Source organism: Poromitra crassiceps, assembly GCF_964638095.1.
Source record: "Poromitra crassiceps genome assembly, chromosome: 1".
Lineage (NCBI taxonomy): Eukaryota > Metazoa > Chordata > Actinopteri > Beryciformes > Melamphaidae > Poromitra > Poromitra crassiceps.
In genome coordinates this window covers 84,806,237-84,933,071 of record NC_139623.1, presented here as the reverse complement: position 1 = coordinate 84,933,071, position 126,835 = coordinate 84,806,237, and the positions used below count along the sequence as shown (strand labels likewise).

General features: G+C 43.9%; 1 protein-coding gene across 1 annotated transcript; it reads right to left on the bottom strand.

Moving 5' to 3' along the window:
* Positions 1-7,566: 7,566 nt before the first annotated feature.
* Positions 7,567-112,170, bottom strand: pknox2 (pbx/knotted 1 homeobox 2; the record flags this gene model as incomplete). Its single annotated transcript, XM_083640428.1, has 10 exons — positions 7,567-7,811; positions 9,171-9,346; positions 35,355-35,431; positions 35,970-36,089; positions 54,299-54,396; positions 56,553-56,688; positions 61,251-61,436; positions 66,624-66,795; positions 107,087-107,223; positions 112,084-112,170. The coding sequence occupies 10 exons, from the start codon at positions 112,168-112,170 to the stop codon at positions 7,567-7,569; spliced, it is 1,434 nt and encodes a 477-aa protein (XP_083496554.1).
* Between the last annotated feature and the right edge of the window lie 14,665 nt (positions 112,171-126,835).

The window sequence follows — 126,835 nt, the reverse complement described above, 5'->3', positions numbered from 1 at the left end:
TCTTCAGCTCATTCAGAACGCTGCAGCCCGTCTGGTGTTCAACCAACCTAAATTCTCTCATGTCACTCCCCTGTTCCACGACCTTCATTGGCTTCCCATCCCAGCTCGCATCAAATTCAAGACACTGGTACTGGCCTACAGGGCAGTACACCGGTCAGCCCCTCTGTATCTGCAATCTATGGTCAGGTTCCAGGTTCCACCATAACTTTTATATTGTTTTAAATATATTGTCTTGATTGTTTGTTTTTCTTTCATTACTAGTCTTTAATTTGTTTAGATTTTCTTTTAAATAAGGTGAGACTCTATAAGCCCTTCCGGGTTTCTTTCCCTCACCTGTACAATTTTCTTTGTATATAAAGGGGCCATATTATGCATTTCTTAATTTTGTATCATATATATGTTGTTACAATCTTGGATGGTCATATTAAACATGGGCTAAGCTTCAAATAAATATGTGAAAGTGTTTTAATGTTACCCCCATGAACCACCCCTCGCGCCTATGAACTCTCGTAGACGAGATGACATGGATTTATGGTGATTTTGTGCGAGAACCATAATTTTTGTGACGTCAGTAAGGACTTGTTACCCTGGCAACAAAGCGTTGCCGCCGGCCGGCGCGCAGCGCACGCACGCTAGCTCCCACCCTTCCCCTCTCTTCCCTGTTCTGTGTTTCAGTAACCCGCGTCACCACTCACCAGGCTCTCTCTAGCCTGGCTGTCTGGGACTAACACAACAGTAGTCTCATGGAATAACGGATTCCAGACCGCAAAAACAAGGAGACGACATGGAAGTGAGCCAGGATGTAGGACTGAAGTGGTAAGTTCTGAAAATATGTGTCTCATTCCAGCATCGGTCCAATGTGCTGCTAGGAAGCGCTAACGTTACTTACCGGCTGGGTAACGTTAGCACTTGCTATTATGTTAGCCTAGCAGCACAGCTGCCTTATAGACATATGAACAACCGATGAATGACGAAAGGCACATATTTTCAGAACTTGCAACGTTAGTCCAACTTGCTGACTTCTCCAAGTCCTCATTTTGGTTTGGTCCGTGTAGCCTTTGCTAGGAGAGGCACACTATAGTCACAAGCATTTGGGAAGTTAGCTAACTAGCTACATTAGCTAGTGTGAAGCTCCCCAGGCAGGGTGTAACGTTATGGCAGGCCGTGGTAATAGAATCCCTGCTTGGCCAGCCACCGAAGGAAATGTCCGGGTGCAGCCCGGCCTAGCGGAGCTGTAGATAGCTAGGGGGATGTTGATAAATCAATTGATAGCTTGCTTTATGTCCAAGTCACGTTTTTCATCGATGGTCAAATTCGTTTTGACAATCCGTTGCTCGTTGATATAATTGTTTTACAACTACCAAATTTAGTAGCCATAGCAGAGATCGCCTGTCTGTTTCTGTTATGCATGACTATCTATCTATCTATCTATCTATCTATCTATCTATCTATCTATCTATCTATCTATCTATCTATCTATCTATCTTATCTAGATAGATAGATAGATAGATAGATAGATAGATAGATAGATAGATAGATAGTCAGACAGACAGACAGTCTCGCTTCTACAGCGATAGCTCTCTGGGCAGAAGTTTGCAAACGCAAAAACTCCTCGCGCTGCCCACCTGGAGTATTTTCCGGTGGGTGGGGGTTCAGGGACAGGACCTAAAAACAGAGCGTTTCAGACAGAGGGTGAACTGAAGGGGGCAGTGAGAGCCAGTACAAGATAAACTGAGTTTTTTAAACTATGACTGATGCAATAAGTTACTCTAGTGGAGGCCAACAATAAAATAATAATACATTATATTAGCAAAATATGGGCCCTTTAAAGGATGGGTTTACCGATGGGGAATATGAATATATATTAATTCTTAAAGAATCTTAAATTTCGAATCCGTTGAAATTTTTGAAATTGCTTGTTCACAGCCAGAGAAAAAAAAAAATGAAAAAAAAAAAAAAAAAAAAAAAAAAATGGGCCAGGTGACGCGTTTCGACGCGAAACGCGTCACCTGGCCCATTTTTTTTTTTTTTTTTTTTTTTTTTTCATTTTTTTTTTTCTCTGGCTGTGAACAAGCAATTTCAAAAATTTCAACGGATTCGAAATTTAAGATTTTTTAAGAATTAATATATATTCATATTCCCCATCGGTAAACCCATCCTTTAAGATACTTGTACTATCTGTTGTTATTCATTTTTCTTTGTGCAAATAAATAAACAATAAAACATCGCTCCCTCCGCTCCTCCACCCATCCAGATCGCCTCGCCCCTCCACTCAAAGGTCGCTCATCCCGATCGCGACTCTTTGCCTCCCTGGCGCCACAATGGTGGAATGAACACCCCCTCTCCGTCAGATCGGCCGAATCGCTACCTATTCTTCGTCGTAGACTAAAAACTCACCTGTTTGGGCTACACCTGGACCCTTCTGGAACTATCACCGTTCCTTAAAAAACAAAAACAAAAACCCTACTAATGTACTTGTTACTTCTCAGCCTGCTTACTAATGTTACATGTTGTTTGTTTCGCCCCTGATTACTTTTTACAAGTGCTATTCTATTCTAGATGTCTGACTGTCATTAATTGTGTTTCGTATTTGTTCTCTGTGCTCTTGATGAGATGTGATATTGATGTGATATATATTGATGTGATATTGTAAGTCGCTTTGGAGAAAAGCGTCTCTGCTAAATTACATAATGTAATGTAATGTAATGATTCTGCTTGAACTGAAACATAGTGCAGTGTGCACTAACAGTCAGATGTTGCATGCACAGCTGGCCCTCCTGGCTTGAAGCAAACCACAGCTTTAAGTAAACTTCACTGTATAGAAATTACAGCAGTCTGTGATTTATGACTTTCCAATTCTGCTGCTGTAGTTAATGCCTTCCCACCATAAATTAGGCACCTACCTTCGCTATGAGATAGATTTTCATACTTACCGTTTTTGTCCCGCACTCTACTTTCATAGTGGGCCCCAACTTGAGAGAGTTGGCAGAATAAGAATTATTCTGCCTGCTCTGCTCAGCTGACCTGGCCAAAGTGCTGCATTGAATAACTATAGGATTTGGGGCACTTGAAATATGGTGGTGCCTGTTTTCATCTCGAGCAAATCTTTTTTCAAGTGAGGGAGCATTTTGGATTCTGTCTCTTTTTTTGAGAACATTTGAACATTGCTGCCTCATAGTAGATATTGCAGGGAAGGAATTCTGCTGCTTCTAGGACTAGAAAATGTAAAGTTTGACCTGTTTGAGAGTGCAAGGATGCCATTATATACAAGGAAATTGAAATGGAGGTAATGAGATGGCATACAGTATGGCACAAAATCAATACGCGTGGATTGTGGCACAAACCGGCCAACCCGTTCTCACTCCGAGCGCGTAGCATATTGACGCTTTGTCCCGTCCCTTGTGCGTCGCTTGTTACTAACATGGTACCCTTGAGCGACACATGAAACGACTTGGGCTTTCCGACTAAACTCAATGCAAACCCATGGAAGTCATCTTTGACGCTTATGGCAACTGCTCCCCCATTAGCCTAACTGCTCCCCCATTAGTCAACTGCTCCCCCATTAGGGTCTGGAGGAGCTAACCTCTCCCAGACCCTAACCCTAAACCTAACCTGTCCCACCCCCCATGACTAAACCTAACCTCCCCCAGACCCTAACCCTAACCCTAACCTCTCCCACCCCCCATGCCTAAACCTAACCTCCCCCAGACCCTAACCCTAAACCTAACTTCTCCCACCCCCCACGCCTAAACCTAACCTCCCTCCAGACCTTAATGGGGGAGCAGTTGACTAATGGGGGAGCAGTTAGGCTAATGGGGGAGCAGTTGCCATAAGCATCAAAGATGACTTCCATGGGTTTGCATTTAGTTTAGTCGGAAAGCCCAAGTCGTTTCATGTGTCGCTCAAGGGTACCATGTTAGTAACAAGCGACGCACAAGGGACGGGACAAAGCGTCAATATGCTACGTGCTCGGAGTGAGAACGTGTTGAACCGGCACCCACAGCATTGTATTACCAGGGGAAGAAGCAGGATCTACAGTCCAAGGTGCTGTGTTGAAGCGCTTTGGTTGAGTTTGTTCGGGTGGGTGTCCTCCAGCCAGCTGAAATCATAGGCCTGAGCAATAAGCAGTGGGTGGGAATGTAGACATGAGAGGAAAATGAGGAAAGTTCAACCAATATTTAGACGGCTGACTCTGTAATCTGGATCTATGTTACAGTGAGGCAGGACCTGGACCGCTGACTCTGTAATCTGGATCTACAGTATGTTACAGTGAGGCAGGACCTGGACTGCTGACTCTGTAATCTGGATCTATGTTACAGTGAGGCAGGACCTGGACCGCTGACTCTGTAATCTGGATCTACAGTATGTTACAGTGAGGCAGGACCTGGACTGCTGACTCTGTAATCTGGATCTATGTTACAGTGAGGCAGGACCTGGACTGCTGACTCTGTAATCTGGATCTACAGTATACAGTGAGGCAGGACCTGGACTGCTGACTCTGTAATCTGGATCTATGTTACAGTGAGGCAGGACCTGGACCGCTGACTCTGTAATCTGGATGTATGTTACAGTGAGGCAGGACCTGGACTGCTGACTCTGTAATCTGGATCTATGTTACAGTGAGGCAGGACCTGGACTGCTGACTCTGTAATCTGGATCTATGTTACAGTGAGGCAGGACCTGGACCGCTGACTCTGTAATCTGGATGTATGTTACAGTGAGGCAGGACCTGGACCGCTGACTCTGTAATCTGGATCTATGTTACAGTGAGGCAGGACCTGGACCGCTGACTCTGTAATCTGGATCTATGTTACAGTGAGGCAGGACCTGGGAGGGTTTGGATGTATCACACATTCAGGTCTTTCTCTGTACAGGCTTAGGTATTTGCAGCATGTTATTTCTCAAACGCGTCCTCACAGCCAAATGACAGAACAAGTTGATTTACAATGACTAAACAAATAAACTCCCAAAACGATATACAGTATATGAGCGAACGCTGTGGGCAGGTGATATGCGCGGAGGACAGCCCGGTGGTGACCGCTTGGGAGTCTTGGTGGCGCGGGTGGAGGCTTATAAAATGGGCTCCGTGGGATTGGCGGCGCCATGTTTCTTGGTTTAAAATGGTTATGTTTAGGCAACTAAAACAACTTCGGCTCAGTTTAGGCAATTAAAACAACTTGGTTAAGATTACGGTCTCTTGTTTGCTCTCTCTCGCGAGGACGTTACCGGTCCACCAATCTCACTACTACGTGTCAGCGAGCTATTTCATTAAAGACCATCAGAGGTCACCGCTACTTACTTACAGCTTCCGACTCGGGCATATGCACTGCATGCATGCACTTTACTCACACGACCGCCAGAGGTCGCATTCGTAAACATCAGTCCTTGAAAATCAACATGCTGTCGTTTTCCTTGTGAGGACGGCCTGTATTGCTCTATTCATTTTGTATTTTGCCTCTCAGCACTTTCATACCATGACATCCAAATGAGTACCTTTACCTGTTTTAATTATTAAAATTGGTCTATTGAAACACAATAGATTATGACAACAAAGTGTACAAATGAAATAAAAATATTCCCTATTGTCTGTCACTTGCTCTGGAAGATCCATTAAAAAAAGCAATGGAGAAAAGAATATGAATGAGGAACATACTTCACAATGAACAATCTGAACATTCAATATGCTTTTCTTTTCTAGACATCTTCACATTAGAAACGAGTGACTCCAGCTTGCGCTGCTGTGGTTTTAGTACAAAACAGAGAGCTGAAATTGTTTCACAGTTTCTTCAAAATCCTTAACATAAAATGGAGACGCAACTCAAGGAATTAAGTTTGATTCTCCTTCCTTGTGTCCCCTCGAAATTGTAGTGTTCTTTGAAAAAGTTTGTCAGTAAATTACATTGCTTCTGTTGGTCAGGGATCCCAAAGTTGCTGCGTGTGATTTTCTGTCTTTGTGGAGATGCTGATGAGAGAGTTTGTAGTGTCGTTTGCCAAGCTCTTTTTGTGACAGAATTCTCCCATGTCACAAAAACACATAAGCAATTTTGTAGCCGTTGATGGTTGAAGTCAAGTATGTGCATGGCACCAGCAAGTTCATGAACTAGCCTTATTCAGAAACTCTTTTGCAAATCCTATAGGCAGAAGCAACTGTCATTGTCTTTGTCACTGACGTCCTTCCTGGAGCCTCCCTTCAAAAAAACTGAATAAATATGCAAACTTCAACACCAGAACGCAAACATATGGAGAGAAAAAAAATCCAATATACATACTTTGTGCAGTCAGTATACACTGGTTTACTACTTTTTTGTTTTCTTTTTCTCATGGGAGACGAAAAAATAATATCATTTCAAAAGTCATGCTTTAAAAGATCTGTTGCAGCAATGAGTCAGTGTTTCTCATTTGTGACGAAGAAACACGCTGAACGAAAGTGTTGTTCAACCTGAGAACCTATGAGTCATTTAAAAGGTGTGACTGATGTACAAACGGTGGAAGCCGACAGTGAGATATGCAAACATTTGGACAGCAACAACATCCCTTCTGGCTCCATGCCCTTAATATTTTGGGATGCAAAATGCCACATTAACTGTAAAGTTAGAGCATGGACTGTCAGCTTTAATTTGAGAGTACTTCCAGTCATAACACAATAACTACAGCAGTGTGTCCTGGAAGGTTTCAGTGTCCCAGACAAATGGGAGAAATTCCGGTCAAATGGCGGTTATTATTTTCACTGGACGTTATGACTGGAGAGATTTAAATATGTCTGACTTCAACAGATTTTCCTTGTAAAAAAAAGCGGATAATGGAAAGCCTGAACTACAGCCCTTTTTGTACATGGTTTCCTCATCCAAGGTGCCAGAATTTGGACAGATTACATTCAACAACGTCCCACCCCCACCATCTTCCAAGATTTCTTGAATCACCAGACTTCTCATATCTTGTCATCACATTCTCCTGTCCAGCGGTTTTTCATTTCACTGTATCTCTGCAGGAATTCAACTGTGTCTGATTCAACAAAACATCACGAATTTTACAGTACAGAGCTTAAAAGGTGGCATGAATAACTTTAATGTGGGGAGAAATAATCATCAAACTCATTCATCTCGCTCTTTAACTGTTCATCCCACATGGTTAAAGAAATATCCTCCATTTACTGTAAAACTGACAGTCCGCATTTTAACCAGTTAGTTATTCTGTCGTTTGCTTTGCTACTATCCAAATATGTATGGAACTCGCTGTATGGGCAGGTACTATTGTATAATGATTCAACACATATTCCTCATCAAACTAATATTGTCCTGTTATAATCATGGTCATGATGGTCATTGTGTCTTGCTAGACTCCATGATGGCTCTCCAGCAGAGTCTCCAAGAGTCTTTTGACGAGCCTGTAGAAAGCCTAATATGCTCATAAATGCTCTCAAGTGTCACTTGACATTAGAGCTAGCCTGGCTGAGTATCACAGAGATGCCGGGGGTCAAAGTTCACATGTCAGTTTTCCAGTTCCAGTATCTGTGCTCCAGACTCAGGTCTCTACTCCAGTTCCTCTCTGTGCTCCAGACTCAGGTCTCTACTCCAGTTCCTCTCTGTGCTCCAGACTCAGATCTCTCCTTCCTCCTCTCGCTCGCTCGCTCTCCTCCTCTCCGTCCTCCTCCTCGTCCTCCTCCATGCCCTCCTCTTCCTCCTCCTCTTCCTCCTCGTCCTCCTCTTCCTCAGTGCCATCCATGGAGTCGTCCGCTCCCAGCATGGCCTGCTGCATGGCCAGGGTGGCCGAGTCAGAGGAGAGAGGCTGGAGGCTGTCCATACTCAGTGGGTCTGAGGGGGGTTAAGGCAAATAGTGATAGGGTCAGCATACATACCATAGAAACCTAGCCTGGTTAAAAAGCATCCTGATCACGCCACCTCACCTTCTGCTTTGCTCCAAGGATCATTCTGGCCTTCTAGCCACCCACATCCATTTCCACAAATGACAATGTAACCGGGCCAATCAGGCACTGCATTGTAGTTGTGCATCGTAGTTGATGACATGACGCAACAGTAACGTTAACGTTATTAGTAGAGTCAACACAGCCATAAGTGCAGTTATTGCAGCAACAGACTAAAAAAAAAGTTTGTTTTTGTTTTTGATCATTTCAGATTTTTCTCACAAATTGTAATTGGCCGTTGGCCACTTGCTATCCCGGTCATTGCCGATCTGGGAAGAGTTGTAGACTAGCACATGCTCCCTCTGATCAAATGTGCAGTTGCCAGCCACTTCTTTTCACCTTACAGCGAGGAGTTTCACTGGCAGGACGTAGCGTGTGGGATCACACTATTCCCCCCAGTTCCCGTCCCCCAGAACAGGCGCCCCGACCGACCAGAGGCGGCACTAGTGCACTAGTGCAGTGAAGAGGACACATAACCTTAATCGGCTTCGCACCCCGCAGACACGGTCAATTGTGCCTGTATGGGTACCCCGACCAAGCCAGAGCTAACATGGGGGCTCGAACCTGTGACCCTCATGTTGGTAGGCAGGGAGTCTAATGCTGCACTACACGGATGCCCTCTCAATAACAACAATTAAACAAGAACAAGAGTATGCAGTTGGGGAGTTTCTCAGCGGAAAAGATGTTTTCACTACTCTTCTGACTGGATTTGGATTGGATTTTTGGCGACACTGATTGGCTGAAGGAGTTTGTCTGCCAAGGCCAGAACCCGCCCACTGAAATCGATGTGGGCGGCTGGAAGTCCAGACTGATCCGTGGAGCCATAATAGAAAGGCTAATAGAAAACCAATGACCAACCAGATCCATTCCAACAAGAGGTGAGTGAAAATAATCTATTACTACTGGACTACTACTACAGTATCTCAAAAGGAAAAAAATAAAAGCTTGTACCAGCTCTCCCATTAACCTGTATTGTTCCATCATCATCAAGTGGGATCCACAGACCCACTTTTTGACAGTCTTTAAACATTTTCAGACAGAGTTAATAGTGACATCTAGTGGTTACATTGTTAACACTTTAAAATAATTACTTTTTCTAATGAATGTTACTTTTTAGCCTTTCGAGTGTTGCACACTCGCAGCAGCTTGCAGCTCGCCCACACTTTTCCTCTAGCGTTAGCTCTAAAGGTTTCACGAGCTTTATTTATAGAAAAGCAGTGGGTGAATGTGTGTTCTCTGAGCAGCGTACTGTCTGAGCCACCTGTTTGAGACCGGTGCGTCTGCAGAACTCCGGCCACGATGGAGTCGGGCCAGAAGCGCTGTGTGGGACGGTGCTGGGACTTCATCTTCTTGGCTTTAGGAGCTGGGTCTGGGTTACTGGCGTCCAGCATTGGTTGGAGGATACGCCTACGAGCGTTTATGAACCTGAGAGAGAGAGACAAAGAGAAGAGGTGGGGATTGATTAGGGTGTTGTAATATGGACACAATCTGGACTGCACAGAAGTATGAACAGTAATGAGCATATCACATGACTTAACAAACGTTACTCCCCAGCCTGTAACTCTTACGTGCCTGGAGTGGGACAAATGGTTATTTTATGGCTGCCCCGATCAGAAGCATCATGCCCATTGTAACTGAGGGGGCAATTGCCCCCTCAGATTTTTGAGAGGTAATTTTTTTTTTTTTAATAAACATAGGCTATAATATTATATAATATTAGGCTGTGTATGGTAGTTGAAACATAGTTTCAAGTTGACGTTTATTTATGTTTGTAGTTAAAACAAAAACATAAATACTGTATAGGCTACATACTATGGAAGCCCATAGCTGACTATATTCAAATGATAATGTAAACTTGAAAATGGTAATGTAATTCCTCTATAACATTATCATTTTCAACACATGTGTGTGTTATTTCAGTCAAAATTAAAATGAAAATGGAATAATCCAATTTTCATTTTCATTTTCATATACTTGTAAGGGCTTTCTATGACTATATAAGAATTAAAATGACAAGCTGTTTGACATTTAATTTTCAAAGTCCATAGCCCGCTCTACAATGGACTATATTCAAATGGTAATTTAAATTTGGTAATGAAAATGCAATCCGAAAAATGCAGCCTAATGCTCCATCTCTGCAAGCATTATTTAAGTCACAATTCAAATTAAAATGCATTTTTGTAGAAAATGTCAAATGATAATTTAAATGGTATTTGACATTTCATTTTAATTTAGTCATACTGCTTTTCAATGGACTATATCAAACTTGTAATTTAAATGTGGAAATGTAAATGCAATCCAAAAAATCCAGCCTAATTTTCCATCCCTGCAAGCATTATTTAAGTCACAATTTAAATGAAAATGCATTTGTATTTGACATTACATGTTTGACATTCGACATTACATTATCAAAGACTGCCCATAGCTGACTCAATTCAAATGATAATTTAAACTTGAAAATGGTAATGTAATTCCTCAATAACATTATCATTTTCAACACATGTGTGTGTTATTTCAGTAAAAATTAAAATGAAAATGGAATAATCCAATTTTCATTTTCATTTTCATATACTTGTAAGGGCTTTCTATGACTATATAAGAATTAAAATGACAAGCTGTTTGACATTTAATTTTCAAAGTCCATAGCCCGCTCTACAATGGACTATATTCAAATGGTAATTTAAATGTGGAAATGTAAATGCAATCCACAAAATCCAGCCTAATTTTCCATCCCTGCAAGCATTATTTCAGTCACAATTTAAATGAAAATGCATTTGTATTTGACATTACATGTTTGACATTCGACATTACATTATCAAAGACTGAACATGCTTTGCAATGTACTCTATTCAAATGAAAGACAGCAAAACAGCGCCTCCCGTGTATTGCAGGTTCACTTCGTGCGTTATCTGTGACAAAAGTCAATTTGAAAATGCAATGTCAGGCCCGCTCGTCAAGGCGGGTCTGAAAATTGGGAGGATGTCACCCATTGGCTACTTTCAGGCTGCCCCAGTTGACCGCGGAAGTAAACAGACCCACTTCTGGTCTGTCGCCTTCAACCACCGCAGTCAGGCATGTAGGAAGGAAGACGCGAGGCGGATTGTTTGCTATGGTTACCATGGTAACGTTACCCTCTGTATGGCTAATGCTAACGTTACGTTAGTGAGTGAGTAATATAGGACGTAAATATCTACAACCACAGGCTGTCAACGGAATAACTGGAGAAATTAAACCATGCCAGACATAAACGGCAAGAAGTGGCTGTGATGTGGATTAACGCTAATGACGAAATGGACGAGATGACGAAATGGTGAGTGTACGTTAGCATGTTGCTTGCTGCTACTTGCAAACGAATTTGATCATCTAGAGCAACCTAACGGTAATGTTTGCAATATAAAGCAGCGTCAAGCATAGTGCTATAAATTATACTACTTATGCTAGTTGAGTGTCAATTCATAGTAAGGTGAATGTGCCAACATTACTTCTCTACTAATGTTATTTAATAATTCACATGGGGGAGTCATTAGATTAGATGTAGCTACGCTACTAGTCTGTATGTAGGCTACCTCTAAAACTGAAGATGAGCTTCAGTTACATGAAGTGAGTTTATAACCAACCAAGCAGCTTCCCATGGTAGCTAATCACTTTCCTCCAGTCTGCATGTGGCGTGACTGGTGGTTGGTCATCCTATGGCTGTACTATGAGTATAATAACTGCTGGGCTCGCATGTAAATAAATATGAATAAATAAATACATACATATATACACACACACACTGTGAATAATTACATATCTAAACTAAACATTTCATTTTGCTGCTATAGGCTATGCCAAGTGCAACATTTTTCTGACCATTAAAATGATCTCATATCTCTTCCTGTCCTTTGTGTGTGTTCCAACATCTACAGGTGGCCATTAAGTTTGATGGGAACATGAACGTCACCTGGGTTTATCGGACGCTACATTTTCATGTTGATGCCACAAGAGCCACACACTGAACAAGCAGCTCTTCGACATGCTGACTGGTGGTTCTCGTCAGGAGGATATGAAGCAAACACATGTGCATTTTGTGAAAGTTCACATGCAAAACAAAACCCTGCCATTACAGCGATATGAAGCAAACACATGTGCATTTTGTGCAAGTTCACATACAAAACGAAACCCTGCCATTACAGCGAACCACGTGAGACCTGCCAACAGCAAATCCTGTACCATCTGTATAGTCCTGATTTACTGTACGTCTCATTGTTTGTGATGTATCTATGTTATGAATTACTAATTTTGACAAGGTAAAATAAATTTTTTTTAACGTAACTGCACTGGCTGCATGAAAACTTTTGTCTTGATCAGAGTTTGTCTGTTACAAATATCAACATTGCTGTATTAATCTTATCTATAATAAATCCGTAAAATCAGTGACACCAGGCATACTTCAACATTCATTGTTTATTTACATGAAGTGAAATATATCCCTGTAATGAGTATGACCCAGCACCTGCCAGTAGTATGTATGCATGCTGTTCTTGCTCTAGTACTTAACAGGGTAAGGGAAAGCAGTGAGAGGTAAAACGTGTGTATATATAAATATATATATATAAAAACAGCAACTGTGCAAATAGTGCTGAACATCGTAAAACTAAACGGGTAGAGGTATTTTAAAAATAACATGACAAAACCTCAAAATAACTTACTTGATAACCAACTAATCTAACTATCTAACCTCAAAATAACCAACTCAAACTGACATGATAATTAATGGATGAAGTTGATTGAAGCAGCTGCACATGGTAAGGCTATATTGCGTTGGAATATGCGGGCAATGGGCCAATGGCTTCAAGTGATGTGATGTGATAGCCAGTAAATTATGAGGCGGTGTTACGGCCTGGGCCAAAGCCTGGGTTTGGTGTGACTTTCAGTTTCTTTCCTCACTCCATCCTTGTCCCAGACACGCCCCTCTCCTGCCGATTCCCTCTGCTGCAATGGTTAAGCCCTCACCTGGAGCTGGTTCAACAATCAACTCCAATTGGCTGTCGTCACTGCTGATTGGCTGCTTCAGATGTACCAGGCCTACATAAGCACCAGTGTTTCAAGATGGCACTGGGGATCAGTGTTGGCGGAGTGCTCTGCGTGCTAGCACTGGTCCTCCATGTCCACCCTCCTTTTGGCATTTTGCCCTTGTGTAGGCTTCACAGAAAAACAATGCTGACTAATAATTCTGCACATGATCTTGCACATATCTGAAAACTATGTTTTTGCAGACATTCATCTAGTTTGACAGTAAATGAGTTGATTTAGTTGTTGAGTAGACATCACTGGTCCACAACTTAACTCTAATCAACTCAATAGATGTCAAACTACATGACTGCAAAACGGTATACAGTTTTCAGATTTCTGTGAGAGATCATGTGAAAAATAAAAATCAGTATAAGCCCTTTTCACAGCTGCCATTTTGTGTCTAAAAGGCAGGGGATACACAGGTGCAACCAACTCACTAATTAGGGCCCCAGCACTGGAACACCTAAATGGATTGGAAGTTGGAAACCCTAACGTTTGGTGCACCTGTGTTACTTCATAGCTTTTAGACACAAAATGGTGGCTGTGAAAAGGGTCTATTTTAAGTAATGTAATGTCAGTCCACTCCAGTCCAGGCGGGCGGTTCCAAAAACTCGAAGAAGGCAAGGTGGGCGTTCACTTAGGACGATGTCACTCATTGACGACTGTCTCATCCAGCTCAGCATTGCTCATGTTGGCATACAAGTCAGATATTCTGTATGTAAGGAAGGAAAACATGATATAATCACATAACTAAGCCCTGTAACAAAACATAACACAAAAAATCACTACTAGTGGATATAAAAACACTTTTAAAACGATATAGGCCCTATTTAGGCTATTGTTATCATTGCAGTCATATGTCGGACGCCCAAAGACGGTGACAGCTCACTAAAGCCGTTTTCCCACATGCGCTTTGTACCGCTAAATGACCGGAACGTGGTCTAATGCCTGCATGTGAGAAAGTCGTCGTGCCGGTATAAGCGCGACCCCGTCATCGCCGACATTTCACCAGTTTCGAGCCAGTCAGAAGAGCGGTATGCTCTTAAAGGCCTAAACATGGTCGTCCGTCAGAGCCTCGCCCCGCCCTCCCCGTAGGACGGCGGGTGGAGCGCCGTCCTACGGGGAGGGGGCCCCGTCGGCTGACGGGGGCTGCTCGAAAATGTGACTTCACGGCGACGATACGTGCGTGACGTCAGCTGCAGGAGAGTTGTGATTGGCCGTTGCCCTGGCTCATCGTCGTAAAGTCGCATTTCAAAGCATGATGTTAGATTATAACGAACTAGTTGTGTGGCTTAGCCTTCCCAAATGTTGAGGGTCGTTTTTTAGAATTTAATACATAGAATTGGGAACGTTACATTCAATTTCATTCAGACTGCCTGGCACACAATCTCCGCCATTTTCACACGGAGCTTCCACAGGAGGGAGGGCGTAGTGGCGTCCGAGCATGTAGGGCTAGCTGGCGCCGGCAGACGGCGAGACGGCTCCAATTCGAGGCGGACGGACGACCATGTTTAGGCCTTAAGGGGACGCAAGTGGAAACGGGTCCAGTCATTTTCCGCGACAGCAATCATGGGCGAGGTGTAGCCTACACACGTTGCTTAATGTTCCAGCGGGCATAATCTAATCATTCTTCGCGCACATTAAAGCAAACTGGCGAAATGATCTTGTGATAGCCTAATAAGAGCAGTATGTCAGCTTGCTGATTTCCGAAGGCAACCCCGGACACATCAAACGAAGCCAGTCTGTAAAAAGTGCTTCAACGCGACGCAGGTGAACGGATAAACATCGAACCAGCAACTATTTCTCTCAGACACGGATCCCAACTTCTTCAAAGTGCATCATCTAATCATTCGCGCACATCAAAGCAAACTACTTCCACATTTCGCTTCGTGCATTTGCTTTCTCTACATACATACAAGCGTTGGGCAGCTTGCCTTGCAAGCCTCTGCCATTCTCGCTGTGTCTGTCCTGTGTCAGGCTGCTGCGAAGTAAGGAGGACTGAGTGAAGGACTGGCCTCTCTCAGAGGGGAGGGGGGAAATCGGCTGTGTTTATTACGCTGGCTTGACGCTGCTCTTGTCAAACGAGTGTGATTTATTGTGTGGCAAGTTTTGCCGACCCCCCAAATAAGCTCCCCCCTCCCCCCGCCCCCCAACATACCGGCTATTTGACGACTAGATTCCCACATGCGCGCGCTAAGGTGTTAAGGGAAATTCAGGGAAATGTCCGATATTAGGCTCTTTCATACACAGATCGCGCAAAAATTGCCGTTTAGGAGTCCCGTAAAGCGAGCCGCCTCGCCACAGAAATTGCTTTCACACGAGCCAAGCAGCACGGCCACATTACCGTGCTGCTCTGTACTTTCAGGTGAAATCCCCTGCTCCCGCATTGAAAGGCGAGCGGAGGGAATTAATTCGACAAGACTTCCCTCCTAGTCCGCTGAGTGCACTCGCATGGTGGGCGGGCAGATCGATATGGTGTCCTACTAAAATTGGAACGATACACGACCGCTCGCATATCAAACAGCTGCAGTCTGCATAACGTTCGTCGGGGGAATAGTATAGGCTATAAATGCACATGACTACTTAACGTTAACTAATGTCAACATCGTTTGAGCATAAAGCCTAACCGCACGGAGCATTCCTCCTGGCGTCCCTGCAGTCATGATTGTATAGGCTACTTTTTTTACTTTCACTCGTGCACTTTCTTGATCACATGAGGTGATTTCCCCTGTCATTTTTTTTATGAATGAGCTGACCATTCGCACCTTTTCCGGCTCGCTGCGACGACCTTTCAAGTGGAGGCGGGTTGCCCGCCAATACGGCGATGTTACAACCTTTGGTGCCGGGACAAAAGGCGTACAAGAATTACCCACCAACGCGCATTCATGCCTTTCACATCGGAGCCGTGATTCCTATTTTACGTGCATTTTTCGGCTTTCAAGGCCGGTGTGAAAGACCCTATTGACTTACAGGTAATTTTCCGGTACGCATGTGGGAAAACGGCTTAACAGAAATGTTGTTTAACAGATGAAGATCAACATGCTTACCTCAGTCCTTCTTCCTGCATCCTTCGATAGATGGTCCTCTGACACACGCCAAAAAGATTTGCTATGTCTTTGACTTTTATACCTGATGGGGAAAATTTAATCACAAGCATATATTTAGACAATCAATAGTTAATCAATATACTAATATAACTGCATTTCAGATAATACACAATTTTCATTTGATGCTCATAGTTCATTTCAACTTTCTCCTACTGCTCCCCGTACAGGCAACAGAGTAGATAGAGCTGCAGAAGATCAGAATGTACGACATAACAAGTGTAATCTGATCCGTGCCCCCTGTATAGGTACGTTGGAGATGTGTTGTTGACTCTATTCAGTATTAAAGCCTAGTGACATGCACACCTTTGGCTAAATATTTCTACAACAATACCTGTGGTGAGGTATGCTTCGATGACGTCCATCGGGATGTAAATAGATGGCCTTCCGCGGACACGGGGTTCGTCGGAAAGTTCGTCCAGCACCTGTCGTAGGTTGGCGAAGACCCCCTCCTCGACCTCATGAATAGCCGAGTATTCAGCCAAACGATCATTTAAGAGCTCTGCTCTGTCATTTGCCTCTGAAAATGTGATGATGTTGCTCTGTAGCCTGTCGGCTAAAGAGTTCAGCTCCCCTATCAGCCAAGCCACTGTGCGCACACACACGCGCGCACACACACACACACACACACACACACACACACACACACACACACACACACAGTTAGTGACGTCAGCTTACTATCGATACATACCATGTTTGTCCTCTTGTCCTATACGAGGTTTAATGAGTCAGTGATCACCCATGACTAGATTTTATGGCACAAATATTCATCGCTTCTACGTTAGTCGGCAGACCACACAGCTGCATGCTATATAAATTTGATTGATTGATTTATTGGCTGGCTACAATGGTTATTATTGTATCATTATTACAAACATGCCCGGGGTAACGTGAGAACAACTAGCTAGCGTGGTTCGGCCTGGCTAGCCGTGGTTAGCAGTATTAGTTAGCAGTGACTTCGGGTGATTATGCTACGCACTTCACCCGGTCGGATCGGCCGACCGTCTATCTGAAAGGAGCCAGTTCGATGCGCACCACCCGCCAAGCGGCCCCGGAGGGCAACACGACGGGCGGACGCGCTACCGACCCATCACTGGGCAGGGGCAGCCAACACAGAGCCGAGCGAGCCCTCGTCTGAGGGATTTCCATTAGCAGTGACGTTAGCTTAGCTATCGATAGTAGCATTAGCATGGGCCGAACGACTGTGCGGCCAATGGACATAAGGTGTTGCTTATTTAAGAAAGTAATAAAATAGTGTGAGAGGTGTTGGTGAGATGATCCCGGCGTATATTTACCAGCCATTTTCTTCTTCTTTCTCAGCCGTTGACTCGCTAGCTCCGTGATCTGTCCATGGATGTAAACAGGGACACGCCAGGGGTTGAAGGCGACAGACCAGAAGTGGGTCTGTTTACTTCCGCGGTCAACTGGGGCAGCCTGAAAGTAGCCAATGGGTGACATCCTCCCAATTTTCAGACCCGCCTTGACGAGCGGGCCTGACATTGCATTTTTAAATTGACTTTTGTCACAGATAACGCACGAAGTGAACCTGCAATACACGGGAGGCGCTGTTTTGCTGTCTTTCATTTGAATAGAGTACATTGCAAAGCATGTTCAGTCTTTGATAATGTAATGTCGAATGTCAAACATGTAATGTCAAATACAAATGCATTTTCATTTAAATTGTGACTGAAATAATGCTTGCAGGGATGGAAAATTAGGCTGGATTTTGTGGATTGCATTTACATTTCCACATTTAAATTACCATTTGAATATAGTCCATTGTAGAGCGGGCTATGGACTTTGAAAATTAAATGTCAAACAGCTTGTCATTTTAATTCTTATATAGTCATAGAAAGCCCTTACAAGTATATGAAAATGAAAATGAAAATTGGATTATTCCATTTTCATTTTAATTTTTACTGAAATAACACACACATGTGTTGAAAATGATAATGTTATTGAGGAATTACATTACCATTTTCAAGTTTAAATTATCATTTGAATTGAGTCAGCTATGGGCAGTCTTTGATAATGTAATGTCGAATGTCAAACATGTAATGTCAAATACAAATGCATTTTCATTTAAATTGTGACTTAAATAATGCTTGCAGGGATGGAAAATTAGGCTGGATTTTTTGGATTGCATTTACATTTCCACATTTAAATTACAAGTTTGATATAGTCCATTGAAAAGCAGTATGACTAAATTAAAATGAAATGTCAAATACTATTTAAATTATCATTTGACATTTTCTACAAAAATGCATTTTAATTTGAATTGTGACTTAAATAATGCTTGCAGAGATGGAAAATTAGGCTGCATTTTTCGGATTGCATTTTCATTACCAAATTTAAATTACCATTTGAATATAGTCCATTGTAGAGCGGGCTATGGACTTTGAAAATTAAATGTCAAACAGCTTGTCATTTTAATTCTTATATAGTCATAGAAAGCCCTTACAAGTATATGAAAATGAAAATGAAAATTGGATTATTCCATTTTCATTTTAATTTTGACTGAAATAACACACACATGTGTTGAAAATGATAATGTTATAGAGAAATTACATTACCATTTTCAAGTTTACATTATCATTTGAATATAGTCAGCTATGGGCTTCCATAACATACAGTACAACACAAAAGGCTGTTATTTACCCTTTGTCGCCACCTGGTGAGTAAATATATATGTAAATAAAACCATTAAAATTGACAACCGGTCAGCAAGTTTTTTTTCCATGTATCTACCGGTCCTTTGCACAAAAAAGGTTGGGAACCCCTGCTCTAGAGGACACTAGATGAGACTAATGGAAGAGAAAAGATTTCTACCTTCTGAAAAGGCAATACCAGCCAAAATAAACATCGTGTTACATTGCTTTGAAACGTGTGGTCTCCCTTTTTTGTCAAGTCCATTGAGCCTGGGCAGTGGCAATGTACTTAGTCTGGTGATTATGGATCTTTCCAGGAGGCTGAGCAGTTTGGAAAATAGCCTTATGGTTACACCTGCTCAGTCTGTTAATTTAAAATGAGATATTCCTCTAAATCTGGCTTCCAACCCCCCACATTTTTTTTGGCCCATAGGGCGGCGCCAGAGTTCGCCCCCTCAGATTGTTGGCTTGCATGATGCCCCTGCCCGATGACAGTCAGCCCCTGAACGCACAGCAGGGGGTGACACCTCGACGAGCTTCAAAGAACAAACTGCCTCTATTGTAAGCTGTTATCTAGCTCTGTCCCTACAGCCTTCTGGTAATGCAAGCCATAAACCCCCTTCGCCCCCTGTCTCACCTTAAAGGGGTACGCAGTGCTCAGTTTCAACTCCAAAACACTCATTGGCCAGAACCTCGCATAAAGACACATGATGGGCCAATGAGAACCCTGTGTTAAAACCCTTCACAGTTCAACAAAACTGGTTGGAAACGTCTTTTTGCAGTCTTGCAGAATGTCTTGAAGGGGGAGGATGTGCCAGGAAGCCAGCACATCCCCCCCCCCATCTCTGCCCCCTCTGCCAGCACCTAGGCCTGAAACAGACCGGGCCTCAGGAGGGACTCAGTCCCACAGCAGCACCAGGGCAGAAATCGGCTACAGGGAAAGGCCCTGAGTCTAACAGGAAATAGCATGCGTAACTGAGATAGCTCTATTACAGGTTAATTTAAGTCAGTTTAGTTGTTATAAATCACAAGGGAAAGCCCTCCTTGTGCTTTTAAACTTGTGCGTAGAGCAGCAGCTCTTCCAGCCCAGAGTCTGGACCACAAACCGACATCCAACAAGAACGTACCGCGAGCAGAACCGCTCAGCTGACTAGGAGGAGCCAGCAACACAGCCTTTCCTCAACAACACTGCGTTTCCCCTCCAAGCGCACCATACATATGGGGGGGAAACAGGACGCAAAAGACACACCGTGTAGGGCTGCTCGATAAATCAATTTTGAATCGTAATCGAATAAATTAGTTAGGACGATGTTAAAAAAAAAAATCGTCAAATCGATTTACACTTTAACTAGGGTAATTACGTTACGGCGGGGCGGCTCTCATGTATGCGTGCTGCTTACTCGTCCCTTCTCCCCGCTGTAAAGTCTCTCTGGAGGCTGTGACTACTGGCTGCTAAAGACAGCAGCAATTAACTTATTTCAACACCTCAAAAAAGCACAGAGTGTGAGCATTGAGCAGCGTGTTGCACTGCGGGCTGTGCAAGATAACGATTACCACAACACACACACGTGCACACACGAACAAAGATGTTATCACCGGACGCTGAAATGTTGCCTTTATAGTTTACATAACAACAAAACAACACGTGAGGCCACCAAGTAACGTTACCAGGACTCACCTCCAAAAGAGCACAGAGTGCTCGATGAAATCCACCAGTGACTGCAGGTTAGCAAGCGAAGTTAGGCATAGCAAGTTAGGCTAAAACAGGAAGTTGGGTCGTTCTGCCTTCCGAGTAAAAGCGTAATTTGTCACTTATGAAAAAAAGAGAGAAAAAAAGAGCTCTGCAGGGCAACAAATGTTTAGAGAAGTATAATAGTATAAAAAAATCGAAATTGAAAATCGAGTTTTGAGAGAAAAAATCGTCAATTTAATTTTTAGGCAAAATCGAACAGCCCTAACACCGTGGCTTGCAACCAGCCACAGAAAAGGACCCAAAGCAGCACGACCACTGACACAACCGACAGAAATAACAGCCAACGTCAGCCAACCCCATCAGACACTCCTGCCGCATCGCTCCCAACACCATCCTCTCTACTGTGCCCCAGAGGCGCAGCGCAGAGCAAAAGCAGAGCGAGAGCAAACGCAGCAGCCCAGAGACACTCCCAAGGAGGAGGAGGAGGGGGGTGGGGCACGCAGGGCAGCAGAAAGCCCAGAAAGCCCAGAATCGGACGCAGCTTCACAGCTCACAACTGAAACCCCAGAAACGAGCGAGCCCGATCCACACTGCCCCGACGAGCGGCCGCCATCCAGGCAGCAGACTCGCCTGACACAAGCAGCACTCAGAGCGAGCAGCAACATCATGACACACCCACGGAGGAGGAGTTTGCAGTAGAGGGGGGGTGGGGGTGCTGTTATATTGAAGGAAATTACTGTTCAGATGTTTCAGGTCAGAAAATATTAGTTTCAGAGTCAGTGATTTGCTTGAAATGCTATATTTCACAAAAGGCTCAATATCTCAGCTTCTAGATGGAAACGCCAATTTTTTCTGTTTTTGACCTATCTTCTCCGGCTGATAAGTAAAGAACGGAAAATGATATCAATAAACTTTTTTTTGCTGCTGATACAATAGAGTCTCATTGTTCTTTGTGCGTGTTCGGTGTTTACATAGTAATATCACACAATATTCTGTGGGCCTCGAGAAATCACTGAAAACGCTCTGAAACTCTGGCACTGGGAGCATCCGTTCTCCAAAAGTGGCTGGCACTCAATGAGTTAACTGACCGACTTCCGGTGAGAGCGGCGCCATGTGAAGACGGTGTTTTGCCGAGCTCCTCACGGGAACTACTAATTTCATGATATAGCTCTCCTCAAGTCGCGTAGATTGACATTGCACGTCACAAAAAGCAAGCTAAGACGATAACTTGTCCACTACGACGAAAAAGAAAATGGCAGAAACTCGCGCAGGCAAAGATTCAGCGTCGAAGCCCTCTGAAGCTAATGCTAAAGATGCTAGTGGTAACCAAACAGGCAGCGCCCAGGCCGGTGACGACCACGGAGTGCTGAGGGCCATAGCGGGCTTAAAACAAGACTTGATGGCCAAAATGGAAGAAAATGCGACGGCACAGTCTGCTGAGCTCCGGAGCCAGGTTGCCCAGATTCGCACTGAATTACGAGCTGCGGTGGATCAAGTCAACAATAGGATCGGGGCAGCCGAGCACCGTGTATCAGAGCTGGAGGCTACGGCTAGCAGCCACTCTGATTCAATCACCGCTGTGGAGTCAGACGTTAGCAGCATGAAAAAAGAGCTGGCTGCATTACGAGACAAATGCGAGGATTTGGAGGCCAGGTCAAGGCGCTGTAATCTCCGCATCATGGGAGTGAAGGAGGGACGTGAACATGGACAGCAGCCATCACAGTTTGTGGCTAACATGCTAAAAGACGCTCTGAGCCTGGATAGGCCTCCCAAACTGGACCGCGCGCACCGTTCCCTGCGCAGCAAACCGGTACAAGATAACCTTCCACCACGGGCGTTCATAGTACGATGCCACCACTTCCCAGAGAAAGAGGCGCTGTTAAAGAAAGCCATAGAGATGAAAACAGTGACGACAGCTGACGGTGACCAGATCAGAATCCTGCCAGACTTCACTCAGGCCGTGAGTCAACAACGGGCGGCCTTCACCGAGGTTAGAGGCCTACTTCGGGGATGCGAGGGAGTTCGCTACGGCCTGAAGTACCCAGCGATATTAAGGATAACAACATCGGATGGACGAGAGGCAAGTTTCAAGGACCCAAAACTAGCGAAGGCGTTCGTTTTGGAGAAGGTGGTGCGCAAGGCCTAAACGGACATGCTTCATAACTGAAGAGAGAGTGAACAACGGAGGCTAAAAATAACATGGTCGGTAACGTTAGGGGAATGTGAATGACATTATGGGGCGTTTATTTCATTGTATGACTATGACATGGACAGTAACGTTATGGGTAGGTGAATAACATTAGGGGGCATTTATTTCATCGTATTGTTACCACAGGATGGTTTAATTTCCAATTTATAATATTTTTCATAATGTTTGCTATACATGCACAGAGGAGTGGTACACCATTGAGACAAGCTACACACGCACACAATAGTGTGCTTGTGCGAATCTATGGGGCATTTATTTTATTTTATTTTAGTACATGTGCAGGACTATGCAACTCCCCATTGGAAACATTTTCGCTACTCTTGCTGGTTGCGTGAAGAGTGGAAGAGGACTTGCAGCAAGCTACACCATGGACAATAATGGATGTGCGAATGGTTTTCTTTCCCTCTCTGCCCCCTTAACAACGCCCAGTTACCTGATTGACATAGGGGCTCTGTGCTGAGTTGTGACACAGAACATGGTGTGGGTGCGTGTGTGTGTGTGTGTGAGTATGAGTATGAGAGAGAGAGAGAGATTGCATGTTGTGTCTAGATTTTTGATTCCCCCCCCCCCCCCCCCCCCCCCAGAGAAAAAAAAAAAAAAACCTAGAATACGGAAAGAATATCTGGAAAGACGAAAGGAGGAGGGGGGTTTGTCCTCCCCAAATTATTTATATTACTATTGGGCCAACATCCATAAGATGTTGTTTTGGGTCTCAGACTTGTCAGAGGATGAATCTCCAGTGTGGTCTCTTATGGAACAGCGTTCAAGCAATCCAGTGTCACTTCGCTCCTTGATCTGTGCCCCTCTACCATTAAGTAAACGCCATTGGACAAACAACCCCATTATTCACGGCTCTTTAAAGATATGGTCCCAGTTTAGAATACATTTCAAACATAAACAAGCTTTTACTTTTTCCCCTATTCTGGCAAATGTTAACTTTACCCCATCTCTTACAGACCCGTCTTTTCAATTATGGCATAGGAGAGGGATCAAGTGTGTGAAAGACCTCTTTAAGGAAGGGCATTTTATTTTGTTTGATCAGTTAAGGAAGGATTTTGACATTCCCCATTCACATTTTTTTAGGTATTTACAGATACGTAGCTATGTACAAAAACACTTTTCTCTAACAACTCCACAGAGCACGTGGGTAGATGACTGTCTGAGTGGGGATCCAGCTAGCAAGGGCGTGGTGTCTAGACTGTATGATATTATCCAGAGCGTCGCCTCTCCATCACTCACACACCTGGCAGAGAAATGGAAAGAGGAGTTGGGAATTGAGTTGTCGGAAACAGATTGGCAAGAGGCGGTCTCACTGGTGCACTCATCATCAATATGTATTAGGCACGGGTTGGTACAGTTTAAAGTTCTACATAGGCTTCACTTATCGGCGAGCAAGCTGGCCAAGTTATATCCTGGTTTAGACCCAAACTGTATTAGGTGCAGTCGAGACCCAGCTACCCTCAGTCACATGTTCTGGCTGTGCCCCAAACTGACCCCACTCTGGACAGGTGCATGTATTTAACACATTTTCCTTTATGTGCGACAGAGTCATTGATCCCAATCCATTGACCGCTCTGTTTGGTGTAGTCCCACAGGAGACATCAATTCCAACTCACCAAGCTGAAGCTATAGCATTCTCTACATTACTGGCTAGACGTCTAATACTCTTCAGCTGGAAGAAGGTTAGGGCACCATCCCACAAGCGCTGGGTAGAAGAGGTAATGTCCCATCTCAAACTAGAACAGCTTAAACACACTGCCCGAGGCTCCACCCAGAAATACCTTAAGATCTGGCAACCGTTTCTGTCCTACTTCGAGACGGAGTTCCCACAGGTTATAGAAGAGTAGCTGCTCCCCCCCCCCATCCTATCCTACATTTAGTTTTGTTTTGTTTTGTTTATTCGTCAACTGTACCTTGTGTATGTATTTGTGTTCTTGTCCTGATTGGTTTAATTTAATTTAATTGTAATGATTTTGATTTATTGAGTAGTGTTGGTATTGTTGTGGGTTTGTTTTTGTTTTTGTTTTGTCTTGTTCTGTCTGTGTTAATTTGGAGAACGGAGTGCTTTGAAAAACCAATAAAAACATTTGAATAATAATAATGAGTTAACTGACCAAGCTGACCAAACCGCTGGTCTCTCCCATCCAAACTTTGGCAAAACCGCCATTTTGAAAAGGAGGCAGTCTTCACACGATCAGACCGCCCCTCAGCCAGTCCTGTGATGACATCATCGCTCTCGCTCTCTCTCTCCTCCTTGCCTCACACACAGAGGTGTAGTGCTATCTAGAGAAGTGGGGGAACGCACCTATCCCCCCCCCCCCCCACCCCCGCACGCACACACGCTAACGTTCACGCAGCCTATTCATTAATTAATCGTTCGGGGCGGGCAATCGCTTATATCAACGAATTAAACGAGCAAACTCACGGATTCCTCAAGTGCTGCAAACCACTGTCACTGACACACGACTAACTTGTGTCCTCTATAAACACTGCAGAAGCCCGTGACATTTGCAGCTCTGAAACTAAAATACGTATATGGGCACAGCAGAGCAGACTCAGTTATCAACACAAACAGCTAAACAATCTCTCAACCAGCGATCAAACAAGTTGCACAACTGGCATCTGGCGATGCAAATTGCAATGGGGTGATTAACGCTAACTTTTGATTCAACCGCGTTGAAAAGAAACACGCTTTTAACATTGTTTCTTCATGCTTGTAAACGTACCTTTTTAGCAGCTGGTCCGAAAAATGAAAGGATGTTTGGCTGCCTTTTTCATCTTTACTTGTTATAGTGAGGTACTGGTGGAAAAAAATATATTTTGATGCTGAAAAAGCCAGTATGTTTCAGTATAGCTTATTAAACTGAGGTTTCCCCCGCGCTGTAGCTAGTTAAGGTGGAATGTTTCCTTTTCCTTCAAGCCACGAGTTGATGCTGTGTGAATCATTCAGCCCACCTTAAATATAGTTAAGGTGGAATGTTTCCTTCTTTCTTCAAGCCGCGAGTTGATGCTGTGTGAATAATTCAGTCCATCTTACATATAGTTAAGGTGGAATGTTTCCTTCTTTCTTCAAGCCGCGAGTTGATGCTGTGTGAATAATTCAGCCCACGTTAAATATAGGACGAATGACAACGTTGTCAAGTTTCACTCGTTTTATTGGCTCGACATGCACACACACACTGACACACACAAAACACCCCTTGGAGAAGTATGGGAACGCCGTTCCCACGCGTTCTGCCGGGACTACACCTATGCTCACACACACACCCACACAAATGCTAATTACCACACACGCACGCCGCGCAGACTTGAACACACACACACACACACACACACACACACACACACACACACACACAAGTGATGATGTAATGTTTATTCATATATTAGCTATAGATTATTAGTTGTAGAATTAGGTGATGATCTGACGTTTTAATCATTGTGTTAATCCCCATTGATATTGTGATTCATTAAATATTTGTATTACATAATTCTATGAATCTTGGTGATTATTCATGAGGTATTTTATCTGTGGAAATCTATGACAGAAGCTTACAGACTTTAACCCTTCAAATAACTGTACAATGTACATTCATATCATTATGAGACTGATATGATCATTTGGTTTGGTGTCTAAAATAAGCCATAACTGGACTTTTAGACAGGTGTGTGGTAGGCATGGGTCGATTTCCGGTTTTACCGGTTCGGTTCGGTATACGAGCCCAAACCGGTTTGATCACGTGCGAACCGAAAAAACCTAAAAAAAAAAAAAAAAAAAAAAAAAATCTTTTTTAGGTTTTTTTTTTTTTTTTTTTGCCAGTCCATTCTGATTGCACTATTGTTCGTATTAGCCTCTTCTCAAGTTGCACTAGTAGGCAAAAGTCTTATTTTGTTTATTATGTTGATGTTTGAAGAAAAGTTAAGCTGAATAGTTATGAGAAATAAAAACAGTGTGTTGTTACAGTTAAAAGGTTCTGCTTATTTGTATTCAGTGTTCGTGCTGGTTGGCAGCATACCAGCTTAGAGGTGCATTATCGCCACCAACTGCAGCCGCTTTTATACGTTTTTTTGGGGAATATCGAACCGGTTTCAAAATGTTCAAACCGACCCATGCCTAGGCCCTATATTGTGTGAATTTGTGAGTTTTGAAGTTTATAAGGCAGCTCAGCTGTAAGCCAATCCATTCTGATTGCACTGCTTGTGTTTTTATTAGCCTTTTCTCAAGTTGCACTATAGGCAGAAGTCTTATTTCATTTATTATTTTGATGTTTAGAAGAAAAGTTGAGCTGAATAGTTATGATAAATAAATACAGGGTGTGTTTGTTACACAGGTGTCCTGCTTCTTTTTATTCAGTATCATTGCTGGTTGACAATACCAGCTTAGAGGTGTATTATCGCTATCAGGTGGACTGAAGTTGCACTACAGACAGTTATGGGCCACACTCGGGAGCCCTGCTTAAAAAAAAAAAAAACGTTTTTTTTTTTTTTTTTTTTTTTTTTATTACAAAAAAAAATCGGTATACCGGTTCGATCCGGTTTAGACGGCAATATCGAACCGGTTTTAAAATTTTCAAACCGACCCAGCCCTAGTGTGTGGACTTATCCACATTGGTGGCCCTAATCTTACAGAGAATACAACATTTTCTGTCAAATCTCATACATTTATGAATATTAATCATTCACAATTATTAATACTCATATTTCACAACCAAACCAGCTCCTACGAGCACAACAAGGGGTTGGTTCCAAAATTAGATATCAATATTTTTTGAAGAAAGTAACACCGATGGTTATGAATGACCCAAGACATATGAGGTGTTATATCTAGGAAACCTATCTTATTCCCTGTAGGCCTAAGTGGAACATAGGGCCACAACCATACTACGCCAACGGGCTCCCAGCAGATTGCGATTTCTGCAGTTTCTGTAGCAAGTGGGTTTTTACGGGGTGGGGTTGCTAGCCGGACGCCCCCATTCACCCTAACATACATGTCTTTGCTGGTGGGAGGAAACCATTAACCCTAACATACATGTCTTTGCTGGTGGGAGGAAACCATTAACCCTAACATACATGTATTTGATGGTGGGAGGAAACCATTAACCCTAACATACATGTCTTTGCTGGTGGGAGGAAACCATTAACCCTAACATACATGTATTTGATGGTGGGAGGAAACCATTAACCCTAACATACATGTCTTTGCTGGTGGGAGGAAACCATTAACCCTAACATACATGTCTTTGCTGGTGGGAGGAAACCATTAACCCTAACATACATGTCTTTGATGGTGGGAGGAAACCATTAACCCTAACATACATGTCTTTGATGGTGGGAGGAAACCATTAACCCTAACATACATGTCTTTGCTGGTGGGAGGAAACCATTAACCCTAACATACATGTATTTGCTGGTGGGAGGAAACCATTAACCCTAACATACATGTCTTTGATGGTGGGAGGAAACCATTAACCCTAACATACATGTCTTTGCTGGTGGGAGGAAACCATTAACCCTAACATACATGTATTTGCTGGTGGGAGGAAACCATTAACCCTAACATACATGTCTTTGATGGTGGGAGGAAACCATTAACCCTAACATACATGTCTTTGATGGTGGGAGGAAACCATTAACCCTAACCTACATGTCTTTGCTGGTGGGAGGAAACCATTAACCCTAACATACATGTATTTGATGGTGGGAGGAAACCATTAACCCTAACATACATGTCTTTGCTGGTGGGAGGAAACCATTAACCCTAACCTACATGTCTTTGCTGGTGGGAGGAAACCATTAACCCCAACATGTTTTTGCTGGTGGGAGGAAACCATTAACCCTAACATACATGTCTTTGCTGGTGGGAGGAAACCATTAACCCTAACATACATGTCTTTGATGGTGGGAGGAAACCATTAACCCTAACATACATGTCTTTGATGGTGGGAGGAAACCATTAACCCTAACATACATGTCTTTGCTGGTGGGAGGAAACCATTAACCCTAACATACATGTATTTGCTGGTGGGAGGAAACCATTAACCCTAACATACATGTCTTTGATGGTGGGAGGAAACCATTAACCCTAACATACATGTCTTTGATGGTGGGAGGAAACCATTAACCCTAACATACATGTCTTTGATGGTGGGAGGAAACCATTAACCCTAACATACATGTCTTTGCTGGTGGGAGGAAACCATTAACCCTAACATACATGTATTTGATGGTGGGAGGAAACCATTAACCCTAACATACATGTCTTTGATGGTGGGAGGAAACCATTAACCCTAACCTACATGTCTTTGCTGGTGGGAGGAAACCATTAACCCTAACATGTCTTTGCTGGTGGGAGGAAACCATTAACCCTAACATACATGTCTTTGATGGTGGGAGGAAACCATTAACCCTAACATACATGTCTTTGATGGTGGGAGGAAACCATTAACCCTAACATACATGTCTTTGCTGGTGGGAGGAAACCATTAACCCTAACATACATGTCTTTGCTGGTGGGAGGAAACCGGAATACACAGGGAGAACATGCAAACTCCACACTCCTGGGATGGACTGGGGTTCGAGCCCACAACCTTCTTGCTGTGAGGCGGGAACGGAAAACCGATATCTGGTCAAAGTCTTGTTAGCGGCAACTAAGATGATAAATACCAGGAAATGGTGCAAAGAAGACCCTCCTACTCTGAGTCACTGAAGAGACACTTTTGAGGAGATATTTCACATGGAGAGACTCAACAATCACTCAACAATTTACTGAGAACTGGGACAAATGGACTGCTTATACGGCCCTTCACAGAGACACCACTTGAACCTCTGAATGAAGACTATTAAAGGCACTATGTGTAAGATTCTGCACTATTAAATATCACCAAACCATTAACTTGTATATGATGATGACTTACAGTGGTTCATTTCTGTGTTTACAACTAAGCCACGCCCCCTCCCTGTGTTGTGATGGCCCTCTTGGAGAGTAGAGCTACATCCCGAACCTGTTTACATAGAAACACCTCCCCCGAGAGGCCGACCTAGTGAGCCCCTCCCAGCCCACAGCCCAAAACAGAATTTTGTAGACAAAGATGGCGGATCCCTTATGCGGGCATTCCTGACATTCCATTCCCTGATCCAGCGTATGTCTGCGGTTTCATGCTTTAGCCAAATCGCCGCCGAAAAGAAATATCTCAGACCAGAGTCAACCTTGCCGGTCTGGCTTTCACTAGATGGAGAGCCCTACGAGCAGCTATATCTGGCCTGCAAAGTGACTCGGAGCTGGCGTGTTCTCCTGTACACACACGGTAAGTAACGTTATATATAGGTCAATGGTTATAGCGTTTGCATGTCCCATTTCAGTAACGTTACGCATGATAGCGAAATGTACAAGTTGTTATCGATATTGTGAATTTGTTCTGGGAATGTTGTAATCACTTGGCTAACTGTTGCTTTTCACGGCTATTCAAATGACTTTACACTGCTAGTGTAGCCAGCTGCAGGATTTGATTAGCTTGTCGTTCGTGTATAACTTATACACAGACATTCTGTTGACATGCCTGACATAACGTTACTTCCCATTACAAATTTCGCATGCATTTTCTGTTATAATTACGTCCAGTTGCTGTCACTATGACGCAGAACGATATAGTAATGTGTAAACACTTAGAAAGGCCATGGAGAAAAGCTAGCTTCGCTAATGTTAGCAGTTTGTTTTTCTATTCTGTCTAAGCAACGTTACATTAGAAAATAGCTGTAACACCATCCAAACAAATCAAGGTTTGGTAAAAGTATCTAATTCATGACAATGTGGAGGAACCCTGCCTTGATATCTACCAGCTACAAAATAGATGATTCAAATTAATACTAAACACGTTTCCATTTGTCTGATTTTCAAGGTGCCAGTCATCCAGTCATCCAGAAGATGACAAGATAGAAAACAAGTGGACCCACCATTATGATATTTGAGATGGAGAAATTGTGCTTTTATAGCAAACCTGTATAATACATGTTCTATCATCTTTGATGTTTAGATGTTTGCTGTCTGCAATCTTCTGTACACCAATAAAGTTGATATGACTTCATCCATGTCTCTTGGCCACTATTCTCCATTGTAACATTAGATTTCCCTAAAGCTGAGTGTGTGTAGCTACAGTAGCCTACCAGTATTTGTGTTTCTGTGTATATATAGCCTACTTTATATAATAGACAGTGTATGTGATGTTTCTCAGTACATTGATTTCACAACTTCGTTTATCAGAAAAAATACTTTATTTGCAAAACTAAAATATGGGCTACACCAGAATGACGTGACCAGTTCCATCAGCTATGCGGTTCTTCAGGATGTCGACAAGATCTGCTATCGTCCTACAGCCGACCTTCCTCTCTGCGACCCTGCCTCCTCTTTGTCCCACTGGTGCTAGCCTGGGCTTCAGGCATACAGCTTGGTTTGCCTGCCTATAAAAAACAGCAGTGATTCAAGCGTTTGAAATTAGTTTGAACAACTCTAACAATGAGAAAATACTAGCGTTGCACTATGAATACATTTTGGCCATGTCTTGGTATTAGCAGACAAACAAAAACACAGGCTAAGCTACTCACTGTTGACAGACAGCTGTGGTTAGCTAGCGATGTCCCCAACATTGAATTGAAATCATCCTAATTTAGCTATGTCAACCTGGTTTTAGACAACGTTTTGCCTAACCGTACTTAGCAATAGGGCAGGCTATGCAAAAGGTTAGGTTACAATGTAACCTTTTCAAAATCCATGTAACCGTTACATGGATTTTGATCGGTTAGCAGATTATACAAATAAGTCTTACCAAGCGGACTATTGTCAATATCCTAAAGGTTTATGACTATCATGTGAAATTTGTCATTACTCAAGCCAAATACATAGCCGAGATGCATTCGTGCTTGTTTTATGTACTTACGTCTGCAGTAGGTAGGCTATGCACAAAATAGTTGTTTATATCTCCGTTGTTTGGGAGGGAGGGAGGGAGGCGGGGGAACCAGGAAGTGCTCTGCGCTGGTGGGTGGGATCGAGATTGTTTGGGTAAACAAGTTTTGTTATGGTTTGAAATGGCGACATCTAGTGGACAAAAAAATCACACATAGTGCCTTTAACAATAAAACAAGGTAAAAAAGGAGAAAGTGACACCTCTTCAAATATTAAATCAATGTAAAGAAGGTGAAAGGAAGGAAGACGGCATTTGGTCTCTGGTGTACTTGATGCATGCAGCCAGAAGATGGCGCCACAATGCCTGCAATGCGCACGGGGCGACACTGTACATTCCAGCTCAAATTCAGCAAAGCCTCCACTCACTTCTGCTCTCACATGGAGCGGTGTCATTCTCTGTACAGGCACACACACTTTAACTTACCAGGTCTCTCTACAGGCACACACACTTTAACTTACCAGTTCTCTCTACAGGCACACACACTTTAACTAACCAGTTCTCTCTACAGGCACACACACACTTTAACTAACCAGTTCTCTCTACAGGTACACACACTTTAACTTACCAGTTCTCTCTACAGGCACACACACACTTTAACTAACCAGTTCTCTCTACCGGCACACACACACTTTAACTTACCAGTTCTCTCTACAGGCACACACACTTTAACTTACCAGTTCTCTCTACAGGCGCACACACACACTTTAACTAACCAGTTCTCTCTACAGGCACACACACTTTAACTTACCAGTTCTCTCTACAGGCACACACACTTTAACTTACCAGTTCTCTCTACAGGCACACACACTTTAACTAACCAGTTCTCTCTACAGGCACACACACACTTTAACTTCTCTCTACAGGCACACACACACTTTAACTTACCAGGTCTCTCTACAGGGACACACACTTTAACTTCTCTCTACAGGCACACACACTTTAACTTACGAGGTCTCTCTACAGGGACACACACTTTAACTTACCAGTTCTCTCTACAGGCACACACACTTTAACTAACCAGTTCTCTCTACAGGCACACACACTTTAACTCATTGAGTGCCATGGACGTCTTTCGACGTCCAATTAAATAGTGACGTAGAGTGCCAAGGACGTCGATCGACGTCCAATGCGTTTTTTGACGGTGGGACGTCGATCAAAGCCTTCTGCATCTCCTGTACAAATATTGTAGCTATTGGAGGTCTATAACCTATTTTACAGAACCCTTAGGTGGCGACAGTGCTCTCCAGATTAGAGAAATGTCCGAAATATAGCCTGAAAAAGCCCCCTGATCAAAGAGAAAGCGCTCATGCTGCAGCCCAGAGCCATGTAGATTGCTCTGGCTGCAACTGACGGTGCCTGGCAACAGCAGTCAATCCGCGCACACAACTGAGCTCCTCTGCCTCTGTCTGTCTGTCTGTCTGCATAGTTTCTTCACACGATTAGCCGCCAGAAAGGTAGCACCCGACGCCGAAGTGCCAACCCTTTCCCTGCAGTCCGGCAGCGCGACAAGGAAATGCTCCTTGTCGCGCTGCCTGGGAGGCGGCGCACAAAAAGCACTCCGAAAATAGACGCTGGGTGCGTGAGGCTGTGTGTTACTAGTGTGGGGAGGAGTTTGTAGCTGAGGGGGGGAGAGGGGGGTGGGGCACCCAGGGCAGCACACAACTACACCACGTCACTACATCAGAAAATATTAGCTAGAGTCAGTGAATGTGCTTGAAATGCTGCATTTCACAAAAGGCTGAATATCTCAGCTTCTAGATAGAAATGCCTGTATTTGCTGTTTTTGACCTATCTTCTCCGGCTGATAACTAAAGAACGGAAAATGGTATCAATAAACTTTTTTTTGCTGATGATACAATAGAGTCTCCTTGTTCTTTTTGCGTGTTCGGTGTTTACATAGTAATATCACACAATATTCTGTGGGCCTCGAGAAATCACTGAAAACGCTCTGAAACTCTGGCACTGGGAGCGTACGTTCTCCAAAAGTGGCTGGCACTCAATGAGTTAACTTACCAGTTCTCTCTACAGGCACACACACACACACTTTAACTTCTCTCTACAGGCACACACACACTTTAACTTACCAGTTCTCTCTACAGGCACACACACTTTTAACTTACCAGTTCTCTCTACAGGCACACACACTTTAACTTACCAGTTCTCTCTACAGGTACACACACACACACACTTTTAACTTACCAAGTCTCTCTACAGGCACACACACACTTTAACTTACCAGTTCTCTCTATAGGCACACACACACTTTAACTTACCAGGTCTCTCTACAGGTACACACACACACACACACACACACACACACACACACACACACGCACACACACTTTAACTTAGCAGTTCTCTCTACAGGCACACACACACTTTAACTTACCAGTTCTCTCTACAGGCACACATACTTTAACTTACCAGTTCTCTCTACAGGCACACGCACACTTTTTAACTTACCAGTTCTCTCTACACGCACACGCACACACACACACACACACACACACACACACACACACACACACACACACACACACACACACACACACACACACACACACACACACACACACACACTTTAACTTACCAGTTTTCTCTACAGGCACACACACTTTAACTTACCAGTTCTCTCTACAGGCACACACACTTTAACTTACCAGTTCTTTCTACAGGCACACACACACTTTAACTTGCCAGGTCTCTCTACAGACACACATGGCCCTATCTTCCGAGAGGCGATATCCCCTAATAGCGCTTGCGCACCTGTTTGCGCGTGCCTTAAGGCAGGGAAGATAGCAGTCCGCCTTGCGCCGTCCGTCAGGTGTTATGCCGAGTTTTGCACCCTAGCGCCGGCAGCATCCCCACCTCACGGGAGCATATTGTAATGATTTATACAGAAATGTAACTGTTTAAAAGTGATATAATTGTCTGGTAGATGTGACCTCCCTGATTTCTAACTTAAAAAAGCCCCGAAATATGTTGGGGATGCAATTCTTGGCGGGCATGCGGAAACGTTCACGGCACCTGTCGCAGACGCAAATTAGCCGTGCCAAAATCATCTGCGCTCCCAAATGCCTGCGCAAACGGGATTTGGGCGGTCTTAACTACCAGAATTATTCACAGGCGTGGCCAGGCAATCCTGGGCATTACGTCAATCAAAACCAATCAGATTCCCGTCTCGCAATGGCTGTTTGCGTGAGACATGCAATATGCTGTAATTCTCTCCATGCGTAATAGAGTGTACTCGAGGACAGAGAGAGCTTATTGACAGATCGTCTGTGGTGCCAATGACCCTCCGGGCTATGAAGGTAAATAGCCTATGTCCATTGTCCAACACGTTTTCTCAATTCATTTCCCTCTTTGCGATGTGATAAAAGTTTCTCAGTGAGTTATAGTTGATTGCCTCACTGAATTATCTGCTAATACCCAATTTTAGCAGCATAATTTGATGTCTAGGCTGTGCGTAATGACATCTCCAAAAGGAATTCTACTTTGCACTGCGCTGCGCTGCACAGAGATTACGGGTGTGCCCCCACCGCAGGGAGTAAGTAATTGCGCGCTGCTGACGATAGCATAATGCCATCTATCACCACATTTTAGTACTGAAACGCCTGTTTTGGCATGTGGCAGCTAATGCCCAGTACAATTATCACAGGCATGCGCTTGTGTCCGCCCCCAAGTTGCATTGCGCACGGCGTTAAACGAGCGCAAACGCTAAATTAGTGCTTTTGGGAAGATAGGGCCCACACACTTTAACATACCAGTTGTTCACTTGCAACAGGGTCAGACTTGTTTGTGCCGCGATCTGCCTTTTCTCATCTTCTGTTGGGTAGGGATGCTGCAGGAAGGAAGAAAAGCTGTGATAGTTTTCTCACATGTTGCTGTCATTCATATGCCACTCCCCGCTCCCCTCTGTTTTCACATACACTGTAAAAACCAACAGACAAAACCTTTCCTATCTACTTTGCCTTCTATCGCCTAACCTCCTTTAACCAGTCTAACCTCCATCTTTTGTTCCCTTTGTGCCCATCCATAGCTGCCACTTCACTACACTTTCCCCGACCTAGAACCACTTCACTACACTTTCCCCGATCTAGAACCACTTCACTATACTTTCCCCGACCTAGAACCACTTCACTACACTTTCCCCGACCTAGAACCACTTCACTACACTTTCCCCGATCTAGAACCACTTCACTACACTTTCCCCGACCTAGAACCACTTCACTACACTTTCCCCGACCTAGAACCACTTCACTACACTTTCCCCGATCTATAACCCGGCAGACCTAGAAATAACCTAGAAAAACATTCAAACACACACACACACACACACACACACACACACACACAAGAAACCACCTTCTCCCTCTCACCATGAGATGCTGGAAGAGCCAGGACCGCATGATGTTGGTGGCCTGTTTGGGCAGGACACCCCTCTTATTCTTGGACTTCTTGTCTTCGCTGTCCAAGAGGGATGACAGGTCCAGGTTTATCTTTTCAATGGATACCAAGAGAACAGAAAAAAGGGAAAAGGGAGAGGATGGAGGGGATTGGTTATTGTTGCCACGGAAACAAAGGAGAGTACCAATTACCTATCTTTCTTTCTTTTGCAAGGGCAGAAACGCCCTTGCAAAAGAAATAAAGGGGATTGGTTATTGTTGCCACGGAAACAAAGGAGAGTACCAATTACCTATCTTTCTTTTGCAAGGGCAGAAACGCCTCCTCAAGAGTCACCATGGTAACTGAATTTGAGTAATGATACTTAAAATATAAAAAAGCAGCACCCTTGACTCATGAGGAGGTCAGTGGTCTGAGTGATAATACACTTAGGTTCATTTATTTTTTGGGCTAAATCAGAATCAGCTTTATTGGCCAAGTATGTAAGGGATTTGACTCTGGTTTGCTTTGCTCTCAATTAGTGGGTCATGATTAAAACTATTAATGTGTCTGGTTTTATTTTTCATTATTTTGTCATTTGTGTTGACCTGACTGTCTGGGTGGGGAATCATTACTCAGATGTTCTGTTTGGTGTTGAAGGACTGGGTTCTCTGAGTTGGAGTGTTGACAGTCTTTGAGGTGTGCATAGGTTAGGTGTGTTGAGTCAAGTACAGTATACCCTTGGCATTTCTAGTCTTATAAGACAGTAATTCTAAACTGGAAATTCTCATTTTAAACTCTACTACCCCCACTATCTACTGTCACATACAGTAAGACATTTAAAAGAAAACAATTTCAGACATTCCATTGTCCCCCATTGCATATCTGATTAGTTTGTTTGCTTAAGTTCAAGTTGTGTTGCCCTCTTGAAAAGCATTCTAAAACCTAATGTGCATTTGAAACAACCTCCTAAAACTTGAGGGATAGTGTGTATAAAATGATCTTTGCTGAAAGGGTTAACGTTGCAGACGCTACTGTACCACCATGACAGAAAGAAGTCAAGTCGCCCACAGCTCGGCTGCTGCATGGCCTCGCCTGCTCTATTGGCATGCACAGCGCACAATTCCTCAACTTCGCATCAGTGATGACATCACTGATGACATCACAATTCTGCTGCGTGGTGCATAATTGCCCAACTTTACATCGCTGATGACAGCACTTTCACTGATGATGTCACAATGCCTATGACATCATCAGTGCCTATGACATCATCAGTGATGTCATAAGATGATTTTGGTCAATAATGATGTCACTGATGAAGATACAGGGGTGTTTAGTAGGGTGTGAGGTAGTTTTGGTGTGTGTGTGTGTGTGTGTGTGTGTGTGTGTGTGTGTGTGTGTGTGTGTGTGTGTGTGTGTGTGTGTGTGTGTGTGTGTGTGTGTGTGTGTGTGTGTGTGTGTGAGATTATCAAGCCTTTTATGACTCTGTGAAGAACCAGACTTCACATTTACCATAATTTAGTTGCTGTCTCCAGGATAACACAGCTACCAAAATTGTAATTTCAAGATCATATAAGAAATTTAATGAAAATTATTTTCTTAATGATTTTAAGGTTCAAAAAAACGTTAATGTCCCAGAGGGGCAATTAGCTTTGCAGACAGTAGACACGAGACATAGGCAACAAATTAATACATCATACATACGTCATACATATAGTAACACAGCACAGGATAGATCTGAATCACCTGCACTGTCACCATAAATGATGGAAAGAAAGTCTCTCTTCCTGCAAGAGACACGATGACATCTATGACTTTTGGTTGTTTAAAAACCTAATGGCAGAGGGAACGAAGGACAGCCTGAATCTGTTGGTCTTAGTCTTTGGGTGACTAAACCTCCGACCAATATTTAAGAATATTAAATGGGTGCACCATTGACGATGCTGAGATCTCTTTGAATTTATTTATGGAGCATTTTATGGGGCGGCTGTGGCTCAGGAGGTAGAGCGTGTCATCCACCAATCAGAAGGTTGGTGGTTCGATCCCCGGCTGCTCCAGTCCGCATGTCGAAGCGTCCTTGGGCAAGACACACTTTGGTGTGTGAATGGGTGAATGTAGGCACATTGTAAAGCGCTATACAAATGCAGTCCATTTACCATTTCATGAAGATTGTGAACATTCATGCTCCATTAAGGAAATTCACGGCTAGAGCCAAATGCGCCATGGATTGATATCGCTTTGAAGAACTTGATGTCTCAAAGGGACGCGGCCAAAAAGGTTGCTGCTCTTTCTGGCTCTCCTCTTGACAGAAAACTTTATTGTACTTTAAGAAATCAGGTCACCAAAATGAATAAAATAAATAAAAGAACTTACTATCAAAAGAGAATTTCTGAAAGCGGTAACGACAGTAAAAAATTATGGAATGTAATGAAGGAAATCATGGGTAAAAAGGCACCGTCCACTTCTTTTGTTGAATCAGATGGTGTCTACTTGACTACGCCACTTCAGATCGCAAATTATTTTAATGATTATTTTGTCAACAAGGTCTCTAAACTTAGAGAGAACATGGATAGTACTGTCAATTCTAACTCTGATGTGCTTATAAAAAAGCACATCATGAATGATGAGATGTGCACTTTTGAATTCCACCAGGTGGATTCTGGAATGGTTGAAATGTTGTTGAGATCTCTGCCTGTTGGTGTGCCTGCTGGTACTGACTCCTTGACAGCAAGTTGTTGAGAATATCTGCTGCATATGTCTCTATACCAATCTGTCATATTTTTAATAGATTTTTGGTGTGTGTCCAACATTGTGGAAGGAGGGAAAGATCATCCCGCTACCTAAAGATACAAAATCAACTTTCTGTGGTCCCAACAGCAGGCCTATCAGCATACTGCCAGTACTTAGCAAACTGAAAGAATTGTGTATGAGCAAATACAAGTCTATTTCTCTGCTAATGGTTTAACTACTTTGTTCCAACATGCGTATAGGCCTGGTCATTCCACCTGTACCGCCATGACTCAAATATCTGATAATTGGCTCACCTCTATGGACAAGGCCGGATTAGCAACTATATGGGCAGGGTGAGTGCCCTGGGGCATCAGCTGCCTTGGGGCATCAGCCAAAATAATTCTGCGGCTAATTTGACTGTGTTTCAGAGGCTGTAGCGGGCTCATTTTTAAAGCTAGAGCGAAGCTACTGATATCATATGAAACTAGACGATCTAAGGCATCCATTGCGACCAACCATGACAGCTTCTCAGGAAGGGGGGGGGGTTTGGCAAGGGAAAAACGGACATGGCCATATTCAAAGGGGTCCCTTGACCTGTCACCTCAAGATATCTGAATAATAATGGGTTATATTGGTACCCCAGTCTCCCTTTACAGACATGCCCACTTTATGCTAATCCATTTTATTCTTTAAAAAATGCAGGTTTTTTGCATGCATTATAAACGTCTTATTTTTGCCTATTCTGAATTTTTCTGCATATAGGACCCCTAAACAATATTGGAATTGCAGAAATTGAGTTTGACTGGAAAGCTGAGAGTCTTGTAAATTCAATTAGTCCAACTGTATTCATGTGTGATGATGTTAGTCCCCATCATCTACATTGTGTCTTGTGTCTGGTATGTGTGTGTTGAGGCTCTACTTTAGCGATACTAGGGATGGGCATCGAATTTCGAATTTTCGAATAATCGTTGTTATTATCAAGGTCGACTTTTATTATTGAAAGTCGAAATTCGAATTTTTTTTTTTGTGAGTGAAATGTTGCATTGTCTCCCCTGATTCTAAGTATAGTCGAATCGCTTGGTATGAGCAAGTAAAACAATTTTTATAAGCATTTTAAGCAAGGTTTATGGAAAAATGAATGGCGGATGAAATCCCATGAAGAGGGAGAGGGGGTGACTTTGGCACCCCTTTGGCACTCAGACCTGAGCCTACTAAATATTTAATGAACCACTCATGATTGTCAAAACTGTTTTTTATTTTCGAAAATGTCAATGTCATGTAACATGTTCTTTACTTCAGTGGTGCAATGCTTGTTTGAGCTAAAAATCCACAGCAGAAGCTTTTTCTATTAATTAATAAAGCCTTAGACTTAGAATCAGGGGAGACAATGCAACATTTCACTCACACAAAAAAAAAAAAAAAAAATACATTTTTAATTTTTTTAACATTTTTATTTTTATTTTCGAATTTCGATTAAAAGTCGACTTGGGCCAGCGAATTTCGAATAGTGTTTTTGCTAGAAATGCCCATCCCTAAGCGATACGGTCATGTAAATCTGTGGTATTTATTGCCATAGTAAATTTCACTTTTTACGTGTGGGGGAGGGGGAGACTTCAAGTCTGGGTCACCCTGGGGCATCACACTGTGTTAATCTGGCCCTGTCTATGGACAGCACAAAGCTTGTTGGTACTGTATTACTTGATTTTAGCGCCACCTTCGATGTGATCGACCATGACATTTTAATGTCTAAACTTGTGTGTTATGGTTTTAAATCCTCTGCGATCCAATGGGTCACAAGTTATCTGACGGCCAGGTCGCAGAGAGTATATTTTAATGGGGCTCTATCGAGCAGTAGGGCACTGGACTGCGGGGTCCCGCAAGAAGTTGCCTGGGACCCCTCTTATGCCTCATTTCCACCACATATAACAGCACAGTACAGCTCTACTCTACCTGGCCTTAAGCTTAATTTATACTAACTGTGGAGTGTCCGGTTTTCGCGGAGCGGAGGCTCTGTGCGGCGAGCACGGCGCTCCGCACAAGCTCTGCGGAGGGACTGCACGGAGCTCCGCGCTCCTCTCAAAAAATGTAACTCCGCAGAGCACGCCGCGAGCTCGTGCAGTCAATTCCGAGGCTATGATTGGCTAATGTTTGCTATGGTTTGTATAGGGAAGAAGCCTCCACAAACTGACCAAGTGACCGGCGAAATCAGTGCAAAATGAACGGGTTTGAGCATCGCCACATGAGTGAGGGAGCAACATGATCCTTTTCTCACAGTCATGAGGGAGCCCATTTTAGAGTGAATAGCCTACAATTTACTACGTCAATAAAAACGATTTGAGATCGAAAAAATTAAATGCAAAGCACAAAAACAAGAAGACAACAAACTTACTTGCTAAAAACAAACTGAAAATAGCCTACAATTGCACTAGGATTGATTATTCGCCGATATAAATCAGGATCACACACGGAAGAACTGATGTGACATTTGCATTCTCGCTAAAAACACAACGGGAGCCTGGAGGGGGATTCTCCGCTCTCCGCAGACACTGCACTCCTACCGTATTTACCATAAAAAGATGTGCCTCTGCGGAGAGAACGGTCTTGCCGTGAACACCGTGGACACCGGACACTCCGCAGTCAGTATAAATTTGCTTTTACTCGGCTCTACTTGATATAGACTTTGCTTCCATAGCAAGTTTACTCGCCTCCGCCCACACGTGGTCGTCATAGCGACAGCCTATCTGCCCTCCGCCCATAGCCCAAGTACTGTAGGCTATAACATAACGTTAAAATTAAATCCATACACGGAACTTTTAAACTGGTTATGAAATACTGGTGCCTAAATTTTACCAGCTCAGTGGCCTTGTGGTTTGAGTGTCCGCCCTGAGACTGGGAGGTTGTGAGTTCGATCCCCGGCCGAGTCATACCAAAGACTATTAAAATGGGACCCATTGCCTCCCTGCTTGGCACTCAGCATCAAAGGGTTGGAATTGGGGGGTTAGATCACCAAATGATTCCCGAGCGCGGCGCTGCTGCTGCTCACCGCTCCCCCAGGGGATGGGTCAAATGCGGAGAACAAATTTCGCACACTCAGGTGTGTGACAATCGTTGTGACTTTACCTTTACCTTTAAATGACCGACATGGGCAAATGTGACCATCGGCCAGGAGAATGGATATCAATTTGTTGTTATTTACACTACATGCATGCGCTGCTCGGGGGCGGGGGTTACGCTACGGGGAGAAGGGAAGCCACTACCCCGGTGGCCACTCACCAGGCAAGACTGTGGCTTCGCTAAACCCCCACCTCCGGCCTAGCGGAGCCAACGTAACACACAACTACAAGGGGTTCCCGAGCAGCAGACTTTTTCTCTCTCAAAACAATTGAAAACCACCGTCATGTTAAAGCTGAGCAAGGAGATCGATTTTATTTCACCAGAGCGGAAGGCAGCAACACAAAAGACTGATGGAAATAACAGAAGAGAAGGTAAAGTCCCACTGTTATCCAGCATTGACAGAAAGTATCCAGACACAGTATACACGATTCTGCCTGACCATCCAATCAGTCGTCTGCAGTGTTTTCACGTCACCGTATGGTACCGGCTGGAACCTCAACAAAGCAGGGACCAAAACTAGCACAACTCAACACCCCGACTCAACCTGGCTGTCCAGGTTTTTGATCGGTGGAATGAGACAAAAAAGCGAGATGAGCTGGGCAGGGCCGCGCTAATACCAGCGGTGGAAATGGGCCATTATTCTCAATTTTTACAAATGATATGGCGTTTCCTACTAGTAGAGCTAATTTGACAATGTATGCCGACGATTCCACTATTTATTATGCGGCCGCCACATGTACAGAGCTTGGTCAGGGTCTGTCTAGTGAGCTTACCATTATATGTAACTGGATGAAATCAAATAAACTTATACTTAATATATCTCAACAATGTGCATAATCTTCGGTTCTAATTATAGATGATCACAGCTTGAGGTCAAATCATACAACAAGTAAAAACTGTGAAGCTTTTAGGACTCTGGCTTGACTGTACATTGTCTTGGGGCCCTATCTTCGCAAAAGCGGTAATTTAGCATTTGCGCTCGTTTAACACCGTGCGCAATGCAAATTGGGGGCGTTCACAAGCGCATGCCTGTTATAATTGTACTGGACATAGGCGTGCCACATGCCAAACTAGGCGTTTCAGCGCAAAAATGTGGGGATAGATGGCACTATCCTATCGTCAGCAGCGCGCAATTACTTTGCGCTAAGAGCTTTGAAAAGCACCTCTTAGGCGCTAAAATACAGCGAGTATTTTAACGCCTAAGAGGTGCTTTTCCGGTTGTGTGTAGTCTTTCTGCTTTAAAATGTATAGTGCAACAATTTTACGACAAACTGCAACTTTCTTCACTTGCAAAGTTATGTTTTAAATTGACAAGCATATGTGTACCTCATGGCACAAACGAGATAAAACCAAATTATTGTCTCTCGCCATTCACCACCATTCATATTTTTTCAGACGCTGGTTTGCATACGGCCTGACCAGAAGGGGAGGGACTTTGGATCTCTACTGTATATGAAGCAAATCTGTTGCGTGTCATTGCACCAGTGGGGATCCGTCAATGTTTTTAACTATCTATTTGTGATGGCTAAAAGCCTTCGGAGGGAAAGATCTGAACATTTCCTACAGTAGCTATGCATAAGCAGGCAGGACAAAATGCATGAATTAATAAAAATTATGCATAGTGTAGTAGTGGAAAGTCATGAGGAGATCTCATGGTGATAAACACACACACGCATGCATGCACACACACACACACACACACACACACACACACACACACCTCCCCTTTACATGCACTCTCCACACAAAGCGAGGCTCATTACATTTGCAGCTGGTTGTCACATGGCTAACCTTGCTCCTATCTTCCTCAGCTTGGGGAGCGCGTGTTCCAGGGGAAAGGCAGGTTGAATTAATTGGCGGCACGGGCTCACATGTGATTACTGGAGGCTTGTCGGCAAAGTAGCTACGGGGCAGCCATGTTCAAGTCCCAGCCCGCGTGTAGCTCTCCGCCTCGGCCCGGGCCCCGGCGCCTCCTCTGTGTGTCAGAATGACCTGCCCACACCGTGTGAGGTCCTCCTGATGCCACTGCTGCCACAGATCCAGCACTGCTCACCTGCCCACACCTTTTTTTTGCCTCAGCATGTCGAAATGAACCCAACGGAGCCCAAGTGGCGGGTGGGTCGGAGTCCGTTTCAGACTGAAAACATAACTTGTCTGAGATGACAGGTTGAGAGGCGGGTCATAGTAGCATGTCGATGATTTTATTTGACAATTCTGGGGACTGGATTGGGCTTTGGCCAATCCTGGCGTGTTGCGCCCCCAAATCGAGTGGGATTCAGCGTGTTGTGGCTAACCTCACGTCACCAGGCTCTTCTCGGCGAGAAAGAGCCTGCCCTCCGTTTACAAGGGATTTTGTCACTCGGCCTGTTTCCGGCCTAGAGCCCGCCTTAGACAGGAAACAAGCAGCGGAAACAATAAGAAAATAAAACGGCAAACAACAAAACAAAAGATGGACGTACTGAACGACATTTTTGAAGAAGTTCTTGTAGAAACATCGCGGATTCACAATATCACATAGCCTATTTTAAGCCAATACAGAAGCTTGCCTATTTTAAGCCAATACAGAAGCTTTGCATCAGACAATTAATCGAGGAAAGAGACGTTCTCGCGTGTCTACCAACTGGCTTTGGGAAAAGCTTACTATTCCAAACCTGGCCGACGGTGTGCCAACTGCTTGGGAAGAACTTTTCAAACTAATAGCCAGTTGATGGAATAGTTATAGTTGTCTGTCCGCTGTTATCGATAATGGAGGATCAAAGGCATCTCTGCTGCCTGTGCTGGGAAAGACATGGACATTGATCATAAGATTTCACATGGCAAGTACTCCATTGTCTTTGGCTCTCCGGAAACCTTCCTCGGCAGTGACTACTGGAGAAATGTGCTAACGCTACTATACAGCTTGTGTTGTTTTTATCAGGCTCTAGCTAATGCATGAGCTAACGTAACCTCGCCACGTCGAGCTAACGGCAACAAAGGCGTTTTTTGGCGCACTTGTTTCAGGTATTGTTTCCTGTTTCCTTGGTTTACGCCCCCATGGCCAAAAGCGGAGTAAAGCGTGCCCAGACTATGTTGTGGTGCTCTCCTCGGGAAGAGCCTGGTGACGCGAGGTTAGTGGCTGAGTGCAGCCCGTCGGCCTGGAATCTCCGAGGGGCGACCTCTGACAACCAGGCTCTCGCACGCGGCAGTTACGCTATTCTAAATTCTGCCAGATTACAGGCACTAGGCACAATTTTCTTCTTCATTTGGAAGAGAAAATTATCCTGAAATGAAGATTTGATTGACAGCTGCCATGTTGTGATATGATTGGTTGAAATGGGGTAGACATTTGATAGTACTATGTGACGTCAGCAAACTGTAGATTACTGTTATGAATGAAATCTTGAAAAATGAACTTTTGATGTGAAAAAGTGTGAAAAACTAAAGAAATTTGAGTTTATGATTTCTTTTAGCATACATTATTAAATAGGTGCACTGAATACCCAGGTATTTGAACTAAAAGAACAGAAAAGTAATTTTTGGGCTCAGCTCGACTTTAAAGCTACCTCCACTTTAGTGGTTTGCAGAGTCAAGTACAGTATACGCTTGGCATTTCTAGTCTTATAAGACAGTAATTCTAAACTGGAAATTGTCATTTTAAACTCTACTACCCCCACTCTCTACTGTCACATACAGTAAGACATTTAAAAGAAAACAATTTCAGACATTCCATTGTCTCCCGTTGCATATCTGATTAGTTTGTTTGCTTAAGTTCAAGTTGTGTTGCCCTCTTGAACAGCATTCTAAAACCTAATGTGCATTTGAAACAACCTCCTAAAACCTGAGGGTGTGTATAAAATTATCTTTGCTGAAAGGGTTAACGATGCAGATGCTGCATCAGGTCTTAGGTTAAGAAAAATACTAACCCTAACCCACATACTGTACCACCATGACAGAAAGAAGTCAAGTCGCCCACAGTATGACATCAGTGATGTCATAAGATGATTTTGGTCAATAATGATGTCACTGATGGGGATACAGGGGTGTTTAGTAGGGTGTGAGGTAGTTTTTGTGTGTGTGTGTGTGTGTGTGTGTGTGCGTGTGCGTGTGCGTGTGTGTGCGGTTGTGCGAGTGTGTGTTAGGGGTTTAGATTGTAAGTTGATTGTCAATCCATACTGCGAATGTGGTGGTAATGCTCCGATAAGCTGGCCCTTAAAGAAAAAATACATGAGGTTCACATGTGTCCACATGTTTCACCACGTGAAACATGTGTTTTCACATGTACAATTTCACATGTGAAAACATGTGGAACACATGTGAAAGCCATGGGAAGCATGTGGTTTTGGAACATTTTCACCTGTGGAAAACAGGTGAAAATGTTATCACATGTTATAACATGTGATAACACGTGTTGCCACATGTTGCATAGCAACATGCTTTCCACATGTGGAAAAACAACATGTACATGGGTTTCACATGTAATCACATGGGAATTTACATCGGTTTCACACATTTCACATGTGAAAACGTTCCAAAACCACATGCTGTTCCACATGTGTTCCTCCACATGTGAAATTTAACATGTTTTCACATGCGATCACATGTGATTTTGCACATGTGATCACATGTGATTTTTCACATGTGAAGTTCATGTGGTTTTTCTGTAAGGGGGATGCTATCGCCGTAAGACAATGCAAAGAAGAGGAAGAGGAAGGAGAAGAGACCTAGGAGGACCAGAAGGGCAGAATGAAGGGAAACAGTGAGTGGATAAATCCAGAAGGAGGTGATATAGGGGATGCCAGCTGCCATAAAACACCAAAGACGAAGAAGAAGAGAGCAGGCTCTCGGCAGGGAAACAGTGGATGGATGGATGGATCCAGAAGAGGGCGGTAATGCAACATTGAGGATGCCAACTTGCCATAAAACATCAAAAAGAAGAAGATGTCACTGATGACATCACTGATGTCATAGTAGGAAAAAAGGGAAGGTCCACACACTGGAGCATTTGGAGCTACTGCTCTTCCTCAGACATTCCTCATGTCTGAGGAAGAGCTACTGCTCTTCCTCAGACATTCCTCCTGTCTGAGGAAGAGCTACTGCTCTGCAAACGGCATGATGGCTTCATAAAAAGGTCATTGGAGCTCCAGTGTGCGGACCTTCCCTTTTTTCCTACTGTACTGTTTTTTGGTTCTTGCACTTGCTTTAAAAAAAATTATGTGTGCGACTGCCTCAATCACTGATGTCATAGACATTGTGACATCATCAGTGGGACAAAAATGTAAACAGACATTGCCCACTTGCTCCCTTTTATATAAAGGATAATAACCTAGTTGTAAACATCTATACTGTAACTATGTCAGTGTTGCTACCATACCAAATACACTAAAGCTATTAGCAACTATACCAAAACTACTAAGTATGCTAAGTATGTCCTACCAACTACACCAATGCTGCTACCAACTCCACCAATACTGCCTACTACAGTACCAACTTTACAAATGCAGCTAACCAGGGCCGGCGCCAGGATGAAATGACTGAGGGGGCTGTTATAACTGGTGAGGGGGCTGATTTTTTTTTTTTTTTTGATTTTTTTTATATGTTATTTTTATATCGTAAAACATAGGTTATATACCCGCTATGCCTATTTCTGGACTTTTTAACCATAATAACCTCTGAAAAGCGCAATAACAACACAAGAAAGACTACTATTCAAAATCATATAAAACATTTATTTCACAGCAGCAGCAGCAGAGGTTCAAATTTAATAAATAGCTACATCTCTGACACCTTGTGACAACCAAAGCACAGCAAATAGCGCTTCCCTGCCAATTCTGAAACAACAGAGCTATGTTTACAGGGGGTAGCCTACATCAACTTAAACTGATCAAATTTGATGAAGACTGCAGAAACAGCAGCCTAAACATGTCAGGTACAAACATTGCCTAACTGGCCTTTATAGATTAACTATTCTTTAAAAAAAAAAAAAAAAATCAAGTGAGGGGGCCGAAAATTGAACTGCCCGCTTAGGCCCCCTCGTGGCGCCGGGCCTGCAGCTAACATCTGTAGACTAATGTTGCTACTAACTATAGCAATGCTGGAGCAGTTCTTTAGCTTTCAATCTACAGATGCAGTTTGTGGTGACTTTCTTAACTTTCCATCCTGGTTGTTCAAGAGGCAACAAAGAATAATTTAATAAATGATTTTAGATGCTGCCAATCTAAGAATTCTCCCGTAATTCTCCCGTAGGTGGATACTCCCGTATCCACCTCTACGCCGATGATACCATCCTGTATTCAGTTGGCCCCTCCCTCCAATCTGCAGCAACCACTCTCCAACAGAGCCTCACGGACGTAGAGAAATCTTTTCTCAATCTCCATCTCCGCCTTAACACAAAAAAGACAAAGTGTATGCTCTTCTCCCGAATTAAGGATGCCCCCAGACCCCCCAAGATCATCTGTGCCGATGGCACACCTGAGGGCGTGGCCCTGGAATTTGTGGATTCTTACAAATACCTGGGTATCTGGCTGGACTCATCCCTTTCCTTCAATACACACATCAATAACCTTCAGACTAAAATTAAAGCAAGATTAGCTTTCCTCTTCCGCAATAAATCTTCCTTCACTCATCCGGCCAAACACACCCTCGTCAAGTTGACAATTCTTCCGATTTTAGATTACGGCGATATCATTTATAGAACAGCCTCAGCATCAGCCCTCAAAAAATTAGACACGCTTCACCATTCAGCTATCCGTTTCGCCACCAATGCACCCTTCCAGACTCACCACTGTGACCTCTACAATCTGGTAGACTGGCCCTCCCTTAAAACCCGACGATCCCTCCATTGGCACCACTTTATTTTTAAGTCCATACTAGGCAAGACACCACATTACCTCTCATCTCTCCTCCACATAGCAACAAACACCTATAGTACAAGATCAAGCGGGTACATCAAACTTTCTATCCCCAGCTCAACCGCTTATAGAACTGTCTTCGGCCGCACCTCCTTCCGTTTTGCAGCAGCATACGACTGGAATATTCTTCAGAGCACCCTCAAACTTGCAACCCTGACATCACTTTCCATTTTCAAACAGCAACTCCAACAGCTCTTTGTTGACCGCTGTGTCTGCTTCCCCCCCTCATAGTACCCCCCCTCCCCCTTCTCCCTTTACTACCCCCCCCTTTCCCTCTCTACCCCCTCCCCCTTCTCCTTTTCCTACCCCCCCTTCTTCCCATCTCCCCCTCCCTCTTTACCCCTTCCCTCCCTCTACCCCCTTTCCCTTCTCCTTTCCTCCCTCCCCCCTCCCTTCTTCCCATCCCCCCTCCCTCTACCCCCTTCCCCTTTTCCTCCCCTCCCCCTCCCTTCTTCCCTCCCCCCTCCCTTTACCCCCTTTCCCCTTCTCCTTTCCTCCCTCCCTCCTCCCTTCTTCCCATCCCCCCTCCCTCCCTCTCTACCCCTCCCTCCATCTACCCCCTTCCCCCATCATGCTGTGTTTTGTTTGGTTTATCCTGTATTGTTTTGTCTTGTTGTGTTGTGCTACGTTGTACTGTGTTGTGTTGGTTCTACGTTGTGCTGTGTTGTGTTATGTTGAGTTTTGGCTCTATCCTATGTGATTGCTGTTATGTTTTATACCCTGTTTTATAATGCACTGTTTTTATCCTTTTTATCCTTAACATGACTTTTTTTGCAGCCCCTCTCCCTTACCCCACAGGCCGTCAGTGTAAATAAGAATTTGTTCTTAATGACTCGCCTGTCTAAATAAAGGTTAAATAAATAAAAAAATAAATTAAATAAATTCCTCGCCTACACAAATGGCAAATACAAAACAATAGGTCTATCCCTGCAAAAGGCATCTGAAACAGTATCCACAAGGCTGGAAAACATTGATTCACCAAACCGTTCACTTCCCATGTTAATTTGATTCAACATGTTTTATATTTATTTTTAGCTTTTCTTTTATTCTTCTTGTTGTTTATCAATTCTGAATCACATATCTTACAAGATACAGTATCTGTTGCATTTCTCAAAACATCATTATGGTGTAACATCTATGTAAAGTTAATCATGTTTCACTGTCTATCCGTCTTTGCCGTGGACTCTAGGGTAAGCTAGCAGTCCATAAGGTGTCAGCTGGAGCTTAATAAAGAATAAAGCTTGAGAGTGAAACTGTTGCCTAAAAAAAACATGGAAAGCTCAAGTGTTATTTACTAGATGCCAGTGCTGGGTTAAAGACTTGAGTGATCATAACAGCCAAAGCTGAGGCTGTTTGTCAATACTATGAAAAGTTATTTAGGCTATAAAGCCATAATGTCCTGTATGTATCCTAAACTCACTATAAATGTGTTTCTTTATTAGACTGTGGTTGCTGTTTAGGAACTAAAGCATCCCTCCTTTTCATCCAGCATGTTATTACAGTATTTTTATGCTTGCTAAGCAATAAAGACAGCAATATAGTCGGACGGTCAGTGAGCTCCATAAGTAGGTGACAGTGACATACTGTTTGGACCCATTATTCTAGAAGTGAAATGACACAATGACTCTAAGGATAAAGTACATACTGAAGGATAGAAGATACTGTACACATAGGGCTTGATTCATTTGTCAATTATTTTCTTGACTTGGCTGTTTACCTAAGTGAACATCACCAAGCATCTTGTTCAATGCAGCCTAGCCTACTGATTTTGTCTAAAATATGGCATTGCTCATAATTATATTTCTGAATTTGCATGAACATTGTATACAGAAATTGCAATATAATGGAAAGCAACACAAATGGTCTCATCTTAGCTTAGCCTATTGATTTCCACTCAAGTTCAAGCAATAATCTTGATGGAGGGATCTGTGACATATTGCATCATTCATCCATGAAATCCAAATGCCATGAGAATGAGTTTGAGTTTTGGTGAGAATATTCTGCTCAGCTACACTAAAGTTATCTGTGAAACAGCTTCAAGCTCTAATACTCTAGGGGCCCTATCGTCGTACGGCGCTATCGTTTGCGCTGCCGTTTGCTCGCCTCTTATGCTATCTTCCCCAGGCTATCGTCTGCCTCTACCATCCAGTTAAGCGCAGACACAGGTGTAGGTGTGGCCCAGGCGTGTCCGTGCGCCTCTTAGCCTATCATCTGCCTCCCGCAAGTGACATTTTGCGCTCTGGCCAAGATACCATCGCCATGTTCCGAGCGTAATCACAGGTTTGGGCGTTGCCCGTGCTATCAGATCCAAGAACACAGACTACCCTATGGCTAGGCACTTCAGTGAATCACATGACAGCAATGACACTTTACTCAGAGCAGAGGGAATTGAACACATACAGCAGACCACAAGAGGGCAGGATCGCCTCAAGAAACTTCTTCAGAGAGAAACTTTCTGGATCTTCAAATTTGATGCTATGGCTCTCCCTGGCTTAAATGAAGAGATCGATTATAGACCTTTTTTATAAATATTGTCCCATTACCATAAATATTTTTAATTTTAATTTATTTCACGCAATTTTTTTCCATACTTTTATTTTGGAATTGGATACCATTTTTTTCACGTATTCCGGAAACACTTATTTTCCTAACCGGAAGCATAAACCACTATAAGTTCCGTGCACACCTGAGCACACAACTTTTGCCCTGACGAAGGCCACAGCGGCCGAAACGCGTAGGCAACTACACCTTTTTCCTACTTTTCCCACTTTCCTTCCTCTTACCTCCCACGAGTGTCGCCTTGGTTGCGCCTGAGACCACCAAACTGTCCAAGTAAGTGGCCTCTGGCACTTTATTTTATAAGTGTTCCCTTTACCAAGAGCACCTCAAACAAACAAACAAACAAACAAACAGACACACATACGACAGAGCACGCCAGCTCCCCCATTTTTCCCGCCATGAGAATGAGTTTGAGTTTTGGTGAGAATATTCTGCTCAGCTACACTAAAGTTATCTGTGAAACAGCTTCAAGCTCTAATACTCTAGGGGCCCTATCGTCGTACGGCGCTATCGTTTGCGCTGCCGTTTGCTCGCCTCTTATGCTATCTTCCCCAGGCTATCGTCTGCCTCTACCATCCAGTTAAGCGCAGACACAGGTGTAGGTGTGGCCCAGGCGTGTCCGTGCGCCTCTTAGCCTATCATCTGCCTCCCGCAAGTGACATTTTGCGCTCTGGCCAAGATACCATCGCCATGTTCCGAGCGTAATCACAGGTTTGGGCGTTGCCCGTGCCAAAATAGGCGTTCCAGCGCAATAAAAAAGGGCCTTTGGTGCTCTCAATTTTAACGGCACCAAATAACAGGTCTTAGCGCAAAAAAAAACACTACGCCAGGCATACGACTGAGCGCACACACTATCCGCGCAGTGCAGGAAATGCTCGATTGGATACATTACACACAGCATGGATGTCTCTCTCTCTCCAACACCTCGCGCATGCAGACCCTCTTCCCTCCTCAGAATGCCACGTTGATTTTCAACTATAGCCTACATTGCAGAAAAAACATACCTTGATTTCAATCATGAGAGACTCTTAATATAATTTTAACAAACTTTATTGAATCAGAATAGACGGTTTGAGTATGGCGTATGACTCCATGATGTGACGCTCCTCTTGCTTATGAGAGAGGGCGTCGGTGCTGTATGAGATAGGACATCCCCCCTAAGGGGATTTGTTTCCAACAGGAGTCATGACATTGGTGGTGATCTGGGGAGGTGGTGGGATGAAGCTTTTTGCTCTGGAGATGCTGGATGAATGCGTGATGCTGACACAAGGTGAGTGATGACTGCACAAGTGTGATTTAAGCTGTGGTGATGGGGGCTTTATATAGTACCAGGAGAAGGGCATTTATGATGTCATAACTGATGTCATTTATGATGTCATTTGGGAGAAGGGCATTTATGATGTCATAACTGATGTCATTTGGGCAACTGACGTCACACTGCAAAGGTGACGTCATGGAGAAGGTGACGTCGGAGATGGTGACGTCATTTAGTGACGTCATTTGGGCTGAGGGGTATGACAGCATGGGGTGCTCTATTAATGCCTTATTTGGTCTTCCATGATTGAAATTCAGTCTACGACTACACTTAAAAATGAGAATTAGTTTGTCTGGTTTTATTAGGCTACATAATTCCCGACCATACAGGTCTGTGGTGTAACAGTAGATTACTTTAGGTAGGAGAAAGGGTAGGAGAAAATAAAAAGCAAATATTGATCTTTTCCAACCATTAGGCTATGTTTAATAGCACCCTAATAGCCCTCTCCACTTCTCTCCGGGAGTGAGAGAGAGATAGAGAGAGAGAGACACGGGGCATACTGTCGGCCTATAATGTTACTACCCAGCTCAACTTAACTGCCTCATCTCCTAGTAATAGCCAGTAACCTAGGCCTAGCTGCCTACTGCAAAAGTTAACTGTTGAAAATTCGATGTCTGGTTTTGTCACGAGTAGCCTACAGCTGTAGTCCCTCTCGCCATCAAGCAGACAGTGATGGAAGCATGTGTCTTTATGTGCGCCAAGTGGAAAATGACAGACTAAATTGGTTGGATTCAATGTATATATATATATTAATAGAAACGAATAAAAAATAGCTGATTAATAAAATGTGGGCTGATGGAACGAAATTCAGCGACATCACTCAGTGCGGCTCTCAGTACGCTGCGTAATTACGCACGCAGTAGCCCCGCAGCAGAGATGCAGGAGAGACAGCCCGAAAAGGGATAAGCATACGTCCATAACAGCATGAAAGCTGAAAAACATTTATGGCAGTAACACACATATACCGTTCCCATTATTTGAGCCACGGCAGCGTTAATTGCACACTTTTCATAATGTCCTAGGTCTAATAACTGTTTGTTTTGGTCGGGTTGAGCTCGGTCCGCGTCTCAAACGGGTTGGGTTGGGTTGGGTCAGATTAGAATTTTTAGGACCGTTGAGAACTCTACATGACAGCCATCAAGACAGGTGGCCATATAGGCATAAATACGCCTATATGGAGCTTTGCGCTGAGATGATGCCAAGCGCAGCGGCCCAACACGCCCACAATTAGGGTTTTGCGCAGCGCTATTCAGGCGCAAAACGGGCGCTAACGATAAATTAGCGCCGTTGCGACAATAGAGCCCCAGATGTTGGTTTGCGGCTAATCGCCCGTTCACAAACAAACTGGGATGTGGCGGTTGAATGATGTCACACCCGTTTTGTTAGCGTTCCATTTGCAGAAAACTAACTTGCTCAAAAAGTATCTGCCTAATGTAACAAAATATAGGCAACATCTACCTCCGGTTAGTGCTTTGTGCCTTTGTGGTTTGCTCCGCGCTCCCATTAGCAGTCAAACCTGACAGGATCATCTTCAGTAAGCGCTCCAAGGATCATGGGAATAAACCAATTCAATTTGGTCTGTCAGCAGGGGCCTTTTGTTTCAGATGGAGACAAAGACAAGCTGCCCAGGGGGGTTTCTGTGATGATGTAAAGACACCCTTTTAAAAATAACAAATTGTGTTGGTGGGCGGACAAAGCGGTGTCGTTCGGGGCGGCTTACCTGCGAGTTCTGGATCTGGATAGTTCCTGGGGGCAATGCCTGTGTTAACACTTGCCCTTGCGATGTCACCATGGCAACCGGCTGGTACAGGGTACCACCTGAGGGGATAATTTGTCGTCATGAGAATCAAGCGGCTTCACCATAATGGCAGCCGCATCCCACTGACACTTCACTGTCAGTCCCCAAAACAAAAACATGGTCAACAAGATAGGAACGGAGTTTCCTTTAACCCTGAAACAAGCAGAAGAAGGCCATATTGGCTTTGCTGCTGGCTTAATTAGTCTTAATGGAGACCTTCTTATCACAGTCTGTTTGAGCTTTTCAATGTGTCGTGATCAAAGGCAGACACATTGATTTGTTTTAGGTTAAAATGGATTTCCAGAGAGCAGGATTAACATTTCACTGTATAGGCTCAGCCCAGTGCTCTGCATAGGGATGCTTATGGCTCTGCAATATGCTCGTAAACAAAACTCAATGACTACAGTAGCGTATGGAATAAGAACATTTAATCAGATCTGTACATTAGATTCTATTTCAGCATATGTGCATGCATGTTTCATATTTAGCATTTTGTTTATTGTATTCCTGATTTCTAATAATAACAGCAACAACAATAATATCACTATTACTAATAATAATGATTAAAGCAAAACAACAAAATGTGCTCAATATCTTTGCAAAGGGCCTCTTTTGCTAAAAGCTGCTGGACAGAGAAAAACAAATGCATTGAGTTGTTTTTCTATTGTCTGGCCACTCAGTGTGGCTTGTAGGCTACTGAGGAAATAGATGTTTCAGTTTACATGAGATATGACTACCTTGACGGTATACTGTATGCAAAGCAGGTTTGACTCGCATTAATCAGGCGGACAGCAACAATGTCAATGTTGTTTCCTATAGTTACCGTAATTTCTTGAGGGGTGTTTAAGTCTAAGTCAAAGCAGTGGCCATGCTACTCAGGTAAGGTTTGGTTAGTATTCCAAAGTTGTTGTAAGGATGTAAAGTTTTAGGTTAAAATACTAAATAGCTGAATCAGAAAATATGAAAATAAATGAATTATGTGCCAAAATTGAATAGAATAGCCTAAACCTATCAAATATAAATGAGTATTAAGCAGAATGTGCAAAGGACATATGCAATACAAAGTGTAAAAATAAGAAAATACTAATGATGATTCAAATAAATAAAATAATAAATGGATTAAGGCTGTGATTTCTGAGGAAAATAATTAATACAACAGAGATATTTGGTTTAAGTAAGAAAATATATATTGTTTACTTGCATCAATTCCATTCGTTTTTCACATTTATTTATTTTAATATCAGTAAATGAGGTGCTGGCGCACAATGAATGAATGAATGAATAAGGGGCAGCTGTAGCTCAGGAGGTATAGAGCGGGTTGTCCACTAATCGCTTTGGATAAAAGAGGTTGGTGGTTCGATTCCCAGCTCCTCCAGTCTGCAAGATACTGAACCCCAAATTTCTCCCGTGCATTGTAGCCTGCCGCCATCGGTGTATGAATGGGTGAATGTACCTACTGATTGTAAAGCGCTTTGGATAAAGGCGCTATATAAATGCAGGCCATTTACCATTCATTTACCATTTACAATGAACATCATATTGACATTCTAACTTTGCTGTAAGGACTTAGGAGTCAACTCTTGCCACTGGATTTTCTGTACTATTATTATTACTAGTGTACTATATTAGCTCAATGACTCATGAGATGCCAAACACTGGAGACTAGTAACTTTATATCGCATCTCATCAACTATAGCAAATATTACCCATAGTGCGTTTGTGTGTGTGTGTGTGTGTGTGTGTGTGTGTGTGCGTGCGTGTGTCAAAAGGTCAAAGTTGAAAGTTTGACAAAGCTCTATGGATCTTGAAATTAAAACTCTAACTACTACAATATGTAATTTAATGTGGCAATTGTTTTACTCCATTCCACAGTCCTGCAGTATGTGTGGAATGTAAATTGAAATTGCTTGGCTACCAATAGGCTGACTACCCCAGTTGAAACCCCAGGTGTCACAGATGGCAATGTTCTCTGCTGCTTTCACCATGAATGATAATTGATAGAAATGTCATATACTGCAGGTCTAATAATAATCCCAAACTCTCCTTTTGAGTGCTTGACCCGTGAAATTGTACTAGCAAGTGAGAGAAATATCACAAGCCAAGCTAAAATGTGTATGTTACAGTATCCCTGTGTGCGCGTGCGCGTCGTGTGTTAGTGTTTTCATGCTTTTCTTACCTGTCACCACCTGGGAGTTGATGGTAGTCATGGCGACATTGCCCTGTTGCAGACCCCCGGCGGGCACCACAATCCCTGAAGGGTTAACAGAGCTGGAGACAGAGGTCATGGATGGAGAGGAGGTCTGAATTAGTTCCTGGGGGAATCATAGAGAGACACTAGTGAGCAAATGTGAAGAGGCAAATGACGTCATCCTCATTTGAGTGGAAAACGCCCCACAGCGCACACCTTTGATCGGGGGGGTGACAGAATACCAAGGGAAGCTTTTTGGATCCATCGACTGGCTGCGTTACAGCATTACTGGGCTCAATGAGGACATAGGCTTCACTTTGTTTTCTATCATTTTTCTTTCTGTCTATGGCTCTCTTTTTCACAGTCTATGTAAGACATGAGTACTGTACACTGCACTAGTACTTTTCATTGAGCAATTAAACATGTTGTGGGACATTCACATTAGTTAGCATAAGTTATTTTATCTAAGTCATGGCATTATAATATCTCAAAAAGAAAAAAGTAAGATAATTGAAGGTCCTAAAGTAAACTTATGAAACAATCTGTTCACTTAACCTTTAGTTAATTATTTAGTTAACTTCTCTTTGGCTTCTAAGTTTGCTGGGTAAAAGTGAGGCAATCGTTTCCCATACTTTTTACAAGTAAACTGAACATGTTAGAATTTACAGTGATATGGTTATATTTTTCCTATTTAGGTTGTACATGGAATATTTTTGTGTAATCTCATCTTTTGTTTCGATTTTTTGTATTTCTACTTTCATTATCTTCAATTTGTTTCACGTGTTGTGTTATTGTCCGGGTCATGGGACTGCCTCCTATTGGATGTTGCTATTATATAGAATAGAAATCTAGGGTGGAGACTCTAGAGATGATGCACCATCTGCACACTTTTTGCCAGGCAGCTGGCTGCCGGCCTACATCTGTCTGAAGGAAGGAACGAAGGAAAGAAGCTGACTGAGAACCCTCAGCATCCGAAGTATCCGAAATTCTCAAAATGCTCAAGTGACTGACTCATTGATGATGACATCATTCACTGATGACATCACTGTAATTGCTCGAGTGACATCACTCGGAAGGCTGAAGGCTGACTGACTCAGTCACAACCCCAAGGACAAAATGACGGCATCAGTGGCCAGCAGCCAGAGCTGCCTGGCAATATTTTTGCCATCAGCCAGATGACGTTATTGGTGATGTCATCAGTAACACACATGCTGCCTGGCATATAGCGAATTCACGCTTGCATTTATTCCGAACAAACTCATGTCAACTCATGCCACGTCATCCACATCATCAGTGGGTATGATATCCTCCTTAACGTCTCTGAGGGTTTTCCAGTTGACCCTTGCTCCACTGCCCGCTGACCTAATCAGGGAATGGCTGTTTACAGCGTAGCCCTCCTGAGGGCTATACCACGAAGCAAGATTAGTGGCTTAGCGAGGTAACGTCAGGTTTAACCCTAGGTTTGCTGTACCCCGACTAGGGATGTTCATTTTGAAAATTTTCCAAAATCGATAATCGGTGAGAATTAACGATCAATTATCGATTATCGATTTTATTAATACTTAGAAAATTTTCAATTTTTTCAATTTTTTCAATTTTTTTTTTTTTTTTTTTTTTAACAAAATGAATGCCTATGGCAGAAAATACGAAAGACAACGTGTTCTCCTCAATGAACTCTTTATTTCAATGTGTCTCCTCTCCAACACTGCTGTCCCCGGCGCATGCCGGTTTGAATTTCTCATGTTTAAAACAGTTTTGTTGGCACAAAGGCCCGTGCCCAGCCAGAAAACTAGAGACTATATGAAGCTCCACCTCACGTTAGTCGGCTGTGCAATGGAGTGGGGCGAGGAGGAACGAATTCCACCCAAACCTAGTCCAAAAAAAAAAATTTTTTTTTTTTTTTTTTTTTTTTTAATAATTAAAAAATCGATCCAAATGCCACAGGATCGATTCCAATCCTTAACGATCGATTATCGATTTTCGATAATTGATGAACATCCCTAACCCCGACGCTAGTTAACTTCTTACCGAGATAGATCACCATAGCAACTTATGCTCTACGCCTACGGCTAACCTGCTTTGTAGCAGGTTAAGTTCAGAGGATGCGATCAAAACCCATGAAAAACCCACCTGCTTACCAATCAGCTCTCTGGAAACAGCAAGTCGCCATTCAAATGGTCCCCATATGAAAAATACATTGCATTCAAATGAAAAAGAAAAAGAAAAAAGAAAGAAAAAAACATATGGCTCCTTTTGAATTAATCGAGGACTGAAGCCTTGCACTTGTTGCAGGCACATTTAAATTAAGCCCTACTTACCACTTTGGAATATGTTTTGAGAGGTCTATATTCATTGTTGTGCTCTCAAGTAGGCTAGATACATTTGACCCCGCCAATTGATTGCAGCTGAATGGTGAGTGGAGAAATATCACTAAACTGGTGTAAAAAGGTTACATAAACGTCTCCAAAGCGCACGGTGCCGTGTGCGCAATGGAGCTGAGGCTGATGTTGGGTTGGACATGGTCATACATGCCAGAATAGCCTACTACATCTAAGCAATTTAATATGGGATCACCTGCACACAGATTATTCATATCTAGGCTACTTCTGCGTTTTTCAGCTGCAACTGTGTTGCTTTTGGCCTGTATGATGTGATTGAACTTCATATTATTTCCAGCATAGTCCTTCTATGAAATATGGAGATATGCAAGTCTGCTGCCAATAGCCTATATGTGACCACAGAATAGGCTATTTTTTATCAATGAAATCTATGCCCGCACGTACCGTGTTGATTCAGTTCAGCAGCCTTTTTTAATTTATTATCGTTATTTTTTTACTGATAGCCTATTAGCCTCTAGGAATTATTCCATCAGTGCGACCAAACACATCATGAGATCATTATTATTCATTGAGCCTATAATGGTATAACTACGCCTACGGATTTTGGAAATTTAGACTGAGATAGATTACACACTACTTCCACTCACAAAAAAGACATGCAGGTTTTATTGAGTTTATTGAGAAGGTGAATTGAGCGGCTGTAGATACGTGGAGGCAGAAACCGCTCTTCAAAGAAATGACTGATGTGAATAAAAGCGGTAACTTTAGACAGTCATTCGGGAACATACTAATAATATCCAACGCGGATTTTGATTCTGCCATACAGTAAAGCTTCATGATTTGTACTTTGAATGAATGAGGAAATAGGCGTGTTTGGCGCTGTAAAAGCTGGAGCAGTCCATATTGGATTGTGATTGGCTAGTTGTTAAAAACCACGCCTCTTTTGCGGGCACAAGCTCGGTGCACGAGCATTTTCATTAGAAAAACCTGGATCCACTTAACGAGTTGAGAACTACATTCGTGGTATGACTTAACTAGAATCGAGCTAGATGGCAATTATCTGGTTAAGCCAAACCAGATCAAGGGACAGATCCTGGATCTGCTTACCCAACATTCGTGGTACAGCCCTCTGGTCATACTAGGCCCTCAGTCGAAAGGCCTCCCGTTTTCCAAGAGCACCCTTCACTTTTTTGACACGCTTTGGACAATAGAGCTACCTGTCGATTTCTTCTTTTCAGTACACACTACTTGTTAATAAATAAATTGTGTAAAATGTACCCGCTCTCTTCTGACATGCCAGCAAAAGAAACAACTGTCTGGTAGCTGCTGTGTGTTTTGTTTTGGCAGAGGTGAATAGGACTGTCTGGTAGCTAGTGTATGTGTTTTTTTTTGGACTGTCTGATAGCTAGTGTATGTGTGTTCTGTTTTGGACTGTCTGGTAGCTATGTGTGTTTTGTTTTGGCAGAGGTGAATAGGACTGTCTGGTAGCTAGTGTATATGTGTTTTGTTCTGGACTGTCTGGTAGCTAATGTGTGTTTTGTTTTGGCAGAGGTGAATAGGACTGTCTGGTAGCTAGTGTATACTGTATGTGTTTTGTTTTGGACTGTCTGGTAGCTACTGCATGTGTGTTTTGTTTTGGCAGAGGTGAATAGGACTGTCTGGTAGCTAGTGTATATGTGTTTTGTTTTGGACTGTCTGGTAGCTACTGCATGTGTGTTTTGTTTTGGCAGAGGTGAATAGGACTGTCTGGTAGCTAGTGTATATGTGTTTTGTTTTGGACTGTCTGGTAGCTACTGTATGTGTGTTTTGTTTTGGCAGAGGTGAATAGGACTGTCTGGTAGCTAGTGTATATGTGTTTTGTTTTGGACTGTCTGGTAGCTACTGCATGTGTGTTTTGTTTTGGCAGAGGTGAATAGGACTGTAGCTAGTGTATGTGTTTTGTTTTGGACTGTCTGGTAGCTACTGTATGTGTGTTTTGTTTTGGCAGAGGTGAATAGGACTGCCTGGTAGCTAGTGTATATGTGTTTTGTTTTCGACGGTCTGGTAGCTACTGTAGCCTACAGTATGTGTGTTTTGTTTTGGCAGAGGTGAATAGGACTGTCTGGTAGCTAGTGTATCTGTGTTTTGTTTTTGGACTGTCTGGTAGTTAGTTACTGTATGCGTTTTGTTTTGGCAGAGGTGACTAGAGCTGTCTGGTAGCTAGTGTATGTGTTTTGTTTTGGACTGTCTAGTAGCTAGTACTGTACATGTATGTGTGTTTTGTTTTGGCAGAGTTTGAATAAAACGAACATGCATGCACACCTACGTCATGTGACATGATGGCAGCTGTGTCTGGTCCATGGCTAACCTGTTGCATGCTGAGAGAGGTCTGTGTGGGAGAATAGGGTCCTCCAAGGTCATTGCGGAGAAGGTTGTCGCTGTGCATCTTGGTTTTGAGGCAGGTGATGTAACGGTTGCAGAAGTCCTTACATAGCTCATTGACCTTCTCTAACTCCAGCAGGTGGATCCGCAACACCTGAATGGCCTTCACCATCTAAAGTAGACAAAAGCAACATGCCTGTATCAGTGACAGGCTTTACAACAGGCATTAACATACAGTATATTCTCAGAAATCTAGACTGAATGGTCCCAAATCTCCAGACTGATGTATAGTAATCTGTTACATGTTCTTGTTCCTCTCCCTCTGGCTAAAGATTTACTGCACAAAAATTAGCTAGAGTACCGCAGGGATGACGTATTTTTGTTGGCTTTATCCATAAATCTCCGCAATTTGTTTCTTCAGTGGAAAAGTCTATGGGATTTTAGAATGGGGATTTCACTTAACCCTAGAACACTAACGTCAAGTAAAATCACACCATCACTAACGTCGGGTATATTTCACCCGATACAATATACCCCATAAAAAATACTTCTCATCAAAATATATTAAAGTACAACAATACATGGCAAATTGAGGTACTTATTTTTCCCTGTAAAATATCGAAAAAAAAACGAAAGAAAAAAGGTATCATGGGGGGACCCTATAAAAAAGCTGTAAAATTGGTGAAAAATTAGGGAATCGTTAACAAATAATTCCTACATAAAACTAATGGAGCTGGGAACTTGTTCTTCAGGCCACCCATTCCTGGGACATGTGAGCTATATATATATATATATATACAGTATATATATATATAGACGACAGACGATCAGACGACAGACGACAGACGATCAGTCAGACAGACTGACAGGTAGACAGACAGCCAGACAAGACGATCAGTCAGTCAGACAGACAGGTAGACAGACAGACAGACAGACAGACAGACAGACAGACAGACAGACAAGACGATCAGTCAGTCAGACAGACAGACAGACAGCCATACAGACAGGTAGACAGACACACATGTAGACAGACAGACAGACAGACAGACAGACAGACAGACAGACAGACAGACAGACAGACAGACAGGTAGACAGACAGACAGACAGACAGACAGACAGACAGCAAGGAGAATATGTTGGTGCTTAATCATAAAGGAGATGAGACAGATGAGTTAGAAAACACTTCAGCAGAAACCCAAATGAAACCCCATCGGATTTGGTTGAAGTTGAGGATGAACTTGAAGAGAATGAGAAAAATAACCTATAGACGGTTTTCACCAGCTGCAACCCCACAGCACTTCCTTTTTCTCAGCTTCTTCTTCTGTGTTTTATGGCGGTTGGCATCCTTAAATGTTGCATTACCACCACCTGAATTGTATCAGCTTCACAGTGCTAACTATTTACAGTGTCCACTTTCTCAGCTGTTAAGGGGAAAACACTGACATAGCCTACTTCTGTTTCTATTTTTTATTTTTGCTATATGTTTAAATGTAAAGATAGGCCTATGAGTGCAATAACGTACTGATAGTCAGCTTACTCTGTAACATGTAGCTTTTATTAGCCTCTCACAGTGCCTTTTTCTATGTCAACAATGTGTCAGTCTATAGTTTAATAGGCTACATAAGGTTATTTATTAGGCAGTACATGTACAGCAGGCCAACTCACACCTCAACATTTCATGTTTGAACTCTGTCAGACAATCCTCCCCCTGGAATAAGCCCGACAAAGTGGATTGCTGCCTCAACAGAGCATGGCGAGATAACAAAACATTTTTTAATGGCGAGTTACCTCAGATAACACATAATCAAAATGAATGTTAACCTGCAAATAAAGACAAAAGCAAATGAAAACACAGGGTACCACAAATGTGCTGATTGTGGCTGCAACTCCCGGCTGGTACAGTACACCTACTGTATGGTTATGGCTTTGTTACAGTATCAGCCTTCACTAGCCAAATTAATTTGTTCAAGACTAGAGAGTTGGGGGAATACTGACAACCTAACTCTATATTCTATAATTTCCTATAGTAGCTCAAACGTTCCCAGACTTCTTCCATTTGAATGGAAGTACCGTACAGTATATTGAAGAGCAGAGATAGATGCTCATGACAGAATAGTGTATTGTTGGCAAACTCATATGGGAAATGATGTAGCCTACAAGTGAGACAACATATAGCATACTAACATTCCCATTTAAGGGCAAACAACACAAGGAAAATCATAGCTGCAACAGAGTAAAACAATGACTTGAGGACATTTGTAGCCTACCAACGTGGGCTAATAGTAGGCCAATATTGATACTGATCTTTTGGGTTTGAAGCTGCCAGTAGCCAATATTTTGTGCTAATATTAATAAATGTTAATTTGACCATTTTCATCCCAAAAGATTTCCCACAATTGCAAGGATTCTGTGTTCCCTTCAAATTGGCGGGGTGGGGAAGCCTCTGAAACTCCACTGAGACATATACAAACTGTCCAGTGAAAGCCATGCTATTGAAACAAACTGAGACATGGGACACAAACTGTCCAGTGAAAGCCATGCTAATGAAACAAACTGAGACATGTGAGACAAACTGTCCAGTGAAAGCCATGCTAATGAAACAAACTGAGACATGTGACACAAACTGTCCAGTGAAAGCCATGCTAATGAAACAAACTGAGACATGGGACACAAACTGTCCAGTGAAAGCCATGCTAATGAAACAAACTGAGACATGGGACACAAACTGTCCAGTGAAAGCCATAATGAAACACACTGAGACATGATGGGACACAAACTGTCCAGTGAAAGCCATGCTAATGAAACACACTGAGACATATGGGACACACACTGTCCAGTGAAAGCCATGCTAATGAAACACACTGAGACATGTGACACAAACTGTCCAGTGAAAGCCATGCTAATGAAACACACTGAGACATGGGACACAAACTGTCCAGTGAAAGCCATGCTAATGAAACACACTGAGACATGTGACACAAACTGTCCAGTGAAAGCCATGCTAATGAAACACACTGAGACATGGGACACAAACTGTCCAGTGAAAGCCATGCTAATGAAACACACTGAGACATGGGACACAAACTGTCCAGTGAAAGCCATGCTAATGAAACACACTGAGACATGTGACACAAACTGTCCAGTGAAAGCCATGCTAATGAAACAAACTGAGACATGTGACACAAACTGTCCAGTGAAAGCCATGCTAATGAAACAAACTGAGACATGGGACACAAACTGTCCAGTGAAAGCCATGCTAATGAAACACACTGAGACATGTGACACAAACTGTCCAGTGAAAGCCATGCTAATGAAACACACTGAGACATGTGACACAAACTGTCCAGTGAAAGCCATGCTAATGAAACAAACTGAGACATGTGACACAAACTGTCCAGTGAAAGCCATGCTAATGACACACACTGAGACATATGGGACACACACTGTCCAGTGAAAGCCATGCTAATGAAACACACTGAGACATGTGACACAAACTGTCCAGTGAAAGCCATGCTAATGAAACACACTGAGACATGTGACACAAACTGTCCAGTGAAAGCCATGCTAATGAAACACACTGAGACATGGGACACAAACTGTCCAGTGAAAGCCATGCTAATGAAACACACTGAGACATGGGACACAAACTGTCCAGTGAAAGCCATGCTAATGAAACATATTGAGACATGGGACACAAACTGTCCAGTGAAAGCCATGCTAATGAAATGCTTATAGGGTTAGCAGCAGCCTGGGACACACTGGGGCAACGGCAAAGAACTAGCAGCAACAAAGTCGCCTCACGTCGCCTGTGTTGGGGCCACTTGAACACACTGCAAAGACAGATGACGTTCAACTAGCACGTACGTTCTTAGGAGACCAAGGACTGCCGATATACAATCCAGATACATAAAACAAAGCGGCATTTGCCTACCATTTTCACACCACTCTCGCTCACCACTTCTTAGATGGTTTTGTAAACTACGGCGACAAGAAATAAGTTTCAAGCGGCACTGCCAGAGTCAGCAACAGGCTCAAGGGGCTTCCTCGAAGGCCACGTCGTTGTGGAAAATATTTATGTATTTTTATATTTAAATATGTATTGGAATGATCAGATGAGATTAAGTTGAAAAATGAGAAGAACGTTTTGTGCGTGCCCTCTCTTCTCGTGCACTGATTCGCTTTGCTGACCACCACTTCAACATGTCGAAAAAGCCGCCGACAAGGTTGACTAGAGTCAATGGTGCGGGACACACCGCAAAAATGACAGACGTTCACCAGACATTGCTGTGTCAGGGCTTTAACATGTTAACCTGCACATTAAGGCAGGTTTTACATACTAACACCCCTGAAGTGTTAGGGAGGGGCCGCCATAATGTTGCAGGTGGATGACAAACTGGCAAATATCTGATTTTTAATAAAAGGCCACTATCATCCAATATATCTGTGAACAAATGTGTCGGTATAACCCTAGTTTGTACATAAACTGTTTAGGATAATAGGCTTTTTGTCATCTTTCAGTAAACCCCTACACTATGCTGCCTCTCTACACTTTATTCATACGACACACTGTAGTGCACTCCGTCAAAGTCACCGGCTCAAGGTCACCGTATGGACGGAAAAGTGCTTGGCCAAGGAGGAGATAAATCAGCTAATTAAACTGCACTCGTTTAATCAGGGGACCAGTAACTCTTGTGCCCATCTCAGCCAGTCAGGCCCAGTGTAACATTACTGCCCCGCGGAAGAGTTAGTGCCCGCTGGGAGGGATGCCCGCACCCAGTGCCTCATAAAACACACAGATGCGGGGTTAATTGACTGTTCAGCAGTCGTCAGCCTGCCGTCCCTCGCATTGTAATGGCAGTGGCACTATAGATCTTTTTTTTTTCTTGTCTCCTGTCTTTGTCTCCGTCTGGCTGCGGTTCCTCCTTCTCTCTTCTGGGTGAACATGATCAGGACCCTCCTTCTCCTGATTTCTAATTACAGTACTGCTGTGTTGCCGTGGAGGGGGGGGGGGGCAGGACCATGTGGCGATGGGGGGGGGGGGGGGGGGGGGGGGGGCGCAGGACCATGTGGGGATGGGGGGGGGGGTGATTACATGAAAAAGGAGGGAATGATTGGTAGCAATAATGATGGGATGCACTGTAAACGGTGGGGCAGACAAGTTTGCAGCTCTGCAGCTTTATGGTGATTGGCTTTCAATGTTTTCTCCACTCTCAGTCTTCAATCAAATCAGGGCGGTTGAAAAATAAGAATCACAAATTGGAACCGGAAAACATTGCAAGACAAGAACCTTGTGAAAGTAAATGTGGTTATGTCAGATTCGTGCTTGCTGTCTTGTTATTTCTCAAAGCAGTTTTCTCACCAGGTTGTCCAGCTCTGGATCCTCACTGAAGAACGGTTTGTGATCTTGCTCCTGCTGGTGCACAAAGTTTTCAATGTCCACATCGAAACTGGCCGACGTGATGCATTCGGATCCCTGGGTGGCCTGCTCGCATTTCTCAAACAGCAACGCCAGCAGCGGGAACAACGGATGTCTGAAGAGAGACAGAGGGGTGTCAGGAGTTAGGGGGTTCATATCTGATGTCTGAAGAGAGACAGAGGGGTGTCTGGACTTAAGAGACAGAGGGGGTGTCAGGAGTTAGGGGGTTAATAGCTGATGTGTTTTATTGGATGTTGAAAGCATTGCTATATTGTTGCTGGTGGTATTAGTAGTGAAGGTCAAGGTTATGAGCTTGTAAATGTCGACATGGCATGTGGGAAATCCCGGCTTCTGCAGCTCTGACAATCGTCACAAGTACAGGGAAATTCCACCCTTAGACTACTCCGCTAGATCTGATCAATCTGTCATGTTCAATGTATTCCAGGAGTTATTTGTGATGAAGTAATTTACTTTTTTGGTGTATCCACTTTCCCTCAACTTGCCTTGTCTACTTCTACTTTAGTAAGTGAGTGAGTTCCCAGAATGCATTTTGAGAACCCCCAAAGAATGGCTGCAAACTTGTTGCTTCCAGTTTCACTCAAAGATGGGACATATAAATACAGCTCGCCAGCCAACTGTGTTTTTATGTTATATTATGTTTATAGCCCCTTATCACACAAGCATGTCTCAAAGGGCTTTACATAGCATCATCACAGTATACTACATAATATACATTATCTACACACAACATAGGTTAGTTACATACTACACATTTTATTAGACTACATTGCGATACGACACAAACACAACATGTCTTTAGACTGTGGGAGGAAACCGGTGCACCCAGAGGAAACAAACACGGGGAGAACATGCAAACTCCACACAGAAAGGACTGGGGTGGAGATTCAAACCCACAACCTTCTTGCTCTGAGGCGACAGTGCTAACCACTGAGCCACCGTCCTATTTAGAACATTAGGACAGGTCTATGATCACAGTCACGTCCAGAGCAATCTAGTAAGAGAGTGGCGTCAGCGGAGGTCCAAAATGAATTTTGAATGAAATAAAGCTGATAATGTACAATTTGATTCTTTAAACGTCTGTCTTAATGCTTAATTCAGAACCTTACTTTCAGGAACTCTTGAGAGTAAATATACTGTATATAGTTAGTAGATATAGATAGTATATAGATGACTCTGGTCACACCTATTGAAAATGCAGGATGTCTTGCATTGCATTCTGGTCTATTGAGGCGGCTGTCAGTGGAGAAATTGATGATACAAGTTTATCCATTAGGAAAGGGGAGAGTTGTACCAGCACATGCTTCCTCTGATACATATGCAGTCCCCCCCTTCCCGAACGGGCGCCTGACTGACCAGAGGAGACACTAGTGACCAGGACATGGCACACATGACAAATTGTGCATGTATGGACGCCCGACCAAGCCGGAGGTAACGAGGGAGCTCGAACATGCGACCCTCGTGTTGTAGGCAGGGAATCTACTGCTGCACTACCCGGACACCCACACTGCAAATCTATTGACGTGACATCTATGTTTCACCAGTTATCTGTGGAAATGAGAGACATGGGCCTAAAAATGCAAGGTGCATCTCCTGTACCTGCTAGTCAAAGTGTTTTTAGGGTGGATTTCCCTAATACAGCACATTGAATTTGCCAGCCACTTCACATCATCTTGTTCAGAAAGATAAGAACAGCTCAGCCTATTCATCATATTACCACATCTGTTGTTTCCTTTCACAGTACATCCACCAAGGGTTATTTAATGGACACTTGAATAGATGGACTAAATAGAGCAGGAGAATTCAAGACATGACATGTGCTCCACTCCAAAGCACTTTCCTCCCTCGCTGGACTTTTAATAGCGCGGCAGTTCCATGACATTCCCAAAAGGACATGCTGAACATACGGACAAGGTTCAACTAGAGATCAAAAAAAGATCTTTAAGTGGACGGGACATGGTCCAGTGAGAGCACTGGGCCTGTGCGTCACGTCACCTACATTGTTACCATCTGCCTTTTATAGAGAATGTCACTCATAGAAGACCCCCCAGATACACTGTGCAATGGTCCATACTGTACTGCTGTGTGTAGTACAAGCCCAATGATTAAGCATTTCCACTACTGGGAAAGCTGTTCTGCCACAAGATACAGAACAACTTGAAAACTTGAAGCAGCTATGGCCATTTATTAAAGGCTTTTTAATTTTTGCAAAGCAGTGTGACTTGGTATTCTTTTGGTTAAACAATTGGATTTACTGTCAATATGAGAGCACCAGTCATCTACTGCACAGGATATAATCAAGAGGACTAGACACTAGTAGACAGACCTCATAACAAACTATTTTAAGGCGATTTCTGAACTGTTCGGCATTGTTGAGTAACTCTCAAGGATCTTCCTATAGAGTTCCTTTCCTGCAACATCAGCTCTGCTTCAAATTTGAGGGTTTTTAGACCACTAGATTACCAGGCCGCATAGTGGCCTGATCATTTAGTGTGACTCCGACCCCTTGTTGTGTGTGTGTGTGTGTGTGTGTGTGTTGGCGGCTTGGGGGTTAATGTCGTATGAGCTGGCACCTCAGGGGTTAATGTCCTATGAGCTGGCGCCTCTGGGGATAATTTTGTATGAGCGGCACCTCGTTGTATGGGCTGGCGCCTCAGGAGTTAATGTCATATGAGCTGGCGCCTCTGGGATTAATGTCGAATGAGCTGGCGCCTCGAGGGTTAATGTCATATGAGTGGCACCTCGGAGGTTAATGTCGTATGAGCTGGTGCCTCTGGGATTAATGTTGAAAGAGCTGGCGCCTCGAGGGTTAATGTCATATGAGTGGCACCTCGGAGGTTAATGTCGTATGAGCTGGCACCTCGGGGGTTAATGTCCTATGAGCTGGCGCCTCAGGGGTTAATGTCGTATGAGCGGCACCTGGGGGGATAATGTCGTATGAGCGGCGCCTCGGGGGTTAATGTCATAATATTGACATTATGGGATTATGCGAAACCTGGCTAAAGCCGGACGTTGTTCCTCCACTCATTGAAGCCTCCCCCCTAACTTTACCAATTTGCATATTGCCAGAATGTCAAGAAATGGTGGGGGCGTCGGCCTAATTTATAACTCAAATGTAATTTTTTTGCAGGATCAAAAGTATAAGCTCTCATCCTGTGAGATACTTACCATGAGACACTTTAATATAGCTGGCCTCGGAGCCTTCTACCTAGTTATGCTCTATACGCCCACCTGGGCCCTATTCATCTTTTCTTGATGAATTTTCCAATTTTCTCTCTGACCTCGTAACCCGCACGGATAATATCCTTATCATCGGCGACTTCAATATTCATGTAAACTGTAAAGCTGACCCACTCTGCAAAGCCTTTCTATCTTTAGTCGACACCTTTGGCTTTGCTCAGCTGGTTCATGAACAAACGCATTCTAACGGCAACACGCTTGATCTTGTCCTCGCTCGTGGTATTAACGTCTCAGATCTGTCAGTCCTGACATACCCTCCAGCACTGTCAGATCATTATCTCATTAAATTTAAAATAGACCTGCCCCTCCGGCAGTCAAACCTAGCCGATACCTATACCGCCCGGCGTATCGATAGTCCACTCCCACTGAACTCGCTGATTTGTTATCGGGGCCGCTTTCCTCTCTCCCAGAGCGGATCGACTCCATTAACGAATCCACGTACTAAAACTAAACAAAAATCCGCCGCCCTAAAAAACCCTCACCTTGGTATACTGACGATAGACGCGCACAAAAACTAATGCCGAAAACTAGAACGTAAATGGTGCTCATCCAAGCTTGAAGTCTATCGACTAGCTTGGACTGATAGCCTATAAAAATACAAACGTATGTTGCCCGCTGCTAGAGCCTCCTACCTATCAGATCTTATTAACACGTTGAGTGCCATAGCCGAGATATCTCGTCTTACATAATCCAACGGTTGAGTGCCATAGACGAGCTATCTCGTCTTACATAAACATTTTTTTTTTTGACGGTGGGACATCAATCAACCCCTTTTACGTCTTCTATATCACTATTGGAGGAAGAGAATGTGTATAATCTATTTTACCGACCACTAAGTGGCGACAGTTCTCTCCCAAGACAGAGAGAAAGCCACAGCCAGCCACAGCCAGAGCCACAGCCAGCCAGCGCGCTGGAGAAAGCCAGTGTAATTTTCAAGGAAGTAGCTGGGCGAAAACTCTTTCGATTTCACACACACACACACACACACACACACACGCGCGCGCGCGCACACACACACACTCGAGTACCTTTGCGCATAAATAAGACCAGAATCGCAAAAGCTTATTCAAAGCTCTCAGCCGACACCTCAAGAAACAGTTTTACAGTCCAGACGGCCGCGGAGAATCCTCCCTCCGCAGCACAGACGGAGGGAGGAGTTTGGAGACACACACACACTCTCTCTCTCTCTCTCTCTCTCTCTAGTCCCGAGAGAGAGAGAGAGAGAGAGAGAGAGGAGAGAGAGAGAGAGAGAGAGAGAGAGCACACAGAGTGGGAGACAGACACGCTGTGGGGGCAAAGAACGGACAGAGATCTCTTCCTCTCAGAGCCGCGGAGCAACGCGCGAACACACACACACACACACACACACACACACACACACACACACACACAATACAGTATACAGACTTGCCCAAGGGCACCCATAATCACAGGCAGGTGACTGTTCTGCTGTTTGATTGAATTTCACAAAACTGCGATTATCTCAGCTCCCTGTCTCAGACGCTAAAACCATGCTGTACTCAACGGCTAATATCTACATAACTACTAACTCTGCAAACTAACTCTTTTAGACAGAGAAAGCACACATTCTATTAGTTATTTTTAGATGATTGGTGTTCACGAAGTCTTAACAGAAAAGAATCCTCGGCTCTTATAAAATGAGCCAGAATCCTCAAAAAAAAACCTGGCACAACTTACCTACAGGATTGAAAAAACGGCTGGCACTCAATGTGTTAACACTAATAAAAATAATCCAAAATTTCTATTTGACACAGTCGCAAATCTTACTCGCAAACCCTCCCCCAATACAAACTCTCCATTTACAGCTAATGATTTCCTTGACTTCTTTAACCGTGAAATTATCTGTATTAGAGATGAAATTAGCAAGTCTCTAGTACTCACAAAGGGTGTTAACCCCTCTCCTAGCCCTGTTCTAAGAACCTTAGATGAGAGTACCATACTCATACGCATTTTGAGACTATCTCTCTAGATGCCCTTTCTAAAATAGTACTTTCATCTAAATCTACAACCTGTTTATTCGACCCTCTCCCTGCAAAGTTGATTAAGGAACTTCTTCCAATACTAGGCCCCCCCTTACTTAACATTATCAATAGCTCTCTCTTCTGCCATTGTCCCTGCCTTCTTCAAATCTGCTGTAATTAAACCTCTACTTAAAAAGCCAAATCTTGATTCTGAGGTTCTTAACAATTTCAGACCAATCTCAAATCTCCCCTTCCTCTCTAAAGTTCTTGAAAAAGTAGTCTCGACCCAATTAACTGACTACCTCTCGCGTAATAAACTTCTCGATCCCTTTCAATCTGGTTTTAGATCACTCCATAGTACTGAAACTGCTCTTACAAAAGTAACCAATGACCTTCTCCTCGTGTCAGACTCTAATTTTTCCTCTCTTCTCATTCTATTAGACTTAAGTACAACCTTCAATACAATCGATCATAACATCCTCCTAAACCGCTTATCTAACTACGTAGGTATCCGGGGCGCTGCCCTATCCTGGCTAAAATCATATTTGTCTGATAGGACACATTGTGTCTCATATAAAAATATTATAATATAATATATTCTCCTCAGTGGAGTTTGGTAAACCGCAGGGATCAGTCCTGGGTCCCTTACTCTTTGGTGTTTACTTACTGCCTCTTGGCGAAATGTTCCGTATATATGGCATTAATTTCCACTGTTATGCCGATGATACCCAAATGTATATACCAATTAGACCAGACGACCGAGCTCTCTCGCTAATCTTGAATCTTGCTTAATTGCTGTTACAGATTGGATGTTGGCCCAAAAACCCAATAGTCTAGTAGGAACGGGGGGTCCCCGCGCACCCGAAAGATATATTTTTCTAACATAGATTTTTGTACTCCTCAAGGTGTCTAATAAACAAATTTTGTTGTTACCCCGTTGAAATAGTGTCCCATGGGTCCGTTTGGCGGCCATCTTTGCGGGCATATTGCGATGTCTGATGAAAATGGATAAGGGTCATAACTTTTGAACTAGACGTCATACAGAGACAAATTACACCACTTTTCTGTATGATTTCTGCATGAGGAATTGATTGAGAGGGTTGTTTTAATGATTTTAACAGATTTGGTATAGTAAAACTCAAAAACATTTGAAAAAAGTGTCAAATTTACTCTCAAAATCTTGCAAAAAAAATCTATCTACATATTAGTCCATGGGCCAGAAGGGTTGGGAATAATGCTCATATTGATTTTTGGCAAGGTATACATCTCTAGAGTTAGAAAATATGTGAGAGGATTGCACCAATGGTAGCTAAATGTGTGTTATCACTCGATTTATAACACCATGCAAAACATAATAGTTGCGGGACTTTTAGGGACATTTGAGGCTAAGTTCATGCAAATCAAGTCTAAAAGCACCAGATTTTGCCCAGAATTAGCCCAGGGCATGCTCTAACAATTGAGCCAGAGTGCCCGAGCCGGTGACCCCCGGGGTCACCATGGCGGCCAAATCCAATATGACCACTGTCCGAAAAAGATTTTGGCTATAACTTTTGAAAGAGATGAGCTAGAAATACAGACTTGGTGTCTATCTTATATTTTTTGACCATTAGAAAGGTGTTGGAATGCTTATCTTTATGTTTATGTTTAGATGTGTGTGGACCCCTAATCTGCATATTTCCAAGATGGCGGCTACCTGAATATGAGTTTTACCATAACTGTTGATGCTTTTAGTAAACTCGGTGTCCATTTTATGGTTTTTGAGTTTTAGAAACACATTGTAATACTCAGATTTATGATTTAATCTATCTATAGCACTCTACTTTGCATAGTAAATAGGCTACCATTTCTTTTTTACATACACTTTTGTAGTTGTAAGAATGAGTTACCATCAAACTGGTGGAAACAAACAATCTACAGTATTTATCTTACATATTTTATTGAAACAATTAGACAAGTGAGTAACACTTAGGTATGTCCATGGGTTGGGGGGGTTAAGTTAGATTGAGTGTAAAGTGTTTTTTGTTTATATCCTTATATCCACAGCCAGATTAATCAAATATTGTTGTCTTGACCGCATTGTTGGTACAGGCACTCTTGCATCCACATTGAGGTGCCACAGGCTCCAGCTTTACAGCATTCACAGCACCCACTACATGACTTTTTGCAGCTGCAGCAGAGAATGATGACTCAGGCTTTACTGGCATCTGAAAGATGGGTCCAGTAAGGTTCCCAAGTCTTGGTCATGGAGTCCCAGTACCAGCCCCACGTACTGAACTCTGGATATTTTGCTGGACAGAGGTTGCCTGATTCCAGTAGAAGCTGGTCTGCAGCAGTCCCCATTTGACATGCTGAATCAGTGCATCTTGGGTGGGAGGCAAGTTCTCAAGGGACTTGGTACCATTTGAGAAAAGCTGATGTCTGGCTTCATCTACTTGGCTGGAGACACAGCTCTTGCTGGACATGACAACAACCATAATGCTTCCAGTCTTTGGACATGGACATCTGAGTTGATCGGTTCAGGCTCCAAGGTGAAGGCGTCCACGGTCTCAGTGAGATCCGATGTTGCTTCCCAAGCTGCCCATCCACTCCTTTTCCCATAGCCCTGGAAGGCTGATGTACTGTAGTATCACATCATTTTAGCACATGGAAGAGATGTAATGCCAGTGATCTCTGGGGACCAAGAACATTGCAGATTTTGTGAACATAAATGTACTTTCCACATGTGAAGCCGATCCAGTGCTCTGTGAGGCCTAATGTGTAGAAGAAGCGTATTGCAAGTATTACAACATCACTGTCGGACGTATGGATCCTGAGTTTCTATGGCTACTGGCCCAGCATGTGCCAGGTGCTATAAATCATTCTACTGTAGTGTCTGCTTCAGGATGGTTATAAGGCTGAAGTGCAGATATGTCATATTCAGATCTGTTGGAAAGTACAACATCCTTCTTGGTAGAAAGGAGGAGTTCATCCCAAAACCCTGGTCGCCCTCACCTTGGGGTTGTCATGTACAGCAAAAGCTGTGGCTCCAGCCAAGTAGATGATGCTAGACATTGGCTTTTTTCAAATGCATCAAGAGAACCTGCCTCCCACCCAAGATGCACTGATTCAGCATGTCAAATGGGGACTGCTGCAGGCCAGCTTCTACTGGAATCAGGCAACCTCTGTCCAGCAAAATATGCAGAGTTCAGTACGTGGGGCTGGTACTGGGACTCCATGACCAAGACTTTGGAACCTTACTGGACCCATCTTCCAGATGCCAGTAAAGCCTGAGCAATCATTCTCTGCTGCGTCTGCAAAAAGCCATGTAGTGGGTGCTGTGATTGTGAATGTTGTCAAGCTGGAGCCTGTGGCACCTCAATGTGGATGCAAGAGTGCCTGTACCAACAATGAGGGTCGAGACAACAATATTTTAGTAATCTGGCTGTGGATATAAGGATATAAACAAAAACCACTTGTCATCTGAAGTCTTTTATGCAAAATCAGTCCCCCTGGTAAATCAAAAGGACTGAGCACTTCTAACTCAATTCAACCTATGGACATAAGTAGGCTACTACTCACTTGTACATATAGGCACCAATATATGTTTTGTTCTGTTGTTTTTGTTTCTGATATTGTAATATTTTGTTCAAATTCTAAACACCTTTGATCAGTATTGATAGCATTTCACATTTATGGAGAGCATTGATGCACAGACTGGCTATTACCTGTATCAATGGGAATGGGTTATACTCTATTTGTCTAATTGTTTCAATAAAATCTGTAAGATACATACTGTAGATTGTTTGTTTTCACCAGTTTGATGGTAACTTATTCTTCGTCTACACTCAATCTGGGTGAAAGTGTATGTAAAAAAAAAACGGTTAGCGGCATATTGGTAGCCTACTTACTATGCAAAGTAGAGTGCTATAGATAGATTCAATCATAAATCTGAGTATTACAATGTGTTTCTAAAACTCAAAAACCATAAAATGGACACCGAGTTTACTAAAAGCATCAACAGTTATGGTAAAACTCATATTCAGGTAGCCGCCATCTTGGAAATATGTAGATTAGGGGTCCACACACATCTTCCCTAGTAAAGATAAGCATTCCAACACCTTTCTAATGGTCAAAAAACATAAGATAGACACCAAGTCTGTATTTCTAGCTCATCTCTTTCAAAAGTTATAGCCAAAATCTTTTTTGGCTATAACGGGGTCACCGGCTCGGGCACTCTGGCTCAATTGTTAGAGCATGCCCTGGGCTAATTCTGGGCAAAATCTGGTGCTTTTAGACTTGATTTGCATGAACTTAGCCTCAAATGTCCCTAAAAGTCCCGCAACTATTATGTTTTGCATGGTGTTATAAATCGAGTGATAACACACATTTAGCTACCATTGGTGCAATGCTCTCACATATTTTCTAACTCTACAGATGTATACTTTGCCAAAAATCAATATGAGCATTATTCCCAACCCTTCTGGCCCATGGACTAATATGTAGATAGATTTTTTTTGCATGATTTTGAGAGTAAATTTGACACTTTTTTCAAATGTTTTTGAGTTTTACTATACCAAATCTGTTAAAATCATTAAAACAACCCTCTCAATCAATTCCTCATGCAGAAATCATACAGAAAAGTGGTGTAATTTGTCTCTGTATGACGTCTAGTTCAAAAGTCCATTATCCATTTTCATCAGACATCGCAATATGCCCGCAAAGATGGCCGCCAAACGGACCCATGGGACACTATTTCAACGGGGGTAACAACAAAATTTGTTTATTAGACACCTTGAGGAGTACAAAAATCTATGTTAGAAAAATATATCTTTCGGGTGCGCGGGGACCCCCCGTTCCTACTAGACTACAACTTCCACTTCTCAATGATCTTAGTCTGAATATTGAGAACTGCGTAATTACTCCAAACTCAAAGGTGAAAAACCTAGGTGTTACCTTTGATTCTACTCTTTAATTCAATGCTCACATTAAGGAAACCACTAAAATAGCTTTCTTTCATCTTCGCAATATCTCAAAGATCCGTCCCTTGCTAAATGCAACGGATGCCGAAACCTTAATACACACCTCTGTTTCATCTAGACTCGACTATTGTAATGTCTTATTCTCTGGCCTTCCACAAATAAATCACAACTCGTGCAAAACGCCGCTGCTAGAATTCTAACCAGAACTAAGAAGTTTGATCATATAACTCTGGTCTTAATCTCCCTCCACTGGCTCCCAATTCAGGCCAGATCTGACTTTAAGGTGCTTCTGTTAACCTCTAAATCTTTGCACGGGCTCGCACCGCCATACTTATCTGAGCTACTCATTCCTTATGTTCCCACGTGTACTCTCCGCTCACAGGACGGTAATTATCTTACCGTCCCTAAAATTAAGAAAAAATCAGCAGGTAGCGGAGCATTTTCTTACCATGCTCCACATCTCTGGAACCAGATTCCTCTGTCAGTTAGGGAAGCTGGCTCTATTGAAATCTTCAAAACTAGACTCAAAACCCATTTATTTTCACAATCATATGGTTGTGCTTGATGGTTGTGTCTCAAGCCAGCAATATCAGTATAAACTTAGACTTTACCTAATTTTATTGTTGCATCTGGTATTGGTGGTATTTTTAAGAACAGCATACGGAACCGATGGCACTGAGCATGCGTTAACGGTGCCAGTGGGGCTAGTCACAGCCTTAGTCATTGGGTATGGCCGTATGGTACTGGTGGTGTAGTTATTAAGAATGTCATATGGAATGGACCTGCGATGGCTAGGCTAATTCTAGGACTTAGACTTAAATTATTAGCTGCCAAACTTAGTTCCACCTCTGCGCAAATTCCTCCGTACTGCCCCCCTCTTCCCCTCTTCTCTCTCTCCTCCTCAGGTGTCCTTCATTGGCCTGACGTACACCCCCGCCGCCGCAGCCCTCGATCCGGTCGTCATTGTCCCAGCCACCTGTCGTCACTCTGGGCCATCTACCCACTACTCCTTCGCCTGCCTGACACCCTCCCCCCCTTCCCCGGCCTCATCATCACCACCGACCCCTATCCTCATCATCCTGGCCACCTGTCGTCACTCTGGCCCACCTACCCACTACTCCTTCGCCTGCCTGATGCCTTCCCCCCTTCCCCGACCTCATCATCACCACCGACCCCCTATCCTCCCTTCATCTCTTCCCGGTCGATGCCACCAATGCGGACACATGATCCCTCAGATCACCCTTGTGGAACTCCTGATCACTTTCCCCCTTTTCACCTAGCTAATCGTCCTGGCCACCTGTCATCACTCTGGCCCATCTACCCACTACTCCCTCGCCTGCCTGACATCCTTCCCCTGTCTTACCCCTTTTTCACCTAGCTAATTAGCTAGTATTCCCTGAACTTACGAACACTTAAAGACAAAATTTTCTATTTCTTTTTGGACTCTACCTTTTACATTTTAAACTCTCTTCCCTGATCTTAGGATCATTTAAAGACTACATTTTCGTATTCCTTTTGTTGGACTCCTATTCACATTTTCAATTTTCTGTTCTTTTGTCAATTTTATTTCTATAATCTGAAACTCTGTAAATGGTTTGAATGTACTGTAGCTGGGCCCCTATAGTATTGCTTCATTTTTCCAAGATGGAGGTTTCTGCTTGGTTTAGACCTTACTAATCCTGTAAGATCCAACTAGCGTTCATATTTTCACAGGTAATTCAATGGTAGCTGCAGGGTAATATTAATGTTTCAAAAAGAGAGTCATATTATCCTACGTACACTCAGCAGACATTCAGAAGGTCTCGAGGTTTACTGTATAACGGCTATCCCTACTCTTTAAAGGTACCGGTATGATCTGGTTTTAAACTATATATATATACATGTATAACTAATACAAATGTGCATTATTCCAAATGATTTAGACATTTCAGTCTATACTTGCAAAAGAGTTACATTTACAGTAGTCGTAATGGCTCCCATTCTCCCCTATTCACCCTCTCCAACTGTCCCTTGTGTTACTTTTAACTTGGAGGTAACCCACAGCAGTCTCCCTAACTATGTCATCGTCAAATAATGATAGGGCTGTTGGCAGTGTGTTCTATAACCCTGTAAGCTGCTTACCATTGCCATATTTCATTATTTCCTCATCTAGCGGTGTCTTTAAATGTATGGGGAATGGATCTGCAAGGAGCCATGGTGATGTTTGATCTACGAGGAGCAACAAGCAGTGATGTTTGAGTTGTTATTGTATACTGTATGTAAAGTAATGTCAGGATTTACAAATATGTATGTCATTCACCTTAACATGAACTTTTAATAAACATGGCGCATGTAAAAACAGTTTTACGACTTCCCCGTTTCCCCCCCAGATTGCAATTAGCTGGCCCTTCCTGGACAGGAGATGGATGGAAAGTCATATCCATTGTACCACATATACCACAGACATTTCCATAATCCAACTTTCCGTCAAGTACACTGATGATGAGGTGAATCCAGGTGAAAGCCATTACCTCCCATTGATTTCCTTCATTACATCTATACCTATCTATCTATCTATCTATCTATCTATCTATATCTATCTATACATCTATACCAAGCACAAAGGAGGAGAGGTAGATGAAGAGAAGTAGATGAGTTAGAAAGGGAGTTTTAGGTTTTGATGCACAGCTGTTTATTAGAATAGACTGGACATGTGATGACCTCTCGTCTAATCATGAGCTTGCAATTATTATTTTATGTCACCTATGCCCAATATATGACGGCTTGAGTTTAAATACTGATCAAATAAATCATTGTTATAGTGAATGATTTCTGCATTCATTTCATCTTTTTACAGTACACAGTCGCACAGAATAGATTTGACACACCTTTTGGGGCTCACATGAAATCTTATGAGATAAATGAATAGTATACTGTAGTATCCACATCATAGTGAGTATGGTATCAAGTAACTGTATCTATGTGGAGAGACTCTTTAAAGGAAAATATTTAAATTAACATTTTTCTCAAAGTATAATTGATTTTTGTCCATAGTGGTGGTGGTTTGATTTATGATGATCAGCAGTCTGCCTAGCTTTGTATTTGACACTGTGTGATTGTTGAGGATGTGTGTGTGAATGTGAGAGCATATGAGGGAAACAGTACTGTGAGGCTCTGGCATGGCAGTGGGCTGGGGCCCTGCTCAGGCTCTCACCCAGGGCTCTCATTTGCAGCCTTTAATAGTCGTCTATATTATACTCTAATCTGCCTGATCCCAATTTAATGGCGCTCCCTCAGCCAGACGTGGCCCGAATACTAAAGAGGAGGCTCACGTGCAGAGTGGTGAGCCTCGTCTATTTAACGTGTGTGTGTGGGGGGGGGGGGGGGGGAGAGAGAAAGAGAGACAGTGTCTGGGTTGGGGTGAAGGAGAGGAGGAGTATGACGGGAGCCAACAGGGCGGCTCTGCTGGCTCTGCAAAACATGTCTCAAGTTAGACTTAAATGTTTCTTTTTCTTCAAGCAAGTGATTAATTCTGCCAACAAGGTGAGATAATTTAACATGTTTTCAAGTCTCAATGTCTAGAAGACAAGACAGAATAAGGCAGATCACTGCACTAGTTTAAAGAAAATGACACTTGATTTGAGTCGTGAAACAAGTTGCATGGAAAACACGAAATTATCTCACCAGATTCCCTCCCTACCAACACAAAGCCCCCGTGTTACCACCGGCATAGTCAGGCGTCCATACAGGCACAATTGGGCATGTCTGCAGGTGGGAAGCTGGATTATGGGTACGTGTCCTGGTCACTGCACTAGTGCCTCCACTGGACGGCCGGGGCATCTGTTCGGGGCGAGGGAACTGGGGGGAATAGCGTGATCCTCCCACGCGCAATGTCCTGTCGGTGAAACTTCTCGCTGTCATGCATGTGAAAAGAAGCGGCTGGCGCACATACAATCAGGAAGCCTGCGCTAGTCTAATAGTCAACTCTCCCCAGCTCGGCAGAGGGGGTGGAACAACGACCAGGACAGCCAAGTACAGGGAGGAGGAGGAGGAGGAGGAGGAGGAGGAGGAAGAGGAAGAGGAAGAGGAAGAGGAAGAGGAAGAAGAAGAAGAAATAATTATCTGGCAGATTTGACTTGTTTTGGCAAAAAATATTGGTTTTCAAATTCAATACTGGATTAAATGACATGATGGATATTTTTGAAGTGAAAAGATTCCAGCAGCATGTGTGGGGTCTATGACTATTTTGAATCAACAAGATTGACACAACTCTGTCTTTCATTCTCAGTCATTTTCATGCATTTCTGATCTTTCTTGTTTGTGCCCTCTGCAAACCCACTGCACTTACTCATATTCACAGACATCTGCTGTAATGGAGATGTGGTACTGCCGGGCCTGTGGGACCCTGGACCTACAGAGTACACAGCACCTTTATTAGCTGCTTGATACCCAAGCCAAGCAGTAAACCAAACAAATAAAGCAATTAAAAGGTGGTAGTGGAAGGCTTTCTGTGGCTCATGACATACAGTACATGGTCAATGAATGTAACTGTACCAGTAAATAGATTGAGAACTTTTTGAGTTTCCATAGCACATTAACATTATAACATTCATAATAGACTTACATGTTGCATGACAATCGACTTTTATGAATGCTTCATTATGCATACACTTTACTTTTTACTTTACTTTATTTCATTTGGCAGACGCTTTTATCCAAAGCGACTTACATCACATTTCAAAACAATTCATTCAAAGAAATACAAACAATGAAAACATAACTAAAACCATATATGATCAATAAGGGTTAACCGATTCCGGAGGGACCCAGGTATAGCCCGAAAAGGTAAGTTTTTAGTCTCCGGCGAAAAATCGGCAGTGTCTCGGCCAACATGACGAAGGGGGGAAGTTCATTCCACCATTGCGGAGCCATGGAGGAGAACAGTCTTGAACGAGACAAGCGTTCACCAGGGCCACGTAGCGATGGAGGGGCGAGGCGAGCCGTGCAGGTGGAGGAGCGGAGGGAACGGTGGGATGATTGGAAGCTGACCAGGGATTGTAAGTAGAGCGGGGCTGACCGGTGAACTGCACGGTAGGTCAGTACCAGGGTTTTGAATTTGATACGGGCCAAGATGGGGAGCCAGTGAAGGTCACGGAAAAGGGGAGTGACATGGGAAAATTTAGGTAAGTTGAACACCAGACGGGCAGCAGAATTTAGAATGAGTTGGAGGGGTTGAATGGCCGAGGCAGGTAGCCCCGCCAATAGGACATTACAGTAGTCAAGGCGGGACAGGACTAGTGCCTGGATCAGGAGCTGAGCTGCCTCCCTAGTGAGGAACGGACGGATCTTTCTAATATTATAGAGTAAAAACCTACAGGAGCGGGCGGTTGCTGAGATGAAGGCTGAATTTGATAGCTGGTTATCTAACGTTACACCAAGGTTCTTAACAGTATTTGACGGTAGAATAATGATGTTGTTGATAGTGATGGAGAGGTCAGTGAGTGGACAATCTTTCCCAGGGAGGAAGAGGAGCTCGGTTTTGTTGAGGTTAAGTTTGAGATGATGGGCAGTCATCCAGGAGACAATGTCATTAAGGCAGGCGGCGAGACGTGACTGGATTAGGGTGTCGGAAGGGGGAAAAGAGAGGAAAAGTTGAGTGTCATCTGCATAGCTGTGGTAGGAGAAACCGTGGGAAGTGATTATGTGACCAAGGGACCTAACATATAGAAGGAACAGGAAGGGGCCGAGGACAGATCCCTGGGGGACACCCGTGTTCAGAGTGCAAGTTTTAGAGAGGGACCCACGCCAGAGAACCTGATAAGTGCGATTGGAGAGATAGGAGGTGAACCATGAGAGTGCAGAACCAGAAATACCGAGATCAGTGAGAGTGGAGAGAAGGATGTGATGATTAACCGTGTCAAAAGCAGCAGAAAGATCAAGAAGGACAAGGACAGAGGAGAGGGAGGAGGCTTTGGCTGTATGGAGGGCATGGGTGACTGAGAGGAGGGCTGTTTCCGTGGAGTGAGCGGGCTTAAATCCAGATTGTAAGGGGTCCAGGAGGTTGTTTTGAGTGAGGTGAAGAGAGAGTTGTTGACATACTGCACGTTCTAGGGTTTTTGAGATGAAGGGGAGGAGAGAGACAGGGCGGTAATTATGGAGGGCGGTGTGGTCAAGGGAAGGTTTTTTAAGGAGGGGCTTGACTCTGGCTGTTTTCAGAGCGGCCGGGACAGTACCAGAGGACAGGGAGGAGTTGATGAAAGAAGTGAGGAAGGGGGATAAATCAGAGGAAATTGTTTGGAGAAGAGGGGAGGGGATGGGATCCAGGGGGCAGGTGGTGGCAGGATAGGACATAAGAAGTTTGAGGACATCATCGGGGGAGAGGGGAGAGAAGGAGGACAGGGTGGTGGCAGGGGGTAGAGAGTTATAGTTGCAGATGGGAGAGTTGTTGTTAGTGGCTGGGGGGGGGAAGGAGGAGGTGATGTCATCGATTTTTTGGAAAAGAAAGTCATAAAGTCGTCAGCGGAGAGGGAGGAGGGGGGAGGAGGGGAGGGAGGGTTGAGTAGAGAGGAGAAAGTGGAGAATAATTTTCTGGGATTGGAGGCAGAGGACTGGATTTGGGAGATGAAGAAGGAAGATTTTGCAGAGGTGACAGCGGTGGTGAAGTTCGATAGGATGAGGTGGTAAGCGGAGAGATCTGAAGGGTCGTGGGATTTATGCCATTTCCTTTCGGCTGCCCGAAGCTCTGCTCGATGGATACGCAGAGCCTCGGACAGCCAAGGCGCAGGGGGACAGGATCTGACAGGTTTAGAAGTGAGAGGACAGAGTGAGTCAAGGGCTGAGGAGAGGGAGGACAGAAGACTAGTAGCGGCAGCATCAGTGGATAGGGTAGAGAAGTGTTCGACTGAAGGGAGGAGAGAGAGGACAGCAGAAGAAAGGACTGAGGGTGAGAGTGTTTTTATGTTTCGACGGGTGGTAGTAGTATGAGTGGGTGGAGGGGGGGGTTTGGGGAGAGAGATGGGAAGGGAGAAGGTTATGAAGTGGTGGTCAGAGACAGGGAGAGGAGTGACTGTGAGGTTGGAGGTGCTGCAGGAACGTGTGAAGACCAGGTCGAGGAGGTTCCCGGCCTTGTGAGTGGGCGGAGAAGGAGAGAGGGAGAGGTCAAAAGAAGAGAAAAAGTTCAGAAAAAGAGGAGATTGAAGAGATGCTACAGGGACATTGAAATCCCCCAGAAGGACCAGGGGAGTGCCATCCTCGGGGAAGAGGGAGAGGAGAGCATCCAGTTCATCAAAGAAGGCAGCGAGCGGACCAGGTGGGCGGTAGAGGACAGTGATGATGAGTTTGATAGGAAGAGAAACAGAGACAGAGTGACATTCAAAAGAGGATAGGGAGAGGTGAGAAAGAGAAGTAATGGTGTAAGTGCATTTTGGTGAAATCAGAAGCCCAGTGCCTCCCCCACGGCCAGAAGCTCTGGGAGTGTGGGAGAATGAGAAGGCATCTGAGAGGGCAGCAGGAGTTGAGGTGTTTTCCGGGATAATCCACGTTTCTGTGAGGGCAAGGAAAAGGAGGGATTGGGAGAGGGCATGTGCAGAAATGATGTCTGTTTTGTTATTGGCGGATTGGCAGTTCCAGAGTCCAGCATAAACGGTGAAGGGTGAGTTGGAAGGTTGTGGAAATGAAAAATTATCAGAGTTACTACAGGCCAAGTTTGATTTTTGATTTTTTGAAATTATTTTTACTGGAGTGAGAAAAGGTCTAATGTTAATACGGACAGGGATGTTGGAGATGGATGTTCCTAATTCGCCAAGAGCTGTATTGTTTGCAGGTGTAATGGTGTCTGTTGTGATAACTGGTGGATGAGAGGAGAGTAATTGTCCTCCCGGTCGGTAGGGGGAGCTGACGAATTGGGGAGATGACAATGGAGGTGTGTTGCCAGTAGACAGGGGGGAGGGCGGAGAAGAAGAGCTAGGCAAGACCGTAGAAGAAGAAACGCTAGGAGGTGACCAACAAAGTAGTGGTCATTTATTTGGGAGCGTCTGGACAGCGTAATGGATGTTGGTAGCCAACATACGAGTCCCTGCTTTGTTTGGGTGGAGGCCGTCGCGTGCAAACAGGGCTGGATGGGTCCAAAACAAATCGAAATTGTGAATGAAATTGAAGTGACGGTTATTACATTCTGACTGAAGCCAGGTGTGGAGATTGAGGATGCGGCTAAACCTCATAGCTGACCGGCCTAGCGTGGGGATCGGGCCGGAGAAAAAGATGGACAATCCGCTCTCTTTGAGCAGGGCGAAAAGATGAATGAAGTCAGACTGCATTTCTATGGATTGTTGGCGGGAGGTGTCGTTTGTTCCGACATGGACAATGATTTTATGGATGGACGATGGGAGAGAAGCCAGGAGAGCGGGGAGTTTTTCGAGAAGGAGGGGGACGGTGGCTCCGGGGAAGCAATGGGTTATGGCATTAGCAAAGCGGATTCTTTTCATAATGGAGTCGCCGACTAACAGTACAGTGGGGGGGATGAGGGGGGGCGGCATGGCAGACTGTCGTGATGGAGGAGTGACAGAGGGGGCAGCGGGCTGTTCAGAGGTGGACCGAGAGAGAGGGACGTGATTTTGGGATGTTACGTAAACTGAAGACTGAGCCGGTGGACTTTTCGGACATGGGGTGAACTGGGGACGGGCAACGCGTTGTGAAGGGGTGCGCGATTTTGAGAGGCTGTGAGCGGAAGGGACGGCTGACGGTTTGGACAGAGGGGTACGATGGCCCGGGAGGGGGGGGAAATCATACATGTTGAGAACAGAGTATTTATTGGTTATGGGCAGTTGGAGGGCACCAGGTGGAGGGGGGCGGGGGAGGAGTTTTCCACCATGTCTGCCCCTCCCAACGGTAGACCAGTGATACGTTTGGACAGGACATGGGGTCGAGGAAGTTTGGACCTTCGGCTTAGCACCAAGCCGAGACCATTGGTCAATGGAGTGGACTGCATCAGCGGGAAGTAGTGGGTCAGTCACTTCGAGATCAGCAGCGGGGGATGTGGCCGCAGCAGCGCCCACGAAGATCTCCAAGTCTGCGGAGTTCATCTCATCAGCAGGACGTGGAACGGCGCCATCAGGTTGTGATGGTGTGGAGTCACAGCTAACCTCCAGTCGCGTTGGACCGAATGTGAAGATGCTGTCCATCTGTCTTTCTGCATCCTGGATCTGATAAAGATTGGATATTCTATCCTGTAATGCTGCAACCTTTTCTTCAAGACGGGAGCAGCGGTCACAGCCGGGTGATAAGGTGAGTGGACCCATAGGATGGAGGTGGTGGCTGGGGATCAGAGAATAAGAGAGGAGGCCAGTACAGGGCTAAAACTGTGTAAAAGTTATAATAATGATCCGGTCCTTGGGGTAGCGTTAGCCTGGCGGGATCAGGTACTTACACGCCTGGGCTCCGTACTGGAGCCCGTAGCGGTGATGTGGTGTTAGCGTTAGCAGAGGTGGATCACAGAAAGCACATCGGGCATCAGAAAATGCAGAGACTTACCGACACGGGTCCACAAGTGGACCCGCTGCGGTGGTTAGACTTCAGGTGTCCGTTGCTTGGGACTCAGGTATCCGATGGCCAGGTACTGTTGGGTTTGCGTCGTATTTGTGCTAACGCTAGCTGGCTAGCAGGCTGCCCCGATCAGGAAATGTAACATAAAAGTGTGGATCCGTGCGTCGAATGACTAAAATCCTATGCCTAGTAGGAGCAAGTAGATAAAAGCAGCTCTGATCTAAAATTGTGGCTTCAGGGAAACGCATAAAAGTGGATAAAAAAGTAAATTTGCGGCAGAGCTTCTGACCGGTAAAAACAACACTGACGCATGCGTTAAATAAACAGGTAATGTTTATTTAACAAGATTGCATAGCATATTTCAAAATAAAAGCTCACTGTATATCAAATGATAATGGCACAAATTGTTCAGTATATAGTATGTCCAGTATAAAGACAGGTTGTAAAGGGCCACACAGAAGAGCTCTTTATTTCCAGCTCAACATTCAGTATATGAGCACTCCACGCTTAGAGGATGATGATGATTGTTATTTAATGTGATATTCACGTGATTCACTGAGCTGAGAGTCATTTAAGAACTAGGTGAAACAGGGATACATCTTTTATTTTAATAACCATATAAACACAGGGGGGAAATGAGCAACTTAGTTAGTGGCTAATGTAAATGAATCATAAATGATAAGCTAGTTTGCTGTGTGTCAGTTTGTTAAGTAATCCTGTAAACTATCGACCTACTCGACCGTTAATGTCTTGTCTCATCTTATTCATTTTGTTTTGTTTGTTTATGGATGTAGCAACAAACGTGTCATGTGCCCTTCATAAATACTTACTAAAAAGCCATTAAAAAGAGAGTGGTACAATTGAACACATAGCAATAAATATTTTTTCATATAATTACTACCGAAACACCTCATTAGTTTGGAATGTTTTGGTACTATTACGATAATTTGTCTCTTTAGGCTGGATGCATTCTGCAAGATTTTTTACAAAATATAGTGTCAACAAAGCCAAGAACAAGAAAGACAATTGTGGTGAAACTTCCACATCATGTTGCTTTCTTGTAGCACCAGTCTAGAAAGAGTTCAGCGATTATATTCAAGAGAAACTACTATGGGTTTCTGAAGGTTGATGTTGAATTATGACATAATTAGTCACTTTTTTCCCTCCAGTTTTTGATGGTTAGATATGATACAAAACTTGTAGGACTGAGTGAGAGCCCATCATTCCACTGCAGACATTTCTTTGGAGAAGCTATCCGGTGTTGGAACTTCAGTACTCACAACAATGGAGAAATGCAATTCAAATTGCACCAGAACTTTAACCTCTGCTACTTTGTCACTGGTGCTCTGACGCTAACAGCAAGAGTTTGCATAAAGGATGTACGAGGCTCAGGCTATCAAAGCAACATTGCAGGCATTTGGCGTTGAAGGAACACCCATCGCTGACGACCTACTATCGAGCACAGTGGGATCTGGCCATCTCACAGCGAGGTGAAAACACTATAGCCTTCGGTGCTTTCTGTGACCTTTACACAGGACACAGTCAGGATCAAGGTAGATGGGGTGTGCATTTTTATGAACGTGAACGTAACTGCGCGTACCCGAGTGTGTGTCTGCTTGTGTGTGTTTCAGCCAGTCTGCTGCTACCTCTGACCACTCCGAGCCCCCCCCTCCCCCCACGTCGGGTGCCAGAAGCGGCAGGCTCTATCTGCAGTGCGACGGAGTGGAGATTGCCGGCTGGGGGATCATTACAAGGGCCATAAAAGAGCCATTTACAGGACGGCCGGACGAGTGGAGTCAGCGCGGTCTCCCCACCCTCCGGCGCTGCGCCGTGCTGGGTCACCGACCAAAAGCCCAAAATGGTGAATGAAAGGCCAGCGGGGTACGTGATGACTTAAACATGAAGGTGAGGGACGTGGCAGCTCTAGTGCCATCTGCTTTATGGTCGGTGAGCCAAAGGCTGAAGGAGGAAGTACGGTACCACTCACAGGAAGTAAGGTGCCACTCGGTTTCTGATCTTCCATCGGTTTGCCAGATAAACAGAAAAATATGTCTACATGTTTTAGACGTAGAAACAATTTTGTCATGCTCATTCATGTCAAGTAAGCAACGTGTATTGCTGTCGTCGGTGAGAACCTGGTGTCTCCAAAATATTGACTTTTCATCTAAGAAAGATTTGAAAGGTCTCATTAGCCTTTTAACATGAAAATCACTAGAATTTGAGGTACGAGCTTTTCATCTGACAATGGCGATATTATACCTGCAGATTCAGAGCTGTATGCAAAACACTAACTTAGATCAATGAAGTTTATCGTCTAAGCCGTGTTTGCCTCTGCAGGTTTGCTCTGTCCTTAGTTTTTGCAATAATCAGGAAGGCCACGAAGGGGGTACAGAAGGAGATGCGGGGGGGGGGGGGGGGGTAAAAGCATGTCTTTGTTTGTTTGTTTGTGTGTGTGTGTGTGTGTGTGTGTGTGTGTGTGTGTGTGTGTGTGGGGTGGTGTGTGTGTGTGTGTGTGTGTGTGTGTGTGTGTGTGTGTGTGTGTGTGTGTGTGTGAGAGAGAGAGAGAGAAAGAGTTGGGGTGTCTCTCTCTCCCTCTCTTCGCTCCCCACTGTTTGCCATCTTAATCAGGCATGTTGTACGCCAGTAGCCTATATTAGAATACAGTTTCTGGAGTCCCGCTGCGTTTTTCCTGACAAGGCCCCTGTTTCCTCAGGCTACATGTCTGAAGCATACCCTGTGCAAGAGTGTGTGTGTGTGTGTGTGTGTGTGTGTGTGTGTGTGTGTGTGTGTGCACACGCGCACGCACGCATGCACGCACGCACAAAGACCCCCTAGCACTGCACCTTAATAATTAGGGGTTCAAGCTCTGAAGGGGCTGAAGCCCTATTGTTTTCGTATTGGTTTATTATTATTATTATTCATTATTATTATCAATATTTTTCTGCTGCAACGCAAATTCCCGTGAGTTGGTATATCGCAGAGACATAGCAAGTTTTTTCCACATATTCAGGTGAACCTGCTCTACAAATTTGCCTCAAGGACCATTCAACGTCCATATAAAAAAATTTTTAAAGGTCCCATTCTGTGCAAAAGCTGTTTTTACTTGTAAATGATATTGTAGCGTATCGCTTATTCGCTCAGGAACCGGAGACTTGTAGTTGGTACAGGGTTCTTTATTCACCGTTATTATCTTACAACTCTTTGGCGGTTGCTACGCCCATAGCTAGCTAGCTGCTTCTTCCTTAGGCTGTTCCTAGAAGCCCCTCCACCCATGCTCTGTCTCACAGGAAGTCTTCCCCAAGCATAGTCTTCCCCCCCGGTAACACTCCCACACATCAGTTCCTAGCTGCACACGGAAACACCACATTACACGTAATTACCTGGATTACCTGGATCGCTACAATATATACTGCTGTCATCCCTCCCTGTAATGAGTGGTCACAACCTCAGAACTGCCAGATTTGGATTTGTCCCTATCCAGCTTCCCCCTGCAGTCTCCTTCAAGCCACGCCCCTTACACTCTGTTCCCCCAGACGGGTTAATGTGACGTCAGTCGGGTCCTCAAGCACGCGGTCAAGCGCGCGGTCTCTCTCACACAAGCTACCTGCACCATTTTGTCTATAGCCACAAAATTAACACTTCTAGCTGGAGCGACGCCAACTGTACGTGATCCAGCAACTGCGGAGGTGCATTCGGTAAGTCTAGGCATTTTCAGATGTCCTCTTTACAACCGTTAAGTTAGCGATAGCTCGTTGCTAACGTTAGTTGTGGACACAACCTAGCGTGCTGGTCCACAGACGCTAATCTGATTGGCCGCTGGGAGCCTGGGGCGGGCTCTCCCTCAGCGGCCAATGGGAACTGTTAGTTCTGAATATATTATAGAAACAGACCATTCTTGGGACGCAACGAGATGAGGAAGTGGCAACTCCGTCAGAACAAACAGGGTTGCTATATTTTCGACAAATTAATCCAGAATCATGTTTTATGGACCAGAGACACACGTTTTTAAGAGGTTACAGCTGCACGAATTGGGACCTTTAATATTACTATAAAAGTTTGGAAAACACATTTTTTACATCTCCTCCTACACGTTCCACCGATTTCCACCGAAATCGCTAGTTAGTTGTTTTTGTACTAGTTATTATTGTTTTTCTGCCGCGACGCAAATTCCCGTGAATTGGTAGATTGCAGAGACCTGAAATTTGGCCCAATGACAAATATTGGTGGTTACTAGGGGTGTCACGATACACTCAGTTCACGATACGATACGATACACGATATTGGGTTTGCGATAACGATACGATACGATATTTTAACAATATTTTTTTGCGATCAATTTGTATGTTGAGGGGGCATCCTCCACGCTAATTTGAGTAATTTCACCATTTTCATCCTCTGTGTCTGTAACGTCCCTTGTCTGTTCAAACAAAGCAATGAAAAGGAGAGCGAGCATGCAATCAGATGCAGATCAGTGCCACCATGTTCAGCTTATTTTTCTCACGATATGAGATTTCATCTCAACGATACATATTGTCACGTTTTGATATTGCGATATATTGTGGGACGATATAGTGTATTGTGACATCCCTAGTGGTTACTAAACGTTCAAGAAATATTTCTCGAATGGGCCTGAAGGTGGCGCTATATTTCAAGGTTTTGGCATCTCATAGACCAAAATTTCCCAAACTGTGGGCCGCGGCCCACTAGTGGGCTGTGGAGGTACTGCAGGTGGGTCGCAAGTGGTCTGCCAACACTCCCGATTTTCGCGGTAATCAAATGGCTGTAGGGTCATTCTTAAAGCTACAGTGGTGATCCTGTTATCGGAAGAAACTAGAAAGCCTAAGGCATCCATTGGTACCAAACACAATAATAATGCATTATGTATAATAATGCATAATACGCGCACTACGCACACTCGATTCCTAGGCTTGCCCGCTGCGCAGGCTCACGGCCTCGTCCGCCCTGGAGCTCGCCCACTGCTCTTAACTGACATCATGACGGATTACATCACTGATGACATCATCACTGAACTTGCCTCAGCCAGGAATGATGACATCACTGATGACATCATCACTGATGAGGTAATTAGGGCAATCACCTTAATTAAAAAATACGGCTGCGTCAGGTCCCCCGCACGGGTGCCCTTTACACCCCCTGAAAGTTTCAACCCGATCGCACGTAAAACGGCATAGCCGTGTCCGGCTGAAATTCTGCTCACACACACCACTTCTCTAATAATATAAGATGATGATGATCACTTATTAACTATTTTAAATAACAATACAGACACTTTTAGGAAAAGTCAGCTACCACCAGCATTGTATTTTTTAATTCAACAAAGTTATTGCACATATACATTTAGTGTTAATGCTTGCTTTAGGCCAATCTTGTGCAAAACAAAGAAAGAAAGAAAGAAAGAAAGAAAGAAAGAAAGAAAGAAAGAAGGAAAGAAAGAAAATTGCGTGACTTCCTTTCTCATCCAAAGTCAAGCAGTGAGGAAACTCATAAAAACGGATATCTGAAAGAAACAGCCAATAAAGCACATGAGCTTTGACACACTTGCCTGCCTTCAGCGGTGAGCAGCAGCACATGCTGACCTGCTAAATGGAGGAGGCACGGCCGCTTTTAAGCCCGTCAAATAGTCCGAAATTTCAGGCCGCTGAAGGCAGACTAGTGGTCGGGTCAGAGACTTCAGGCCGCTGAAGGCAGACTAGTGGTCGGGTCAGAGACTTCAGGCCGCTGAAGGCAGACTAGTGGTCGGGTCAGAGACTTCAGGCCGCTGAAGGCAGAGTAGTGGTCGGGTCAGAGACTTCAGGCCGCTGAAGGCAGACTAGTGGTCGGGTCAGAGACTTCAGGCCGCTGAAGGCAGACTAGTGGTCGGGTCAGAGACTTCAGGCCGCTGAAGGCAGACTAGTGGTCGGGTCAGAGACTTCAGGCCGCTGAAGGCAGACTAGTGGTCGGGTCAGAGACTTCAGGCCGCTGAAGGCAGTGTAGTGGTCGGATCAGAGACTTCAGGCCGCTGAAGGCAGTGTAGTGGTCGGGTCAGAGACTTCAGGCCGCTGAAGGTAGAGTAGTGGTCGGGGTCAAAGACTTCAGGCCGCTGAAGGCAGAGTAGTGGTCGGGTCAGAGACTTCAGGCCGCTGAAGGCAACGTAGTGGTCGGGTCAGAGACTTCAGGCCGCTGAAGGCAGCGTAGTGGTCGGGTCAGAGACTTCAGGCCGCTGAAGGCAGAGTAGTGGTCGGGGTCAAAGACTTCAGGCCGCTGAAGGCAGTGTAGTGGTCGGGTCAGAGACTTCAGGCCGCTGAAGGCAGAGTAGTGGTCGGGTCAGAGACTTCCGGCCGCTGAAGGCAGAGTAGTGGTCGGGTCAGAGACTTCAGGCCGCTGAAGGCAGAGTAGTGGTCGGGGTCAAAGACTTCAGGCCGCTGAAGGCAGAGTAGTGGTCGGGTCAGAGACTTCAGGCAGCTGAAGGCAGAGTAGTGGTCGGGGTCAAAGACTTCAGGCCGCTGAAGGCAGAGTAGTGGTCGGGTCAGAGACTTCAGGCCGCTGAAGGCAGCGTAGTGGTCGGGGTCAAAGACTTCCGGCCGCTGAAGGCAGAGTAGTGGTCGGGTCAGAGACTTCAGGCCGCTGAAGGCAGAGTAGTGGTCGGGTCAGAGACTTCAGGCCGCTGAAGGCAGAGTAGTGGTCGGGTCAGAGACTTCCGGCCGCTGAAGGCAGAGTAGTGGTCGGGTCAGAGACTTCAGGCCGCTGAAGGCAGAGTAGTGGTCGGGGTCAAAGACTTCAGGCCGCTGAAGGCAGAGTAGTGGTCGGGTCAGAGACTTCCGGCCGCTGAAGGCAGAGTAGTGGTCGGGTCAGAGACTTCAGGCAGCTGAAGGCAGAGTAGTGGTCGGGGTCAAAGACTTCAGGCCGCTGAAGGCAGAGTAGTGGTCGGGTCAGAGACTTCAGGCCGCTGAAGGCAGCGTAGTGGTCGGGTCAGAGACTTCAGGCCGCTGAAGGCAGCGTAGTGGTCGTGGGATGCATTGATGCATTGTAGCCGTGAGTACGGCAACCATTTTAGGGCATCCTTGTCCGTCAGAGTATAGGCTATCGTTCCTCAGTCTAAGCGTTGTCAGTTGTCATGTCTCCTATAGTAAACCATGTCGAGTGCTCTGAAACACCTTCAGTCCTCACACGAAAACGCTGTCATTCTTCCTGCATTACTGTTTCACTCGTCACACGTCAGTCATCCCACAATACGGCGTCACTCGTCAATCATCAGTCCTCACTCGTCGGGTATCACTCCTCACATCTCACATGAAAACGTTGTCATTCCTCCTGCCTCACTTATCACTCAAACTAGCTGTCAGGCATCACTCCTCACGTCTCACACAAAAACGTTGTCGATCCTCCTGCAGACTAGCTGTCAGGCATCACTCCTCACGTCTCACACAAAAACGTTGTCGATCCTCCTGCAGACTAGCTGTCAGGCATCACTCCTCACGTCTCACACAAAAACGTTGTCGATCCTCCTGCAGACTAGCTGTCAGGCATCACCCAAACTAGCTGTCAGTCATCACATCACAAACGCTGTCATTCGTTGTTTTTGGTTGTTCTTCCGTGTGTGATGGGGAAACCGCAAGAATGCCTCTGTGAAATGAGCAACAATTTCTTACAACTTCACTTTCGGTTGAGTGATTTTGCCTTCAAAATAAAAGCGTGTTTTTTTTTATTTACAATAGATTAAAGTAGTAATCCATGAGACCCAACAGAATTAACATCGTAACACTAAGAGGAACATCTAGTTTAATAATCACAGATTAAACTAGATGTTCCTCTTAGTGTTACGATGTTAATTATGGGTAAACATGAGGGTAAACATGGTGCATTACCGAGGCAGGCGAACACAACACCATCCGTCACATTACAAGTGCTCCCATCGTGTATGATGGGAGGTCTTTACCACTTTATGCCTTGCACACAAAGTACCACCAGGGCCCCTATGAATTCCTGTATCTGTAGGAGTTGAGCAACTGTCAGCATGATAGCCTGTTAACCCCCCTCCACACACACACACACACACACACACACACACACACACACACACACACACACACACGTGCGCGCAAACACGAAAATCCTGCCTCAATGCAAAATACTCATGGCCAGCATGAGAGGCGCTTTCAGCAGAGACACAGGGTGTGGAGGGAGTGATAATATGCCTCATACAGGGCTCTGCACTACAACACTGACAGCTTTCTAAAATGATCCCAACACTGTCAAAGCAGTGGAAAAATACTAGATTTTAATTCTGTTTCTATTTTCTCCTTACCTACCACTTTCTGATGAAAATCAATGCATTTGCATATAATGAAGTGCAGATTCTCAACCATTTAAAAGTTCAATATTGTTATTCTATGCCCTTGGGCAGGAAAATTATAGTTATGATGATGTCAGTCTGAGATAATTTCCTTAATGTTTAGAAGATCATATATTACTGATAGTATATGACACATATTCTTATTATTGTAGTACTGGACGTTTACAGGGAAAGTACTGACATACACTTCCAGGATAAAGGTGACCCCCCCCCCCCCCCCCCCATTTTCTCCCCAATTGTACTTGGCCAATTCCCCCCCCCCCACCCCCTTCCCCGCTGCCCCGGTCGCTGCTCCACCCTCTGCCGATCTGGGGAGAGCCGATACTAGCATGCTTCCTCCAACACATGCGCAGTTGCCAGCTGCTTCTTTTCACCTGACAGCGAGAGCTTCACCGGCAGGACATAGCACTTGGGATTATCATGCTATTCCCACCAGGCGCTAGTGCAGCAACCAGGACACATACCCCCAATCTGGCTTCCCACCCGCAAACACCAGGCAATTGTGCCTGTATGGATGCCCGACCAAGCTGCCAGGGAAAGGAGGGCTTTATTTATAGAATTGGGCAAACTGTGAGTTAAAGACTTTTCTCTTAGAACACTGCTGGGTGATGGGGTGGCTCATATAGAGAGTGCTGGTTGTGTGCGTGGACACTGACAACGGCACATGCACTTGCGAGTGGACATTATCTGAGCACTACTAGCATGCCACATGAATGGACTCTGATGGACAATCACTGACATCGCTGGATTTCAACAATACGCTACTGGACTTCAACAAGACATATACCATGTTTGAGAATGGGATTCTCAAACAGCTCCTGAACGAAAACCAACACAACGACATCTGGGTAGGTCCAACCGAGGACCCGAACCACAGAGCTTTGGGTCACCACTCGCCAGTCTACCGTGCCAACGTGTTGTAGGCCATGCCGGACTGGATAGCCGGAAAGACCTTGAAGATTGTTAGTTACTTTTATCTCTGCATAGAAAGATAACTTACAAACACATAAGCAGTGAGTCACACAATCAAGCCAAGTGCACTCACTTGATAGATTATAGTGTTACATTGGGTGCTAACGTGGAGCTAATTGTAGACTAGGTAAAATAGTGACCATGATAACAAATCCTAGACATTAAATATTCTTTGAATTTCTTTGATATGTTTGATAAGGCAGTTGCAAGAAATAAGGATAGAAAGATGTTTTTTTCTTGACTAGGCTTAGCTAGGTGTTACCTTCAAGCCGTTCCGAGGCCTATGTTGACTGTAGCTCTCACACAGCAGATGTGTACTGCTGCCTGTGTGAGGACTTACGCAAACACAGTTGACATACTGTGCATCAGTGATTCCCTATACGTTCTGCACTTGTAAAAGCAAGCAAACAGTTTACTCAAACAAACTCGTAAAAGTTTTGCCTTTAAACTGCATGTTCTGGTAAAGACTCTCCTTTCACCAGAGTTGCTCCAGAAGCATCGCAAGGACATTTCCATAAACAAACCAAAAATAAATAATACATAAATATATGATGTCTCTTTTAATGAAGTGCATGTTTCCGTCTGTAAGCCGACTTAACTTCCATCAGTGGTGAACATTATATTCGCAACCTGCAACGCAACACCCGTACCAGGTTTTATAATAAGATGCAGAGAATCCAGAAGGATCTTTATAGTAAATGCCACAACTCATTAGGCTAATTACCCTATCACACATTCATTCCGCTGTTAATAACAAAGTAGGCAGCGAGACAGAGAGCGGGAGACAGGAAACTACACATCTCCACATAAAGCTGCCATTACAGCTATTAGTGAAAAGAAACATTATAAGCCCACACACTTCCTGAGCAAAGGGGAATAAATAAATAAATAACAATTACAGAGATGCTGATTCTCCATGTTCATCTCCTTTCAAAGTTACAGCCCCCGTATGATTGCGGTGCCGAGGCAGGGACATCAGTGTAGCCGGATGCTGTTGGAATAAGAGTGCTATTTGGGTCTTTTGCATCATAATGTACATTTTAATTGCATTTGCAACAAGGTAACAAGGTGTTCAGTTGTTCGCTGCTTACATGGGCAGAAATGATTTAAAAAAGATTTGGTTTGTCTTCTCTGCACAAAGAGCACCGCCGACTTCAGTTATAGCTGCAGATGCTGGTGGATGTTCAATTCTTGCTGCTGCTTGAGGTCGGCGCTGCCTCTCACACTGCTGAGTACAACATTTTAATTGATCATCGTAAAGATTTACAGACACCGCTAGTTTGATATTCTCTGCAGCACAATTGACCTGTTAGTGAGTCAAGTTTCTGTCCTGGGTGCTGTTTTACTCTCCATCCTTACGCTCCCGCTTGGCCACATGAAGGCACAATGTTTCTTTTCATTGCCTTCTGATAATGCCCAGCTATAATATACTACATGTAGGTGGGCACCATATTAAATATATAAATATTATATGCCTAATTGCCTATAAAACCCAGTGCTATTGGCCTTGATGGTCTTAAAAGATTGTTTAGGAGACATTTAATGCTGTGTGTCTGAACTTTCTTCCAGATTCACAACATTGTAATGATGCTTTATCAGCTCATTGGTAGAAAATATGAGTAGGCCAAACTTTGTCCCAAGTTTTTAAATCTCTGTTGAATCTCCAATAAGGCCTACGTCCATCCATTATCTTCAATTTTCTATCATTTTCTCAATTTCCATCTTCTTCTTAGTTTACCTGTTCACTCAAAATCCCTTACTTGAAACCTTATTGATTTCATTAGTTGATTGGTTAGTCCAACAATGTCTCCGCCCACAGCCATACCAATAACAAATCAACATTGAATTATCATCTGCTTACTAATATCGGCTTCTAGATAATTAGAGAACTTCTTGTCAAAAATCGTTTTACGTACGGCGGCAAGAACAGCTGCTAACAAACCTACGCCCCTTTGTCAAGGACACGCCCTTGGGAGGGGGGGGGGGGTATTTGATAGGGACGGTGCCATAAACATAGTTCCATTACAGAGCTTGAAACTGATGTGCTGCACAGCAGAGATCATTTATAGCTATTGCTAATTTTCAACTCTTGTAAGTAGTAATTAGTGGAAAGTAGGCTATGCTCTCAATGCTTGCCGCTAATATGCACACTTTGGATTGGTTCTGCCATGCAGTTTTTTTCCTCTCAAATTCTTTCTACCCAGTTTTAACAAAGAAAGCTGAGAGAAAGTTCTGTCTCTAGTTGAGTGAAGCAAATAGAGACTGAGAACGAGTCTATCTGCTCATCAGCATGTGCAGTGTGAAAATTGATTGAAATTTGTCCATGTAATGAAGCATCGCGTTAGTTCATTTGAGACAGAGAAGTCATGCCCTACGCCCCAGCTGTATCAAGCTGTCAGCCCCTGATTGGATCATTCATTCACCAATCACAGCCATTCTCACAATAAGGCGGTCTGTTTAAATACGGCCTCCTCTCTCACTCGATCTGCTCCCATGCTGCCTCACACCGCTGCTGGCAATGCTTTCCCTCCACAGCCCTAGCCTCCACCTTTCTAGCTCAGTCTGCTTTCTAGCACCCCCTGTGTGGCCCGCGCTGGAATAGCAAAAAAAAGTGTCCAAATGTTCATGTCATTCTGGCCAATACTCCACTTCTGTTATAACATTTAAGTCTGGAATATGGAATATGTTTCAATAATCTTTATGACTAAAAGGCTAAAAGTAATCTCATGTGTAAGAAATGACTGTTATACATTGAAGTAAAAATGTAAATAATTAACTCGTTGGTTTTGGATTTATTTAACTTCAAGAGTGCATTTTTGTTCGTGTGACCCTCAACACAGGCTTTGAGAATCCCGGGCAACTTACTGACACTTATGCTTAAATTAACCCAGTCATATTCTGGTTTATTTCAAGAAAAACATTTTGGCTATAGTGGAAATTCTAATTGGCTGTTAACTTTAAAATCTACAGTAGCAGCCATATTGGCAGGTTAAAAAAGTTAATTTCAAGCCCTGCACTATAGGGAGAGCAGGTGGTGACATAGGAGTAAGTGAGAAAAGGATCAAATATTGGTGGTTAAGACTGAATAACGACATCACAACTGTTCATTTAAAATTAGTTATTCCTCTAAACCTGGCTTCAAATGCCCCACATTTTTCGCGCCGGTGCCATTCGGCCCTCAGTAAAATATGGCCCTCTGGTAGCGAGGACATTTTTTGTGGCTCTCTCTATCATCAAAGTTGCCCATCCCTGCTCTAGAGTCTGCATGGCTCAAAAAGTGAACATGTTTCCCATGTCTTGCTTAGGCTCCCTCTCTTACTCACTATGGCTTAAATGTATCTGGAATCTTCTATCCCCATGGGGGGATTTTTGTGACCCTCCCTGCTCGGCGTAGCATGCTGCTGGGCCGGTTCAGGGAGGAGCATCTTTTGTAAAGAGCGGAGCCGCCAACGCCAAACATATTTCCATTTATGCAATAAACGGTTAAATCTATGACGAGAGTGTTCTTGAATGAATGTACTTTCCGTGAGAAGCAATACATCATTGCATTACAGCAGAGATTTTTGTAGCCTTTGAAAAAACACAGGTGTGTTTATTTTTTATTTCATCACCAGGTAAATACCACAATCTGGTTTGCATGCTGTAATAAAGAATTGCAACTTGTGATACACACTGTGCTATTATTATATAACTATTTGAAAGAAGGCAGGGCCGTTGTTGTGAGAAAGCCTCCTATACTCAAAGACATTTTCCTGCAGAAAGAAGTAAGTCAAGTGCATCCATGTCATCATAAATATATCATGTATGTGGTCCCTGCTGCTGGACTGTGCGCTTCAATTGGGGGTTCCAAGTCACTGACCAAACACTCTATTTCAGTGATTGCTGTCAGAATATAGAGCCATTTAACACTTTTCATTTTAACACAAAAACATCGCCGAATGCAGCTTTAACTTTCTTAGCTATTTAGGCTAGCCTAGAGATCAGCCTGTCCAAACGCTGCCCGTCTGACCAGTATGACACGAAGACGGGGAAGAAGGTCCTAGGGTGCAGATTATTTATTTCTGTCATGTCTTAGTGAATTAAAAAAAGCTAAAAATGTAGCTTGATGTTGAACAGATAGGCCTTTTGTCTGAAGAGGATAATATAGACTACCTGCATTTTAGACTAAATCCTTCATAGGGCACTCAGCTGCGGAGAGCGCACCAATAGTCTACAGTCCGCTATGCAAATTTTGCACGTCGGATTTGCTCCAAAATGTAGCCTAATGAGTTCTGCCCTGGCCCATACACCCGTCCACCAGGTTTTTCATGAAAATCAGCCCAGGTTTTTCTGCAATCCAGCTGACAGTCAGGCTCTAGGCCAGTCCAGCTGACAGTCAGGCTCTAGGCCAGTGCAGCTGACAGTCAGGCTCTAGGCCAGTCCAGCTGACAGTCAGGCTCTAGGCCTTCAGGGCTTCTCAAAGTCTGACACTGCAGGCCTCCTCTCAGCCCTGGGACAAAGCTTGGATCCCCCTCCCAGTTTACTTGCTTACTTTCACTCAATTCCTAGATGCCTATGGGATCGTGATTATGTTATTTGATGCCATAAAGTATAGACTCTCAATCATTTTGCCAATCTGAAGGCATTTATTTGTTTCTGACTCTGGGAGTCACACACATGTTCTTTTGATAACTAATGTAATAACAAATGGAATCTTTTTTCACTTCCATTCACTGAGCCTCTGCTGAAACTGTTCAGAGGTCCCCTGGGGAGGCTCACCTCCCACTTTGAAAACCTCTGCTCTGTGCACTTCCCATTGCTCCACGCTGCAGGAGCGAGACACACACACACGCATGGATGGACGCACGCACCCACCCACCCACCCACCCACACACACACACACACACACACAAACTCACTCACACACACACACGCACGCGCGTGCACGCGCACACACACACACACACACACACACACACACACTCTCTGTCGGAATAACGGGCTGTCAGAAAATGGAATGTCGGTCCAATGATGCATTCGTCTGACTATTAGGTGGTCGGAATAATGGGATGTTGGAACAATGACATGGCACCGGAATTAGGTATCTATCATTTAAAATGGATGCTTATTACAGTACAAGGCTTTCAAGTGCAACAGGTATTGGCGTGCACTCACATTCGAGTCTATGGCTATACTGTAGGTTTGAGATTTAAGGCCATGCAATGATGAGAATTGCATGACAAAATGAGGGTATTTTGTGTATCATAAACATGTGATGCTTTGCAGAGTATAACTGCATCATGGAAACTGTGGTTGAGAAATCTTGCCAGGACGTATTGTACCACTGGATTTTTCCTAGTAAGAAAGTCAGAATATTTGACTTCACAGCATTAGCATTAGTTTGCATGGACTCCATCCTGCGATATAGTGATAGTATACAGTATATAAGAAACTGATCATAAGACAACACAGGTGTCCTCTGGCATTTATAACAAGTGCGTTTGCACTTTTTAAGTGCTCTGGTTGTGAGGGGTATGCACACGTAGAGTAAATGAAACTACGTTGACTTTAAAAACTCAACCAAACACCGAAGTGCTGTTAGCCTGATAGACTGAATTGTCAACTCGTTACACTCCATTTCCATCTTCTAATCTGAGAATGCACTCTGTTTACGTTATTTCTATGAGGGAAATCCCCCGGGGGAATTCCATTTCAACTAACCAATCACTAGAGACCAACGGATCTGCCTGAATCTAATGTTAATTCAGTCGGGAGAAATAAAAAAAAAACATCTCCCCTTTGAATATGCCTTCAAAGCAGAGTGCCGTTTGGATCTCAAAGTAAATGGTACTTTTAATCGTTTTAAAACAGCCTTGATAGCAGCATCCCCCCTCATACTGTATGGCGGCCGTCATTGCTGCCAACGCACTTGACAACCGCTTGACAACAGCATGAGTTGGGCCCGTGGCGCTATGTATTGACACTGATTGGCTAATCGCTAGTCCCCTTTCGGCACTCATTGGCTCGGCCTTAGTGTCTACTCGGGAAAAGGCATTTGCATATGACGATGCCTATTAGTGCAGTGATACTCAACTTGCGGCCCGGTGGCCAGATGTGGCCCGTGATAGGGTGCAGAGTGGCCCCCTGACTTTATCTAATTCACAATAAAAACTTAACGTTAAATCAAGTTTGACTGAACTCCAGCTATTGTCAAATAGCACCATATGACGATGCACCAAGAGCAGCCAAACTCAACTCCATGGAGAGTGGGTGATGCTTCCACTGTACTGCCTGGTGGTGTATGAGCAGACATCTGTCCATATGCAGGGCTATTGCTCCTCTTACTGTAATTCCCTAAGCACTGCACATGGCAAAAAGCGGTACACACTATTATTATAATCATATCATTTATAGCAAATTACATTAGCTGTTCAGTTGGTACTGATAACGAGCAAGCAAAGTAGCCTGACGTTACTGTGTTATCCACGGAAGAGATGAAGGCAGCCGATCAGCTGGGAAGCCAGAGAGCTGAGCCCGCATTCAAATAAACTGAGAATGAATTTGGTCTATGTGTCATCGCCACAAATGCGCCACCGTGGGACTGTACAGATCTGTATTTGTTGTGTTGGAGCTTGGCCGCTACTGTGAGCCTCTTGCAGTCACCTTCCTGTGTGCGTGTTTCAGGGAAGGAAAGGGAGGGAAGCGTTAGGGAGGGGTGGGGTGATTTGGACTGTTCCCACCCCACCCCCCTACCCCCCTACCACCCGCAGCCACTCCAAAGATGGCTGCTCACATCAAAGGGAGCCTCGTATCTCGGAGGAGCTTAGGAATTCCACCCCAGGCCTGGTGAGGACTTTACAGCAGCGCGCCTCAGGGCTGAGCGCGGGGGCTCGCACCTCAGACAGACAGGAGGGGCGGATACCCGTGGGTGGGACCTGAGGAGCCGGGGCACAGACGGCCGGGTACAGGCTGCAGTGTCATCAGCACAGGGCTGGCTGTGTGAGGCGTTGCGGGGCGGCTCGTGCCTCTTTGGTTGTTGTTTTTTCTTCCGACAAATCTGGCGGTTTGTAGTTAGCGCGCCGCCTCGCACTGGGAGGCTGCCCGGGTCGATTAAAAATGCCTGTATTTTGAATAATTTACTTCATAAATAGATAATACAAGCTCATTATGAGCATACATCAATATTCTAGCAATAAGCTAAGTGAGGAATGAGTCCCCCCCCCTCCTTTTCTTTGGGGGGGGGGTGTTGCTTTGACAACTGTTACTTGGCAGATAGAAGCATGACACTGGGAACAAATGTCTGTAAGGTGATCTTTAAACATTCTACATGTAAAAGTAAACAGGTAAAAAAACTAGTAACAGGATGGGAACTATTGAACTAAAAAATAACTACTACAGTTAACTGTGGAAATAGTCAGATAGGTACATGGAAATATTTTTCCAAAAAACTATATAGCATTTTATGGAATAAAACCAAGCAGCAACCTCCATCTTGGTTAACACATTAATGCCAAAAACTGAAGTTCCTCGAATGGCCACTTGAGCCTTGCTCCAAAAGGGAGTCATTCCCCATTCGCCTTTTTCACAGCAGCCATTTCGTGTCTAAAAGGCAGGGGGTAACACAGATGCTGCTGTGAAAAAAGGTCAATAGACCCAATGTTAAAAATGTCCGACTTTTACAGCAGAAATAAACATGTTTACAGGCTGGTAAAAAAAACAATTTTGGGGCCCTATCTTCCCAAAAGTGCTAATTTAGCGTTTGCGCTCGTTTAACGCCATGCGCAATGCAAATTGGGGGCGGGCACAAGCACATGCCTGTTATAATTGTACTGGGCATAGGCGTGCCACATGCCAAATCAAGCGTTTCAAATGTCGGGAGATGGCACTATGCTATCGTCAGCAGCGTGCAATTACTTTGCGCTAAGAGCTTTGAAAAGGACCTCTTACGCGCTAAATACCTCGCTGCGGTGGGAGCACACCGTAATCTCCGTGCAGCGCAGCGCAGTGCAAAGTAAAATTCCTTTTGGATATGTCATTACGCACAGCCTTGCCATGCAAGGACATCAAATTATGCTGGTAAAATTGGGTATTAGCAGATAATTCAGTGAGGCAATCAACTATAACTCACTGAGAAACTTTTATCACATCGCAAAAAGGGAAATGAATTGAGAAAACTTGTTGCACATTGGACATAGGCTATTTACCTTCATAACCCGGAGGGTCGTTGGCACCACAGACGATCTGTCAATAAGCTCTCTCCATCTCTCTCTGTCCTCGCACGAGTGAGTACACTCTATTACGCATGGAGAGAATTACAGCATATTGCATGCCTCGCGCAAACAGCCATTCCGAGACGGGAATCTGATTGGTTTTGATTGACGTAATGCCCAGCATTGCCTGGCCACACCCGTAAATAATTCTGGTAGTTAAGACCGCCCAAATCCCGTTTGCGCAGGCATTTTGGGGCGCAGATGATTTTGGCATGGCTCTAATTTGCGCCTGCGACACGTGCCGTGAACGTTTCCACATCCCCACTGAGAATTGCATCCCCAACATATTTCGGGGCTGTTTTAACTTAGAAATCAGGGAGGTCACGTCTACCAGACAATTATATCACTTTTAAACAGTTTTCTGTATAAATCATTACAATTATGCTCCCGTGAGGTGGGGATGCTTTTTTTTATGCTGGACAGGGGTGCAAAACTCGGCATAACACCTAGACACCGGACTGCAATCTTCCCTGCTTTAAGGCACGCGCAAACAGGTGCGCAAGCGCTAATAGGGGACAGCACCTGTACCGTACGAGGATAGGGCCCTTGGTCTCTATAGCTAATTCCACCATCCATGATAACTGTACAGGGGGTGACTTTTTAGATAACTCACCCGTGATACAGTCTATGCCTGCAAAAACAAGTCGGTTCAATCCCCGGGACCGGCAGGATAAATCTGGATGGGGAAAGTGAAAAAGCAGCACTTGCCCCTCCCTCATTACCACCACTGAGGTGTTCTTGAGCAAGGCCCTTAACCCCCAACCACCAGTGGAGCTGCTCAGTGGCCAGCAGATCAGACTGTGGTTGTACTGGTCAGCTTCCCGGTGTGTGAATGTGAACACGGCACTTCTGAAAAAGAGAGCATCAGTGTGAGACTTAACTGTATAAATAAAGGTTAAAAAAGTTACGTGACTTTCCGTGACATCTCCAGCACCGGAAGAGAATTCCCCATTCATTTTCTCCATAGACATTTAGAAAAATCCTTATATAACGAGTTTTAAGGCGTGAACCAAGCCAACCTTAAGCCAATTAACCTTGAATTGTGAGTGACCATAAAACATTTCACTCGGAGCAAAAACAAAAAATAACAAGCCGATCAGTTTGCTGACCAGTTTGAGCGCTATTATCTCAGTAAACATTTTTCCTAATGAGTTTATGGTCTCTCTCAATCACTAGTTTTAAGTCTTCTTCAATACAGCATGATGTTGCTTTTTTAACTTATGGTCCCATTTAGAGTAAAATAGATGATAAAGTGGACTATCTTTTTTGTTTTGGATCTAATCAATGAAGTCTTCTGCTCTGGTAGGTGCCTTTGAAATGTCTCTGCAACACTTGTACGACGAGCGTGTTAACATTTTCCGCTGCTTGGAACTTTTCTTAGCGCCTTAACGTCATAAGGGACTGTGGAGGGGAGCTGCTTACCAAGTAGTGTGAGGACACAGATCCGAAAGGGGCTCAGGAAGTGAATGACTTCTGGGTTGGCCTACAAAAATACATTTTAGAGATTTAGAGGCTTCCCTTCTGCCCGTAGCGCCTCTCCCGTCCCCCGCGCAGTGCATGCATGTGAGTTTGAGTAACAACAAAGTGATATCCATTCTCCTAGCCGATTCTCACATTTGCCCATGTACACTGTAGGTCATTTACAGGCACCAGTCTGTGTATGGATTTAATTTTAACGTTATACGTTATAGCCTACTTCAGCTATGGGCGGAGGACAGATATGTGGTCGATATACATTATAGCCTACTTCAGCTATGGGCGGAGGACAGATATGCGGAGATAAAATTATCTGTGGTACTCTATTCTATATCGATATAATTGCCCAGCCCTTACTACTTAGGCAGTTTTTACACAATACAATGAGGGCCAGAAAGTTTAGACAATCACTGGAAAGTATTTAAAAGTCATTACCAGTTATTCCTATTCATGGTCACGGGGGGCTGGAGCCTATCCCAACATGCACTGGGTGGAAGGCAGGGAAACACCCAGTTCCGAGGCCCTCCTCCAGCAAAACATTAAAAAGCATTTATTTCATGGCTAGTTCAAAAGAACGTATTCAAGACAATGCTTTTGGCCATGCTGTGGCCTTCATCAGGGAGTGGCACACCAAGTCATTGTATTGCACTTTGCTAACACCAAGCATCCTGTATGCCAAGCAGGTTAAAATAAATGTCAATAATTATTCCCAAATACTATTGGACCTAGGTCTGCTGGCAACAAATAGCACATCAGTGACCGTTTGGGAAATTGTTGGGATTCTTTCTCTTCCAAGGTTTAACAGCAGCACATTCTGTCTAAATGGAATATCCAAAATAGCAGAGAATATTTTCTATGGCGACTGCTGCTGCACATCATCCACCACATGTACAGTATACCAACAGCTACCTCATCACTTCTGCTTCCTGGCCCAAGGCACTGCACCCAGTAGTATAAGAATATGATGCAGTGTAATATAATGTTAACCATTCATTTGGTTTAGTATTGAGGCTTAAAATCCTTTTCAAACAAGTGAAAAATCTGCCAATCTACTTTTTCAATTTTGGGGGGCATTTTCTCAATGCTAATGGAGCTGCCTTATTTAAAGTTGTTGCCACTTGTTTCAACCAAATTCTCAAAGCAAGAGAAACTGCACTCGAGACAAATGGAAACATTTAGATCCGATTCCTTCCCTTCTTTTGAGGAAAATAAGATTTTACGGTACCATTCTACAGTAGCCTACACTAAATTATTTGCTGTGGTCTATAGTTTTTCCAGTGTATAATCCAATATGGTGGAAGAACAACTTTGGCTGACGGAAAAAGTCAAAGGAATATACTGTATTCTGCAAAGTGCTAGAAATAGCTGGACAAAAATAAAGCCAAAATAATTACATTTATTTACAAGAAGGGATAATGACTAAACGTCTGGAAGAGTGACTGTTTCAGCTGATCCCTGGTCAGTTCTTTCTTTTGGGCAACTAATTGTTTGATTTTGGCAACCAGATGACATTTCATCAAAAATAGAGGTTTTATGAGTCAAAATCTTGGCACCCCCAAAGATAGATCTATAAAACCTGTAATAACAAGTCAACCTTTCATGGATCATGGGATTTAAAGCCATTGGGGAAGCAACCAACCTGTAAACGGCCCTCTTGTCAGACTCCAGCTGGGCCTGGGGGTCAAGGGTCACGCTGACAGCGGTGTTTCCTGCTGCAGAGGCTGCTGGGATATGGACCTGTTGGGTCTTGGTGTTCTGCTGAGTGGTGCCCGTCATCTGGGGACGCATCAAACAATCGCATGAAGGATCATTCCTGTCATTCTCTGTCACATGTGATGTTCAGATGTTGGTTTTTTTGTTTTTTGTTTGCCTCAGAGCAGTTGGTGGAGGTGAGACTGGTGAGAATGGTTTGGTTCACTGGTAGTAATGGAACATGTTTAAAATTTGGGGCAAAACCATCTAAACAAGTCTTTTATTAGACTTTTAATTAAATAGAATAATAAAATAATAAAAATGTATTTAATTATTTTAAGAATATTCCTATGATTTGACCATCCATCCATTGATTTGGTTCATCCATCTCATTTGAATAGGAATCTATGTTTCTATGTTTTTCCAGCTAAGCCCCGCCTCCTCTCCATGTGTATACATTCAGGCGGTGTCTCGTCATAGACGTGTGGTCAATGAGTCAGCAGAGGCCTAAGTGACATTTTGGACTAATCAAATGTAAGCTCTTGATGAGCTCTTTACTGCCAAAAGGTCACGTCAATTCTAAACCAATCCAATTATTAATCAAAAACCAAAAGACATAAGACTGAACACACTGAACTATTTGGGGACAAAAGTTGGTAAAAAAAATAAAAGATGGAAAAACTTTATATTGTCATCCACATGTTATAAGTTTTCATATTAAAGATTGGATTTAATAAACAAAGTCAGGACAAATTCTGGTAATTTTTTTCTTTGGCTCTCCTGTAAAGTTGGTGTCACTTACGTCCCTCTGGTTCTCAGCCCTCGATATGGTCAATTAGTCCCTTTGCTGTCACTTGAATCCTAGTCTCAATGCCAGACCCATGAGAGTTGTTTCGCTGATACAATACGTTACAGCATGCTGCAGATCTCTCTCTCTGGGTCTGGGACACTTCCCCTCGGCCAGCTGGGGTCAGAAGTGAACTGTTCACGTGGACAGTGATTGGCCAGTGGTGGATTAAGTCTTCACCAATCAGTAATGACTTTGCGATCAGTGACGGCATGGGAGGTGCAGCCCATTTTTTTAACCACTCTCTCATTGGTGCTACGACCTGTCACTCATTCAATTTCACCCCCCTAGAGGCGCCCTCAAACCCCAGCAGTGGCTGTGACGTGGCACAGGCTCACTATGTAGTATGCAGAGCACAGCGATTCAACGTAATATTTGAGTCTGGGGAGAGACTACTTGAATCCAAGCTGAAGCACTGGGCCTGCAAGTATCCTAGTCGTATTTAATTTGTTCTCTGCCAACTTACGCTGGGGACATACCGGACGCGGAACTTGCGCGCATGCGCCGCGCAGCGCACCTCTGCGCAGAAGTCACTTAAAGTGTCCACACAGAGAGCGCAGCTCACTTTGCGCGCTCTGCTCATCCGCTATATATTTTGCCCCAGTCTTCGTTATCATGGGTAAGTAAATGACGACATAAATATCTAAAGTAATATGTTTGGGATAACAGTTAATGGCTACCTTCGTTATAAAATGCAATTGCATCATATTTGTCTGTTCTCCTCCCATTTTCCCAGTGCGTGCTGTTGTAGAGAGAAGGCGAGAGCTCTCTACTTGTTGCTCCGCAGGCAATGAGCCCCTAGAAGCAAAGGCGTTGGAAGCACGGTGCGGTGGGCGCTGCAGCACCCCCTGGTGGCAAGAGATGTAAAAAAAAAAAAAAAATTTTACAGTGCACCTGAACGCAACATGCAAAATACCCGCTGAATAAGTGTCCAAATGTTCATGTAATTCTGGCCAATACTCCACTTCTGTTATAACATTTCAGTCTGGAAGATATAATCTTTATGACTACCTTAAAAGGCTAAATGAATAGCTTAGAAAATGAATAGCACCGGGGACCCATGGTACTATTAATCCGGCCCTGGATATATCAGGGGAATAGCAGGTAGGCTATCACTGTCCCTGAGTCCTGAGGGTAAATTGAGTAATGCTGCAGAGAAGAGGAGAAGACACTGAATAATGACATCACAACAGTATAATCCTAATGTTAATTTAAAATTTAATATTCCTCTAAATATGGCTAAAAGTCGAAAAAGGGTGGGAGAGAGAATGAGGATTCCAACACAGCAGTGGGAGCAAGTGGTGACATGGAGGTGAGTGAGAAAAGGTGACTGAATAATGACACAACAGTCTAATCTTAATATTAATATTCCTCTAATCTGGCGACAAAGTGGCCAAATTTTTTGCCGCCCTACGGGCGCCGTCAGCCGTCCCCCCCAATGTTGAATCGGTGGCAGCACCCCCTACCTAAAGGTACTTCCAACGCCCGTGCCTAGAAGCCGCTCCCCCTCTGCAACTGCTCTTTCTCTCTTTTCACACTTCCAAAGGGGCAATCAACAATGTAAATAAACATTATTTCACTTTGAAATTGGTTTTATTTGACGAATGTCCGGTTTCGGAGTTCCTGTCTGCCCTTATCTGATCTGTTCAGCTTGACAGAGTCGCTCACGGGCGCAGACGGCCGCGCAGTTAAATAGAAATCCAGGCTGGCCTGAACGGCCCTGAGCGGCCGCTGAGCTGAGCTGAGGTGCGCGCTGCCCGCAATTCGGTGTGGACTGACAGATCTGTTAACATGGTGTCCTAATGACTGGCTGCGCACAAGGTCGCAAATGGTCGCGCCGCGCAGCTTACATGCAGGAGACGCGTGCGGTGTGTTTTCACCGTTAGAAGAACATTTTCTTGTGGCCCCCAAACCTACTGCTCGTCATGAGCATGCAGCTGCAAGTTAGAAGGCAGAAGCAATTTTTTTAAATCATGTTTCAACAACAATGGGCTGCAACGCGCATCTGACGCAGACAGCTTACAAATTATTAAGTCACTGGAATGAATCATTGTTGCTTGACAGGTCACTAGCCTTGTAATAGAGCTGTTAAGCATAATGAATGAGACAGGGTAGATCGGGTAATTGAACAAGGTGAGCTCTGGCCGCATCGCTCCTGTTTAATAAGAAATGTTCAAGTAGCATTTAGCAAGAGAGGACCCCGGTGGCTGAACGGTGTCACTTCAGTCAAACCCGAGTTATCAGTGGACAAGTGATATTATTTACAGTACAAGACCTCTTTGGCCTGTGGGAGTTGGGATCCATGGGACATGCAGAACCAACAACATTGCAGAGTTTAGGTTCCATGTAAGGTCAGGTAAGGTCTTTTGGTGCTATTTGTACAGTGGGAGGGGCAGGGAAATGGCAAGCTTTACGAACATGATCCATTGTCTACACATCCTTTTACCCCACTTCTCTCTCTCTCACACACAGGAAATGAGTCCATCCCCCCACCCCTTTTTTTGAGTCAGGGCGGGTTGGTGGAGGAAGCTTCAAGTCTTAATCCCAGCACCAAATGGGAAATAAATTAGCTTCTTCACACTTAACTAGCTCTCATTTGCATTTGCCGAGCGCACAGACTGCGGCTCGGGAGCTCTCCCCTGGCACTAATCCTCTGGGCGAAAGGAGACGGAGGTGGTGTGGACGGACGAGGAGGGGGGGGGGGGGGGGGGGGGTGAGGCGATCGGGCGAACCTGCTCTACTTCCCATCCCCAGACGGGGTGCCGCATTAGACAAAGCCCGGGTTCCGCTGCAGTTAATGCTTGCGTTAATTGACCTGTTCACTCGTCGTGTTGAACACCTCCAGGCTGGGGCCTGACCTTTTTCTCTCCACTTTGTACAGTTAAATTGTCTGACATGCGTATCCCCTCCTGATACATATTTATAATGATGAAGTGGTAACTCACCCTGGTGGGGGGGGGTCACTAATATTCCTATAGGGACTTACTGTGTCTGTGGTGCTCACTGCTCAGTAGTGACTTCAGTGACCTTACTTTATCATGGTATTTTTTAGGTAGGTAGGTAAATACTTTTAGGGGAAATTCCTGGCTTACTACTAGTTTTACTATCACTATCATACATGTACAGTATAATATTGCTGTAATGTTCCTATAGGGACTTATTATTATCCCGCCAATGTTTTCCGTGTCTGTTTGTCAGCAGGATTACGGAAAAACTACTGGGCTGATTCTCATAAAAGGTGGTGGAAGGGTGTAGCATGGCCCAAGAAAGAACACATTACATTTTGGAGCCACGCCGATCCAACTCACAAAATGTGCATATCAAAGCAGACTGGACTATTGGCTTTACAGGTCTGTGCTTGATCAATAATAATTAGTGATCTTACTGTGTTTTGTATGGTCTTTTTTTAAGTGGTGGAGCCGCTTCTATGTGCACCGATATTTGAGCAGCGCACTGAGAGCTGAGCACGAGATTTAGCCTAGGCCCCTCCCCCCCACCTCTACAAGGAAGCACAGTGGAGACAAAAAGTGCCACGGCTCGGTGAAACACGCACGCACGCACGTCGTCGTCGCACACATATGTATGCATGCACGCGCACGCACGCACAGTGCCAGAGAGAGGGGAGATGGGGAGAAGTATAGAGTTCGACCTACGCAAACCTGCACCACTTACTTCAACACTTGCGTGTGATTTTTTTACTCTAGAGCACCAATTGGCCAGAGCAAATTTGCAGATTCATCAGGTTGCTAGGCTAGGTCTCTTGCAATTGGTTAGGGAAAACCAAATCGTCCTCCGCATGGTAATCAGTTACAGTGGTGTCAGTCTGACAGGTAATTCCTGTAGTCTGTTTCTGTCTGGGTACTCAACAGTGAGTTTATAGTGACCTCATTGTCCTGGCATCACTACAATATTCCTATAAAGATTGATCGTTTTGCTGTGATATCGGATTATTATAGCTACTTCGGCTTACTGCCTAAAACTTACGTTATTTAAACATTAGTTCTTACAGTGGAACTACATGTTGAGTATATACGTCCTCTGGCTATTTGAAGTGTTAGGTATAAGCGTTGAGGTGAATACTAATGAAGGTTCCTCACCTGTTGGCTCTCCTGGTACGATGGTGGAGGAACGCTCTGGGTGGCCATCATCGTCACTGCTGGTGCTGGGGACACATGTTGCATCATGGGATAGCTTCACATCGAGACTGAGAAAGACACACACACACACGATCATGAATCAAGTGCAAGCAACGATTGTACATTCTATTTCGGCAGCAGCCACCAGGTGCTGCTATGATTAAATAATAGGAGAGTGGATTTTTAAGCGGGTTCTGTTGTCCCCTGACAGTTCTCACTCCCTCCACTCTGACGCGTCTCTCCATTTACTCGTTTATTTCATCCCTCCACCTCTCTCTCACTCTGCCCCTCTGCGTGTGTTGCATAGATCCAACCGAACAGCCGAGGATGATGTATTTGAACACTGAGCGATCTGACAGTGTTGCCAGGCACAAAGAAAATGAAGGAAACACCAACTCAATCATGAAGTGCTCTGCAGAAATACTGTAACATAATGACGCCACATACAAACCCCACTACTTGTTTACGAATTACAGCTGGCTTTAAAACAACACGTGGTGATAGTCACCTTGGTCGTCTCTGTGTGTCAGTGGCTGGCGGTGTTACCTCTGTCACCGAGCCAATCAAGGGGGCTAATTAGGGCTCTTGTCAGTGGGCTAATTGCCATTGGCCGGGACCCCACAGGGCTGAGGGCTGTACCCTGTGGAACACCCCCCCACCCCCACTCCACTGAAGGAGCTAATTGCTGCACGGGGACATGCTCATGCTCACAAACACACACACACACACACACACACACACACACACACACACACACACACACACACACACACACACACAAACACACACACACACACACACACACACACACACACACAGAGAGATCCCCCCTACTGTCATCCCAACTTACTATAGGCAAGCACAGCAAGTGCACAATCCACAAGCTACAAGCTGCCTACTACTGGATGTTTATTATGCTGCTTGAAAATGACGGTTTATTTTTATTTTATTTATCATTGTTATTATTGTTATTGTTATTGTTATTATTATTATTTATTCTTCATTTTAACTTAGCACAGGTCTCGCTCGACATTGCGTGCTCCTCTAATAATAATAATAATAATAATAATAATAATACATTTTATTTGGAGACGCCTTTCAAAACACCCGAGGTCGCCGTCCAGTGGATAAAAGAGACAAACATTTCTAAAAGATCATAATCAATAAAAACAAGCAAAAAAACAATCACCTCACCTAAGAGTGGAAGTGTTTCATGCTTTCGTAAAGGAAGCTTGTGAGGCAGCTGGATGCAGGCCAGATCCTCAGATCCCCAAGTGCTGCCCTTTGACATGCTTTACCCAGCTACTCATTCCCAGATAACAAACCATCTGGTTATTGCAAACTATGGTCAGGAAAATTCAGGAAATGGTCTACAGGTTATTCAAACATGCAAGTGTTACAAGTATAGCCTACACTCAGTCTGAATATATGCAAAAAACACCTCCACTCCCTTGTATTTTCCTTACTGCTAGACACACGCGCGCGCACGCACGCACGCACGCACGCACGCACGCACGCACGCACACACACACACACACACACACACACACACACACACACACACACACACACACACACACACACACACACACACACACACACACACTAGACACAAACTGCTCAATGTGATGCCTGCTTTAATGCACAGCAAAAACTGTTACTGTAACATCAATGTCAAAATGAGCTAAATGTTTAAAGTGCATGGACACACACACACACACACATACACACACTCTGATTGCCATATGCTCTTGAACCTTAAGGGCACAACGCAGCAAGCATTTGACGGACGGCAATGTGCAGGAGGCCAATTCAACCCACAATGACAGGCACTCATTGTACAGCTTTAGAATATACTGTAAACCGTAACTCAGGAATATACAGTATATCCCGATTTCATAAAGAATTATGCAGGTAGTCGTTAAGAACAGTCGCTTAAATTTTCAGTGCAGCGCTGTTTACACAGGTTTTATATGTTGGTGTATGAAAATGTTTTCTGCATATGAGCCATGTTACTTTAGCCTGCTAAACCATACTGATAACATCAACTTGCCCCCCAGCGATTTCCAGAAATTGCAAAGTGCACGGACCAATCAAAGACCTGCCACATAATGAGACAATGATGTGGGGGTCCCGCTATCAGACGAGGAATGGGATATGGCTCTCGCTAGAGTCCACTCCTCCTCCATATACTCCAGACATGCTTTAATACATCGGCTACACTTCTCGAAAGCTAAACTTGCAAGAATATTTCCAAATATAAGCCCTATATGTGACAGATGTAAACAGACCCCAGCGACCATTATGTTCTGGTCCGCACAAACTGATTAAACCAAGTAACAGTTCCTAGACCAATATTTCTTCCTAGTATGAGCTGAGAAAACCCCGCCCAAACTCATTTGACTGTTCGCCACAATTGCTTCTTCCTGAAAACGTGTGGCAAGTAAAAAAGATGTGGTTAAGATTAGGGTAAGGGGTTTTCTTATCTAACCATGACCAGACCCTAACCCTAACCCTAACCACATTGTTGTACTTGCCTAAACCTAATGTCTAACCCTAATCTTTTATAAAAATGTGTGTGGTTCAACTGGGAATCGACCCCCACTCCTCAAATTGGAAGGCAAGCACCTTACCCATTAAGCCCTAGGACCGAACACACCCTGGGCTGCACGTTTTTTCACACCCTAACCCTAATCTTAAGCAAAACAAATTTTACTTGCCACACGTTTTCAGGAAGAACCAGGAATAGACCCTTTTCACGGGGGCCATTTTATGTCGAAAAGGCAGGGTAAACACAGGTGCAAGCAAAACACTAATGAGGGTTTCCAACTTCCATGATTGGAATTTGGAAGCCCTCATTAGTGTGAGTGCCACAAAATGGCCGCCGTGAAACGGGGCTATTGCGGCAACCAATCAAATGAGTTCGGGGGCGGGGTTTTCCCACCCCATAAGAAGAAATGTTGGTCCAGGGACAACTGTTACTTGGTGAAATCAGATCGTGCATTCTGGTCCTGCCCGAAACGTTCCCCTTTCTGGTCATCCTTCTTTTTTGCCATCTCTACAGCTTATGACTGTAATATTTTTGCCTTCTCCCATGGTTGCTGTTTTTGGTGGGTTCTCGGATCCGGCTGGGTCTGGTCCCCCTGCTCACTTGCAAAAGGTCATTGACTTTTCCTCTTTATTAGTTAGATGCTTGATTTTATTCAAATTGAAGGCTGTCACTCCTCTATCACACAGCCACTGGATCAGAGATGTAATGCAGAACATAAAGCTGGAAAAGATCAGATGTACCCTCAACGGCTCCATCAAGAGATACCACAAAACCTGGGACCCTCTAAGAAACTACCTGTATGTGAATAGTTGACCTGGTCTGGAACTAGAACTATGAACTCCTACTCCTGCCGAGTGGTGTCGTTAGGCCTGGGCTTCCAGGGCTAGAGCCCCGGATCTTTTATGAATAGCCCCGGATCTCAAATTTGCATTTTTTATTTTTTACAAAAATAAGAATAGCTGGCCCACCTCTATTCATTTCTCATTCATGCTTAAAAGCCCAAAAAGATAATAATAATGGTATTGAGTTGGTTGAAAAACGAAGTCTTTATTTTAAGTTATATTTTGTAAATTAATTTCTTCATTCGTCAAGCAGAGTTTACTATGAAGTGAATGGGGGAAAAATCATGTGCCCTGCATCTAATCATTAGATTCTAATGTATTGGGGACCTGTGATCTGTAGGCTACTGACTAAGGTGTAAACTACGCGTTATTTCGAAATCCACATAGGTTAAGCCAAAACCACGCCCTGTGCCCGCCTACGCAGCAGTCAAGCGCCGGGATTGGCCAGGAGCAAGTCTTTTGTCTTCTTTTGACAGCTCGAATCTCCCACACCACAAACACTGCACGGCACGCAGCCCAGCGATTTCATGAACCAACTGAATTGCTCTTGATAGCGGACATTGAAATGAATTATGGTCACATACCTTCCTTAGTTTATTAACGCTAATGAAAATGTAATACAAGCTTTTAACACATTTCCCACACCACAAACACTGCGCCCAGCCCAGCGATTTTATTAAAGCAGCTACGAGCAAGATTTTCGATTGTCATTAAACAGTATAATTATAATATTGATGCATCACATCTTACCTATAATAGTAGCTGAGACCAAAGCCGTGTGCATCGGAGATTGCTCTCTTGATGATTATAGTCTGTGTCTGTCTACCGGCAGGCCGGATAAACCCGGAAGTCAAACGAAACGGTTTACGGCAGCTGCCTGCCTTCAACCGTTTCGCTCTGCAACAGACCATAAACACGGAGAACGCCATGCAGGGGCTTGCTACTCTCGCGAACATCTCTCGTTATATTCTAACAGTTTGTTTGGAAGTAATTTTGTTATTTTGTGGTTATGGCCGAAGTGGCTCATTTCACTTCCTGATCTGCCCTGGCCGCAGACAGACTAATCGTCAAGACAACACTGGCCGATTGACTCGGGGTTCAAGCGAGACTACTCGGCGTTGGTCTCGTCTACTATTAGAGGTAAGATGTGATGCATCGATATTAAATTTAGACTGTCCTGTATGAATACGCTATGGAGCACCTTTTTTATTTTTGTTTTTGTCTGCGTTTTGTTTTTGTTTTTTCTTTGTGATCTGTTTGTCATGTTGATTTTGATTTTGTTTTGTCTGTGGTTATTTGTACCTCGAGATAATTGTATATTAATATCTTATCTGACAAATGAAAAAACTACAAATAAAGTGTTAAAAAAAGACCTGCCACATAGTTGACAAATGTACAGTAGCCTACATGTAACCGGCCAATCAGGGACGCCGCTGACAAAACAGTATGGCGGCTCCCGAAGCAACAAGCAGTAGCCTAACATTAACCTTATTAGAGTAAACACAGTGATCAAATGCAGTTATTGCAGAAAGACTCAATAACCTTATGATATGCACCAGCGGAGTTTCTTGGCAAAAATACGTTTTTGCCTTCTTCTGAGTGGATTTGGATTGGATTTGGTTATGCTGATTGGCTGAAGGAGTTGTCTGTCAAGGCAAGTGCTCCCGCCCACTGAAATCGCTGTGGACAGCTTGGAGGCCAGACTGATCGGCAGAACGAAAGAGAGTGTGAGGTCACGTGATCAGGATGGTTTTACCAGGCAGCAAGTGCATAGCCATCTCCTTGGAAAAACACCACTGCACTCAATGCCTGATAATGTCACACTAAGCCTTGTGTGATCATGAAAGGCAGGCTGCTGAAATGGAACTTTAACACCGGAGTAAAATCTCAACGTCGGCTCAGAGCTTCTACCTCAGGAAATAAAGACGTGCAATAAATCAGCTTGACCACCAAGGATCTGCAGCATGTGACACTGCAGTGATGTGGTTATGAACTGATGAAAAAGAATGGTAGTAGTACATTTTAGAAGCACAATAGACAAATGTCAAAGAAAATCTACAATATAGAAATATTATAGGAATGCTATAATGATACCATAGGAGATGAAAAAAAACATGCATAACGTGCAATATGGTCACTGGCTCGCTGGGTAGCACAGACACACCATATGCCCCTACATGAATATTACAGGAACATTGTGACAGTGATTGTCCATGCGCTTAAGTCTGGTAGAAATGAATGCTTTCTACAATGGTATTACATAATCAGCCCTGCATCAGTCTGCATGCTCCTCCTAGAGCACATAATGTGCGTTGAGGCCAACGCTCCTCAAATAGAAGGAATCTCTTTGGGTGGTTTTCAGGTTATAACCTAACCAGTATACCGGTGCCAGATAGGAAGTGATGCAAGCCTCTCATCCCTCTCTTCAGACCCAGGACAATACATGACAGACGTTCCCCGCCAGTGAGCTCACCCCTCCGCTGAAACCCAGAACCTGGCAACGCCTTGGACTGGAAAAGTCAACATAATGCCGGTTAAGACCCTTTCCCCATTTTGAGTGGCAACCAATTCCGCCGTTGCCAAGGGAACTTTGCGTTACCAAAGTTAAGTGTTGGGCTTATGATGGTTTTTAATAGGCCTCTAATTTGGTGTTTTAGCTACGAATTTGCACGTTTCACTATGTTGTGTTGTGCTCTCGTGTGTATGTGCACGGGTGCGTGTGTCGTGTGTGTATTCAGCTCTTTGGCCGTTTGTGCTGTGTGCGTTCACACTTGTTTGTGTACCATGTGCGTGCTCTGGGAGTCATTTTGTGTACTGATTGCTTCCCCTGGTTTCTGTTCTCTTTCTAACTGGTATCAGCTGAAAGGCATCTTCTCCGTTATCAGGCCTCATTTTAATTGCAAATGCAGCAAGCGTGTTAGTGATTAAATGGAAAATTGCACATTAATTGATGAGACTAAAGATAAAGCAATTCCAATTACTGCACAGTATTTTAGGCGGCCTCTCAAGTTTCGCCATCCCTCGAGGAATGGAGGAAGCCACCTAACGCCAGATTTGAGCAAGCAATCGTGCATCCATAAATATACACACACACACGTGCATGCAAACACACATACAGTACACACACACACACACCCACACACGCATGCTGTACTTTGGCTGCTGAAGCATAAATGTACAAAAAAACACACGGGAGCATTGCAAAAACACCAACAAACAATACCTTTAATGCCAGCAGTCAAATTAAACACCTTATAAAACTGGCCTCATTAAACCAAAAGTACAATCGCTGACACAAATCGCTCCCAAACACATCTTAAAACAGCAGAGACTCATTGAACAACAACTCTCTCTGAACGCACAAAAGGTGTTGCGGTTACACAATGAGTCATAAAAATTAATTCTGAGGACAAATGACATGTTTGTTCCTCAACAAAGGCCTTTGAATAACTATAGAGTTCATAATGCATATCAATTGGAAATTGCCCGTAGTCATGATCAAAATTCAAAAGCGAGCAAAGAATGGAAAATGAGAAGTAGGCATAAAATTATTCCAAAAAACATCAAAGGGTTTTGTGAATTTGGATTGGAGGCAGTCATACTCTTTCATCGGATTCTGTGCAGCAAGAAGCATTTCTTTTCAGCATTCAATTTTCCAACCGTTCACAGGCGTAGAATTGGCCTCTGCTGCATTGATTCAAAGCTAGTCAGTGGTGTTACCGCTGCAGTTCACCGTGTCTAACGACTGGCATTGAAGTGAAAATCCATATCCGGTCACAAATGATGAGATCGCCGCCTCTTGCCTCTTCACTTTAGCCATGTTCTAAGCCCTCTTCTTGTCTGCTTTGCTTTCAGCGTGAATTCATGTACTGCATGCGGAATGGGAATGCGTCCCACTACAAACCAGAATGATCAGACAAAGGGAGGATGATCCCCAGGTCCAGACTGATAATCTGGCAATTCTGGGAGATGCCAGAAGGGCCGGTGTGCATTTTGGGCCGACCTGACTGCAGGAAAAAACTAAAACTAAAAATTAATTTACATATTATAATATGTGATAATATTAAATAATAATATTAAATTACAACTTCACCGGCCCAGCCGACCCAGCCAAGTGCATATTGCATGGTGTGAGAGGCGAGACCTTTCCTCTGACCAAAGTGGTCTACTCCATGTCAAGAGCACGTTATCAAAAGCGGGGAAATTCCAAACGAATTCCTTGTTAGATGCATGTCAATATCTACAGGTAAAATGGACATAAAAACTAACATCGTCAAAGTAAAGAGTGGTGCGGAAATAATAAGGGACAAAAAACAGAAATGGCTTGAGGTCGATGCAGAAAAATGTTGCAAGAAAACAAAATCCCACCACAGTGCTCAAAAGAGCATCAGCTAGTGTAGGGGTTTTCAAAGTCTGAGACTGTGGGCGTCCCCTCAGACAAGTTTGGAAAAAGCCCCCCACCCCCCAAGATAGCCTAATAATATTTGAGATACCGTACTTTGATTGATTGAGATTCTCAATCAATTTTATATTTATATATATAGCACCAAATCACAACAAGTTATCTCAAGGCGCAAATATGATCATGTCATATTAATAGATAATGGTGGGCGTTAAATACAGACATGCATCTCACAGTTTCTGTTAACAAAGAGGATACATTTATTCTTTTATAGATACCATGTCAGTCATGACTAGGCCCCCTTAATAAGTTTGGTTATTTCAATGGTGGCTAACTTATTACATTACGTCATTTGACACTTTTATCCAAAGCTTGTCAGCTGCTGCCCATTCCACTGATTACAGGTGCAGCCTATAAAAACATTATGCTGATATGTGACTGACTGATATGAGCCTGATGAACCCTGAGTGGCGAAACGCATTGCTTTTTTAGAGAATAAATCAACTTAAAAGTTCCACATTGTGTGCGATGAAACTTCTTCCCTTTTTACTATGGATTTCCTTCCTGACACCACCGGCACCAATGTGAATATCTGAGCTGTGCAGGGCAATCTACCTTCATTGAACTCTTGACAGCCTTATACATGGTCACTGATCCCATACGATCAAACACAGCCTTATACATGGTTACTGATCCCATACGTTCAAACACAGCCTTATACATGTTCACTGATTCCATACGATCAAACACAGCCTTATACATGTTCACTGATTCCATACGATCAAACACAGCCTTATACATGTTCACTGATCCCATACGATCAAACACAGCCTTATACATGTTCACTGATCCCATACGATCAAACACAGCCTTATACATGTTCACTGATTCCATACGATCAAACACAGCCTTATACATGTTCACTGATGCCATACGATCAAACACAGCCTTATACATGTCACTGATCCCATACGATCAAACACAGCCTTATACATGTTCACTGATCCCATACGATCAAACACAGCCTTATACATGTTCACTGATCCCATACGATCAAACACAGCCTTATACATGTCACTGATCCCATACGATCAAACACAGCCTTATACATGTTCACTGATCCCATACGATCAAACAGCCTTATACATGTTCACTGATCCCATACGATCAAACACAGCCTTATACATGGTCACTGATCCCATACGATCAAACACAGCATTATACATGGTCACTGATCCCATCAAACACAGCCTTATACATGTTCACTGATCCCATACGATCAAACACAGCCTTATACATGGTTACTGATCCCATACGATCAAACACAGCCTTATACATGGTCACTGATCCCATACGATCAAACACAGCCTTATACATGGTCACTGATTCCATACGATCAAACACAGCCTTATACATGTTCACTGATCCCATACGATCAAACACAGCCTTATACATGGTTACTGATCCCATACGATCAAACACAGCCTTATACATGTTCACTGATCCCATACGATCAAACAGCCTTATACATGTTCACTGATCCCATACGATCAAACACAGCCTTATACATGGTCACTGATTCCATACGATCAAACACAGCCTTATACATGTTAACTGATCCCATACGATCAAACACAGCCTTATACATGTTCACTGATCCCATACGATCAAACACAGCCTTATACATGGTCACTGATCCCATACGATCAAACAGCCTTATACATGTTCACTGATTCCATACGATCAAACACAGCCTTATACATGGTCACTGATTGCATACAATCAAACACAGCCTTATACATGGTCACTGATCCCATACGATCAAACACAGCCTTATACATGGTCACTGATTCCATACGATCAAACACAGCCTTATACATGTTCACTGATCCCATACGATCAAACACAGCCTTATACATGTTCACTGATCCCATACGATCAAACACAGCCTTATACATGGTCACTGATCCCATACGATCAAACAGCCTTATACATGTTCACTGATTCCATACGATCAAACACAGCCTTATACATGTTCACTGATTCCATACGATCAAACACAGGCTCATACATGTTCACTGATTCCATACGATCAAACACAGCCTTATACATGGTTACTGATCCCATACGATCAAACACAGCCTTATACATGTTCACTGATCCCATACAATCAAACAGCCTTATACATGTTCACTGATCCCATACGATCAAACACAGCCTTATATATGTTCACTGATCCCATACGATCAAACACAGCCTTATACATGTTCACTGATCCCATACAATCAAACAGCCTTATACATGTTCACTGATCCCATACGATCAAACACAGCCTTATATATGTTCACTGATCCCATACGATCAAACACAGCCTTATGGTCACTGATCCCATACGATCAAACACAGCCTTATACATGAGAAGCCGTGCGGAGGTCGCGCTGCTAGAAAAATCTTCAGGTACGCGGTGAGCGGCCTACGGGGGTCGCGACCAACACATTGACGTCATTTGACGCTTGCGCCCCTTGCTCCTCCCTCGCGCCCTTCGCGGCACGGCGAGCATAAAACAAGCTTAACACTTCACTACAGCAGCGTCCGCCTGGATAACGAAGCGACGAGGCACACAGTGAATGGAGGTGTCAGGGCTAACAGATTCACACAAGTCGTACGCAGAAAATGAATTAAATATCCAAATGCTGGAAATGGCGAGTCATCCGTTTTATGTGTCTTTGAGACTTTGAACGGTGGTGTGTGTTATTCTGATGTTTAGAGCGCTCTCAAACACAACACAGCTCACCCTCTTGGCCTCTTCCCACCAAACCAAAAACAGGTGATGACCAGAGACGAGGGGATGTGGTAAGATGAGTGTTTACAGCCCTGCACACACACACACACGCATGCACACACGCGCACACGCACGCACACACACAAACACGCACGCACACACAAACACACACGCATGCACGTGCGCGCACACACACACACACACACACACACACACACACACACACACACACACACACACACACACACACACAGAGGGACACTCATAAGGGAATTCTCTACAAGCCATGAAAGGAAAACATCTGTCATATAGAGTTGTCATAGCCTCATAAAAGTGTACTTTTTAAGATTTTAAACTGTGTGTTTGTGGTTTTCTAGTTCGTTTCATCTCAAGTTTTTCACTTTATTCTTTATTTCATTACGTTATGGTTTAAATTTTGGGATTCGTAGGGTCGTGACTTGGAAGGATGAGTTGATAGTATCTTGGGGATACATGGACAGAGGATTGCCCATGGGGCATAGGATGTATGCAAGTATTGATAGCTCTTCTTATCCCTGTGGATCTTCACTCCATTTGACTCTCATTAAGCCGCTGATCAAAAGACTAAAACTGAAAATGAATCATTTTTCTTTTCATCACTAACCAGCCCCTTATGGCATTAACAATTCTTCATATTAGTGTTTTCCATTGACACAATTTATTGTCGTCGACCTATTTACTTCCAGGACCCACAATAGTAAGAATTATGAATAAGAAAAATAGTTTCAAAGGGCCGGTATGCAAGTTTGAGAGAAATTATTCCATTCCCTAGGAGGCAATTGCCAATTTCTCAAACACCAAAAGAACATATGACGACTATGGGAATGTTCGACTTGACTAGTGATCAAGGATCAAGGTTCAGCTTCTAAAACCCCCGAAGCTTTCCTGAAATAAGATCTGATGCACAGTCATAAAAACATGGACAGCGTATGCCAGCTTTAGCGTCAAGTGACAAAACATTGACACCACGACGATTGCGCCACTTGAAGCCATTCCGATACCCGATCTGATTTCAAATATGCGTGAAGCAGAAAAACGGTCGATCCGCCTCTCTCTAAATGTGTGGAGCCAAAACGCCGAAAATTTGGAAATTCCCCCATCACAATCTCATTTAATATGTCCCGTTTGAGTTTGTTGGTTAAGAGCTTGACCTGGAAATCCAATGAATAACATTTGGAAGTGGGTATGTCACCTTGGTGGTCAGATATTATGCATCCTGATGCCCTGAGTCACTGCTACGAGAGAGCGATGAATAAATAAATCAGGTGTTTTTGAATATGCGCAGGATTTAATCATCGCCTCATTGTCAGCCCCTGATTTGCAATGCAAACACCAGGAGTGGAGGCCTTGATGTCGTCGAGTAAAATGGTGGAGGCAAGGGCAGAGTGCGGTAATGAGATTGGGGGAAGCTTGGAGTGTGTGTGTGTGTGGGGGGGGCAGTGTGTACACATTTGTGGTCGTACTCTCGCCGCGTACACACGAAAACCGGGAAAGCACACAGATCGGAGCGCAAACACACCACACGCGGGAACGGCCACGCATGCAAACAACAAGCATGTATATTAATGTGAGAATGCCGACGCTATAGCTATAGCAGTGCTCCAACCGCCGTCATCTGAGAGCAAGATGCACATACACTTTCTCCCTCTCTCTCTCTCTCTCTCTCCCTCTCCGGCTCAAACGCACACATGCAAGTGCATACACAGCCGGAGGCGAAGACAGGCTCACCAGTGGTCCTAGGGCTACAAATAACCCCCCCAGGCTAAAGACGAGCTCGGCACATAGCCAGGACCCAGGTCTGCACTCCCAGACCACCTCATTAACCTGAGCGAGGCCAGCCCTCCCTCCACCCGGCTGCCTCTGCAACACGCTGCTCCATCACCGGCCCGTACTTACAATTCATGCTAGTATCACTTATTCATCCGCTCTTGTTGATTGGACTCATCCTCGGCCTGCCAGATAGATACCGGGGCAGGTTTGAAGCTGAGTGAAGGACATCTCAGACATTGTTGTGGACGTCGTTATCTCCAGGTTCCGGCCGAGAGCACGGCGGAAGCGACGAAACGTATAGCGGATTGATGTACAATATGTGTAGCTTCCGTCTTGAGGGTCAAGGGAGAGAACCTGGACTTTGTACATGGTTTCAAGCAGGGGCGTTTCTACGGGTGGGCCCGGGTAGGCACAGGCCCACCCACTTCTTGCCCTGGCCCACCAAAAAAAAAAACAATTCTAGAGGCAAGCTTGCTGCTGCCTTGCTAGCTAATGGTTTTGTAGCTTAAAAACGCAGGGCATATCATCTCCAGAGTCTAATGCATGACGACTTCATGACATCTAGGAATTTTGCACGCTTCCTGTGCAAAATTTTGTCATGCAATTGCCCCACCAATTTCATCCAGGCCCACCCATAATTGAATTTCTGCCTATGCCCCTGGTTTCAAGTCTCTATAGTGTTGGGGAAATTACTCGACTTTTTCGAATTACTTTGGCTTATGCATTACAAAAATAGTAGTAAGGGGTAACGGAACAAGATGTTGTTCAAATAAAACTACTACTACTAATAATAATAGTACTACTCGGAGGTGACGACTTCTGTAGTCATTGCTTGGCAAAGTTTTTATTTTTATTTTTTTTGACATGAGAACATCTCGCAGGGTTTGTCCCAATAGGAATACCCATCAGAGAATCCAACATCACAGACAGACAGACAGACGGAGACAGAGACAGAGACAGAGAGAGAGCCCAGCTTGATGGAGCTGTTCACTTGCTGTTTAGGAGACACTTTGAATTTCAGTTTGTAACTTCCTGTGGATGGAGCTACTATACCAAACACCAGAGATTGGGGGCATTAATGAATGTCCTTCACATATTCAAATGCGCCCACAACAATAATGAAGACACAAGGATTTCCCCCGGGTATGACAGTGTGCAAGATTCATCACTTTCTTCCCTACTGCTGACAATGGCGTCAGTGGTCCAATCTGACTCCAATTCTTGTTTTCTTTGTATTTATGCAAATTATTGTTTGGATATTACAGATTCCGATTTGACTGTTTTCTGCCCTGCTTTTTAAAATTAGATTAAAGTCTCAAGTAAAATGGGTGTTCGTAAAACTACAGTGTAGTGAATTTTTTTGTAATTCCCCAAGGGCAGGCGGTTTGCATGCAAATAACCTTATTAGCATAGCTAAAAGCCCTTATTCTAATTAGCGTTTTTTGTGTGTGAGAGGCTACACATATAAGGCAAAGATGAAAAAGATATTCAAATTGCAGATAACTTATTTTACAATGTTTAATCAACTACATCAGGTGAGACCTGATTTTTAACTTTTTATGCAATAGCCAGGCTGGAGGCATTATGGATCCAGGTTGTCTGTCCGTCCGTACGTATGTACATCCGTACGTACGTCCATACGTTTTGGTGGTCAAAGGTCAAGGTCACTGTGACCTCTCGAACGCCATTTTCAAGCTTGTTAACGCGATATCTCAGGAATGCCTTGACGGAATTTCATCAAATTTGCCTCAAACATCGACTTGGACTCAGGGATGAACTGATTAGATTTTGGTGGTCAAAGGTCAAAGGCCAAGTAAAGGTCACTGTGACCTCTCGAACGCCATTTTCAAGCTTGTTAACGCAATATCTCAGGAATGCCTCGACGGAATTTCATCAAATTTGCCTCAAACATCGACTTAGACTCAAGCATGAACTGAGTAGATTTTGGTGGTCAACGGTCAAAGGCCAAGGTCACTGTGACCTCTCGAATGCCATTTTCAAGCTTGTTAACATGATATCTCAGGAATGCCTCGACGGAGTTTCATCAAATTTGCCTCAAACATCGACTTGGGACTCAAGGATGAACTGATTAGATTTTGATGGTTAAAGGTCAAAGTTCAAGGTCACTGTGACCTCACACACCCAATTTCAAACTTTCACCAATCTAATCTCATCATGACATCCAGGGATAGGCTATATTCTGCTAGCCGATGCGTTTAGAACAGTATTCTCACTTTGTAGTCTTGCTATAGTGTAGTGTATTAATGCTTGTTGTATTTAAACTGCCGTGAGATTTTTTGAGGAGCATGGCGAGACAGACGGGTATG